We start from the raw sequence: 144,179 nt of genomic DNA on the forward strand, positions 1-144,179 counted from the left end.
TGCTTTGCCAAATCCCAATGGCTCCTTATAAATCCTGATCTTACTTCGTATTTGTTTTGTATTTAATGTTGTCTACTTGGTCCTGACAATCTCTTTCCTCTTCCCCTCTCTTCCTCCTCCTTTCTGGTTTTTTATTGTTGTTTGTTTGTTTTTGAGATAAGATCTCAATATATAGCCCAGGCTGGCCTTGAACTCATGATCCTCCTGCCTAAGCCTCCCAAGTGCTGGGGTTACAGGGGTATGCCACAATGCCCAGCTCTGTTCTCCTCCCTTCTATGACATCATCCTATACTAGTTCCTGAGAAATTTCTGGTAAGGTCATCAGTCTGTTACTGTCAAACCTTATTCCCTGCCTGCACCTCCCTAAATCATTTCTAGCACCCTGTCCTCAGCTGTCTGTTCCTACCTCACACTCTCTCTTAAGGTAGCATCTGTACATAAATGACCAAAATTTTTTTTTTTTAATCTCTGGTCCAGATCTCTTACCTGAGTTCAGAACTAGAAAAGCAACTTCCCCAACAGTTTGGCCACAAGCACCATAAACTTTAGCATGTCCATAAAGAGCTCTTCCCTCCATCCCCTTTCAACACTGTGATGACTCCTATCTCCTATATTTTGAATAATGGCTCACCATCTACCATTGTTCTGTAGTGTCAATACTTCACATATATGAAGAACTCCGACAAAATAACATAAAAGCAGGAGGTATGGTCCAAGTGGTAGAGTGCCTGACTTCAAACCCCAGGGGCCACCAAAAAAAAGAAGAAGAAGAAGAAGAAAAATACCAACTCCAATAGGAAACTGGGCAAAATAGATGAATAATCAATTTAGGTAAGCATCTAAAAACATTCATCAGCCAGCGCAATCATAAAATTGCCAATTAAAACAGTGAGATGCCTTTCCCTCCTTTTCAATTTACAAAGATTAAACAGCATGGTCACACTGCATATTTGGGGGTGGGTTCAAGGAAACAGCCACTTTCAAGACTGGTTAGGTCTTAATTAGTGTAACTTTTCCAAAATGTACTGAGTAGAGACGCAGCAACAATTTCATCTGCTCCATAACTTATAACCTAGTCATTTGACTCCTAGAAATGTTCCTGTGTAAGTAATTATGAGTATGCAGAAAGCTATACTTACGAGGACACTCATCACAGCGTTGTTTATAATGGCTGAATGTTGAGAAGAAATGCCAGTGGCTTACAATAAGGAGTTGCTTTATTGAACTGTGGTTCATGCAGACCTTGGCCTACTCTGTCAACTCTGCAGTGTATTTAGTGACACAGAATAGTGGTTTTCATTTAGAAAGGGCTACAGCCATATTATTATCTGTACATAATAATGTGGGGTAGTAAGAGACTAATGTGGCCATTGATGCCAGAAATAAGAGGGTCTGAATGGAGGGGGAGCAGGGAGATGGTTAGGAGAGGACCAAGAGCTATTCTAGACCTAATGGAAGGAAAATTTACTCTCCTGTTCTCAAAGATTCTTATGAATAGTGAGAAGGGTTGTTAAATTTGGGAATTTAGACTTAGTCATATTTTAATTTGGAGTTTATTCCCTTTACAAAAAGACAGAATACAAAGGAGCAGAATATGAATCGCATCTCAGGCCACAGACTGAGCCAAAAATGTGACTACCAGAATCTTGAGAATGTCATGCTCTCCTTTCCATGTATGACTACATTGTAGCCTCATTTCATCACCTTCCTTGGTGAGGAAGAGCACCTATCAAGCTTTTGTCTCTGGTTCTCATTATCAACCTCCAACTACAACCTTGGCCTTGAAGGCAGATTTCCTTGTTGGTTAACAGTCACCATACTTCTATAAGCAAGTGAGGGGTGCAGCCCAGTTGCCTATGTCTCAAGGCCCCACGCAGGGAGCAGTCTAGTTGAAACCTGCTGAGCTCAGGCTGAACAAAATTATAAGTTAAAGACTTTCTGAATTAGACTCTGCTCCTTAAGGCCTCTTGGGTGTAGGTGTAGCCTTGGGCAGATAGACAGGAGCCCGATAAGGTACTCTGCTAACATAACTGTGTACTTTGTAGTTTGTGGTGCAAATCAAGCACCAAGGTGCCATTACATTTAGCTGTAGGGGCTGGTGCATGTATAATTTGATTTAATCCGTCAGGGTTCATGGGGTCATTAACAGTTCGGGAGCAGAAAGGCAGTCTGAGTCAGCTCCCACAGCAGCTGTACAAAGAAGGCGCCAGTTTGGTGGGTAGACCAGAAACCTGGCCTGAAGCCTCCTCTCCTGCAGAGCTGTGTGTGTGTGTGTTTGTGTACCCTCTGCCTCCCTGGGTTGCTTGGCAGGCACCATTGTATACAAGGTTGGCAATTATATTTCAGGGACCAGGGCATGGAGGGAGAGAATTCCCAACCAACCAGGATCAGTATGCTGTTAGGTGGGATTAAGGAGGGGGACTGGAGACCCAATCTTCCCCAAGCTTCCAGTTAGCCTCACACATTTTCCACCTTGCTAGGGGTTTCTGAAGGATTATATTTTTTAAAAAGAATTAACAGTGAATGTTCAAGTTATTCCACTTAGCAGGGTAGTATTTACTTTGTTTATTTCTTGCTACGATTTAAAGTAGAAAGAGTATTAAATTCTGCCGACTTTGAAGTCGGACAGTCTGGAAGATCTCTTTCAAATCCCTGGAGTTAGAAAACGTAAACTACCCATCCCAGGCAACAGGTAAAGACACACGTTGCTCGGGCAGCAAAATATTTTATTAAAAAGGCATTGACCGAGTCAAAGCTCTTAGTTAATCTTAGCAGTGAAAAATAAAGTCAGAGATGCAGAATTTTACAGGTTTGCTCTCTACTGGCACTGTTTGTTCAGCATGAAAACCACAGAAAATGGAGTATGGGGAAGAAACAAAAGAGTGTTAGTGGCCTTTCTAATCCCAGGAGGGACTGAGGGCAAGGAAGAATAATCTGTCAGTTTAGTAGGCACCTGCCCAGGCCTCCTCCTCAGAGCTTGCCTGACACATGTGATGTGGGTTCAACACTGGCTAAAGTCCTGGAAGAGGTTGTCACCAGAACCAGGACTGAGTCAAGCCCTTGCAGCTCCCAGAGAGTCTGGGTGCTGGGCTTGCGACACAGGATGCTGTGTTCATGGCAGTGATGCTGACTGAGTTTGCGACATTATCGCAGAAGGGTTGAAGGATGAGTTTAGTTAGGTAAGAAGTTTATGGAAGTTTTATTAAGCAAAGCAGGAAGCCAAGCACATCCCAGTTACTGAAGATGTGGACACGTGAGAAGTGTGGCAAGTCTGTCATGTCATATAAAACATCTTTATGAGGTTCCAGTACATCCAGGGATCTGCAGGACCTTGTCTTCATTCATGCTTTTTTTTTTTTTTTTTTTTTTTTGGCCACTTGGCATGTTTGTCGTTTGCTGTGACAACTGTCCTTTAACTGTATTTTGTGTTCTTGGACATAATAAGTCGAGATTCCCAAAGACCATATGTCCTTAATTGATATAGGTGATACAGGTTGAAATCTGCCAGGTGCTTTCTTTGAGGAGGTATCTGTTGAGAGCAGAAGAACTTGTCTTTAGGAGATACTTATTTGCCTTTAACAAGTTATCCTTTCAGTACAAGGATGAGTTTTACTGATGTTTTCCTTCAGATAGTTACCCAGGATGTGCTGATCCAGAGATCCAAGCAAATTTTTAGTGCAAGATTAAGAGCACGGCCAGCTGCTATAGTCTAATGGGGAGTGGGAGACTTCAAGTTACCTATTAGTACAGAGTTTATTCCTAGCTCCTGGCTCTTTGTTCCCATGCCTGAATGTCCATAATGGAGTCTGTCTCAGGCTTCAAGGACATAGGCAAGGAGAGAGGGAGGGATAACAGGCTGTCATGAAAGGCTGGCTTTCTGGGACCCTAAGTTCAGAAGTCACAGAATTACCTCTGCCATCACTGGAACCCTACCCTGGTGAAGACGGAGGGAAATAGATTCTACTTTTTATTGGGAGGAGTGTCAAAATCACACTGTAAGAGCAGTATGGGGAAACAGCCAAGATGCCCCACCACTGACAAATGGATCAAGAAAATGTGGTATCTATACACAGTGGAATTCTATGCAGCCATGAAGAAGAACGAAATGCTATCATTTGCTGGTAAATGGATGGAATTGGAGAACATCATTCTGAGTGAGGTAAGCCTGGCCCAAAAGACCAAAAATCGTATGTTCTCCCTCTTATGTGGACATTAGATCAAGGGCAAACACAACAAGGGGATTGGACTTTGAGCACATGATAAAAGCAAGAGCACACAAGGGAGGGGTGAGGATAGGTAAGACACCCAAAAAACTAGCTAGCATTTGTTGCCCTCAACACAGAGAAACTAAAGCAGATACCTTAAAAGCAACTGAGGCCAATAGGAGAAGGGGAACAGGTACTAGAGAAAAGCTGAGATCAAAAAGAATTAACCTAGAAGGTAACACCCATGCACAGGAAATCAATGTGAGTCAATGCCCTGTATAGCTATCCTTATCTCAACCAGCAAAAACCCTTGTTCCTTCCTATTATTGCTTATACTCTCTCTACAACAAAATTAGAAATAAGGGCAAAATAGTTTCTGCTGGGTATTGAGGGGGTGGGGGGGAGAGGGAGGTGGCGGAGTGGGTGGTAAGGGAGGGGGTGGTGACAGGGGGGAGAAATGACCCAAGCCTTGTATGCACATATGAATAATAACACAATAAAAAAAAAAGAGAGCTTAGCTGAGGCTCATGCCCAATGACAGCCTTCATGATACTGTGTGTTCTGCCTTCCCTCAGCCAGCCAAGATCATTTCCTCAGACTCCCACTCCCGCAGGGACCCTGACCACTTCACGACTCCCTTCTCAGACCATGTCATCTAAAAGGACCTCACCACCCTACCTCACAACCATATTGCATTTTCCATAGCACAGATCACTAATTATTTGTCATTTTTATAAATTTTTCCCCTGTAGCTTATGTCCTTTCTTCTTCTCCTGCTCCTACATAAGTTGCATGAAGCAGGGATCCGATAAAGGGACAGACACTCTGGCTTTCAGGCTCTGTGATGCCCCTGCCTTTGTAGCTCAAAAAGCCTGCACAAACAAGTGACAGTGTGTTCCAGAAGGCACACGCTTCTAAGCCACAATGACACAGCCTCAGGGCTTGGGACTTTCCAGACAGCCTGCACGGTTTTCAGCTAGAATGCAACAATCCTAGGACTGACCTCTGTTCCTGGTGCATACGACTTGTAGATCAGACCCCAGCATGGTGGGCCAGTGGCTCTGACCTTGCAGCTTGGGCCTTTGCTTCTTGACTTTCTTGTTCACAGGCCAAATGCAGCTCCATCTCACAGCCCAATGCACATCTTCAGCACTGAAGTAAACTCCCTTCTTTCCCTGCATCTTGTTTAGGAATTCCTCTTTATCTTATTAATGTTTTTCAGAAGATTTTTGTTTTCTTTGGTGGTGCTGGGGTTTGAACTCAGGGCTTCACACTGGTGCTAAGCAGGTGCTGTACTGCTTGAGCCATGCCTCCATCCCTTTTTGCTCTGGTTATTTTGGAGATAAGGCCTTGCTTTTTGCCCCCTGGAGCATGATTCTCCTATTTTATGCTTCCTGCTATAGCTGGGATGACAGGCATGCAGCCACACTCCCAGCGTTTTTCTGTTGAGCTGGAGTCTTGAAAACTTTTTGCCTGGCCAGGCCTGGAGCCATGATCCTCAAGATCTCAGCCTCCCAGTAGCTAGGATTACAGGTGTGAGTCACTGGCTCCCAGATTTCAGAAGATTTTCAATAGATGGGCATTTCAGTGTTTTCAGGAAGATTGGTCAGAGTTACCATCCACTGTACTGAAGAAGAAATCTTCATCCTTCTGTCTCTGTGTTTTTAGTGCATGTTCTAGAAGATTACCTCAAAGCAATCTTGCAGAGGACACTCTGGAGCCCATCTTGTTACTCAGTTGATACCTTGACTTTTGTAATTTCTGTCTTAAGTTATATTTTAGGGGTTGGGGATGTTGCTTAGTGGTATATTACTTGCCCAGCATATGCACTTGACCCTGAATTCAATCTCCAGCATTGCAAAAAAGTTTGTTTTAAATTCTCTGAATGTCTTTCTTACACTCTGATTGTTTCTCCTGGCACAATTGAACACTGTCTGGGTACCTCTGATCTTAACACTTGGTTTAGCACTCATGGTTTAACACTGTTTAAAGTTCTTGCCTATTTTCTGAGTTAGCACCATTCCGTCTAGGGTTGATTATCCTAGTTCTTGTGGTTCCTGTGTTTCACACTGTGATTTTTCCTTACTTAGAGGTACTTGGAGGTCAGTTCAACTTTAGTCATGAAAAATGAGGTTTCTTAGCTTTGGCAGTTGAAGTGAGAACCTTGTGCAGTTGTCTGGTTCAGTGGCATCTGCTCTCATCATTTTCCTTCATTTTACTTTGTTTTGAGAGTAACTTGCCTTTAAGCCACAGATTAACTACAAGCAGAGCTGAAACTATAAATAGAATCTTAAAAAGCCCAAAGATAACATTAGGGCTTTGTGTATTTGAAGAGTCAGAATCTTTGTGTTTCAATTCTGCATTCTATTTGTCTGGGCTAATGAAATGTGTCTAGGTGAAATTCTAGGAGAAACAGTCATGACTAGCAGGCATAAATATGAAAAAAGAAGATGCTCTTAATTTCCATCACACCAAGTTTACAAAGCCTGCTATAGTCCTCTTTGGACCCAGTTTTGTCCTGGATGGAGAAGTGTATATGTAACTAAGGGGAGGTAGACTATGTCTGCAATGGAGCCAAGTTCAGGGCCTTTAAATAGCAGTGTTGTTGTCTTTAGCTGCAAAATCCTGTAAGCAAACACCACATATTTCCTTCAAGCAGTTTCTACTGACAGCAAAAATATAAAAGCATCTGCTCAGCATGAATATCTGAAACACTACAGTTTACTATTGTGCTATAATTAAATAAAATATCCCTGCAGGGGGCAAAACCTAGGGTAGCTGTCACAAAAATCCAGAGTAGCAATATTTTCAGCAGCTGGTGAGTCACTACCCTCTAGGGATAAAAGGCTCAGGACAGAAGATTGGGCACAACAGCTTCCTGTAGATCTGTCTTCAGTGGTGTTGAATGCAGTTTGATACAAACGGACAGGTCCTCAATTAAGATCTGATGCTTTCTCAGGGACTACTCCACTGTCAGTTTCTGTCTCTAAAGGCAGAAATATTTCAGAGACATCTGTTCAGGCACACTGCTCAGGGTTCTCAAATTACAAAGAAGTCCTATCCCAAAGCTAATCCCTGTATGGTATTCGGAATAATGGTACAAATGGTATTTTCATTCCCAGCTGACTCACCTAACACAACTGAAGGCTAATCCTATGTCTTTTAAAATATCTTTGTGTCTACCATGCAGCAACCATCAGTTACGACTGTTGAGTTCACTGATAACGATGTCTTTTAGGTGAATAAGCAAGAGTTCCTGTTTAGTGGATGACACATGGATCAGTTGCTCGGTGCTGAACAACCTTCTAAGGTAGTATCATGCTCACCATTTTAAAGAATGAGACAAGAAGCCAAGACAGGATCTGAAGCAGGACAGAGCCCTCCCCGTATGTCTTGCGCTGACCTGCATATAATAGTCTGCAAATGTCACAGCCCAAAGTCTGGGTCCTGAGGACAGAGACATGCAGCTCAGAGAAGAGGAGGAGGGTCCAGGGGAGAGAATTCTTTCTGCCTTTTCCTTATGCAAGCAGGACTTGGACAAAGGCTCCTCTTCTCTTCAGCATTTGTCTTTGAGATGTCTAGATTATTTTTCATACTCCTTGAAGCTTGACTTGGTTTTCATCTCAGTGACCATCCTGATTCTCCCAGCAGCTGCTCTCTTTCAAGTGTTACTGAACCCCCCTCATGTGACTGCCTTTATTATAGTTGTCAGTACACCTAGGTGAGCAAAAAAACTTCAGGCAGCACAAAGTGAGTAGGGAAGTGGGAAAAAGAAGAGGTACTCTAAGGTATTTGACATGTGTTTTTCTCTGAGACTGCAAATCCCTTTGACATGCCAACTTTATTGATGATGAGAGGGGTTCAAGATGAGAGGGATTCAAGACACCTATCTTTCATTTGGGCTAATGAGCCCAAGGCTGTCTGTGAATAAAAGAAAGTCTGAGCCTGGGGAACCTGTGGCTCACACCTGAAATCCTAGCTGCTTGGGAGGCTGAGATCAAGAGGATCATGGTTTGAGGTCCAGGCAAAAAATTAGCAAGACCTCCACCTCAACAGTAAAAAGTTGAGCATGGTGGGACTTGAGAAACTTAATAGGAGGATCGTGGTCTCACAAAAAGCTAGAGTCTATTTTCAAAATGAGGAGAGCAAAAAGAGCTGGAGACATGGCTCAAGCATTAGAACATCTGCCTAGCAAGCACAAAGCCCTGAGTTCAAACCCCAGTACCACCACGAAAGAAAGGAAGATGGGAAGAAAGAAAGAAAGGAGCATCTGGCCTTGTCCATGAACCAAGCAGTAGGACCACCTTGGAGGCAGTGCTAATTCTGAGGAAGCTTACTGACAGGTTTTTGTAAATAGAGACCCTGTGGCCTTCAAATCAAATCATGCTATGCTGCTGTGATTAGAGCTAAATGTTTCCACTTCATCCTCATGGGCACAGAGGTTCCGCCTGCTCTGTTGCTTTTTGTGGTAATGGAGGCTTCTCTTTTCAGCTGCTCTGAGGATCTTTTAGTAGGTACCTCATGTCGTAATGGAACGGTTTGCTTGTATTACCATGAAATTCTACCATAATGAGGGTTTGAGGTCTTCAGAGCTTGAATGTAAAAGTCAACAAAATAAAACTGCATGTTCCCATGGGATGGGTTAAAGAGATTATTCAGTGATATTTGCTAAAAGTAAGAATTCCTGTAAATGGGGTCTTGTGGTGGGGAGAAAGACTGGGCCCTCCAGGCAAGTGGGGATTTATAGCCAAGAAGCAGGGTGGAGGTCAGTGAATGGAAAATAAGATCAAGGGTAAGGGGGAAATCTGGCTGAACTTACGTAACAAGATTCTTACTGAAGACAAGCAAAGGTGATGAGATATCACCGGTTGATGGCGGAAATGAAGACCCTGATCAGATATCCAGAATAATTAGATATGAAAGGTGATCAGATATCCAGGATGTGGGGTCCTTGCTAAACTGAATTAGAAGGGTTTGTATAAAGAAGTGGTTTTTTTGGTGATACTGGGGTTTGAACTCACGACCTCATGCTTTCTAGGCAGGCACTCTTAGCACCTGAGTCAGCAGGGTTCTTTGTCCAAACTGGATTTTAAAAAGACGTTCACAGATGGACCTAACAGAAGATTCAGAAACCTGATTAGACTATGGCAAGTAGAGAATTCTTGTGACATGTTTATGTACTTGATCATTCAGAATTAGTGTCCTAGGAGTTCCAATACACAGAAAATACTAATCACGCATCAAATTTCTGCTGAGTGCCACAACCACCATGCAGCACAGAGCCTCAGCAATACCAGAACACTTTGGTGATTAGTGGTTAGCGTCAATGTTAGGCAAGGATGCTGGATCAAAGACTTTCACCACCACACTGGACCCTGTCCACTTAGTGTGGCCCACCTCTCACTAGCACCACAAACCCCAAACGTTATGCAGACATCATTAATTCCTACATTAGATACTTGGTGAGAAGGATCTCGATGAAGCTTCAAACAAAGTTTTTATTTTACCATCAAAATAAAGGTTATTTTTTAATATAGTAACTATTTCTGTTCACTTCAATGATTTGGTTTGAAGAGTTTTCTTATTATTATAGATTCAGAAAGGAATGGCTAGTGAATATTAATGAATTTAATCTAGGTGCACCCCAGAGCTTTTTGGTTTTCTCTTTATAATCCTATAAATGGACACTCCAGTTTTGATGGCTCCAAAGCCATTCGTGCACTGAAGATACCAACATTTTTATATTCAGTGCTGACATGGCCGTTGACCTTCACACAAGAAGGTCAACATCTGGTGGTTATCTCAACCCAGACACATCCAAATGGAGGCCTCATTCTTCCACTTGGAACCCTCCTCCAATACACACATTTCCCAGTTCTCTCTGCGTAGATAAGATCACTATCAGCATGGTTGCTCAGGAACCTGGGACTCCTGCTTGAATTCTGCTTTTGTTTCTATCAGCCACATTCAGCTTTCTCCTTTGTGATCTATTCTAATGCAGCCTCCAGTCTCAGCTGTCCTGTTCATCTGGACACCACAGTAGCTCCCAGCAGTCCAAGTGCCTTTGATCCTACTGGAGCTGAAGGCTTCTTGGCAGCAACTCTGTGGACATTTGGAAGTAGATGACTCTTCGTTGCAGGGCAGGGGAAATGTGGGCTCCATTTCTGATCTCCTCTACCACTCTGCCTTCCATCCTCATGACCCAAACATCTCCAGACATTGCCGAATATTCACCAGAGTCAAAAATCAACTCAGGGTGAAGAAACTCTGCCCAATTCCCATTCATGTCCATCCAGAAGAAATAATGAAGTAATGATGTTCTTAAGCCCTGATAAAATCATTTTACCCTCCTGATTTAACACTTAATTATTCTTTGAGTGTAGAATAAGCTTCAAACCCTTCACTATGAAACATTTAAGGAGTTGCATGACCAGACATCTGTCCACTGTCCAAGCGCTTCCCTCCTTCCCAAGCTCAGCTGACCCAGCCTTCTCTCACTTATGGGGGCCTTCCAAGTTCTTTCTCCCTCAGGATCTTTGAATATACTGCATCATCTGCCTGAGTTCTTAAGCTCTTCTGCCCAGACCTCAAGTCTAGACACAAATGCCTCCATCTCAGAGATGGCTTCCCCTTCGCTTTCCCTCTTGCATCCCTACCATGCATGCTCTCACCTTCCCCCACTGTGCCCTATAATTCTCCATCTTTGCTCTGTTGATCCTCTCCAGCAGACAACGACAAACACTGGCTCCCTGTTCAGCTGAGTAAACATGATTGAAGGTATGTTTCAGCAGAAGCATGTACCCCAACAGGAAAAGGCTTGTGTGTGTGGCAGCTAGTGGGGATAGGAACAGAGGTGAAGCGAGGTCACACAGCAGCCTGTAAGACTGTACTATGCATGAAACTTGGAGGCCATCACAGAACAAACCTTCCTTCTCTGGGCGATCCAGCCTGGACCAAGTTGCCACTAATCCTTGTAGGGCATAAAAATCCTGCTTCCTGGAACTAAAAATCTTAATACAACAAATAGCAAATAAATGTGGAGAATGAAAAACATTTCTGGGGTTTTTGTTGCTTTTCTGAGTATATGTGTAGCACAGGCTGGCCTCAAACTCAAGACCCTGCCTCTTCTTCCTGAGGACTGGGACTACAAGTATGTGCCACCGTGTTCAGATATGAAGTTTTGAACGTTATGTGAACAGGGACAAGTAACACAGTTGGTCACTTTGCTCATTTATCACTGAGTGGGTGCCTAATGTCCAGTTTGTCATGAGCCCTTTTACAGTGTGGGTTAAGAGAGACCAGCCATGGTCTAGGTTCTAAGCAAGAATTCACACTGTGGTGCACGTCATCTTAACTATATGGGCATTTTTCTAGAGAAAGTGTCTGTTACTTCCCTCAGACTGTGGAAAAAGTCTGTGACCTTATCAATATGTGAGATCCACTAAGGCGTATATAACATTTACTTCAATCAATATAGGAAACACTTTATCTCTTGTCCAAATGTAACTCATTTGTGGCAAAGTGGTCTTCAGATTCACCATTACTAAAGCTACAATTCACAGGACCAAAGAAAATCTCAGCAGGAACCTACTTGTCCCAAAGCAGCAGAAACATGAAGCAGTGACATAGAGACCAAGTGTCTAGCACTCACTGGGCTTTAGAAGAAGTGGATGGCTTATACCCTACAGTTTCTGCCATTCCATGTGGTGACTTGCCAGATGGACTGAATTTGTATATTTTATTTAAAGGTTACAAAATAAATTAGGAAAAAGATAACTGGAAATTGTTCTAGACATTGGGCAATAGGATAGAAAGAGAAATGTTTGGAAGTCAAAAAACATAAGAATTTTCATTTTGTTTTTAAGAAGTAATAGGAAATAAAAATGCCTCTTTACCACCCCCCAGTAAGAAGAATACCAGAATATTTCACAGCAATCTAGCTGGAGCAAAGTGGGGAAGACATCATTCCAGACTCCTACGAAAAGTATTCAATAATAAAAACCCTGAAAATTATTTAGGCAGGGAGGATGACAGGTGTTGTGCCTCCTTGTTTTCCTGTTCTCAGAATCCTCTGCCATCCTCATTATGATAGTCCCTTGCTTTATTATTTGGATCACAACTCCTCTAAATCTTTCTGACCAAATTCACACTACAACAATTATCTCATCTTTTAGTCATATCAGTAAATTCATTCAATACAGTCAGGAAATAGCTGAAAACTTTAAAAATATTACACACTGTGGGTGGCATAAAATATGCAAGAAAATGCCTATGCCACTTAGAGATTAAAACCTAGTAAAGAAATTAAGACATTTTAAGTAACTAAAATTCAAAGAGACAGACTAAAGACCGTATTAATGACATTTACAGCTACAAGGAGGAATACGATGACTGTTAATCTATCAAAACTCATGTAGGCTCAGTTTCTACATGTGTTGGAGCCACAGAGCTGTGGTAGTGAGGGAGTGAGGAAGAGGAAACCAGCCTCTCAGAGGAGGGTTTTGAGCCTAGTGATAAGATTGATCCCTCAGGGGCGTTCCACCTCTGCAGTGTTGTTAGCTGAATTAAACGGAAATTTATTTCCTGGAAGAAAGCAACAACAAGGTGGGTCACAGCAGCAAAAGTAGACAATGGGTGACTCTTAAAACTGCAGGATGCAACAGGGTAGTTCTAGGAACAAGAGGCAAAGAGGAAGACCAGGGATGAAGAAGAGACTGGCAAAAAAAAGTCAAGACTTTAGCCAACAAGACCAGTTTTCTGTGCAAGACTGATTTCAAGAGGAAACTGAGATAAAAGCCTGGACCTGAAGCTTAGTCAACACCTGGGATGGGAGGAGGCTGCAGCCCAGCAAGACACAGATGTCTAGGAGTCTGCTCAGCTAAATGGTACCAGTTTGGATCTAGGGGTACAACAAATTAATATTATGCAAATACATTCATTTATATTACTTTTTTAATTGATGAAGGTTAAAAAAGATTACCTTATGTGCGTCACGTACATTGATGCAAACACAAACTATTCAAGGTAATGTATTATAAAAATAGTTGAATCTGAACAGCAAAGACCTGTAGGCCCATAGGTTTTCACTGCAGCATTCTACCAAAGATTTAAAGAATTAATTCCAATTCTACACAACGTCTTCTAGAAAATAGAAGAGGATACCTATCCCTCATGAATATGGATACAACTCTTCATCTCAAAATAGCATGTAGAATTTTATCATATATAAAAATTATATACTGTAATTAAATTTATTCTAAGAATGTAAGGCTGGCTCAATTGTCAAATATCAATCCAGTAATCTACCACATTAACAAGCTAAAAAGAAAAATCAAATGATCATATCAATTGATGCAGAAAAAATGAATAAAATCAATAGCCATTCATAGGAGAGAGGGAAACCCTTTAAAAAGTAAAAATAAAGGACTGTCAAAACTTAATAAGGAGAATCTATAAAACACTCCCAGATGCTTTCCCCCAATATCAGAACCAAGGCAAGGGTGTCTCATATCACTACCCTTATTCAGTATAGTGCTAGAAGTCCTAGTCTTTGCAATAAGGCAAGAAAAGAAAAGAAAAGAAAAGGCATGTATACAAGAAAGAAAGGGAAGTGAGAGGGAGTAAGAGAGAGAGGAAAGAAGGAAGGGGCAGCTATTTTCAGATAACATGCTTATCTATAAAGAAAGTACAAAGGAATCTAGCAAAAAAAACTTCAAGAAGCAATAAATTAGTTCAGCAGGATCATGGGATACATGATAAAATATAAAAAAATCAATGGTATTTCTATATATTAGCAATGAATACATAGAGACCAAAATTAATAATACATCATTGTATTCACTCAAAAATGAAAGAGAATAAATTTTAAAAGACCCATGTAGGATCTATATGCTGAAAATGCTATGACATGCCAATCAAAGAAATCAATGCAAATCTAAGTAAATGGAAAGACATAGGGCATACATGGACTGGAATACTCACCACTGCAGAGATTCCCAAACTGACACAGAGATTTAATAAAATTCCAGTAAAATTGCCAGCAAGATATTTTGAAGGGGGTGGGGGCAGGAAGACAAAGGTATATTGTAGATATAGATTATTCTAAAATCTATATAGAAAGACAAAGCAACTAAAGTGGTTATGGCAATTTTGAAAAACTTAGAATAAAGTAATAGAATCAGTCTACCTGATATCAAGATGGACTTCAGACTTATACAAAATGATAAGACTTTTAGCAAAAATAAACAGAAAAATATTTCCAGGATCTAGGGCCAGGCAAAGGATACATAGACTTCACCGTCATCATAATACATGAAAGTAAAAATTAGTAAATTTGACTTCATCAAAAGTGAAAACTTAAAAATAATATTAAACAAAAATAAAAATAAAGAAAAATTTGGGCTAGGAGCATGGCTCAACTGATACAGTACCTGCCTAGTAAGCATGAGACTCAGAATTCAAATCCCAGGACCACAAAAAATAATAATAGACAAAAATAAAAATAAAAACTTTGCTTTTCAGACCTGATAAGAAAAGACCACTACAGACTGAGAGAAAACATCTACAAACCACAGAATAAACAAAGACTAGTATCTCAAATATACAAGGAATTCTCAAAATTCAGTGATAAAAAAAGACTGCTGGGAGTCAGGGAGGATGTGGGGAAAGAGTGTAGGAGAGTGAATATGGTACAAATACTGGGTACACATGTATGTAAATGGAAAAAATGAGACCTGTTAAAACTGTTCCGGGAATGAGGGGGCGGAATAAAGGAGAATGATGGAAGGGGTGAATTCAACTATGATATACTATAAGAAATTTTGTGAATGTCACAAAGTACCCTCAGCACAACAATAAAAAAGAGGAGTAAAGGGGAACAGAAAAAAAAAAAAAGATTGTCCAATCAGGAAATGGGCAAAAGACATGAAGAAACATTTCTCAAAAGAGATACTCACTGAGAAGATGCTCAACATAACGGTGTCCAGCACAATAAGTCATTAGAAAAATGCAAATTAGGACCACAATAAGATATTCTACACCTCTACCAGAATGGTTAAAATGGAGCTGGGGAGGCATCTTAGTGCCAGAGCACTTGCTTAGTATGTGCAAGGTCCAGAAGGTTCAATCCCTACCACCAGAGGGGGTGAAAAATGGCTAAAATAATAAATAGTGTCAGTACCAAATGTTGGGTGAGGATGGGGAGAAACCCATACAGATCTCTTGTACATTGCTGGTAAGAATGTACAGCTGCTCCGGAAAACAACCTAGCATTAAAAAAAAAAACAAACTCTACATACAACTAACACAAAACACAGTGATGTACTCATGTGAAATGAAAACCGTAAACAAATGTTTGTAGCAATTCTATTTGCAATAACCCCAAACTGGAAACTACCCAAGTGTACTTCAGTGAGTGAATGATTAAAACTAGTGATGAGAAACCCACATTCTGTAATACTACTCTGCAATAAAAAGGGAAAAAGCCAAAATATTGAACCTACACAAAAGCACAATTTTCTCCAGAGAATTGTACTGGATGAAAGAAACCAATGCCAAAAGATTGCATGCCATTGTGTTCCATTTATAGAACACTCTTGAAATGACAAAAATAGAAATGGAGACCATGAGTGGTCCACGATTAAGGAAGAGGTATGTGTGGGAGGGAGACGGGTGGCTCTAAAGAGGCATCAGGAGGGACCCGATCAGATGTTGGGCAGCTTAAATGGGTCAATATCGGGATCTTGGCATGACATTGAACTGTAGTCACGCAAGATGTTACCACTGGCAGATTCTGGGAACATGGCACACAGATCTTTCTGTGTTGTTGTTCTTTTCACGTGCATGTCAGTTACAATTGTCTCAAAATGAAAAGTTTGTTTGAAAAACCGAGTAGTGTGCTTTTGTATTTAAAGGAGTGGAAAACTGCATGGATTCTGGGTATCACCACGTGCTGTGTGGTCCCAGCCCAAGAGCAGAAAGTCCTGGTTCTCAGAATGTCTCCTATGCAGCCCAGGCTGCCCTATCAGGTACCAAGGTGAAATCACCAGGCAGTTTCACCATTGCATGTTTTAAGTCACTGTTGCTTGCTTTAATTTGAAATAAAAAGCATAAAATTTACTTCATGATTTATGGAGCTTTTTATATCTAAAGAGGATTCATTAGTCAATCAAGAAAATCAGGACTTCTTACCCTACTTCTTCCACAGCCAGAGAATGTTCTGTTCTCTCTCTGTTTCCCTCATTCCTAGAACTGCGCTAAACATCCTTGTTAACTGGTGCAGTTCATCAGCTGTCCTGAGTTAGAATATGTGGGTCACTCACTGCCCATCCTGCTCCCCCAAGGATCGCCACATTTTGCTGTTTATATTACTAAAGCAATTTAGCCATGCCTTTTCCATGCCTGAAAGAATCAGAACAAAACTTTTGTTTGTGGGCAAGAATTGGCCAGACATCCTGGTTTTGGTGATGAAGTGCTGGTTCTTGCCTACTTTCCAGTCTGCTCTGGGTTTGTTTTGGAGCCCAGCCAATCAAATTGTTTCAGAATCAATGTCATGGCAGTTGTTATTGCTACTGGTCTTGGACATAGGTTCTCACCACTGAATGTTCCCCCCCAAAAAAGCTTTTTCAGATTTTTTTTCTTAAATCTAAGCCATGTATAGTGGTGTGTATCTGTAATCCCAGCTACTCTGGACACACTGGCAGGAGGACAGTAAATTCCACTGACCAGCTGGGGCAAAGTTAGCTGAGATCTTACCGCAAAAACAAAACACAAACAAGTGTTGGGGACATGGCTCACATAGTAGAGCACTTGACTAGCTAGCATGCTCCAGCACCACCAAAAACAAATAAAATATAAAAATCTAATGTTTCTGCTGTTTAGCCTTAGTATATTTTCTAACTCAATTCTTTGATTCAACAAATGGGGGGGTGTTGGTGATCAAGAATAAATAAATCCAGACATGGTGGCTCATGCCTGTAATCCTAGGTACTCAGGAGTCGGAGATCTAGAGGATCGCAGTTCAAAGCCAGCCTAGGCAAAGCTTGAGCAATTCCATCTCAATCAATAAAAAGCTGCGTATAGAGGTAGTGCCTGTCATCCCAGCTATTCAGGAAGTCTAAATAGGAGGATCAAGGTTCAGAATTGCAAGACTCTATCTCAAAAATAATCAGAGCAAAGGAGGTTGGGGGCATGGCTCTGGGGGTAGAGCAAGTACAATGCCCTGAGTTCAAACCCCAGTAAAAAAAAAAGATAAATTTGGAAAAGTTCCAGGAAGAAATTGCACCATAAAGAGACCTTTTCCATTCTACCTGTCACAATAAAATGCCACAAATAAGGTGGCTTAAACAATAAACACTTGCCTTCTCACAGTTCTTGAGGCTTGAAGTCCAAGATCAGGTGCTGTCAGGGTCCATTCCTGGTGAGGGTTGTCCTCCTGACTTGCAGACAATGCCTTCTTGCTGTGTGTTCACGTGGTGAGAGAGTTCCAAGTCTCTTCTTATAAAGTCACTAACTTCATCAGATCAGGGCTCCAGTCCTATGACCTCGATTAGGTTGAATTGTTACAGTTTGAGCCTGGAATGTCCCCCAAAGACCCATGTGTTAAAGGCTTGGTCCTCAGTTTGGTGCTACTGGAAGGTGGTAGATCCTTTAAGAGGCAGGGTCTACAGGAGGCATTTGGCCATGGGAGTGTATACCGAGGAGGGATCTTGGGACCCCCATCTCCTCCTTCCTCTTTTGCATCTTGGCCACAGGTAAACAGTGTGCTCCACTATGCAGCCTCTACTATGATGTGCCACCTCAACACAGACCCAAAGCGATGGAGCCAGTTGTTCATGGATCGAACCTCCACAACTGTGAGCCAAAATTAACCTTTCTTCCTTGTAAGTTATCTTGGGCATTTGTTACTGTGATGAACAGCTGGCAGACTAACACAGGGGATCAGTGTCAACATACGAGTTGTGGAGGAACACATAACTTCAGTCCATAACAGATAGTAATGCTAAAGTGTCTTTAAATTATGCTCAAAAAATAACTATAAAACATGCATCATAAGTATGGGTTAAAATATATGCTTATTCATATTTTAATGCATGAAAAATTATAAACATTTAAAATCCATAAACATAAGAATCAACAAATATTTATTGAATTCTAAGTTTTATGAAATACTATCAGCAATTTATAGGCCCTCTAATTTTAGAAACAACTTGGATTATAATTTACCTCCTGAAGTTCAGATTGTCCAAGAATCAATTAACACACATTTATCGAGACTGAATTTAATCAGAAATCAAATAAACTGGGATGGACATGGTGGCTCACATCTGTAATCCTAGCTACTCAGAAGGCAGAGATCAGGAGGATCGTGGTTTGAAGTCAGCCCAGGAAAATAGTTTGTGAGGCCCTATGTTGGAAAAAAACCATCACAAAATATAGGGCTAATGGAGTGGGTCAAGGTTTATGCCCTGAGTTCAAACCCCAGTATTGTGGGGAAAAAAAAAATCAAATAAACTGGAACCTGGGGCAAAGGACTTGAAAATGAGAAAGAGATTCAAAGTCAGGACCAGAGTCAGTCATATCCAACAGGCAAAAGTAAGTTTAAGGTATGATAGGGTCCCTCCCCAAATAAGAGTGAAGCCAAAGAATAGATATGCAGAGAAAGGATTAAAATCGGAACAAATGTGGCAGGAAAAGAAATCCATTTCCACTTTGTTATTTATTGAATGATAGGTGCTTGTGCATCAAACTATGTCTTCACCTCTTCCAGAACCACAGCAAAGTGATGAAGAAATGGAACCTTGGAGGTGGGAGGCAAACATGCAAGCTGAGATTCAAACCCAAACCTGCCAGTTGTAATACCCACGCTCCCTCCTTTTTTATGGTTCAGAAGCTCAGACAACAATGTTGAAAGAAGATTTCCAAGTTCTTCTTGTAATGAAGACCAACCTACTACCTCTCCACGAAACAAGGTCTGATAAGCCATGTATTTAATAAGAATATTCCAACCTCTGCACTTACGAATTAGGTAAGCACTGATTCACTACACAGCTACTCTTCAGATGTCGGTAGCAGGTGAATTTTAAAGTTTTAGTCCCTAGCTATGTAGTGATACATGTGCAAATAGTTCGTGCAATACTCAGTACTTTATTGAGATTCTAAAGAAATGTGATCATGCTGGGGGTGGTGGTGCATACCTGTAATCTCAACACTGGGGGTGGGGGAGACAGGAGAATCATGACTTCTGGGCCAGCCTTGGTTACAGCAAGACTCTATCTGAAAACAAGAAAATGTAATCATATGGTAGTTAAGTTTGATCCCAGAATTCAGTGTCTCTTTGATTCATTTTTCTTTAGTTTGTACTTTATACACCAGTAAGACCATTTTAGGGATCATGCTTTTTTTTCTGACACCTCAAAGTCAGTCATATCTACTTTTCCACCCTCAGCCCCATTGTTCCTCTCTCCCAGTAAGTCAGGGTGCTCTCCTCCTTACCAGAAATGCCAATCAATCCAGTTTTATCAGTATTCATGCCATCCATTGTGACATACGTTCCATGGTACTGTGTACCAAGATCCAGGGTGAACAGTTGGTCCTGAATATCACAGAGCTTATAGGGATGCCAACAGGAAGCTATGAGACACATGGACTTACCTTTCAAATAGCATTGTTTTCCCTAGGTTCTCCTGTACCCACCCTCACCACTCCATTACTCAATTCTCCATTAACCTCACTGTCTGCTTCTCCTTTATAGTTTTGCTTTAAAAAAAAAGGTTTAATAACATTGATCAATCACAGCCTCTTATTATTTTTAAAAGATAAAAAGATCCCAACAGAAATCCTAACAATCCTTGTGACATGTTGGCTGGCTTTCTTCAAAGTGAGGGTCCAAGATTGGGGACCATTGTTTTTAAAATGCTATCAACATTAAAATTACTAGATCTTCCTGTATATTTTGATCTTCTTGTACAGATTGCCCACTGATTGTAAATAAATATTAGTAATGCTCCCAATATGAGAGTGATATATCAGTACATTCCTGTTTAAAGTGAATTATGGTGTCATGTTCCATACTTTGCAGAGCCTCTTCTATCCTAACCTTCTAAACCTTCTATCCTAATCCTCACCTTCTTCCAGGTCGCGGTTCTTTTGATCTTCTGGCTTGAGTCTATGCAAATAGGATGGTTGGAAGGCAAAATCCTTCCTAAGACAAATTATTCTAGGAAAATGGAGCCTTAGGGAAATTGATCTGGCAAGGAGAAAGGAAAAAAGGGAGGAAGGGGAAATCAATTGGAATCTAGTCCCAGGAGGAATGAGGAGACCAGCTCCTAGAAAATTCTAGAAATCTGGTAAGCTTTTTCTCATTCTAGGCCCTGTTTTCCCTGACTATCTTCTTATTTTTCCTAACATAATTATCCTCCATTCCTTCCATTTCTTAGATGTTTCCCTCAGGGACTTGTAAGATATCTGGATCTAAGCTAGGGGGAAGGGTAGGTAGAAATAACTAACAATCACATGAAAAAGTGCTCAAATGTACTACTTAACAAGGGGAATATAAATCAAAGCAAAAAGAGATACCATGGAGAATTTCAAACAGTGGAGAGATGTGGTTAGAATGTCTGCTTTGTTCATCTCAAAATTGTAATCAATATACACTTCTCTAGGTATAGTTCAAGACATACATAATTCAGAATTCAAAAAGTATATGACTGAAATCACAACACAACATAACACAGCTACTGCTGTTTTTGGTATTTAAACATACTATGGAATACCAGATTACCATAACACCAACAGGTATTGCAAACACTTTAAAAGAATAGTAAAGTCATGGGGAATTGGGAAGCTCCCTGTTCAACCAGTCTTAGATGGAATGTGTGATGATTTTGAAAAGGGGAGAAAAGTACATTGAGTCCTTAACATTTGTATGAATGACACTCATTTTCTTCCAAGCACATTCTTAACAATCATTTTTACAGACATCACTTCTCCATGCTGCCAGGCCACCCTCATTGTCAGTCAACAACCTGACCTCTTTGTTTCCAGACTGGATGGAGATCAGTGTTCTGATGGAATTCTGATTTCCATTAGATTTCAAATAACTCAGACCTTCATTTAGCAAAGGTTATATAACCAGAGCCAAACCCCACAAGACACATTAATAGCTTGCCAGTGGGAATTGGAGCTATTCTTCTCTGAGCTAAGATATCACATTCTGACTGAGCTATCAAAGAGCAATATTTTAAGTCTGATTTCTTTATATAGAAAGCTATTTGTCTTCCACTTTGCTATGTTAAGCAAGGTATATAGCAAAGAAAAATTTCCACTGAGTGAAACATGAAATTTCCATATTGTGATAGAACTTCCATTCTTCTGGCAAAGAACACAGAACACAGGATGGGATGGTGGAAATGCACAGAATTTGCAGTTGTTTGGCTCTCTGTTTACCTAAAAGGGAATCTTGGGTAAATTCTTTTACTCTCTGAGTTTCACTTTCTTTATTTATGAAATGGTGATAACTTACATTCCAGCATCATCTCAGAAATATGAGATACTACATATGAAAACCAGCTCATAAATTCAAAGTGGTGAGTAAATGATATTTGCAATCGTTAGTACAATTATATGTTTGGACTGCTGGTAAAACCCTGTAACATTGGTAGAAATGCAAGAAATGCGTTCATCAATATTCCCATTATTATTTAAAGCAGGCAGTCATTGGAAAGCAGAGTCGCTGTAGTTTTGAATTCTGCTCTACTGTTCTCCCATACTCACATTCTGCATGCTCAGGTCTTTCCCATCCTAAAAATGTCTCCTTTGACCCTTTGTTCACGCCTTCAGACTGCTGTCTCTTCCTCCTTAGGCCCTTGATGGTCAAACTTCATGAGAAAGCTATCTATATCCAACATCTCAGACTAAGGCTGTAAATCAAATAAGTACCTTTGTCAGCACAGCAGTGTGGGCATTTTTGTTTATTTGACTTGTTGCTTCTTTGAGTCAAAGTCTCACTGTGTAACCCACATTGGCTTCAAACTCATGATCCTCTTGGGCCTCTGACTCTGAAGTGCTGGGTTTACAGGCATGCTCCATCATGCCCAACTTTGGCATTTGTTTTTTAAGTGAATGTGAGTGCCTTCAGATTGGGCACATACTTCTTATTTAACCATGGACTCTCCACTCCCTGTTACCTAACTCCAGCCAGTTCACTGATCCCTAAAGGCACTGGAATTTGAAACACCTATCATTAAAGATAACAGTATTAATTAACTTAATCACATACTTAAAATTTTCAAATTAATGAAAGAAATATAATTTACTAACATACAATTAAGTTGTAATTTCTAAATACGGTTTCAAACTTGGCCTTCAAAAGCAGTGGATTGTGCACACATCTACAGGGAATTATTAGCTTGGTTTCGCTCACTCATTTTAATTGGCTGTTCCAAATTCTTTGGGAAAACAAAGAGTCTAGTGAGCTGTGTGGAAATCAAGGGAATTTGCTTCACTAAGCCCATCTTCAGGTCAGCCTTTCACCACCAGCAGGCTGTGACCATTGGTGAATCCTCAATCCATTTAAATATTTGCAACTAGAATGAACAAAAATAAAACAGAGTAGAAGCTATCAGAGAAAATGGCACAAAGTAAAAGTAAATAGTAAGTCATTAACTTTTTAAAAGTTGAGGTGAAAATATACTTAAGGGCAGGGAGGCGTAGAGGAGGAGAGACAGTGGGGGTGATCTAACCAATGTACAATATAACCCTATTTGGAATTGCCACAATGAATCCCCCCTGTGCAACACATATATCTTGATACTAAAATAAAAAACACATAATATGAAATTTACCAGTTTAACCACTTTAAATGTACAATTTGCTGGTACTAAGTACATTCATGAAGCTGTGTGACAATCACCAATACTTCAAACTTTGCTGCACTTTGCGTGTGTGTGTGTGCACAGTGTGGGCTGCAGTGTGAAATGTATTTCTTATTGTGGGTGATTTAAAAAAAAATCATGAAAACTCCATTGTCTTAATGTTCCCATGTCTCAAACAATGGATACTTTTCTGACTTCAATGGAATCTGAGCGTTAGGGAACTACTCCAAGCCTAATTGTTTTTGTGGTACTGGGGTTTGAACTCAGGGCCTGATGTTTTTGCCCAGGCCGTCCTGCACCAGGATCCTCCCACTTTTGCTCTCTGAATAGCTGGGATCATAGGTATGTGCCACCAGCCCAGTTTTTTTTGTTGTTGTTGAGATTAGTTCTCACTCACTTTTTGCCTGTCCTGGTCTCGAACTGTGATTCTCTCCATCTCTGCCTCCCAAGGAGCTGGTATTACAGATGTGAGCCACCACCCCTTGCTCTGATATCTAAACTATTTTTAAACATGAGGAGATACTTCTAAGGAAAAAGATAGGTTTAGATTATTTGACATTATGAAAATTTGAAATCTGTGTTTTTCTGCGCATTTGCGTATGTTGCATATTCATTCATATACCATGCATGGAAAATATAAACTGTAAAAGGGTAACACTCCCAGAATTGGGGACAAATGCTATTAATTGAAGAAGGAGCACAAGGTGGTTTAGATTCCAGGTCTGCATCAGTCCCTTCCACAGTGCTGACTGGCACTGTGTTACCAATCAGCTTCAGTGTTTCACAAACCGAATCTAAGAAACTGTTTTCCAAGTTTTTTTTTTTTTTAATGTGACAGAGTTTTGCAATATAGCCCAGGCTGGCCTTAGAACTCACCATCCTCCTGCCTCAGCCTCTCAAGTGCTGGGATTACAGGCATATACCACCGTGCCCAGCCTTCCAAACCTAAAATATATTCAGAGGAAAACAATATTGTAATATAATTGGTATGTGGAAAATTATAACTTACTCAGCTATATTACATGGTATCTGAGATTATAATGTTGACAAAGAAACAAAAATAGCTCTCTCAAGGAATCAAGAAAAGAAGCAGAAATGATACAAATTCGAGGTCCATTGCATTCACTATACTGAGTAGTATTAGAAACAGAAGCAGTTCACAAGTTGGGCACTGGTGACTCACACCTGTCCCTATCTACTTGAGAGGCTAAAATCATAAGGACAGTGGTTTGAGGCCAGCCAGGGCAAAAAGTGAGCAAGACCCCAACTCAACCAATACCTGGGCTTGGTAGTATGGTATGTGTCTGTCATCCCAGCGATAGCAGGAAATAGGAGGACCATGGTCCAGCCAGCCTGGGCAAAGAAGCAAGATTCTTACTTCCAAAATAACCAGAGTGAAAAGGGCTGGAGATAGAGTTCATGTGGTAGAGCACCTGCCTAGCAAATGTGAAGTCCTGTGTTCAAACTCCAGTATCTCTCACACACACACACACACACACACACACAAAGAAAAAAAAAGAAGAAGAAAGAAAAGAAATAGAAGCAGCTTACAGAGAATTTACAGAAACCTGTGTGAGGTTGGAATGGTGGTTGGTCAGTGAAGATTTACTGGTCGCCGAGCTATGTGAAAGATGAGGATACAAATTCTAAGGTAAAACTGTAGGCTTCAGGAGTGCACAGCAATGCAGGAGATTAAAACAACACCGAAAGTCAGGCCTATCTACACACACTGGGTAGACCAAGGAAGGCCCCTGACCAGCCCAGTGTGAATGCTCAGAACCGTGTCCCACAGGGGATCCCAGTGTCTGAGGTTGTAGTGAAAAGAAAGGAAGGCAACTGACCAGGAAGGAAGAGTGGACCAGTCCAGGAGACAAGGCTAGTGTGCTCAGGGAACCACAATTATCTCTGTAAATTGGGAAGGGAAAATGTGATGAGCTACCAGGGTGCTTTGTTGGAGCCCAAACTGAAGGTGAAGCTCAGTAGGTAGCTTACCTAGCTTGCCTCCATCTCCAGTACTGCAAAATAACATAGAGTAAAATAAAAATGGAACTTGCTATTAGTCAGGGCTCCCTTGCTAGACTTCAGGGGCATCACTGTTAGCTATAAACTGGAACCACCCATCTGTGATTACTGGATGGCCTGTCCATTTCCTGGGACCAGGTAGAGAGCTTTGGTCCTTAGTATTCGGAGGCACAATCACTTTCTCAGAGGGGCCTGTGTTTTCCAAGCAGTGGAATGAGTGAGTAGGGACCTCCCAACATTTTAGAGACCCAAAGGAAACTCTGGGTTAAGTTCCAGTTTGGTGAGGCAAGGGAACAGAGAGTGAGCTGTGTGGGGAGCAGGGGGAAGAAAACAGGAGGAAGAGTTAGTTGTAAAAAGTTGTAGTTGTAGTTCAGAACCGTGGAAACAGGGAATGGGCTTCTGACATTGACTTTCTCATTAGAGAAGTTCTCATTTCTGAAGTAGAGTGCCCATGGATGTTGGGTTAAAAATTGTACCCAATTTGCCATGTCTCAGCCACTTAAAACTTTCTCAGGGTAACAAACTCTCAACATGTCTATGAAGTGTGCTTCTCTGTCCAAACCATCCAACTTCAAGCTGGGATTCAATATTTGCCCACTGTAAAAAGACTCTTTCCACTTTGAAATCAGTAAGCAATTAACAAGCATTGAAATGTTGTACACAATCCATTCTACCAAGACTTCTGCCAGTGATTTTAGCATTCACTGATGATTCTATGATAGTCACAGCATGGTTAATTTTTAAATCCCCTTCTTCATCTGTTAGCCACATTCTTTAAAAAAAAAAAAGTTCCCTTTTCCTTAATTTAATTTACTCACTTATTTATATTTCCTAATATCTGCATGAACTCATCATCTTTTTAATTCAAAGTATTCTAATTTGTAACCGTCATGATCCATCTTGGTACTTCCACTTAATTTGACTAAGCCAGTTTCTTATTGTGTTTCTAGTCAGCTTCCTTTTGTGGCAGGACATATTCTATAGAAAAAAATCTTCTAAAGGCCTCTCCTTGCTGCATAATAAAATCTTGACTCACTGAACAGGACTGGCCGGTCTGTTACTTCCCACCTGATGTTCCTTCTGTGTGGAAGGCTTGTGGGCAGCCCCGCCACCATGTCTGTGACCTTGGGTTAGTTATCTCTTTCTGGCTCCTTCCTAAACTGGGTTGGAATCTCCCCTTTGATCCCTCTCCTCTTTATTCCTTATGCTTTACCTGCTGCTGTGTCTTCCCTGTGGTTATTCTTTCCCAGGTGCTAAGCAGTTCTTAAGGAGAGTAGGAACTTAGTGAATATTTTTTAATGAATAGGCAAATGAGTAGCTTTAAATCATTAGAAATCGACTTTTAAACAATGAGGTTAAATCACAAGTTTTCTAACTTAAATGTAAGGTAATTTTTAATGACAACATAAACAATGAGGAAAAAGATTTATGTTGGAATAATAAAAGAAAAGAATGTACTCCCATGCCAGTTGAAATTTAGGTGTTTACTACGGGAATAATTTCTTGCTTTATTCATTGGTTTATTCAATTGAAATCCATCCAGGAGGCACTAAATTTGTCATGGAGGTCACTCAGCTGCCTCTGTCCCTGTCCAAATGTCCTTGACCATTTGGTTGGGGTGACAATGGTATCAGTTGAAAATCATACGAGGTGACAATGCTTTAATAGAGCTATGAGCAAAGTGCGAAGAGGATCTAGGATGGAAATTGGACAAGGGAAAAGGAAAAGATTTAAATGGTTGACATTTGAGCTGTAACTTGAACAACATGATTTGGCCAGGGACAAGAAGGGAAAGTGAGGCAAGCACATCACATCACACCCTTAGTATCTAAAGTGCTCAAGATGCCTAGTTCCAGGGGCTCTTCCTCTATTTAAAAAAAATTTAATTAAAAAAAAATTTTGCAGCGCTGGGGATAGAGCTCAAGGCTTTGCACATGCTAAGCAAGCACTTTACTACTGAGCAGCATCTCTAGACTTGTGTGGGTAAAAGTGTGGGTGTGGGAATGTGTGGGGGTGCGTGTGTGAAGGACTTAGAGCACACTGTGATTTGCCTTCAGTAAACTGCATAGTCTAGAATGTAAAGTCTGGGTTTTATTTATTCAAGTGTAGACCCAGCAACTTACCCAATGTCTTAAAAAATGCTTGCATCTGAATGTTATTGAAAAATTTGGCTGTCTAACCCTGCAGGGTAGGAAAAGTAAGGGACTGGGCTAAAGACAGGCTAGGACTAGTTTGTGAAAAGCCTTGTTTCCATGAAACAGAATTTGAACTTTAATCCTGTAAGGAAACACCAGAGAGCCAGTGAAGATCTCTAATGAAAAGGTGGTGAGATTTTTTTTTTTTTTAAAAGGAGTTGTCTGTTGGCACCATGCTTGATGGACAGCAGCAGAGACCAATGGTGATGCTGTTAAAACAAATTTGGGGAGAAGTAACAGCAGGCAAAACTACTATGGAAGGGGAGAAGAGTTTTAATGCTATATATTTTGAAATACTGTATAGGCTTGTAATGTTAGAGGAAAGCTCAGTCTTATGTGATTACCTTTAGAAACATGGCTATAAATATAATTATTTAACTTGCAAATTTTCTTAAAGCTAGGATGTGACAAGGTATCACAAAGGAGAAGACACTGAGCATTGACGGCAGTACAGGATTGACCCAATACACGAGAGTCTAAGAGGGTGTCTTCCAAAACGTAGAACCGTCGGTATTTGAATAGTGAGCAGCACAGGTGCGTGATAATCATGGATGTAGAGGCCCAGAGAACCTTAATTGGACAAAAAACTTTAAGGACATGTAAAGAAAAGGGCATTCTTTCGCTTTTTCTTTTCTTCTCATAAAATCGATCAAAAGAGGGTAAGATTTTTGTGTGTGTATTGAAAGATGCCACTCGAATCCAGGGTCTTCACCGTTCTCACTGAGATCGCAGGGATTTTACGGATTCCGTTGAGGATCTGCTGAGAGCACCTTAGCTTGCTCCAGCCTGGCCCTTAAACTCAGGGGGCCTTGTCCCGGCTCCCTGGGACAACACTAACGACTCCCAGCGCCTTAGGGCTCAGGCTATGGAGGGTGGGGGAGGGCGGAAGGCACCTGGGGCCAAGGTCTGGGTGCTGTCCCTAAAGGGGCTGGGGCCCAGGTTAAGGGGTACTGTCGAGGGCGCGTGGCAGGAGCTGGGGTCGCCGTCCAGGAGGGGTCCTTTGTCAGGGTTTGAGGTCGCCCGCTCGACAGGCGTGGGCTAGGTAGGGGTCGCCTTCCGGGGGACACAAGCAGGATAGGATCAAGGTCCCGGGAGTCCCGGGAAGATGTCGCTGACGGAGAAAGCCTGGGTAGGGCAGCGGTCGTGGCGTGCGCGGGCAGGGCAAGGTCGCCCTGTCGGTGGGCACAGAGGCAGTGCGCTGGGACACGGGGGCAAAGGGCTAGGGTTGTAGTCGCCGGTGCGTGAGGACCCAGCTGTCCGCGAGGGGCGCCCTCGGTGGCTCAGGGTCAAGATCCTCAAAGTCCAAGGCGCAAGAGGAACCCGACGGGGAGGGGCGTGCAGCCTGGGCAGGGCGATGAGGGGCGGGGCGTGCGGCTTGCGTAAGTTGAGTGTGCGGCGTGCGTGGGGCGGGGTGGGGCAGGGAGGAGTGTGCGTAACGGGGCGGGGCGGACGGCGTGCGCGTGCGCGCCAAACACAGATGCCGCGAGAAGGGCGCGCGCGGAGAGGCCGGGAGAGGTGGAGGTGACGCCTGGGTGCCGCGCGCATCCAATCACTACGCCGCGCCGCCATGACGTGAGGCTCTCCCGGGCGCCAAGCGCCAGTCTGCCCGCCCGGCGGGTGAGAGCGCCGGGGCTGAGCGCGGGGACGCGCGGGGCGGAACTTCCGCGGGGCCCCGGAAGTGGGAGCTGTGTGTTCTCATGCGAACGGGAAGGAGCGTTGGGGATCCGGAGTCTCGAGGTTGAGACATTTTCGGGCCCGAAAAGGGAAGAATCCGTCGCCGCCGCCGCTAGCCCACGCCTACCCTTCTCTTTTGCCTCCGGCCCGGCCCGGCCGCGCCGCCTCTTCCTGCCGTCTCCCTCCTCGGCCGTCCCCGCGTGTTGCGCGGTCGCCGGGTACTGGGGCTGCGGCGAGGAGCCCGCGGGCGGCCGGTCGGGCGGGGCGGGCGGCGCTGACAGGTGAGCGGGCCTTCCTCGGCCACCGGCAGGGCGCCTTCCTTCTCTGGCTCCTGCTCGGACCTGCGCCCGCGCCCGTCTGTCACAGGGCCGCCATCTTCCCGGAGGGACGCGGCCCGCGGCGGTCAGGGCAAGGCCGGGCCAGGCCCGGAGAGGACCGGGGCAAGGCCTTGGCCGGGCTGGGGTCGGGGAAGATTGCGGCTGGGGCGGGAGCTGGGGAGGACAGGACAGGGCCGGATCGCGGGAGGGAACAGCGGGGCTGCGGCTGGGGTCATGCAGGTCCGGGCCCGGGGCGGACCGAGTCAATAAAAGGCCGGGCTGGGGAGGACCTGCGGGGATCGGGGTCGGAAATGGGCAGGACAGGCACGGCTGGGTTCGCACAGGGCTGTGGCGAGGCCGCACTGGTTTAGGGTCAGCCCCGAGGCCGCGTCCTCTGCGCTCTGCCTGTTCATCTTTGCAGCCGGGGAAGGATGGGGTCGTAGGACGCCAGCGTCTGGACCCGCAGTGCGGCGTCCGGCCTCGCCCCCTCGGTCCTGCCGGAGTCGGGGCCTGGGCCGCGGTGCGGCTATGGGAGGGATGGGTCACTAGGGAATCGCATTCCTTTAGAACCAGGAAGTTGAGATCCTGCTGCTCGAGTGTGTGTAGGGAGTGCTGCCTTTTTCCACTTGATAGACTTGATCAGGGCAGATTTTGAAGGAGTTAAAACAATAAAAGTCAAATGTGACGATTTCCAGTGTGTGTTCTGGGGTTGGGATTATGCAGTCTGCAAAGGAGCAGGTCAGGCGCCTCCTACCACCTGCTTCTCGGAGGTAGACAGTTGAACGTTAATTTAAGACTTTCAGAGTTCAGGTCCTATTGCAGCTTTTCGTGAATGAAGTCTTCTTTCCTCACTTTTATGTAAAAAACGGTCTTGATTTTTGTCTGAGATGGAGCTTGCAGAAAAAGTGTATGTAAAAAATTATCTTTTGCCTGACTTCCATTTGAGAACGTCTGCCTGACTGCAAAATACTTTGTCTTAATTATAAAGTGGAAGTTTGAGGCTTTCGGTAACTGAATAAAAAGGTAGGATTTCTCTTGACTGCGGTTGAGTTAGTTTGTAAGTATAAACACTAAGTGAGAAGGGTTTTAGTAGAGGTAATAGCAACTTGAACGTTGTAAGTAAATGTATAAGACATTTTAACTTCTGAGTTTTTTCTTTTAGTATATTTAGCTATCTTACTTTCATTTGTGTTAAATATTTAAAATGCAGATGAAGTTTGTGCTCAGTTGTAGTTTGCAAAGACCACGAGGGCAGAGAAGAGTGATGTTCACTTTTTCTGGTTATCAGGAGTATATACGCTGTGCAACTTCCATATTTCCCCAACCTGGCTGGCTCCCCTAATTTACAGTCGGGTAATTTACAGAAGTTGAAATGGTTGTGGCTTTTTCTTTCTGTTTAATATACTGAAAGATGGTTTTGTAATCAAGCTTTATAAGAAATAGCTTAAGGAGGTTCTCTTGAGTTGCTAAAAGTGAAATACTTGTCGAAAGGCGTCAGATTATAAAGTTTATTATTTAACCATAAGTTTGATTTGTATACTTCGCTTTGAAACTTGAATTGGTTAGAAATAAATTTCACCTTGTGTTTTGAAATGTTAATGTTATTTACTTGAATGAAAATGGCATGGCTTAGTCATTGAAGTTATCGTCTTGGTGATTTTCTCATCTGTAAAAGGAATGATGTTAGTAGTCTCATAGTATTGATGTAACATAAACATGTAGTTGTTGGCTGTTTTGGCTATTTTTATTATTACCGAATTACCATTTTAATGTTCTGCCTTGTAGCTATCAACTTTAATTTATGAGTAGCGAAGGGTTTTTTGTTTGTTTTTTTTTCTTTTTGTTTGATCACATGTATCTAGACTTAGAAGACAGGTCCTGAGGACTGAATGTAAATTTAGAGAAAGGAGTTGTAGTATATTTGAGTAGATGCCACAGAGAAAATAGATGATAATATTAGTATAGGAGTTTCCCATCATTCATCTTACTGTGTTCTGTAGAATAGCGAAAGTTAAGCACCAACAAATTAAGAGAGAAATTTTATTTTATGTTTCTGGACATTGTACCTTTTCTTTATTGAGGTTTAGCAAATTTATTGAATTTAATGTGATTTCCAGAAGTATGCACAATTTTGGCAAAGATATACTTAAACTGTGGAAACATTTTATCTAGTAACTGTTTTTATGAAACAGTCTTCACGAAGTTTCCTAAACATAATTGTAAAATGCTAAATGTGAGTTTAGATGTCAAGTCGTTAATGGTAATTACAATAAATAGCGCCTTCAAGTAGTTGCAGCTACTCAGACATACATTTGCAACAGTACTTACAAATTTTGTAGTAATAGATTTTTGGTTGGTGTTACTAAGAAATGGCTAACACTTTCACTTTTTTAAAGGGGCAAGTTGTCAGTCATACTGTTTGTCAGAACATGAGCTAGTATTATAATCTAAGTCTTCCACTTTTAGTAAGATGTTTCTGTTGTGATGGTTTCTTGAGGTTGGAAAAATGCTGTGTAGGTATATGTTACTATAAATTCCATTTGTTCTGACCTGAGAGTTAAAGGCAAAAGTTTTAAATATGCTTTCATAACACATGCTGTACTCTTGCAGATTGCTCTTAGATTTAAAGGTATTCTTTTCAGACTAATTTTTTTTTTGTAATTTCTCCTGTTGAACCATCAAAACAATCTTTCTAATGAATGGGTAGAAGAAAACATGAACACTGAAATTATGTTTGTAGAAAATACATTGTTAAAAATGGGCACTGCTGTGGGGTTTGCTTCTGCTCTTTTTTAGAATTTTTTTATGTGCATAGTTCTCCTTTTCCTGTAAGAGTTAATTTTAGTGTACACAGTAAATGAGGCACTACCTTCCGAGAGGGTTAAATTCACCAAGCTTACGTTTAGTTTAGTTCAGCTTAAACTTTTTGCTCTTAGTTGTTATGCTTGTGATATCTTTAGGAGTTCTTGATTAGAAAATGAATTATCTTAGTAGGACATGGAATTGTAAGGTAGGAAGCCATTAGGTTCCCTTATAAAGAGAAGAAAGATAAATTCCAACTTGGAAAATTTTTTTCCCCTAATGTTATAATGCTTTATTTTTCCAGTGTGTAGATGTCTTCCTTAGGAACAGGGAAAATTATTAGCTGTTTCCTTCCTTTGTCTTCCTTGCCTCCCTTCCCCCATACCTTTTGTCTCTCAGTCCCTTTATAAACTCTTTTCACCAGTTTTCTGTTGAAGCTGTCATGACCCCTGTTTTAATCATGAAGGATTTGCAATTGGGGTAGTGCTGCTGATTTTTACATCTTCTTTTATAGTCTTGCTCTTTTTTTCCTGCCAGCCCTATCATTTCAACTAGTGAGAACTAAGCCATAGAGTATATTGTAATATTGAAAACATCTTGTACTTAACACAAATTGAAAGCCTCGTACTTAATTTTTTTAGATGGCGTTTAATACTCATTGATATGACTCAGTTTTCACTGAAAATGTTCTTTATGAAGTCTGATATGCATTAAGGTTTGCCTTAAAACTGATAAAGTAAGATGGTATTCATTTGCCTGGTCAAAATAAAATATTCTTTTATTTGCATAAATCTTTTTAGTCATACTATACCCAGCAATTGCTTTAAAGGCATATCCTGATTGCTTGGGCCTTTTTAGAAACTCCTAAGTACTGCCCTAAACTCCATGACTTGGCCTGCGTGACCCTGCCACTTCTGCATCTTCCTTCATTGCCTGCCCCACCTTCCTGGTGGATCATTGCTCTCCAGTTCCCCCTTCTCCCCATCATGGTGTTGCAAACACTGCTGCCTGTGCTCTTAGTTTCTTTGCCTGAAATGGGATGTTTTGCTTTTTAAAAATTTTAAAGTTTTTAATTAGCTCTTTAGCCCATCCATAAGAAGGTATTTCAGAAGTTTTTTGGAACCATTTGTCTTAATTTCTGAATAGGCTGAATGCTTCTCTGTTTCCACAGCATCCTAAGTTACCTTTGACTTATTTAGCATGTAATTAATAAATGTGAGCTTCTTGTTGGAGAGACTTCTTTTATGTTTATAGCCTCTTTGCCCAGCTAAAGGCCTGCTATACTGCAGATGTTTAGTAAAATTCGTTTAAGTAGAGAGATAAAAGCATGCCAACAGACATCTCTCACTTCAGTTTTAGAGGAATTGCTTGCTGATCATTCATTTGCATCTGTCTGTAAACAAATGTGAAATCTTTACTCGTAAAGGTACATTAGAAAATTTCTTCTAGCGCATAAAAGTTATATTTGCAAAGTTTTAACTGATTTTTCATAGGTGAAGCTAGTATATAAAGTGATTTAGGAACACTAAATCACTAGTTAATAACTATGGGGCCTCCGATTTTACTGTTTTGTCTTTAAAAAATGCCCCTTTTGATAGGCACGAAAATCTCATCTTTTTTATTTTGCTTTTAAATTAAATTATATTAACAAAATCCAAAACAGTTATAATACTGAAAATGTGTTTTTAAACATAGTGTTCTTTTTTTTTCTTTTTGTGGTACTGGGGCTTGAACTCAGGCCTATACCTCGAGCAACTCCACCAGTCTTTTCTTTTTGTGAAGAGTTTTTTCAGGTACATGGGGTTTTCAAAATACTTTAAGCAGATACCACAGGTACATACATCTTTAAAGTGTTTAGCCATGGCTGGTGTCTCTCTTCCACGTGGTCCTCATCTGGCCTCCAGCTGTTTCTGTTGCCTGCTGAGTTCAAGAGTTTTTTCAAGATAGGGTCTCACAAACTGTTTGCTCTGGGCTGGCTTCAAACCATGATCCTCCTGATCTCTGCCTCCTGAGTAGCTGGGATTACAGGTGTGAACCACCAGCACCTGGCTTATAGTGTTCTATTGAAAGTCATATAGACCGGCATTTGGATGCTGATGGCTGAGCTCCATGCTGTCACAGTTATTAAAACATCTCCTCCCCCAGGCTCGATTTAGCCCTCCCTGCCTTCTTTTTCTTAGTACTTAACGACATTGTATAATATGCCATATAAATTACTTACATGTGATCTGTCTGTACTTGGCTGTAAACTCTATGAACTGTAAGGGATTTTGTCTGTTGTGTTTATGAGTCCAGATGTTAGGGCAATAGCTGGCACATATTATGCACTAATTAATTAAATTAATTTTTAAAAAATATTTTTTCTGGTGTTGGGGATTGAACCCAGGGCTTCACCACTGTACCATTGAGCTACACCTGCAACCCTCTGAGTAATGATGAATAAATCCCAGGTAAACAAAAGGAGTAAATTCCCCTTCTTTTTTGGCATTTGTCCATTTAGGCAGGTGGACAACCACATAATGAAATTTAATAGAATACTGTCTTAAGTGGTTAAAGATAATAGACCTGGAGGGATCAGGGAGGCTTTCCCAAGGTAGTACGAAGATTGGCTGGGATGAAAGTAGCCTTCTCAACAAAGAGAATGAATGACATGCAGTGACTCAGGTGAGAAGGAGTTTTAAAGCAATTAATGTGGATATGGCTTAATGAGAGGCAGAGTAGCTAGAAGAAGTAAGTAAGTAGGGGGCTGGATCTTGCAGGGCCTCGGATGTCTCTCTGTAGGTTGAGAAGTTTGCCTTTTTATGGAAAGGCAGTGCTTTAAGGTGGACGGGACTCTTCCTTCTAGTTTACACTTCATTGTAGTTGAAAGACCCAACACCAGTCTAATTAAAGAATAGCTTGCTTAGAACCCTTTTAATTTGTACTGCACAAAATTGTGCATGTTTAAAAAAATACTTACACAAAAATAGTTTTGAAAATATGCCTTAAATCTGCTAGCATTTGTCAGTTGTTTAAAGTATATTTCAGATTTTAAGGCAAACTAACAGATTCTTTTTTAGGAACATCTCTGAAAAATGGGAACATTTTGTTTTCACATTTCAAAAAGCTTTGTTTGTATTATCAGTACTCAGTGCTCAAAATACAGGGATACCACCTTAGTGACCAACCCATTATAAATTTACAAATATCTTCAATAATTTTGGGGGAGGGGGCAGAGTCTCACTAGGTGACCTTGAACTCATGATCCTCCTACCTTAGCCTCCCAAGTGCTGGAAGTATAGGCCACCACACCCAGCTTCAGTGATTGTTATCTGTTTGTGAGCAGGTTAAACATTTGCTTTTCAAAAAATTATCCTTTAAGACCTTTTCTGTAACGACTTTACACTTTTTTTAAATATTATTTTTCTTTCTTTTTGTTGAGTTAGGGAACAGTGGGACTTTCTTCCTGAGGCAATGCCAGACTTTCAGCCTGGTAAGGTGGCAGTAGATAGGAGACCACACCAGAGTTAGCAGAACTGAACCTGTACAGGGCATAGTTGGTTGCCTTCACCACTGGGCTATGGTTACATGACCTTTAAAAATAGACGTCCCTGTGGAAAGAATTAACTTCGAACTCTTCAGAGGTAAAAAATTTTCTCTTGTGTTTTTAGGAGATAAAAACATTCAAACAATTGATATTATGTTGTCTTTTAGTGAGTTTCTCGAGGATATCTTAAATGAATGTTGACGTCAAAGTCTTGGACAGAACTGCCTGGCATGAACCATAGTTATTCATATCTGTACCTCATATCTGTACCTCCAGTGATACTTGTTATCAGGCAAGAATGCTAATTTATGTCGCCCTTCTACAGGTCATGTGGAGTATAGACCAAAGTACTGTGCAAATGAGTAACTGATGAATCAGCAGTATTTACTTCTTCAGACCTAACTATCTAGGGAGTGGAGCACCATCAGGAAGACCAAAGGGTGAAACAGACCTTAACTATCCAGGGAGAGGAGGACCATCAGAAAGACCAAAGGGTGAAATGCATGAAAGTATGTCACCAGTAGTTGCTGTGTGTGTGTACATGTGTCCTGCTGTTTTTCATGGCTCTTTTTTTTTTTTTTTTTGTATACTTTGATGAACTTAATCTATTCTGCTGAAATCATTATCCTTTAGGGCTGGCTCAGTGCAGGTGAGTTAAACCTAAGCATGCAAGGACCGGAAGTAGAAAATAGAATTGCCAAAAAGTGTGAAACATTCAGGCACATAGACTTTAAGTCTGTGTCCTAGGAAATTCCAGTTAAGAGTAAACCCCTCCTGCCAAGTGCCTTTGCATTCAGAATGTAAGTTTTAGCATGTTTCAGTCAAGCCCATGGAGACTGTTGGCATACTGTTTCAAGTTCAGAATATTGAAAGTGTTTATTTGTCATTATAGGTTATAATCTATTCTTTTTTGGAGGGGAGAGGGCTGGAGTCTGATCTCAGGGCTTCATACTTACAAAGTAGGCCCTCTGTCATGTGAACCACACCTCTGGTTCATTTTGCTCTGGTTGTTGTGCAGAGGGGAATCTCATGAACTGTTTGCCTACACTGGCTTCAAACCATGATCCTCTCAATCTCAGCCTCCCAATTAGCTAGGATTATAGGTGTGAGCCACCAGTGTCTGGCTCATATACTATTTTTGAGAGTAAGTTTTTTCATGAGATTACAGGTCAAGATAAAAAGCCACATAGATGTTTTCACAGAGTCATTATGTGCCCTGAAATTGTATTATTAGATAATTTTAAGAGGAAGATAAATAAATGCTGGATCATTTAACTTCCAGTTGACAAATTGATAAGTGTAGAGGTGTATTAGGTAAATTTATTATTAAGAATATATTTACCAAATGTTCAATAGTAATTAATGTAACATTTTATAAGTCTTTATCCAGGTGCATGAAGTATTTTGTTTTTATCAGTGTGTCCTTGTTATCTGTCTAATTATAAAACCGAAAAGGGAACCTTTAATTCATTTTGACTAGTCATATAATGTCAAGTGTGAATGAAGTAACACTTTGAAGTAAGGCAGTCATTTTCTGAGACTTTGAGTTTTTTTTTTTTGTTGTTGTTGTTCATTTGTTTGGCAGCACTAGGGTTTGAACTCAGGGCTAGGCAGGCGCTCTTACTGCTTGAGTCACTCCAGTGGGCCCTTTTTTTGTGATGGTTTTATCGAGATATAGGGTCTCAAGACCTACTTGCCCAGGACTGTCGTTGAATCAGGATCCTCTTGATCTTTGCCTCAGTGGCTAGGATTATAGGCATGAGCCACTGGCGCCTGGCCAAAGTTAGAGTTGATCTGGTTATTTTGTCAATTGAGATTTAATAACCAGTTTCTGAAAATAACTGCCAGAAAAACAGAATAATACTACAGTTGTAGTCTTAGGGTTTTCGAGTTCTAAAAATTCAGAAACTAAAGCCCACAGAGGTGACTTAATGAGAAGTACTGTTTACTGTTTGGTGGCAGAGGAGAACTGTAACTGGTCTCCTCTCAGTCCGGTATCTCACTGCACTTTTTAATTGCAGCACTCATCCAGGACAATGTCAAGGCTGCAAACACAAGCTTCGAAATTGGCAAAAGCATTGTCTTTATGTCTGCTATAGAATTTTTAAGTGTGCATCTTAAAAACAGGTTCTTCAAGCTGCTATTATCCCATGCTTTTTAAAAGATTGAAATAATGTACAGTGGTGTGTTGGTTAAGATGGGATAGGTTCTGAAAAACTTGCTGTTAGGCTATTTCATCATTATTTTAGCATAGATCTAGATGGTAGAAGTCATCCACTCTACATGGCTTCTTAATTCAGTAAAAGACTGGTAACATGAGATGTGTGATGCTGCTGGTGACACATGGCATACTGTTGTTTGTGTGTGTGTGTGTGTGTGTGTGTGTGTGTAACTGGGGTTTGAACTCAAGACTTTGTTCTTATAAAGCAAGCACTTGTCTGCTTGAATCACACCTCCAGTCCATTTGCTTTGGTTGTTTTGGAGATGGGGTCTGGCAAACTGTTTGCCCAAGCTGGCCTCGAACCACAGTCCTTCTGAGCTCAGCCTCTCAAAAGTAGCTAGAATTACAAGCATGAGCCACCATACTGCATATTATTTTATGGTAAACATTTTTTTTTTTAGATAAGTAGGAGTATACTAACAATAAATAGTAAAGTAAACATAAACCAATAATGGTCATTTATCATTATCAAATGTTAGGTACTGTACCTGTATGTGCTATACTTTTATACATCTGGCAGTGCAGTAGGTTTGTTTACACCAGCATCACTGCAAAAGTAAGTAATGCATTGTACTAGAATATTATGACATGATGTTGCAACAGCTTCAGCGTCGCTAGGCAACAGGAATTATTCAGCTTCCTTATAGTTTATGCAACTACTATTGTATATGTAGTCATTGTTGATTTAAATGCCATTATGCAGATACTACTGTACTTCAGGAAAATTAAGGATTTTGTCATTTTAGATGATCTATTAGCCTTAGTTCAGATAGAGAGGTGCTCATAGGTATTCCAATTAACACCCTCCAGTTTGTGTAATATAGTCAGACTGCAGCTTGCAGTTCTTCTTTGAGAAGCAATCTAAGAAAAGTTCATATAAATTAAGTGGTTTTGTTTCTAAAGCATTCGGACAATTTTTTATTTTAATATCCATAGTGCTAACACAGGGGTCCATATTTAGGCTCAAGAGTCCAATGCCAACATGTTGTGTTCATACCAGTGGACTTTTTGTAAACAAGAACTCAAAGTAGAGGGAAAGTGACTTGTGGGGAGCTCTCCTGACCTTTGGTTTACTGAGCGAGAGAGAGAGGGAGAGAGAGAGAGAGAGAGAGAGAGAGAGAGAGAGACAGTGAGACAGTGTGTGTGTGAAGATCTCAGTTTAATAACGTACAGTTTGCCTACTAAGAGAGAAATGAATGCCAACTCTAGCAGCTCTACTCAACAACATATTTGGCTATAATTCAGAAGACTGAATGCTCCCCCCCATTCCCCCATTCTTCAAAACATCTGTTTTACTACTTGGGAATCGAGGCCTGAAGACAGTTTATCTTAGATCATGCAATACAGAAAGCAGAAAATGGAAGTTTTCTAGCTTCCTGCTTCCAAGCAATAGCAAATAGTTACTAACTCCTACAAAAGATTGATGTCCTGTGTAGATGACACAGTCCTGTATATTTGGTGGCTTAAATTACACATCATAGTTAAGTGTCAGAAATGCGAGTTCTAGCTGGGTGTGGCTGTGCATGCTTGGAATCCTAGCATTCTGGGGGCAAAAGGCAGGAGGATAGAAAGTTTGAGGCCAGTTTGGGGTTTTAACAAGTGTGAGGCCAGCCTTAGGTACAAAGTGAAACCCTGCCTCAAAAAAAAAACAAAAACAAAAATGCAAAACAACAGAGAGGGTCTAGCCAGAAAATTTTAGTGTTATCTGTGAATTTGAGGTATCCCACATCACAATGTTGAGACAAGTGCATTTACCTTACTAAACAGTAATTAAAATTATTGGAACTAATTAGAATTTTACCAAGTTTTTTTTTCTTTTTAACTTGTGGTACTGGGGATCCAACCCAGGAATTTGCACATGTGAAGTAAGTGCTCTAACACTGAGCTGATTGAAATTTTTACTGGCTGGTTCTGATTCTCGTAGTTTGCTTGAAACTTTTATTATGTTGTTAACATGGTATATTACCTACTGAAATGGGCATGATCCTAACTGACCTATAAGATGAAATCTAGTTTATAAAATAGGTGGTACTATGTCTAAGATGTGTATCTTTTAGAATATTAAAGTAAGATGAATTTTTGACTTTATAATTTTGGAACTCCAATTCACTTTTTAAAAAGCTGTATCACTTCTGTTCATGTTAGGGAGTATTCATTATATTTTAAAACTATACTGTTTGCACTGCTATTTTGGAAAACTTGAAAGTGTCTGCAGTTGTAATGCTTAGTATTTGAAGATTATAATTTGGTTATAATCACTATTGGGATTTTCTGAGCAGTTTGGTATTTTAGAGTTTCCCCAGGTCTGGCTGTTGGCTCTCTAGTAGTAGTCATAACTAGGTAGTTTTTAAGCATGTGTTGTGTGCTAGGCACTGTGCTGTCTGCTTTTCATGTCCTAAAAAGTCCTCACAACACTATTAATGAGGAAAGCAGGGTGAGGCCAGTGTGCCTGGTGCCATATGTGGCGAGTGGGGAATCAGCTTCCAAGCCTGTGCTCTTCATGCTGCCTCTGACATTCTGCCTAGCCTGTTGGCAGGAGGAATCTGAAGGAGTCCTTGGACTTCTGCACTTATGCTTAATATTTTAATAGATGTCTTTTCCCAGTGAGAAGATTCATAGCTTTCTGTATATTTTCAGAGGATTTTTTGGCCTGTCCCTCCAATACAATTAATTTAGTTTGATTGCCACTTAGAAGTTTAGTGGGTTGCTATTTTAAAATTAAGTTAAATCTTTAATGTCAATGTCACTTTATATTTAGTTCTTCTGTGTATTTAGATCTCCTGAGCACCCCATATGCACATGAGAACATACACCAAATCTAGACTATATCTAAAAATGAAAATTTGCTCAAAGTAATTATATTCTAACTTATAAATGTTATCTTTTTCTCACATTAACCCATCATCTAGAATGAGGCTTTTACTTGGAATCATCTCATTCTCTGTTTTCTATTTTGATTGATAGGTAGTTCTTTCCACATGTTTATTACCATAAAAGGAATTATTAAAGACGTACTTGATGAGAGTCTACTCTCTTAGGTTCTGTGTTAGGAGTGCAGTGGTGAACAAGGTAAGACACGTTCTTGCCGTCTATTCGTAAGACTTTTTCAGTTGGAGAGCTGATGATATATTTCAGGATATAAAGGGCTTGTAAGAGTACGTAGAACACCTAACCCATATTTTGTGGGGAGGATGAGGAGTGACATTTCAGTAACGATGCGTATTTCTCACTTTATCCTGAGTACAGGCTATCAGAGGGTTTCAGCTGAGATGATGAGCTGAGTCTCATGCTTTTGCTAGGTCAGTCTGTGGAACAATTGTTGGGGTCCTGGGACACAGGCAGAGGGTGGCTGTTTAATTGGTTGGGGTAGTAGTTAGGTTTAGAGATGGTTGTTTTCTGAAGAATTTAGTGACAGTTGGAATGTAAAAATGAAGCTACTTAAGAGCCTAAAAGTGTATTCATAGGTTCCTGGCTTGAGCAGCTGAATAGATGGCTTGTCTTTCCTTGAGATAGGGATTGGCTGTCAGTTTTTATGTGTTTTTAAATGAGAAGTGGGGGGATGAAAATGGCCTTTTTTAAAAAAATGAAACCAATTGCTTTACAGTGTATAGGATCATAAACACTTTGCTGGACATTTACTGACATAGCTGCATTGAAATTGAGCATGTGGTTGTGAACTGAAGCCATGAACTAGCAAGAGGGCAGAAATCCAAGGAGATAAGGTAGAAGCTTCTGCACAACATGGTCCCTAAATCCATATACCAGATTTGACACTTTGTTCCTATGAAACTTTGGATACCTGGGGAACGTTCAGCATCGTGACTGGTAGGCTCCTCTTTAGCAGGTGTCTTCTCTAAGAGTTGAGTTGTTTGCTTACCAAAGCCAGTTTAGTTTGCTCCCAGACTTGTTTGTGTTGGTTGTACTCATTAGTGCAATTAACCTTATTTATTTTGTTTATTGGTGGGACTCTGGTTTGAACTCAGGGCTTTGTGCTTACAAAGCAGGCGCTCTACTGCTTGAGCAACACCTCCATTTTGCTGTGGTTATTTTGGAAATGGGGGTCTCCAGAACTATTTGCCTAGGCTGGCCTCAAACTATGATCCTACCTATTTTAGCCTCCCAGGTAGCTAGGATTACAAGTGTGAGCCATCAGCGCCTGGCTTATGTTACATAGTTTTATTTCTATAAAACAATACTGTGTCCTATGAATTAAAACAGCTAGGAAAGAGAATTTTGAATGTTCTCATCACAAAGAAATGGTAACTGTGGTAATAGATAACCAAAAAAACCCGAAAAGGTGTAAGAACAGTTATTCATTTGGAAACTTTGGACAGTCCCAAAAACAAATCACTTGGGCCGGTGGAATGATTCAAGCGGTAAGAGTGCTGCCTAGCAGTTGCAAGGTCCTGAGTTCAAACCCTAGCACTGCCAAAAAAAAAAAAAGAAAAAGAAACAAATCCATAAGAAAACTGTTGTTAAATTAGGCATGTGGATAAAATGATTGTAAACAAAATTGGTGAATAATCATTCTAGAAGCATCGTGCCATTCAGATTATTTTTCAAGTATCTCAGTTGTAATTGGAAGAAGCAGTGACACTGGGTGCTGGTGGTTCATACTTGTTATCCTAGCTATTCAGGCCAGACTGAGATAGTTCAAGAGATCCTATCTTGAAAACATCCAACCCAAAAAAGCTGGTGTGGTGACTCAAGTGGTAGAATACCTGACTAGTATGCATGGGGCCCTGAGTTCAAACTCCAATACCTCAAAAAAAAAAAAAAAAAACCCACGAAAAATTTAAATGATGAATTACATAGTTTATGTGAGAAAGAAATAAGAACATTGAACAAAGTGAATCTAGGGAGAAAGCCCAAGCAAAGGAACATAATACAAGTTAAATGGTTAAATTTTCATATATTAGTTTTTATGATTGCCTATTTAATTTATGTTTTACAGTTCCTTTCACTTGCAGAGTGTAAGAGAGCTTTTATCTGCTTAGTACACAGGAAGACTATCCCAGGGAGGTTGGGAAGGAGTAGATGCAGACGCTGAAGAGTGGCCTCAGAGGGCTGGTTGTACCCGTGCTGTTCTGTGAGAGGCCCATTCCACTGAGAGCTGGCAGGAGACTGGTGATGGATGGATGGATGGTGATCTTGGAAGGAACATTTTCTCTACAGGTTGAGACAGAACAGTCTGTGGGAGGTGCTTGTTAGAGGGACTGCCTACTGAAAGCTGGGCCAGGAGGGCATTCAGTTGATGACCTGGCCCTTTTTGGTTTTGTCCTCTTTCCCGCTCCTGTCACCTCTCTCTTTCTGTCTTTTGAATCAGACTAGGCACGGGCATTTTTAAATGATGAGGAGGAAAGGTTGAAGATAATCAGGAAAGATAGGAGGAAATGGGGTCTGTATCATAGATGGAGGTTTTAATGTTAGGACTGTTTGTCCTTCGATTAGTAGTTTTGTTTTTCTCCAAACCATCTTTCATGTAGGAATTGCTGAAAAAAAATTCATTTTCATGACTTTTTTTTTTTTAACTGTCATATCCAAGCTATATTTAGGTACCTTGTCTATACTCATGTGGTATAATTTTCAAGATGATGTAGGATTATAATTGTTAAGGAATAATTTCCTGTCTTTCACTATACATGTATCTGTACATTTATATATACATATAAAGAATATTAAATTCAAGAAATAAAGGTTGCATATTCATGTATCTTGAAACAGGACATACTTCATTGCCACTTACAATGTTGCTAAATTACTTTTGGGGGGAAGCAGTACTGGGATTTGAACTCATGGCCTCACTTGTGAGCACTTTACCACTTGAGCCACATCCTCAGTCCTTTTTGCTTTAGTAATTTTTCAGATAGGGACTTGTGCTTTTTCTCCCAGGCTGGCCTTAGACTGAGATCCTCCTACCTACGCCTCCTATGTTGCTGGAATGACAGGCTTCAACCACTGTACCCAGCCTCAACTGGCTTATTTGTAAATTAACTAATTGTGGGGGTCTTCGATTATTGTCTGAAACTCCTCAGGTCAAAGTGTTCCTCTTGCCTCAGCCTCCTACAGGCATGCCACCCTCACTAAATGGCTTTTAATTTTTTGAGTGTTCAGATGACAAGACTAAGGAATTTAGTAAGGGCTCTTGTTAGGGTTATGGTAAAGACTTGAAGAAGATAGATTGCCATTTTTGTGACTACCATCTGTTTTGTCATCAACAAACAGCTCTTTATTACTTTAGAGCTCTGTACACCCTTTGAAATTTCTTCATGGCCCACTGCATTTCATTGCCCCTCGTTACACTTTCAAGATGTTCTTGCTTTGTTTTGATTTATTGGTTGATTAATACAGATCAGAATTATTTTTTTCCCAAAGCAAAGTTTTCTTTTACCTTAACATTCTGGGGAACTCCATGATTATAGTATTTTAAGAAATCATTATAGGTGAAGAAGTGAAACTATATTGTCGGCTTCAGGTGTAAGGTTCTTTTTACCAAATTCATTTATGTTGTTTCAAGAGTATAAACAGCTTATGTTCTAGAGTTTGGAATACATTTTCCCCACATAAGAGTCAAAATTCTTAGCTTTTAGCTCTGCTTCCCCAACTCCATTCTTAGGAATAGGCCTGCCCCACTTTGAGTAATACAGGGTTAAAGCAGCTCTGAGCTGTCCAGCTTTGACATAGTGCCACTTTTTAAAATGTCAAGTTCTGAGTTTGCTCACCACCTCCCACCTTACTCTTTATGTTTTATGCATTTTCATTTGAAAGACTGCAGTTATAAATTGGAAAGCATAATAGAACATACTCTGGAGTCCTTGAAGACATAGGGTAAGGTGAACAGACCTTTTCCATTCAACAGAATGAAAGCAGTGCACTCTCCATGGTGTGTTTCTTCTTTTTCAGCAAAACAGGTTTAATATTTTATGTACACACTGTTCATAGTATCTTATTCTTCTGTTTGGGGTGTATTTCTGAAGAGGGCATTGGTCTCTGGAAGACCTTTCTGAGTTGTACATTAATTTAGACTTCCTTGGAGTGGATGTATACTAATACTTCTAGTTTGCCGATAGACACTTTTTGTTTTCAAATATAAATGAAGGAGTGAATGGAGGGTGTCAATAAGGAGGGTTCAAGAAAATGAACTCACATTCAAAACAGTTAGAAAAGCTGTGCAGTGAAAGAAAAATTACATATATGAAGTTTCCTTGGATAAAACTAAAATAGAAAAGATGAAGAGGCAGGACCAAAAGGGAATGTATATGAAATGTCAGCAGTAAGTTGCTCTTTTCCTTCTCTGAACTCCATATATTTTATTATTAATAATTTTGAGACAAGGTCTTGCTATGTAGCTCAGACTGGCCTAGAACTAGGTAGGTAGCCCAGACTGACCTTGAACTTAGAATATTCCTGTCTGTCTGTGCCACTGAGCACTGGGATTACAGATGTGAGCTACCATACCCAGCTTCTGTATGCATTTTGCTTGCCAGCAAATCTGCAGAGTAGTGTGTGGCTAAGTAAAGAGATGGTATGAATAAGTGCAAGAGTTTAGTTGGAAGAGCATTTGTAGCAAATGAACAGACTGGTCTAAAAAACAAGGACTTGGGAGCAGGACTGGATAGGAGGGGACACTATAAGACAGGCAAAGTCTAATTAGCTCTCAGCATGGCATACTGACTGCTTTGTTAGATATGACAAATTTGACACATCTGGTATTGCACTGTCAACCTGTGAATTGTTCTTAAAAAATTCCAATAAAGACGTAGGTCAGAACACATTCTAAACAAGGTCGGACTCCAGGGACAACTAGATTTTCAATCATGGAGTGTCGAGCATTTCTACTAGAAAGTTTTTCTTAAATGTTACTCCTTCCACTGTAGGTTAAATGAAGTCAATATGCTACACTGTACCTTGTAGAGAGGCTACTGGCTTGGGATATAGCACTTTTTGGTAGTAATGTTCCCAAAGAAGAGATGTGAATTGTCTAAGCCTGTGTTTTAGGATGATCATCTTAATACAGCTGCCTACTTTCCCAGTTGCTTTTCCCTTTTTGTGAAAGTATGTGAAGACCTTATAGACTGACTTCACAAGCTGCTTTTTATTGGAAGAGGCACAGGATAGGAGCAAGAATTTGTGCTCTGAGAGCAGAAGGGCTGCATTTTGCCAGGCTGTGATTCCCTACATACTGCAGCTTTGGACTTGTGCAGTATAACCAAGAGTGGTGGTGGTTTGGAGTTTGTCAGTTTGATGGGTAAAGTACTTCTCTTCTAACAAGAGGGATTATGAGGTGATCTAAACTCTCTTTTTGTTTTGTATTATATATTGATAAGAATCCTAGCTAAAGTGATCTTATCAAAAAATTGTTCTCTCTAGAAGCTAATGTACCATAAACCCAGTCACAGGACTTAAAGCTGGAGGGGGTGTGTGTGGGGGGGGGGCTAGGGTTTGAACTCAGGGCTTTCCACTTGCAAAGCAGGCACTGTACTGCTTGAGCCACATTCCAGTCCATTTTGCTCTGGTTGTTTTGGAAATAGGATCTTACAAACTCTGTCCACGCTGGCCTCAAATCTCGATTCTCCCAATCTCTCTAGCTAGGATTATTGGCATGAGCTACTTTGCCCAGTTTATGTAGGTATTTTCTAATGAGAGTTTGCTAACAAATAATCTTTTGCATCTTGTTTTTGCTTTTGTTCCTTGGGAGCATAACCAATTCAATTTATTAAAGATAAATTACATTTTCCCATTGCTGGCCTTTTCTATAGAAACACAAGTATACACATAAAAAAGGAAGTAAAAATAATCAATCTTGAAGTTTATTGGCAGCATTTGTTTAGGAATACTCCTGTGCTGATGCAAGTTTAAATGTATAATGAAATAGCTACTGAGATTGGATTTTTCTTTCATCTGCAGTATCTTTGAGTGACACATTTACTGTAAGAACATTCATTGAAAAGAATGGAGTATCATAGAGATACCAAATCTTACAAAACAAAGAACTAGAATAACATTTCTCCTAAAAACAGACTTGCTCTGTAAATGTTTCCACTATTCAGGTCTACAGATTTGAGCATATAATTTGAGCAAGGTGTGTGCCTGCCCTAAGTTATCCCCCCACAGATTTTTTTTTTGTGTGAAACAAGAATATGCATTTTAGATAATCAGAAGTGCTAGCTGGCAGCTATGAGATAAAACTCAAAGAAAATTAATGAGGAACTAATTCCTGCTATATTTTCTTACATCTCCTTTTTTTTTTTTTTTTTAAAGAGATGGCCATATTGAGTTCATAAAAGAATGTTTCTGTTATTAAGAAACATCCTTCAGCTAGGTGCAGTGATTGGCACCGATAATCCTAGGTACTCAGGAGGTGAAGATCAGGAAGATGGAGGTTTGAGGACAGCCTGGGTAAAAATTCCATAGACCCTATCTTAAGCAATAGAACGAGCCAGCCTGTCATCCCAGAGATAGAAGAAAGCTTAAGTAGGGGGATCATGGGCCAGGCCAATCTGGGCATAAACACAAGACCCTATCCCCAAAATAAAAGCAGAAAGGGATAGGGGTGTGGCTCAAGTGGTAGAGTGAATGCTTAGGAAGCACAGGCCCTGTAACCCTAAAAAGAAAAGAATTATCCTTTCTTTCAATCCTAAAATGCTGCTTTAAAAATTGTGCTTTAATGACTTGCTTTGACTTCTTGGGGTTTTTAGTGAATTTAGTTTCAAAGAAATCTAAACACATTTGCATGCTGAAAGTAACACATTCTGACTTTTTTAATTGATTCCCAGAGGAACTCATACGGTAGTTCTTAGCAGCCTATTTTACTTAGGTAAAACTGTTTTCTTCTTTAGTCTACTACTCAGTTACTGTTTTGTAAAATGATGCTAATAGTTACATTGGATGTTAGATGAATATTTTTAGATTCAGGGGAGGTTTTATATTTGGCTTTACATATAGTAGAACCTCATTGTCAATTTAACTTCCTAGGTGAACTTATAATGTAGCAATTATCAATACACTTAAGTCCCTTACTAAGTTGCATTATATCAGCTCTCAACACAGCTAATTTTTATTCTGGTATTGCATCAGATCACAGTTTTTGTTGTATAAAAAGGATTATTTAGTATATCTTTATATGCCAATGCCATAATAGGCACATCGGTGCAATAAGTATCACTGTAAAGGGAAGAAGGAATGAAAACTAAGAAAACTCTGAGGTCAAGTATAGTGGAAAATATGCCCATTGATGAGGATTGACAGGGTGAATCACCTACTTTACTTATGATCTCTAAGTACATGTTGAAAGCAAATATGAATATAAAAATTAAAATATGTAGTATAAATATATAATACAAATATATCAATAAAATGTAAATATTAAATATAAATATAAAATAACATAAAATGCATATATAGTTGCAAAGTAAAACTATATTCAGCTTTGAACTTACTAGCTTTGTGACCTTATCTTTGAACCCAGTTTCCTACTCTACAAATGGGCATGAAATCCAACAATGAAGATTAATTTGGTAACATGTAAAGCACTTAGAGTAATCTTTACATAATAGGAATCTGAATATTTCTTTTCCTTTCTGGGTTTTGGTTCTAGGTTTCCACATTACCCCTTCATACTAAGAAAAGAGAGAATTGTATGCTGTTTAGAAAATTGTTATCTTTATTTTGGAAATATCAAATTCCCAAATTATGATTCTTCATTGTTGATATTTGAAAATCAACTAAGTAAGCCAGGCACACTTACAAAGAGGGAGAGATTCTTAATCTCTAATAGTTTACTATTTGAGCTGTTTCCACTTTTTGGCTCTCATGAATAATGTTGCTGTGAATATTTACATGTAAGGTTTTGTGAGAATATGTATTTTCAGTTTTCTTGAACATATACCTAGCAGTGAAATTTTGGGGTCATATGGTAACTTACATTTTGAGAAATTGTAAGCTGTTTCCCAAAGTGGCTGCCCAGTTTTACATTCCCACCAGTAAAATGTATGAAGATTACAATTTCTCCATATCCTCACCAACATATGTTTTAGTTGACTTTTTTTCTTTTGGTGGCACTGGGGTTTGAACTCAGGGCCTCACACTGATTAGGCAGGCACTCAACCACTTGAGCCACCCCACCAGGCCCCCCCCCCAACGTTTGTTTTTACTTGGTTTTTTAAATTACTTTTATTATTATTGTAGTCATCCCAGAGGGTGCAAAGTAGTATCTCACATTCTGATTTGCATTTCCTTAATGACTGATGACGTGGAGCATCATTTCATGTGCTATGGCCATTTGCCATATCTTCTTCAGGAAGATGTCTGCTCTGATCCTTTGCCAGCTTTAAAGTGGTTGTCTCACTGGGTTCTAGTAATTATGTCCCTCTTCAGATACATGGTTTGCAAATGTTTTCTTACATTCTGTGGGTTGTCTTCACTTTCTTGATGGTTTGTGTTATGATTTGAATATGGCTTGTCCTTTCCAAATCTCACATTTGAAATTTGATTTCCACTGTGGCATATTGAGAGACTGGGACTTTTTAAGAGGTGATTAGGTCATTAAGAAGGAATTAGTCATTAATGTCAAATACCACTTTCACTGGACTAGATTAGTTACCAGGACTGGATTAATCACTATGAGGACAGGTTATAAGGTGAGGCTACCCCTCATGTTTTTCTTTTCTGCATGTCTACTTGCCCTTCTCCTCTTTCCACCAGAAGCCAAGCAGGTGTCATCCTCATGCTCTTAGATTTCTAGCCTCCAGAACCATGAGCTAAAATAAACCTTTATTCTTGAGAGCTTATTTGGCGGTTCTAGCAAGGGAGCACAGTTGCACTTATTCCCTTGACCAAAGAACTGGCCTCCTCTAAAGGGGATGGTCGTCCTCTTCGACCTAGCACACAGCTTCAGGAGGGACGCACATAAAGCATTGAGGAAAGGGACACCCGCCTAGCCAACCAGATCAGCCAAATCAACCCTGGCGGTTAATGTCGCTACCAGATTACCCTCTCAATCCAACCTTTATTCTTTAGATCACCCAATCTCAAGTATTCTGTTTTAGTAACAAAATAATGATTAAGACAGTGTACTTTCAAATTCAAAAGTTTTTGGTGTCCTGTCTAACCCAACTTCACAAAGATTTCCTGGTGTGTTTTCTTCCAAATGTTACAGCCTTAGTTCTTAAGTTAAAGTCTTTGATTCATTTTGAGTTAATTTTTGTGTATGTGTGACGTAGGTGTCTATCCTTTAATTGGTTTACATTGTCCCAGCTGTCCCAGCACCATTGGTGAAAAGATGATTTTTCTCCATTGAATGGCCTTGACATCCTTATTAAAAATCAATTGTCCATAAATATAAGGGTTCACATCGTGATTTTTATTTCTGTTTCATTGATCTGTATCTATCCAGTGCCAGTGGCACACTATCTTCGTTACTGAAGCTTTGTATTAAGATTTGAAACCTTCAGGTTTGTTCTTACTCAAGATTGTTTGACCCTTATGTTTTCATAGAAATTAAAGAGTGAGCCCATTAACTTTTTAAAAAATTTTTGTTGTTTTATTATTGATATGTGCATACAATGCTTGGGTCATTTCTCCCCCCTGCCCCCCCCCCCTTACCACCCACTCCTCCACCTCCCTCTCCCCCCCAACCCCTCAATACCCAGCAGAAACTATTTTGCCCTTATCTCTAATTTTGTTGAAGACAGAGTATAAGCAATAATAGGAAGGAGCAAGGGTTTTTGCTAGTTGAGATAAGGATAGCTATACAGGGAGTTTACTCACATTAATTTACTGTGCATGTGTGTTACCTTCTAGGTTAATTCTTTTTGATCTCACCTTTTCTCTAGTTACTGGTCCCCTTCTCCTATTGGCCTCAGTTGCTTTTAAGGTATCTGCTTTAGTTTCTCTGTGTTGAGGGCAGCAAATGCTAGCTAATTTTTTAGGTGTCTTACCTATCCTCATCCCTCCCTTGTGTGCTCTCGCTTTTATCATGTGGTCAAAGTCCAATCCCCTTGCTGTGTTTGCCCTTGATCTAATGTCCACATATGAGGGAGAACATACGATTTTGGGTCTTTTGGGCCAGGCTAACCTCACTCAGAATGATGTTCTCCAATTCCATCTATTTACCAGCGAATGATAACATTTCGTTCTTCTTCATGGCTGCATAAAATTCCATTGTGTATAGATACCACATTTTCTTGATCCATTCGTCAGTGGTGGGGCATCTTGGCTGTTTCCATAACTTGGCTATTGTGAATAGTGCTGAAATAAACATGGGCGTGCAGGTCCCTCTGGAGTAACCTGTATTGCATTCCTTTGGGTATATCCCCAGGAGTAGGATTGCTGGATCATATGGCAGGTCTATGTTTAGCTTTTTAAGTAGCCTCCAAATTTTTTTTCTGAGTGGTTGTACTATTTTACATTCCCACCAACAGTGTAAGAGGGTTCCTTTTTCCCCTGCATCCTCGCCAACACCTGTTGGTGGTGGTGTTGCTAATGATGGCTATTCTAACAGGGGTGAGGTGGAATCTTAGTGTGGTTTTAATTTGCATTTCCTTGAGCCCATTAACTTTTACAGAAAGTTTGTGTAAAAAGAAAAATACAGGATGAGTTTAATACGGGTTACATTGAATCTGTAGGTAAGTCTACAGACTGTTGGTATCATGAAAACATCATGCCTTATTATCCACGAACCTGTTAAGTCTTCTCATCTACACACATGGGCATCTATCCGTAGAACTAGGTTTTTAGGTGTTACTTAGAGCACAGGTTCTCAGTCTTTTGGTCAGAGACATTCCATAGACTTTTAAATACAACTGGAGATTTCCAAAGGTTTTAGATAATGTGGTTTATCTTTGTCATATATATTTTTATATTTAAAAATATTTTCCTGTAGTAATTTCAAACTCATACGTAACTTTATGAAAAATGGGCAACTTTTTAAAAATTTAGTGGAATAAATGTTTTTCTGTTTTTATAAATAATGTCTGACTTAATAGAATTTTTGCTAGATTTTGGTGTGCTACTGCATTTCATCTGTTAGCGAGGTGTTACTTTGATATATGAAGAAAACCTTGCTTCACAGAGAGAGTATTGGAAAAGTGAGGACTATTATGGTAGTCTTTTCATATGACTTTGGAATATTATTCTTTGATACTATATTAAAACTATTGTACTATTTTTTGGACTGAAGCAATTTATTAAAACTCAATTTAAATACAGGGATGATGCAACTGAAAATATCCAGGTGATCTTTCAAAAACCTAAGCAGCTCAGCTAGATCAATATTTCTTTCATACTTGTTGGGAAATAAACCTTTAAACACTTGGCACACAGTATAAGTTAATCTATAAAACAGAATTTTAAAGGCATTAAAAAATCTGTACATAAAACCCATGACCTTAACACATGATAAATACTATTGATGTGGAAGGATCATAGAAGAATAAATAAATACTATGAATTGTTAATACACCATTGCAGGGTAAAAAGTAGCAAGGTGCACATAAATATTTTTAAGTGCAATTCTTTGAGCCACAGTTAGTTTTTTAAGTATTATTCTCATCGAAATAAAAAAAAAAAAAACAAGTCTTTCATAGAACATGTCTCACTCTGCTTTTCCCCCAACTTAAATAAGTCTACATTTCAAGTTTTTCTCCTGGCTCAAAATCAAAATTTATTTTCAAGTGCCCTTTCTCATTTATCTGAATGAATATTTCATCCCACATGCCTCCCAACCCAGGACTCCTCCTCTTTCCTCAACACTAGCCAAATTCACAATTAGTAGGAATAGTATTTTACCATTCAATACTCTCCATGCATAACAACCAAGAAATTTGGTATTTCTCAACTTATTTTTCTTCTTTAAGGAAAATGCAACTCCCTTATGGTCTATGCTGCCATCAAAATTGCCACTTTTTTGAGGAAAAAAAAAAAAAAGAGACATCCATACTCCATCTCCTCTCCCCACCCCAAAGACCAGATGTCAAGGGTAAGAATGCCATTTGTCTCTGATACTTGTCGGTTCTCAGTTGAGACATGATCTTAGTATGTAGTACAGGCTACCTTTAGTCTCATGGTCCTCCAGACTCACTGTGCCTAGCTCATAAGTAATTTTGGTTTATGTGTTTTATAGAGAGGGCCATTTAAAATAACCTAACTGCAACACCCTGATTGAACTCAAGAAAATTTAACAATCATTCTGTAATGTACTTTATTACCCATGTAATGTTTAGTTTTTCCTGTGTCCAAAATGTCATTTTAAACATAATTTACTTGACTCAGCATCCAAATACAATTCTCACATTACATTAAGATATTTTGGTTAAAGCTTTTGTGTTTTATAGCAATAAAAATCTCTCCCTCTTAAAAATGTTTTATTTGCTCTAAAAGTGAGGTCATCTGTCTTGCCCCACATTTTTGGGTACTTGTTTATCCAAATAGCTTGTTATTTAACAAGTATTTCCTCAGAATTCTTTTTAAATTGGGAGTCAGACCTAGAGGTGTGATTAAATGCAGTTCTTTTTTGGCTAGAATGTGTCAGGGATATTACTGTTTTATCACATCAAGAATATAATGCCTAGAGTTCAAATTTTAGCTATAATACTGAAGAAGTAGCTCCAGTCAATGCCAGATTTACCATTTGTAAATATCCTGTCACTTCTTCACTTAATAATTTTAGGAGCCATTAATCATCAGTGCCTTCATATTTCATAAGATATTTAGATTTTGTTGTTTTGTATGAGAGGACTTGTTTATGTAGCCAGGCTGGCCTGGAACTCGAATCCTCTGACCCCAGTCTCCTTAGTATAAGGTGCTTGAATTACAGGCATGTGTCACCATGCTTGGTATTAAATATTGGAATATTTCGATTTTTGTATTCTTTCACCCTCTGTTTACTGTGGTTCTTCTTGTCTTGATTAGTTGATTATTATAAAATGTAGCTCATTTTAAAAAGACAGACTGCATGAATGTTTTCCCTTAAGAATCATTAGAATAACAAGTTGGTGTCATAACAACCTCCAAAGGCAAGAACAGGGTGGTAGTGGTGATTTTTATAGCCATTATGGATTTTCATATACCTTACTTGTATTACGTTAATTCTTTTTGATCTTCACATTATCCTGTCTTTGGTCATCAAGAGCCCTCACTTCCTCTTCCAGGGCTCCAGTGCTCTCATAACAAGACCAGACAGCTTCTGTATTTTCCTTGCTTTCACTGTATGAGGACCTGTAAGAAGATGTCTATTCTTAAATAGAAAATGTTGTAGAGAATAATCAACCAGTACTCCTAAAAAGTATAGATGAAAGATAAGCAATGAGGAACTCTCAGTTTGGAGAGGACTAAGCAGAAATGACAACTAATGCAATAGGAGATCCTAGATTGAATCCTGGAATAACAAAGGACATTTGTGGGAAACCTGATGAATCCCCTAATGTCTGTGTTTAGTTTTTAAAAATCATATTTCCAATTTTAAAAAGAGATTGTGTGGATTTCATTTAACTTACAAATTTTTATACTTATATCTATATTACATGTAGAAAATCTGTGTACATAATATTAGTATAACTTGTACTTTGTCTTAAATAGTGTGCATGTGTATATGTATATATATGTATGTATATGTGTCTATAATAAAATAAAATAATTTCAAAATAACCATGCCAATATTTACCTCAAAAAACAAGTCTGATTAGTGCAGTTTAAGGTTTGGTGAATTTTGTGTGCAAATACCATCTTTTAAAATCACAGTCTCTGAATAGTTATGCTACCTGATACATAGTTGTTTGAGCTTGTTTTATGAAAGACCATAGTATTAATTATGAAACATTTCTCATATATATGAAAATAATTTTTTTTGTTGTTGGCAAGGCCTCATGCTTGCTAGGCAGACGCTCTTAACACTGCAGCCACTCTACCAGCCCTGAAAAGAATTCCTTGGAAACTGATCTAAGGTCTAGTACACACTCTCCCAAGTGTTGAACAAGATGGCTAAAACTTCCTTTTTTCACTGTAACTTTGACAATGGGATTAAACATGCACTGCTAGCATAGAGGCTGCATTTACTGCTCTTTGCTTTATCTATAAAGAGATTAAATCAAATCAGGAAAATAACCCCTTTCCTACAATTCAGTAAGGCTTTGTGAAAGATATGAGATATGGGGGTGTGGGAAGAGGGTTACCTCAAACTGTGAGGCCTTATTCCAGGAAATATGTTGCTTTGGCTATGGGGTTTTCCTCCTTGAATATTTCTCTACAATCTAGAGACTTTTTTGGCCTTGACCAGAGCAATGGTTTATATAGTATAAATCTCAAAATAATGGAAAATGTGATTTTGTTATTTATTGAAACTTGTTAGTACTTGAATCTACATACTTTAAAATCCCACTCTATATTCAAACATTAGGTAATAAAGTCTTGTTTTGATGCTTTGTGTTTTTTTTTAATTTAGTATTTAAATTGGGTAATGTCAGTAGCTCTTCTGTGGAAAACTTCTGAGATGCAGGACTTTTTGGAAAAGCTATATCAATTCAGTTAATTAAGAGATATATTACTGTAAAGATTATTTTCTCTTTTGAAAGGATTTAGAATGGTCAAATGAGCATTGCTGTGCTAAGATTATGCCAAGATTACTTTTTAAACCTTTCATTACAGAAAATTTCAGATGTACAGAAGTAGGTCAAGTATTTAATGAACACACTCCGTATCCCCTTTCAGGATTAACACTTTTGAATTTCCCTGTCTCTGCTCCAGATACTGTTTTGAGAAAATTCCATATATCACATTGTTTCCCCTATGAGTATTTTAACGTATATATTTAAGAGATTTACCTTTTTAAGTTAACCATAACCACATCATTATCACATCAGAGAAAGTACAGCAACTTTTTAGTATTCTTAAATATCCAGATAGCGTTAATTTCTGTGATTTTTTAAAAAAAAGAATATAGTTGGTTTGATTCATATATTCAAATAAAGCTATAGTTTCACTTACCAGTTTGTATCTTTAGTCTCCTTTTGTGTTGAAGCCAGGTTTCTTGTTTAGTAATTTCCCACAGCATATAACCCCTTAATGTTCCTCTGTCCCTTTTATTTGCTGTAAATTTGTAAAAAGATTTAGGGGCCTCCAGCTGGGAGTATAGAGTGCTTGCCTAACATGCACAAGTCTTGGAGTTCCATCCCCAGCATTGCAAAAAATAACAAAAAAATAGGAAGCATGAATCACATCTCTCTCTCTCTCTCTCTCTCTCTGTCTCTCTCTTACTCGGTATGGTGGTGTTAGTATTTCTATCAGGAGGTACATAATTTCTAATTGTCTAAAAAATACAGGTAGGGTGCCTAGTAAAGGACTCTTCCAGTCAGTTTCTCACTCCTTTTGGGTGCCATCTTATTTTCAACCAAAGTTAGGTCCTTAAGAACAAATGTCAGGTTTTTCATTATCTTAAAAATCTAGAAGTTAATATTGGTAAAAGCATTTCTAACTTGTTAATTTGGGTGCTAATCTGCACTTTATTTTCTGAGTGTGATGGTTTTCTGAGAATTGACACTTAGTGACACGTCAGTCTCTTACATAACTAAGTCCATCTGATCCAAAGCTGTGCTCCCTGCATGCTGCTTCACCGTTTCTTGAGGCAGGCACAGGGAAAGGCTTTGTAGTAGTTCTTTGCTTAGATGTTTCAGAGTGTCTTTGTAGCTTTTAAAAATTACGCATATCTAATCTCAAAACTACAAAATCAGTTTCTTCCAGTGATTCTTCAGCGTATTTGAGAACTAAGATCAGTGACTGGAATATCAGAACCAGATGTACTTAAATCTGTTTTCTGAAGGTCAGTCATATTCTTCTTAAAAGGATTTTGCTGTGTCCCAGTAGCATTTATACCAATACTTAATTTTCTTTAAATGGAATCACTTTTTTCTTAGCTTAACAAGAAGACATTGATACCACACGCATACAAAGAAAAGATACATACTGAAAAAACAAACTACATAACTATTGAAATTTAGCGTATTTGAACTGATGGAGTGGCTCAAGTGGTAGAGTGCTTGCCTTCCAAATGTGAGACCCTGAGTTCAAAGCCCAGTACCGTCTTAAAAAAAAAGAAATTTAGCATATTTATCATTCATTTCACATTTTAGAAAATAGTGATCTCTCTGATACTTAATTTATTTCATGCATTTCTTCTCTGTAGTTTGCATTTTCAAATCACTTGTATAGTGTTTAATGGTTTTGTGCTTTTGTGATTGAAGGTACAGATGTGACAATTGTTTTTTTTGTTCGTTTTTGTTTTGTGGTATTAGAGTTTGAACTCAGGGCCTCTCACTTGCTAGTCAGGCATTTTACCACGTGAGCCACACCCCCAGCCAGATTTTTCACAGTTGGATGAGATTTGTCTTTCAGATAGTTTAAAAAACAAGGGTTTTGATAACTAATCATAAGCAGGATACTGAGAATAAGGAGTGGCATTATAGAAATGAAAAATATCTGTGGTTAAATTTCTTTTTCTGGCCCTTTGATATTTGTGTTTTCACAGGTCTCTGAAAAGGTATCTGGTTTGTGAAGTTAGCATAGCTTGCAATGAAAAGAAGAAATACCTTAAGGTCAGAACTGGATATGTAGGAATCCTGATAGAAAATGATAAAAGCCATCCCTTCCTCATGAGCCATTTGGATAAATTAAATGAGGTGTTATATGTGAAGTTCAATATATAACCACTGAATTGAGAGAATGCCTTCCAAAAGACTAGAATGTTTGTACCTCTGTACTCAGATTGTTTTTTGTTTCTTTCTAGTGAAGCGATTCTTCTTGAATTATTGTATTTTGTTCTGACAACTTTTGTCCTTGAAAAAAAAAATTAATGGTACCAGTCAAAAACTATGTGTATATGAATTTGGGATTCATCAAAAACTATCTTTTTATTTCTTGAATTTATTGATTCTGTAATTTTCTGGAGGTTTTTTTTTTTGGTATGTAATTTAAGGTGTATAGCATTTTTTATATGCATAGTGAAGTGGTCACTATAGTCAAGCCAATATATTCATCATCTCATATTGTTACCCATTTTTATGTGTACCAAAGCACCTAAAATCCACTTTATTTATTTTTTTTTTGTGATACTGGGGCTTGAACTCAGGGCCTTCACCTTGAGTCACTCCACCAGCCCTTTTTGTGATGGATATTTTTGAGATTATGGTCTCGCAAACTATTTGCCCAGGCTAGCTTCAAACTGCTGTCTTCCTGATCTCTGTCTCCTGAGTAGCTAGGACTGCAGGCGTGAGCAACCGGCGCCCAGCTCTACTTCTTTTAAAAAATTTTTTGTTTATTATATATTAATATGAAGGGATTTCATTGTGATAATTCCATACATGCGTGCAGTGTACCTTTAACAAGTTCATCTCCATTATATTCCCATTCCTAGTCTCCCTCTTCCCCCATTTTTCTTTTTTTTTTCCCACCCACTCCCCTTCCCTCCTTTTCCAAACTGTTTGGTGGGTTTCATTAACAACATTATCGTTTTAGGTCTACATTCTATAAATGAGCAAGAACATGCTTATTGGCCTTTTGACCTTGACTTATCTCATTCAGCATAATAATCTCCAGTTCCATCCATTTGCCTGTGGCTGAGTAATAGTCCCTGGGGTGTGTGTGTGTGTGTGTGTTTGTTTGTTTGTGTTTATTTTCTCCATTCACCAATTGTTGGGCACTTTGGCAGATTCCACAGTTTGGCTGTTGTAGAGAGAGCTGCAACAAACGTGGATAGGCAGGTATCTCTCTTGTTATATTGAGTTGCATTCCTTCAGATATATGCCTAAGAGTGGTATGGCAGGGTCCTAATGTAGATCTGTTTTTAGTTTTTTGAGGAACCTGTATAGTGTAAAATCTACTTTCTTAGCAAATTTCCAGTGTATGATACAATATTATTGTAATATTATATAACATATAATATTATACCTGTAGTCCTCATGTTGTATGTTAGATCACTAGGCTTAGTCCTACATGGGGGCACTTTTGTGACCTTTGACCTATATCTCCCCATCAACCCCCCCATTCCATGGTAACATCCACCATTCTGTTTCTATGTGTTTTTAAAAATTAGATTGCACATATAAGTGAGGTCATGCAGTACTTTATCTTTCATGGATTATTTGATCCATCTTGTTAACTTCAGGTTCATCATGTTGAACATATAGCAAGGCTGAATAGTATTTCTTTCTCTCTCTCTCTCTCTCTCTCTCTCTCAGTGTGTGTGTGTGTGTGTGTGTGTGTACACCCCACAGTTTCTTTATCTGGTCATTATTGATGAATACTTGAGTTGTTTCCATACCTTGATGTTTCAAATAATACTGCAGTGAACTGGGATATCTTTATAAGGTGTTCATTTCATTTTCTTTGGATATTTATCAAGAAATGGAATTGCTGGGTCACATACTATAGTAGTTCTATTTTAAATTTTTTGAAGCCTTTTCCTGCTGTTTCCCATAACATTTGTACCCATTACATTCCTGCCAGCGTTGTACAGGATTCCCTGCTCTCCATACCCACACCAACACTTGTTAACTCTTGTGTTTTTGATAATACCCATCCCAATAAGTATGAAGTGGTGTCTTATTATGGCTCTGATTTGCCTTTTCCTAAAAAGTAGTGATGTTGAGTCTTTTATTACATATTGGTTGGTCATTTTCATGTCTTTTTTGGGAAAATGTCTATTCAGGTTCTTTGGACATTTTAAAGTTAGGTTATTTGGGTTTTTGTTATTAACATTATACAAATTGCTTATATCTTAAAAATGCGAATTTTGGGAATGAGTAGCTTTTTTCTATGTTAGCACATTGTTCTACATTTTTCAATATTATCAGTCTCACCAAATTGGTCCAAAAGAAGAAACTTAACTAAAGAAATGAGTATTACTTTTTGGTGAGTAAGGAATGTTTTATGGACAGAATTCTTTAAAATATCAAGAACACAAAAGGATAAACAAGTGGGAAAATTGAGGATTTTAAGACTTAGCAGTTTCATCTCAAGAGTAAATATATAATATGTCTCTCAAATGACTTTTTACTATCTTTTTCATTTTATAGCATCCTGAGGTTAGCATTAAACTTCTCCCAGTGGAGCCCATGACTTCTGATCAGGACGCTAAAGTTGTGGCTGAACCGCAGGCGCAGCGAGTCCAGGAGGGCAAGGACAGCTCTCATCTGGTAGGTGGACAGGGCAAGGGGCATCCATTTCTCTTTCCGATAAAGAACTCTACATTGGACTTAAGAATGCATTCAGACAGTAACAGTGAAAGTATCTTAGGATCTACGTACAAATAGTGCATTCTTGTAGCAAACAAGGACTTCTCACTCATTGGAGGTTCCTGGCTGAGATCCCTATAGCAAAAGACAGATGAATATGAGAAAAGCATACACATTTGTTTAGTAAGAAATTTTGTATGGCACAGCAGCCTTTATAGGGGAACTAGTAGTTATGCAGTAATGCAGAGGGGAGATTGGGAGAAGCATGGTTAAGACAAAATGAAGTGCGCTCAAACTGCAGTGAACCAGGGAGAACTGAGCAAGGCCTGTTTGTTTACACTTTTCCTGGCATCCACATGTGACATTCCCTGGGGTAGAGAAGGACTCCTCTGACATAAGGGTCTTGATCTGTTTTCAGGTAAAATTCAACTAGATTTTATGTTGGAGTGCTGTGTACTGAACTTTGTTAATCTGAAAAAAATGTTAGGGGACAAGAAACTGTGAGGACTAGGTGAGAGTAAACAAAAGGCTGTCTTTAACTCAAGATACTTAAAGCTTTGTATTTAAAGTCAAGAAAATTCAGTTATAAATACTAACCTCACAGCCATGATAGTAAAGCATATTTGAAGAGTTAATTTGGATTTTGTACACTTTTTAAAAGTTTAAATACTTTTGTCCATTTAAAAATTTTATCCTATCAACTAATAACTAAAGTTTCTAAATAACATTTGGAAATGTAGCTTTTCTTCATTTCCTCCTTTGAAATTATCAGGAATTTTATTTGTGATGTTCAGTCAGAATCTCAAAATTATAAATTTTAAGGCTCCTAAATCCTTCTGAATAATTTAGGAATATATGAACTTGTCATGTAAAAATGTGTATTTCTCAGTAAATTTGGTTTTGTTTAATTACTGGTGGTTTGAAATTGTGTTTTCTTAATATTTGTAGTGATGGTATTTTTGTTGTTTTCAATTTTACAGATGAATGGTCCTATATCTCAAACCACTTCTCAAACAAGTTCCATCCCAGCTTTGAGTCAGGTAATTCATTTCTGAAATTAATCACAGATTATTTAATCACAGCTGGGGCTCACAGATCTCTTTTTACAACAAGTGCTTATTGTGAAAAAGTTAGAAAATGTAAATGTTTGTCAACAATGTGGCAGGAGGACTCATTCATCATGGTGCCCCTGGGTATAATAAATGTCAGTACTGCATATCCTTTTTTGTCCTGTGTGTGTTCAGTAACAGCACTGTGCCAAATATATTGACAGTGTTTTTATCACAGTGTTTTTAATGGTTCATTATTAAGCTGTTGTATATGTGATTAGTTTCACATTTTAATAAGCCTGTGTTCTTCAGAGTACACAAGAAAAATGGTAAGTAATAGAAAAAAAAGAAATGAAAATCCATTGATTTTATTTTTTTAAATCCTGATTTTAATCATTTATACATACACTTATATGAAGTGGATCTGGAATATTCCAAATTCAGTTTATCTTTTAAGTATCTTTAAGTCTTAAATAATTTATAGTAAGCATCATCTGATTCTCCAAATTCATGTAGAAATTAATGGAGAGTGTGGATTGAAGTTACTGCTTTAAAGTAGATTTGGATGAAGTTCTCATATTTGGTTGGTATATGTTTTTTAGGTACTTCTACTAAAAATTTTAAGTCTCTTCCATTCCCATTTTGCATTAACTTTGGTTAAAGTTCTATATTTTGGGCATTTATTATTAATTAAAATGACCCCCACATTAATAAATGGTGCTGATGTATTACTAGTTCACAAGACTTCGTTTAAACTGTTTCTGATGCAGTTGGGTGCTATAAATACCCAATTTCTGTAATATGTCATTGACAGTTACAGTCTTTCACTTACAAAAAACACTTCATGAAATTGTATGTCATCCTTGTTCAGGGGCTGTGGTAATCTTTTTACTATCATGATATATATATATATATTTTTTTTTTTTTTTTAATGGAAGACACCACACTATTATATTCCATCATTTTATCATTTACATTGGTTTTAAAGAATATAATTTGATGATATTACTAGGTCTACTAAGTTGTGTTGCCATCACTATAATGTAGTCTTAGACCTTTTTGGTGGGGGCCGGTGAGACAGTGTCTTGCTGTGTAGTCAGGACTGACCTTGAACTCAAATTCATCCTGCCTTAGCCTCCTCAGTATCTGGGGTGACAGGCAAGTGGCCCTACACCTAGCTTTTTTTTTTTTTTCTTGGTACTGGGGCTTGAACTCAGGGCCTTCACATTGAGCCACTCCACCAGCCCTATTTTTGTGAAGGTTTTTCAAGATAGGGTCTCTCGGACTATTTGTCTGGGCTGCCTTTGAACCACGATCCTTCTGATTTCTGCCTTCCTGAGTAGCTAGGATTACAGGCATGAGCCACCCGTGCAAAAACTCTACACCCAGCTTTTAAAGAGCACTTTCAGGCCCATTTCCAGTTTATTCCTGTTCTACCCCTATCTGTGGACAATCACAAATGTATGTTCTGTCTCTGTGAATTTGCCCTTTCTGTGTCCTGTTTATTTTTTGTAGCTAGCTCAGTGCTTTTCATCTAGTAAACAGGTAGTACTTTCTGAATTAAATTTGAAGATTCATGTTCAACAAAGCTGAGTACCAGCTATAAAGATAAAGATGGGTAAGACACCTTCTATGGAGAGGTTGTTCACAGATTAACATGGAATTCACAAATACTTGTTACTAGCCCCAATACAACATGAAAAGTTGTGTTACTAAATTTTATGTGAACTTTAGATACAGACTATAGACATGACTGTTTTGAGTGGAAAATCATTTTGAACACTCTAACCTTGATGTAATAAAGAGCTACAATTTTTGAAACATACTGAACCAATAGGATTAAAATACTAGATTTTCATTAAATTCTCTGCATTTGCAGCAGGGAAAATGATGAAACTCTGGAGTCCACCAGTATTTCAGGAACTGTAAGGAATGAAGGAAGGGAAGTGGTCATAGAGATGAGAAGAAAACCACATGGCAGTGGTGGGTTGAAATGGAGGGAGAGAGTGGCCAATTGGAGTGAAGTGAAATAAGAACCAAATGATTTGACAGATTTAAAACAAAGTGGGTCATCAGTTGTGTCCTTAGCAAGAACAGTTCCAAGGGGTGAAACAAAAGTCATGTTACAGTGGACAGATATACAAAAGTGACGGATTCAATATAGTTAATAACATTCTGCTTAAGATCTTGCTTAGATGTTGAGAAGAATTGTAGTGAGAGCAAAAAAAGGGATGGAGAAGGCTTTGACAGTATTGGACCTGAAGAGAGAGCCTCTCTGACAGTGAACCACTATGATGGAATCTCATTCTTGAGGAAGAAATGCAGTCTGATAACTGGCATTTGGCAAGTATCATTTGATTAAAGGTTCTTTACCTGTTAGGGCCCAGATTCCGTCTGCAGCAAGGATCACTCTTAGCAATTCTGTGCCCCTGCTGAAGCCCATTTGCCCATTTAGATTCTAAGTCTTGCTGTACTCTTCACAGCCCATGTTGCCTGATTGTCTTGGAATAAATGCTTTGGCCTCAGCCATTTTCTGCACTAATGATTCTGTTGTATTTTGTCGTAAGTGAACGGAGGAGAGAGGGGTACGAGTGCATGATGATATTTAAGGTGCCAGTAATCTTAAGCATAGGCACTTATGTTAAATTATTTCCTGGGAAGAATGATATGAAGTCATGCCAAGTCTTATCTAATCAGAATGTGAAACTTCAAAGCTAAATTTGAAAATCTTAACTCCTGTGTATACCAAACTCTCTGTAGACAATTTAGTAAGCTTGATCTATATTAAAATAACATTTCAAAACTTCGTTACAGATAAGATAGTAACTTTATTCTTAACCATTCATTATATTTTTAAAAAATTGCCTGGGGATATAGCTCAGTCAGTGGTAGTGTGAGGCACTTGGGTTTGATCCCTAGCATCATAAAATATCTTGAATGAGAGTAGGGTAGTGATCAGAAAGCTTGAATTTCTAGGAAGTTACCCAATGACTGTATTCTACTTGCAAATGACATCTACCTGTTTTTAGTACAGTATTTATCTTGCAGGTTAGACTATTCAGCAGTGCATAAATGTTTTTGAAAGATTTCGTACTGTGAAAGTAGATGTAGATTTTTTTTCTTACTCTTTCATTTTTCTTAATTACAATTTTCAGACATCTGGCGAGTGGAGAGAATAATATGAATGCCTATGTGCCCATCATGAATTTAAGTAGTCAGTCACCCTTGCATTGGGTACTCTGTTTCTCCTAAACACAAAATTGTTTAGAATTTTGTATATGTATATATTTTCTTTATTTTCTGGAGTATTTTCAAGCAAATCTTAGATAATTTGTTATTTCATCATAAATACTTGAGAATGTCATGCTTGGTGGAACTAACAGCAATGCTTAACCCACAGGCATTATTTTTTGAAGCTAGAAAATGAGATACAACCGCAAATTTCTAGTGCTGTTTTCCTTATGGGGAATTTACAAACTAACTTCTTTGGTTACCACTATATTATGAAATGTAAAATACTGAAAACCCTATAGAAATATTAGAAGTTTAAAATTTCCTCTTCTGAGATAATAATTTTAGTTGTTAAAAATAAGAAGATATGTAGCTCTTTTTTTGCTGCTATTCTGAATGTTTGAATTTCATGTACTATTTGGATTTCAGCACATGGAATAGATGGTTGTCAGGCAGGGCTCTGTTGTTATTAGGATTTGGATTTGAGTGGCAGGAACATGTGACTTCTGTGCAAGAGTTATTTTTGGTATCTGGGTGTTGGCTTCTCCTCAGAAACCCTAGCAAGTTAGTGTGAGATGTATTTGTAGAGGCTCAGAAAAGGACAAGCATCGTAATGTGAGTTTTTGAGTTTTTGAACATGGGTTGTTGCTTCAGCAAAGAATTAAATAGTGACAATGATAATGAGAATATTGGGCTCTTACAAAAATCTGTGGAGAAGGAAGAACCGGAACACAAGATAAGTAAAACTTTATCTTCATTGTTTGATACCTTTGAAGGTGAGGAGCTTCACAATGTTGAAAATGGAGTCAGCAGAGCAGCTGCTGGCATTAATATGTGGAATAGAATTTTTACAAGGACCCGGCACAATCAGGATCATAGACCAAAGCAGTCACCAAATTCTACTTCCTCTTCAATGTATAAGTTCTTAAGCAGGTATGAAAGTTTAGATGAGAGTGACAGGAATTCAGATATTGCTGTTGAACAAAATTCTGAGAGTGTCTGTGACCCACTGTGCATGGATAGTGATAGACAGGGTTGTTCTGAAGATGACCATCCTCTCTTATGTGTGCCGGTATTTTCTGACCAAGGCCTGCAAGAGGAAATGTTAAGTGATCATCTTTGCTGTTATTTGTCCACTTGTAAAAATTCTTTAATAGAGAAAGAAAGAGTGGTAAATGTTCAAATCAGTAGTTTTAATGAGAGTAACTCTTCAGATGTGTTTGATAGGGAGTTACAATATGAAAGTCCTCTTTGGGTTGGTGAAAAACAATGTAAGAACTCAAAAGAGAATGAGTTTTATAGTATATGTGTTATAGATCTTGAATGCCTGAATATAGAAGAAGGATTCTACACTCCCATTTATGGAGCAGCTGCAGGAGAAGAAAGTCATTCAGCTGTTGCTTCTGAAGTATACAGAGTGGATTGGCTTCTAGATAACAGGAAAGAATGCTCAGTCTTGGATGCCATACAAGAAGCAGGAGAGTTAAAGATGCAGCAGGAAGAGCTGTCACTCCAGGATGTGTTGGGCCCAAATGAAACAAAAGAAGTATTTAGTGAGAAACCTGAACCTAGTTCTGAGCTTTTGATCCACAGTGATCCACCATGTGAAGCAAACATTGATAACCTGCAAGCTGAGTCTTTAAGGACAAAAGCTTACACCAAATTCCCCAAAGATTACACAGAAAGTAGTGCATTGCATAATATTGACCTACTCCCTAAGTTAAATATTAACATAGGCAGTGACTCACTGCAATGCATGTGTGGTATTCCCAAAGGAAGAACTAGCCATGCTTCAGTATTAGGAAGTCAAATGGATGATTCACCTATTAATTTACCTAGCATCAGTTCTCTGGCTATGGAGAATAATGAACCTGAGATTGTAGCAGTTGGTGTCAGTCAAAGTTTAAACTCTAAAAAGGAAGGAGAAAGTAAGTCTATAAAACAACTCAAAGACAATGATTATTTCTACTTCAATATTAGCAAGTCAGGCAGTATTCTTTCCTTTGGTTCAGATAGGATTAACTTGAGTACCAGAAGGTTTAACACTTCAAAGAGCTTTGGAAATGATTGTCTCCCAGTTCATGCTAATTTCAGAGAAGTTGCTCTGAAACTTGGTGATGGCCCTGATCCTGTACCCCTCCCAGAGCCAGTGCTGACGAAGGAACAGCACCTGGGAGATAGTAGTCTGGAAACTGAAAGTGCCCAGCTGGCAAGCAGAGGCGAGCTGTTCCTGCAATCTGAAAATAGTTCCTCTTATCAAAATGAGAATAGAAAGAACATTTTGGAAACTGAGGGTCATAGCAAGAGGACTTCTGAGTTGAAATCTTGGTGTCGAGAAGATGTGTGTATAATTAGCAGGGCAGACAAAGCACAGACACAGATCTATGATTTGACTCATGTGGATTGTGATTCAGACACAAAAAATATGATTGAGAGAATAAACACCCCGAAACATAAAATTTTACATTCAGTATCACCAAATGAGAAGTCTCAGGATCATTCTGGATCTCTTCAAGATAACTTTACATCCTCTGGTCTTATTTTTGCCTGTGCTGGTAAAGAAGAAAGGGAAACAGAAGTTGAAATATATGCAAAGAGTTCAGTCAGTGTGTTATGTGATCAGCAGAGTGATACAATAGGAAATGCTGAAAAAGAATCACAAAAAGCTAATTATAGAGAGACAAGAGAAGAGGATGTAGAAAATGTCAAGTCAGATTCTAAAACAACCTTCCACTGGGAAACAAGTTTATTAAAATGTAAAGCGATACCCGCTGAGGATGAACTAACTTGTATTAGTTCTACTATTACAAAAAATCCTGATTGTGAAACTAATCAAATAGAAAAGAATTGTGACACCCATAAAGTGAATGAATGCAAAGATAAAGATCTTAATGTTGTATCACCTTTAAACCAAAGTTCAATTTCAGTTATACAGAAGTTGGGAGTAGTAGAGAAGAACTATATCAATAGTGGTAAAAGCCCAAAACTGAAGCAGATTTACTCTGCATCAGTAAAAGGAGTATCTGATGCCTTTGGTAATAATGTATCAGAGTTGAGTAAACTGAAACTAATACATAAAGAAGAAAAAGAGGGACTTGGTTTGGAGAAACACAGAATTGATCCTAACATTGACTGCTTAGATCTATGTGGGACAAGTGGACATGCAGGCCACTTCAAAGAAAGAAACGTCAAATCCATAGTGAAAAAGTCTACTTTAAATGGTGAAATGCATTTGGGGGGAAATTCAGAGGTGACTTTTAAAAAACTAGAGTTTTGTGACACTTCTGGTGGGTATTCCTATTTGGCTCATATTGATCCCACACAAGTGGACAGTTACACTGCTACCCCTTATGATGTGCCCCAGGTAATTCCTGCCATCCCAGAGGACAGCAAAGAAATCATAGTACCAAGTAGTGACCATGTTGTATCACTCACAGAAGATATCCTAAGTATATCGGAAAATCCCCCAGAAATGGATTGGCAGAGTTTCCCAGAGGAATTCTACTCCCATGTTTTGAATGAATTTTCCTATTACCAGACAAGAGGGTTAGCAGGTCAGATATTTTCTGAAAGACTGGCAAGTGGATGTGGTGGATATCAAGTAGGCTGTCTTTGGACTAATACAGTCTCAAAAGATGCATTAGAAGACGAACAAGTATTTGGTGAATATCTACACAGTAAGCCACAGAACTTAGGAAATGCTTCACTTTTATTGGAACAGACCCCTCATGAGCTATCCTTGTCAGAGGATGGCGTTTGGGAATGGCAAAGCAGAGCGGGACAGTTAGTAAGTATGTTTTACCAGCATTTATTATTGTGTCTTTACCTTTTGACTTAAAATTACTTTTAACCTAAAATTAATGAAGCTTTATTCTAAATAGTTGGTGATTGTTTGAATGCTTATATAAAGCTGTGAATTACTGCAGTATCAACTTAACCATTTCCAAGTTGGAGAATATGAATTCTCTGTTGGTATATTTAAGTCAGCGTTTATGTGCAAATTTTTAGCACTAAAGCATGCTCTACTAATTATACCCCTATGTAGTTTTGGGCAGACTGTTCTCTGTGGATGTTGCCTCTGCATAGGTGGAGCCCTTTTGAGAAGGGAATCTTGTCACATGGGTAGTGTGGTATGATTCAGCAAGTGTTTGAGCCCACTGACAATGTGTGTAAGTTACACAGAATATAAACTTAATTAAAATCTGTGCTTTTGACTTTTTTATTGTGCTTTGTCTGAGGCAGGTAAAATTTGCTGCTTTAACCAGCTCTGAAATCTTGGTTCTGTCTTTCCGTCAGAATTCCTGTTGAGCTCTTTCTTAGGTCTCTGAGATGAAGCTAGTTCCTTTGATTTGGAAGATTTGTGATTGATGCCAGTTTGATCATCCTTCTAAAAATTTCATAATAAGTGCAAACATTATTTAACAACAGGAAACTAACTTTCTCATAAAACAGATGTATTGAAGCAGGTAGTAACTAAAGAACTTACCCTCATCCCTCAACATCCATGGGGGATTGATTTCCAAGACTCCTGCAGATTCTAAAACACATGCGTGATCAAGTCCCATCTATATGGCAAATACAGTAAACTTGCCTTATTTGTAGATGCATTACACTCCGTTTTGACCAAGTGCAGTCAAAAAAAAAACAAAAGGAAATTCAAAACCAAAAAATTTTTAATTCCTGTATGTACATTGTGCAGCTCAGTTGATGCAGAGAATGTCAGTCCCTCACGATCATCAGTTGTGTTTAAATTGTTAGGTGATCTGCTAGGTGTTTCCTTGCATTTAATTTTGTGAAAACAGGCCTTCCTTAAAAGCAGGCTGTCCCAAAAGCACTGTAAAAGTGAGTGTGCTTAATTGAAGTGATAAAGTGAAAATTTTATGGTTTGTTGAAAGGAGGCATGTCTGTAACAAGTCAGGTGGCATAATGGGAAAAATGAATCAAGCATCCTCAGTACTGAACCCTGAACATTTGTGGGTTTCCCTCATGGCGGTCTCCTTGGAGCCATGTACTTAACAGATACCAAGGGTCTACTGTAATCTATGTATATCCTCCACATAACTTGAAACCATCTCTAGATTACTTACAATAACAAATGTAAATGCCGTGAAAATCGTTGTTACATAGTTTAGGGGAAAATGAAAGAAAAAAGGTTGTACCTGTTTAGCAAGATGCATTTTTTTTCCTCAATAGTTTTGATCCATAGTTTGTTGAATTCATGTATGTGGAACCCGCGGCTATGAGGGCTGGTTGTACTTGAAATAGCAAAATCTCATTTAAAAAGCAGTAGTGATTATTAGAGATTTTTGTAGAATTTGGTAAGAAAAAGTATTGATAGTATTAAGGAGATAGATACATAAAATATGGGAATAAACAGCTGGAGGTATGGCTCAAGCAGTAGAGCACCTGCCTAGCAAGCATGAGATCCTGAGTTCAAACCCCAGTACCACTAAAAAAAGAAGAAACAAAAAGCAGTTACTCATTAAACTTTTTTTTTTTTTCCTTTCTGTGCTCATATTTGGTTGTTACCAGAAAGAGTTACCTTCGAATTCATCAGTTTTTCTTCCTTAAATAGTTGTGGAGGACAAAACTCTATAGGCTTTAAAAATAATATACATAGTATCTTTTATGTAAGTGTGTACATAGTAGTTGACTACTAATTGCTAACTGCTTGGTATATCCATGTAAAGTGCAAACCCTTCCTGTTGCTGTCTTATCTACATGGCCTTAGGTTGAATACATGTTTTCTGTTTTAAATTGGCTTTTCAATTATGAGCTATGGCCAAACAGTATTCTCACTTAAATCATTACCATGTTTAATGCTGTTGCTTGGCTTTTCAAAATTTGTTTTGAAAATGTTGTTACAGATGTTTTTTAAATACTAAATCTTATATAGCAGTTGTTTCTCCATCTTACAAATAAAGAGCTCTGAAATAAGTGAATTGTCTTGAATTACTAAAGTTTAAATGTACCTCCAGGAACAGTACAGGCTTACTTGGAGTGTTTTCTTTACCCTGTTATGTCTCCTATTTTAGTCTTCGTCTATCTGTCTGTTTTCTCTGATACTACTTTTAGTTCCTACTTAGTAACTTATCAGAGCATAGTAATTTAAGGGGTAGAAGGCTCGGCAGAATGTCAGAATTTTGGGATGCCCCACCCTTCAAAGAGAGGTAACATTGGCTGTTGCTGTAAAATTGTATTAGAATATGGCTCTTTTTTTTTGGCCCATGCTAGAAGTTGAACTCAGGGTCTCATACTTGCTAGGCAGTTACTCTGCCATTTGAGCCATGCCTCCAGCCCAGGAGTTTCTTTCTGGTTTTAATAACCATTGCTTATCCATAAATTTTCAGTGGAAATAAGACATATACTCAAGAAAATGAAACTAGAATCTTGATAATCATTCAAAGTTCCAAATAACTGTAAGAGAATAACCGGATTTCAAAGAAGTGGTAGAAGGTTTAGATCTTTGTTTAATAAAAACTCTCATGTGCATTATGAGGAATAAATTTCTCACTGATGAATGTTTTGTTTTTGCTGGTATCAGAAGTTGATTTTCTAATTGCCATCTTTTGTGTGTGTGTGTGTGGGCAAGTTACTTAACTTTTCTCTGCATTAGTTATTATGTGAAACTGAGGCAGTAAGTAATAACTACCTGTTAGTCTTGTTCTGACTCAGTACTGGTAAGTGTGTGGAGTAGGCTTTTGAGCGCTAGTGGTCATGGTAGGAGATTTTACTTAAAAGACTCCATTTCCTCTCACATCTTTCTGTCAGAGTATTTCTTGAATACTGGTTAACTGCCTAAAATCATGTACAGTTCTTGATACTTGATTTGTGTTTACCACTTGAGAAGTACTAATTTCTTTTCTTTTCTTTTCTTTTTTCTAGTGCGTATATTAATTGTACAGAGGTGTTTCATTGTGATGACATTTCCATACATGTATATAATTTGTTTTGATCAAATTCACCCCCTCTTACTACTTTCTACCTCCTCTTTATACAATTTTAACAAGTTTCATTATTTTCATGCATGTGTATGAAGTACTTCAATTGAGAGGTAATTTCTTAAGGGTAGAGTCCTACTAATTTGTGACATTAAGAAATACTAATTTATTTCTTATATTTTCTAAACACTTCCCTATTAAACTGGAATCTGCTAAGTATTAGAGATGCCACGGTGAGCAAAATGTCTATGGTGTCTGGCATCCAAGAGTGTGTGACAGCGCCCACATGCTGGTCGTGGATGCCCTGACGAGACCAAGTGTGTGTGCTACAATAGCTCTCAGAAGTGCTGCTTATTTTGTAAGCAAGGACATCATGTACTCTGTCTTATTAAACTACAAAGCATGTATTATTTATGTAGGGCAGTCAACTGCAAAAGGTGCTAAAATAGAAAAGATGAATGTTGGTGTTGGGAATTTAAAGAATGTGTAATATGTGCATTAGATTAAGCAGATGGAATGGAACTGATAAAGGAAAACTTGGTTGTGTATTGATGGGTACTGGAAAGAGAACCGAGCTTAATCAGAAAAAGTGATTTATGTAATTAGTAGAGTAGGAAAGAAGATAGAGAAATAACCCCCTCCCAAAAAAAAAAAAACACAACAGAGCCTTGAAAGATGTAAATGCTGACAAAGCTGGTGATGTGTATGAAATTAGGGAGTGTCTTCTAACTATCTTAGCTCCATTGGGATCATGTCTGTTTTGTTCATCATTATACACTGAGTGCTTACTTTGCACTGTGCTTGGCACAGGTGTGTTAGTGAGCATTCAGGATATATTCGTTAGATAGGTGGGTAGAAAAAAAAGAGACTGTGCAGAAGCCAAAGATGAACTAGAAATGTAGATGTAATGCAAGAATAGAAATTGAAGAATCAGTGTTTCTTAATTATAATATTCTTGAAGGAGGTGAACCCTGTTCTTTTCCCTATCACCAGTACTTAACAAAGTAAAAAGAATTCCAGATAGGTACTCATTTAAGCATCTGATTTTGCGGGAATGGTGCTTTAATTACTGCTCAGTGACTAGGAAGCTTCCAAAGCATATATATTGTCATTATACCCAGAAACCTACTCAGTTTCAGAAATATTTTTGTGGTTTTCATTGCTAGCCTCATCACTTGAGTCAGGATGGGTTTGTTGAGGAATTATTATGGTAACAGTTGAAGTTAAAGTTTGGAGAGTAACTGTTACTAGAACATTTGATTTTTCTTTAGACTTGAGGAACTCTTCAAGGTTTGTTAGCAAAAGAAAGCCAGGCTTCTATCAGAAAAATCATGGAAGTGGGGCATATCCATGTGGTGGGGGCTCTTGTGGGTTTTTAAGGTGCATCAGGAAAGACTACCATTTCCAAGGGAAATGAAGGCGTGAGCCATTTCGCTATCTGGAAGGGTATGCCGGACAAATACGATGGAGAAGCAAAAGTATGAATGTATTTCGAAAGAAGGGAGGTTGGTGTGACTGGCAGTGAATGAGGCCAAAGAGGTGGTGCTCACGTGAGAGTGTTCTGAACTTCCTCTTTACTCTGACTGTGCTAGGTAGCCGTCGGAGGAAGGATTCCATCACTGAGTATAGAATTGCCATAGTTTAAGGTACTGAACAGCTTTATTGGAATCATTGCTAATGAGCTGCCGATCTGATGCCTCAGTGTGTTCCAGGCATCATGCTGAGTGTTTTGGGTGCCTTTTTTCAGTGGTCCTATAACAGGAGAACTGCGAAACTCGTTTTCCAAGTGAGGATTTTAGAGGTAACAAGCCTTACTAGGTAGCTTTACTCCAGGTAACTAGAAGTACTAGCCCCACATTGCACAGCTGTACATGGCAGAATTGGACTCTAGTAGTCCCAGCAGAGTGAGCGCATGAGAACTCTGGGCTGTGTGCATTGGGATCATCTGCAGATTCCACTGTGGTAGGGCTGGGGAGTTGTGTTCCGAGGAAACTCCACAGGAAATACTGAAACTTTTAGGAATGGGACCACGTAGTTGTGTTGAAAATGTGAGATGTTTTACTGTCTTACTCAGAGGATGCTTTAGCTTTCTCTCTTCCTGCAGTAGCTGACGGACCTTTTCAAAGGCCTTTTGTTCTTAGTAGGCGCTTTCATTTTTTATACCTTTTGTTTTTGTGTTTGAAACTTTATAATTAAAATTTTACCATCTACATTGTATGCAAGTTTGTACAGCTGTAACTTGTGATTCCTATTAAGAACTATAGAAAATCATTAGTTATTTATAGTTAAACAGTTTGTGAGACACTGAACTCCCCATGAAGTAAGGGAGTTGAGTGTGTTATTTGCAATATATCTTGAGCCTTGTGCTTAGGAAGAACTTAAGATCTAAGGGTTAATTAGATCCCTTAGTTCTGACTGCACCAGCTTGCATTGCTCATTGGACCCAATTTCATTCCAGAGAATATAAATATAGATAGACACAGCCTTCTTAGCCTCAAGTCTCTTAACACAGATGTATCTTTTAGCTCTGTATTAATAAATAAAATTGTACTTTGTTGAAATTTCTATACAAATGTACATGTGAAATTTTTTCCTAGGTACCAACAACTAAGGTTTCAGAGCTAAACCCTAATGCAAAAGTATGGGGGGCCCATATGTTACATTTGGAAGCAAGTAGTGCAGCTGTTGGTGTGAGTGCGGCATGGGAGGAAGCACCTGGCCATTCAGCAGACTGCAGCCAGCAGGGTGAGTTGTGGGCCTGGCTATGACCGGGAGCAACCCTGCTCTCAAGCCTCTACTTTTATTACCATTTTGGTATGTAATAGTACTTACAGTCTGGAGATGTTTTATAAGCCAGTTAAAAATTTTTCAGTAACTGCAGATGTGTGCTTTATTTTGTTTTAAGGGTAAGTTTTTCTTCTAATGTTGTCTTTTGGCATAAAATTGCAATTACAGCTTTGGATGCCAATGGTGATGGTGACAAAAGTCTTGAGAATGCAGCTTTACCAGACTTACAGGAGTCAGATCAGACAGACATGAGCACTCTTGCTCTGGACCACTCAGAATATGAACCTTTGCCTGAAAACAGTGAAACAGGTAAAGCTGTTTTATGAATTCATTTTCATATATAGAGTATGGGCTTTTTATGTTTTTATTTATTTATTTATTTTGGTGGGAATGGAATTTGACCTCAGGACTTCGCACTTACAAGCAGGTGCTCTACTGCTTGAGCCACACCTTCAGTCCATTTTGCTCTGGTTATTTTGAAGATGGCGGTCTTACAAGCTCTTTGTCCTGGCTGGCCTCGAATCATGATCCTCCCAATCTCAGCTCCCCAAGTAACTAGGATTATAGGTTTGAGCCACCAGTGCCCAGCTCTGACTAAGCGTTTTTATTTTTATCATTATTATTATTATTGTTAGTGGTGGTATTGGAGTTTGAACTCAGGGCCTCATGCTTGGTAGGCAGGTGCTGTACTGGTTGAGCCACTCCACCAGCCCTGTTTTGTGTTGGGTATTTTCAAGATAGGGACTGGAGAACTATTTGCCCAGGCTGGCTTTGAACTTCGATCCTCCTGTTGTCTGCCTTGAGTAACTGGGATTATAGGTGTGAGCCATCACCACCCAGCTAGACTTTTTTTAAATCTTAATTTAATAATACTTTTTAAAATTTAGCTTATTGAGTCTTTCCCTAACAATGTGCCTTTCATTACCTCCTTTCAGTTCTTATTTAAACTTAGTCTTACCTATATGCAGAGATCTCTGGTGAGGAAAGCATCATGCAGAATGTAAGGCCCGAGTAGTTTCAAGACAAATGACATGTAGTTGATGTAGTTGGGAGAAGCAGAAGATTGTTCATAGGACGAAGTGTCAGTTCAGTCAGAGATGGAGAATCAACATTAGAATCGAGAGTAAGAAAAGTGGGTAGGTAGGAGGGTATAAAAAGGGAACATAGTAGTGATGGATAAGAGGAATTGAAGCCACATTCAAGGGTCTCAGAAGCCAGAAGGATTTGAACTTTATCTGTTGTTGATGGCGTGAGGGACATGTTGGAAATAAGATATTTGGCAAAAATATAATCTTGCAGGAGTAGGAAAGAATAGCTTTGAGGAAAGAAAAACTAAGAACAGATAGAACAGGAAACTGTCTTCCCCCTTTTGGGTTGTAAGAACCTCAGCATTGAGTCATGGCCATAAAAATGGATAGAGTTATGAAGAAAAGAGACTGAGTTGTACAGTACGTCAGATGTCGTTAGATATGTGATGGTAAAAGCAAACCCATGGGGGGATTTTAACATTTTCGTTCTTACTGTCAAAATTGTGTAATGATCCAAGCAGTTTTAAACCAAGGTTCTGTTCACCACCCTGCCCACTTGCCATGGGTATTTGGAAATAAGGGGAAGCACTGTTACAGTGACCTGGAAATTTAACTGGAAGAGCCAGAGGGCCAGACCTCCATGGCATGGAGCATAGTCAGGCATAATGGCTTTGTTGGCCTAAAATCAGAAATTAGCACTTTCATGAGAATATGTGTGTTTTAATAATATCATTCAGTCGTGTGTGTCCCTGCCCCCCACTTCGGTGGGGCTTGTTGCTTTAAATAACTCTCCAGTCCAAAAAAAAAAAAAAAAAATCAAGAATTTATAATAGTAAAAAGACCAAGCTGTGTTGCTTTCTTATAAATGTAAATTGGCCATCTTGAAGTTGGTTATTTTCCTGTTTAAGTCATCTTTTAAATCTAAAGGAGAAGTGCCAGTATGTAACAATTTAATTTGATTAGTTCCTCCTTGTTAACCCAGCACTGAGTGGGTAATGACACAGCATTGGGAAATGACAAAACATTAGATAACCTGGAGTCATATTGAAGTTCATGTGACTTTTTGATGGCAAAGACAAGAATGCTAATCATTTAAAAGAGATTTCCAAAGAAGAGAAAGCAGGGGTGATAATTCTAATGGTAGAAAATAAAAGATTAAAATAATTTAAAGTTTATACTGAGACTGGGAACAGAAATTATACAAACTATAAATAGCATCCAAAATAAAATGAAGGTACTTGGGAGGCTGAAATTGGGAGGATCATGGTTCTAGGCCCGCCTGGGACCAAAAAAATAAAAAAGTTCTAAAGACTTCGTTTCAACAGAAAAAAGTCAAACATGATGGTACACTCCTGTCCACCCAGCTACATTGTAAAGTGTAAAATAGGATCGTGGTCCAGGCCAAAAGCAAGACCCTAACTCCAAAGTAACTAGAGCAAAAAGGGCTAGAGGCATTGCTTAAATGATAGAGTGCTTCCCTAACAAGTACAGAGCTCTGAGTTCAAACCCCAGTACTAACACCAAAAATAAAGAAATGAATGAATGAATGAATATAAGCCACGGGAAAGTAACTCAGTGGAAGACTGCATGCATAATATACTCATGGCCTGTCCTGGGTTCGATTCTTCACACTGCAAAAAATAAAAACATGTTAAAAATATATCTGGAAAGTTTAAGTGCAAATGAAGTTGATTCATTGAAGAGGGAATATTTTAAAGCTATTTTCAGAAGAAAACAAGAAGAGAATAGTTCTCTTTTGGGGGCCAGAATGTGGGCCAATGTAGAAATTCTTACAGGTAATATAGGAAACTGATTGTTCTCCAGTTTTGCTTCTGGCTTAATCTAAAACTCCAATTTTTAAAACCCTAGCAGACCTAAGGGATAGATTACATACCCATCATTATTAACAGTTACATAGGGCAAATTAAGTGGAAGAAATAACTCTAAATTGGCTAATCAGAATTTAGCAGAGAAGGCCTGTTGAATCGTTTTACTTCTCAGATTGTACTCAAAGATACTCTTGAGTTAGAGATTGTAGGAGGAATGAGAAAGCATGTATCTTTTTCCTTTTTGTACTGCTTACTGTCAAATGCTGGGTTATATGCAAGGGATAATTACTAAGCAAGCACCTGTGAAAGGGTTTGGGGTTAAGTATTTGTAGATCCCCAGCCCCTGTATAGTACTTGTTCAGTGACTCTATTGACCTATTTGTGAGTCCCTGCCCCCCACGCATCCTCACATCCATCTTCACTCTGCTTGCTACCCAACCTCCCCATTTCCATTATTTCCTTGTATCCAACTCCCTGTACAGTTGCTAGCAAATGGCTCAAATTCATTTAAATTTAACTCTGCCTGTTCAGTGTCTGTACCTGAGCTGATAAATCAATGTGGCTAAAGAAAAATCTTCAGAAAAATAGAACGATCTCATTTTTAACTCTGTGATCATAGATTCCTAATCCTGTCCAACAGTGCTGTTAGGTACTGGTTTCATACACTCCTTTTTTTTTTTTTTTTTTTTTGTATAAAGCATTAATAAGAACAATTGATGCACAATAAATAACCACATATTTAAGGTATACTCCAGCTATTAAGTTTTACTTTTCTTACCTTTAGGAGAGTTAAGGAAATACACACTATAGACTGGATTTGATAATGAATTGTCTACCCAGTTAAGTTGCATACATTTTTGGACAGTGTCCTCTTTGACTTCCTTTACTAGTTTCAAGATCTAGTCATGTTGTAACATAATAAATAGTCCATTTTTATTGCTGAGTATTAATCTAAGATATGGATATACCCCAGTTTGTTTTTCTGTTTACTTGTTGATGAATATTTGGATTCTTTATAATTTTGGGCTTTTATAGTAAAGTTCCTATTTAAATTTTATAAGCAAGACTTGCTGTGGGTGTATGTTTTCATTTATCTTGGTAAATCCCTTGGAATGTAGTAGATGGGTATCTGGTAGTCATATGTTTTATCTTTTTAAGAAATACAAGGCTGAGAGGTTGGGGGATATAACTCAGTTATAGAACACTTGCCTAGTATGTACAAGGACAGCAAAAAGGAAATAAAACAAAAACTAAAGAAAGAGAAGAAATAATGAAGTTGTTTTGCATTGTAGCGGCACTGTTTTGTATTCCCACTTGTAGTGGACCAAAGCTCCATTTGCTCTGTGTCCTCACCAATACTTAACCATGTTTTTAACTTCAGCTCTTCTAAAGATGGTTAGTAGATCTTACTGTAGTTTTAATTTGTATTCCCTTAATGACTAATGATGTGGGGCTTTTTTTATTTAGAGACTGTTTTTAGAGCAATTTTAGGTTCACAGCATAATTAAACTGAAAGTACATGTAGAGGTCCCATATCTCCCATGTTATCAGCATGATGTACCAAAGTGCTACATTTGTTACGGTTGATGAATCTAGGTTGACACGTTAACACCCAAAGTCCGTAGTTTACATGAGAGTTCACTCTTGGTCTTGTAGCTTCTAACAATTGTATAATGACATGTAACCATGTTGTATCATAGGAGTTTGCTGCCACAAAAGTCCTCTTTGTTTTTTCTCTTCATCCCTCCTTCCCCACAGCCTCTGGCCACCACTGATATTTTATTGTCCCCATATTTTCACCTTTTCTAGAATATTGTAGAATTGGAATCACATAGTATGTAGTCTTTTCAAGTTGGCTGCTTTTGCTTACTAGTGTGCACTTGAGGGTCCTCTCTGTCTTCCCATGGCTCTTTTCTTTTTAGCTGTGAACTTTCCATTGTCTAGCAAACCACAGTTTACCCATTTACCTGCTGAAGGAGATTTTGGTTGCTTCCAAGTTTTGGTAGTTAGAAATAACTGCAATAAACATCCATGTGCAGGTTTTTATATACACATATGAGGATTTTTTTGTTTGTTTTTTGGTGGAACTGGGATTTGAGCTCAGGGTTTCATGCTTGCAAAGCAGATGCTGTGTCTCTTGGACCACACCTCCAGTCCTTTTTGCTCTGGCTATTTTGGAGATGGGGGTCTCGTGAACAATTTGCCTGAGCTGGCCTCAAAAACTCAATCCTCCTAAGCTCAGCCTCCTGAGTAGCTAGGATTATAGGCATGAGCCACCAGTACCTGGTGAATGTGATTTGGTTCCTTGGTTAAAAACCAACGAGTAAATTGCTGTGTGTATATATATGGTAAATGTACATGTAGGTTTGTTCAAAACTCCCAAACTGTCTTCCAAACTATTTCTACCAATATTTTTAGGCCCCTACACATTAGAAATTATTAGGTGTTCTTAGAATTGACTCCTTTTTCATTGCATGTTACCAGTAAAGCAAATTCCCTTGCTTTGAGGTGTTCTTTTTCTGAAATAAATGTAGCTACCCCTGCTTTCTTTTGATTACTGTTAGCATTGTATATCCTTCTCTGTGTGTACTTTTTTCCCTGATATTTTTTACTGTGGTAAAATACATACCACATGAAATTTACTTTCTCCTTCCCCTCTGCCGCCTTTCCTTTTTGCAGTTCTGAGGATGGAACCCAGGGCCTTGCACATGCTAAGCTTGTGCTGTACTTCTGACCTACCCTCAGCCCCTTGCTCATTTTTAAATGTACAGTTATACTTTTGTGTAACCTTACCAACACCCATCTCTGTAACTCTTTCATCATATAAAACTAAAATTTTATGCCCATTAAAAATAACTCCCAGACTGGGGGCATGGCTCAAGTTGAGGTCCTGAGTTCAATCTCCAGAACTGCCAAAAAAATAAAAGAAAAGAATTCCCTGTAGCCAGATACGGTGGCACACTCAGGCATGAGGATTGTGAATTTAAGGTCATTCTAGGCTACATAGTGAGTTCAAGGCCAACCTGAGCTACACGGAGAGATCCTGTCTTCGAAATCCAAAAGCTTGGGATGTGGCTTAGCAGTATAGCTCTCGCCTGGAATGCAGAAGGCCCTGGGTTTGATTCCTAGCACTTCAAGGAAAAGTGTTCCCCGTTTCCCTTTCCCCAGCCCCTTATAGCCATACTCTCAGAGACTTTCTGTGTCTATAAATTTGACTCCTCTAGGAGCCCCATGTAAGTGGAATCACACAAGCAGTTATCTTGCTGTATGTGGCTTACTTCATTATTAGCGTGACAGCCTCAAGGGCCATCCATATTGTAGCGTAATCAGAATTTCTCTCCCTTTTTAAGGCTGAATAGTACTCTGTGCCAATAGTTACTTTTTTGGGGTGTCTGTTTTTTGTTGTTGAATATACTGAGTTCTCAGTATATTCTAGGTATTCATCCCTTACAAAATATATGATTTACTTTTTCTTATTCTGTGGGTTACTTTGCTGGGTTGATAGTATCTTGATGCACAAAAAGTTCTCATTTTTGTCAGATTAATTTTTCTTTTGTTTCCTCAGCCTTTGGTATCATAATCAAGATACTGTTATTATTGTTTGGGAGTTTTTTGTTCTGTTTGCAGCATTGAAGTTTGAACTCAGGCATGAGCTTGCTAAGCACTTGAGCCATACCCCAAGACCTTTTTTGCTTTAGTTATTTTTTGGATTGGTTTTGGGATAGGCTATCCTATTCTTTTTGGAGAGCCTCCTCCTATGCTGCCCATATAGCTGGGATTACAGATACAAGCCACTGTGTCCAGCTCATTGGTTGAGATGGAGTCTCGCTAACCTTTTGGTGGACCTAGCCTTATACTGTGATCCTCCCAGTCTCTACCTTCTCAGTAGCTGGGATTACAGGCATGCATCACCGTGCCTGGCTCAAGATTGTGTTGAATCCAGTATTCTGAAGCTTTTGCTTGCCTTAAGTTTTCATCTAAGAGTTTATAGTTTTACACTTACATATAAGACCATGTGATCCATTTTGAGTTAATTTTTTTGTACATGATGTTACATTAAGGGTCTACCTTCAATACTTTTTGCATATGGTTACCTGTTTTTCCCAGGACCATTTGTTGTAAAGTCTGTCCTTTCCTCATTGAATGCTCCTGGCATCCTTATCAAAAGTCATTTGACCACATATATGCAGATATATGCCTGGAGTCTTTCCTCTGTTCCATTGGTTGCCTGTTTGTCTTCATATCAGTACCACCTTGGCAGAGGTGCAGAAGCAGAGGAAAAAGGATAGTCTTTCATAGTCTTTCACCATATTGTCCTAGAATAGTTGCATGTCCATATGCAAAAAAACAAAACAAAAAAAAAAAACTACATACCTCATACAAAAATTAGTGATCAGTGACCTAAAAAATATAAACCCTCAACAATAACTAATGATGGAAAGCCTTTGTGACCTTGGAATATTGAAATTTTTTTCAGTAGTCCTTAGAGAAAAGAAATGAACAAGGTAGTTTGCACATTTACTCATGTAGATTAGGAGAATGAACTCGTAAATCACATATCTGTATGACTTGTAAACTGACAACACTTAATGAGACAACCCAGCAAGACAATGAACAAATGGCATACCACCAAAGATAGATGCGTATGCATGAGTGGGTATTTCAATAGCTTGGAAGTCACCACTCTCCCTAACATGCAAAAAACCTAAAGACCTGACAAGTCAACAGTTTTCCTTGGAAGAGGAGTGAGATCACAGGGTAAACTGCCCACAAAATTAGAGAGAAAAGGTGAATAGAGGGTCATAGCTTACTGAGCAGAAATCTCTGCAGGAATCAGAGCATGTTAGGAAAACCCAAACTGTACTTGATGAGCTGTTAGAGGTTCAGGATGAACAAGACTGAGAGTTGCAAACTACACAGGCCCAGGCATAGAATGGAGTCCCATAATTTTGTAAATTTTACTTCCCGGAACTTGATGAGGTCCTTGTAGTGAATAGGGGAGAACAGTCTCATGCTTCTGGCAGGAGGAAGGGGAAACAAACCATTCTGAAGTATACCAAGCATTCTGTTCTCTTAACAACATCTGCCCTCAAGAGAAACTATACCTCACGTTCAGTTTTTCTTGATAGCATCTGTTAATGTATTTGCCATGTCCACTGAACCTTAGTGGTACATTTCATTCACTGTTATTTTTTTGTTCCAGAATCCTGTCTAGGACACACATCATGTCCAGTCATTGTATTTCCTCTTCGTTGTGACAATTCTTAGACGTTTTTTGTTTTTGGTAACCTTGAGAGTTTTAAGGAGGACTGAACAAGTATTTATATACTATTTGTTTATTGTAGGCTATTCTTCTTTTGGGATTTTTCTGATATCTTTTCTTATCATGGTGTTTGTAATGTGGGCTTGGGAGAAGACCACAGAGGCAAAACACCGTTTTCCTCAGATCATATCAAGGACAAACACTATCCAAATGCCTTATCATTGGTGTTGACCTTGATCACCTGGCTGAAGTAGTGTTTGACCAGTTTCTCAGCTGTACAGCCATTCCCTTTTTTTTCTCTCTATCCATATTGTACTGTTGTGAAGAAAGTTTCTTTTCACAGCCCACACTTACGGAATGAAGATTAATGGTCTCCTTCTGTGAGAGCAAAGAATCTGTATAAGTTATTTGAAATTCTTGTGCATGGGAGAATTGTTTCTTCTCCCTCATTTGTTTATTCAGCCTTTTATTTTATCAATATAGACTGAAGAGTACTCATTTTATTCTTTAGGTTATAATCCAATACTACTTTGTTTTGTTGCTCAAGTTGTTCTGACTTTGGCCATGGGAGGCTTTTTCCTTTGGCTCCATTTGACATGCCTCTATCAATGTAGGGCTTTTTGCTGTTTTATTTTGTTTGGCTTTTTTCTTCCTAAAATCGCCAATTTCTCCAAGTAGCCCTGGTTCCTTTTATGGAAGAATTGTATTAAAATCCTCAATCTAAGCACAAGATGTATTCTCTTTTTCTTTTTGTTCCATTTATTCTTTGTTCTTCTTTCTTTTTTTTTTTCTCCTTTCCTTTGGATTAGTCTTCTTTCACTTAGTCTTGTTTATTTAATGTTTGCATTCTTTTTATTTCAAAGGGATTTAAATTATAATAAGAAAAGCTTATTTTTATCCATGGAGTTAATGCTCCTGGTGTTCTTTATTCCCATCTGCAGATTTCCTTTCTCTGTGGCTTTGAGGATTTTGTAACAGCCTCATTTTACACATACATTAAGCTATGTGGAGTTATTCCATAGCTTAGCCACTTTGACCATTTTCTTTCTGATTCTCATTTCTGTTTTAGTTTAAAAAACTTCTGTTGCTACGTCCTTCGTTGCCTGACATGCAATATTTAGAAAACTATTGCTCATTCATTTTATTGTTGTTTTAAAAAAGGAAATAAACCCAGTCCCTGTTACTCCATCTTGCCTTGAAGCAGGTAATTCCCTGTATCACCCATTCCAGTATCCCATCTAACAAGTGAACAGTCTTTGCTTCTTCGTTTTCTCTGAGGGGTTGAGAATTTCTTCCATTGCCAGATCATTTTCCATAATTCTAACATTTTCATCTCTGACCTTAATGAAACCACACTCGACAGCCCATCTTTCCCCAGCGGTATGGTTCTGTGACTGGAATGTCAGCCTTCTGGAAGCAGAGGCCTGTCTCACTTAAGCTCAGATATGCAGTTCCTACAACAGTTCCCGACATGCAGGAGATGTGTAGTAAATAAATACCTCTTAAATATGGAGGATAGAATGTGAATTTAAATGCAATGACTAAGAAAAGTCTCTGGATGAGGGAATTACAGTTCATATTTTCAGTCTTAAGTTTAATGGTTTTGTTTGTTTTCTTTTTGGTAATTTTAGTAGTTTTGTTTTCTTTTTGCTAATGAGGATGGCCTGAACTGTTTGTTCCTATTTGTTCTAAAAGCCCCTACTTTTTTTTTTTTCCTTTTTCTTTTATTTTTCATATGTGCATACAAGGCTTGGTTCATTTCTCCCCCCTGCCCCCACCCCCTCCCTTACCACCCACTCCGCCCCCTCCCTCTCCCCCCCCCAATACCCAGCAGAAACTATTTTGCCCTTATTTCTAATTTTGTTGTAGAGAGAGTATAAGCAATAATAGGAAGGAACAAGGGTTTTTGCTGGTTGAGATAAGGATAGCTATACAGGGCATTGACTCACATTGATTTCCTGTGCGTGGGTGTTACCTTCTAGGTTAATTCTTTTTGATCTAACCTTTTCTCTAGTACCTGTTCCCCTTTTCCTATTGGCCTCAGTTGCTTTAAGGTATCTGCTTTAGTTTCTCTGCATTAAGGGCAACAAATGCTAGCTAGTTTTTTTTTAGGTGTCTTACCAATCCTCACCCCTCCCTTGTGTGCTCTCACTTTTATCATGTGCTCATAGTCCAATCCCCTTGTTGTGTTTGCCCTTGATCTAATGTCCACATATGAGGGAGAACATACGATTTTTGGTCTTTTGGGCCAGGCTAACCTCACTCAGAATGATGTTCTCCAATTCCATCCATTTACCAGCAAATGATAACATTTCATTCTTCTTCGTGGCTGCATAGAATTCCATTGTGTATAGATACCACATTTTCTTAATCCATTCGTCAGTGGTGGGTACAAGCCCCTACTTTATCTTTGATTTTTCATAGTCTTTAACTTTGGCTTCTAAAATACAAATAATTTAAATAAGACCATACCAAAGCACTCTTTGTCTTATCTTTGACTTTCATCTCAGTGTTGTTAAAGTATCTGGTTATGTTGTGTCCAGAATACTCAAGATGATGGCAAGGGGTCTTAGTCTGAACTTGTTCACTCCACTAAAGGCCCCCCATCCACGGCCTGTGCTGTGTGCAGCTGCCATGCCACCTTACGTCTTCTCATGAGCAGTTCATTCTAGGATTTTGAGTGAGCTTTTGTGTTCTTTGAGGTTCTCATTTATTTAGCATCCTTTGATACTAAGTCCTTATTTCGTAACAGGACAATTCCTCTCCTGTCTCCTTGACTAGCGGAAATTTAAAGACACATTTAATGCTCTACTGTAGAAATTATCTAGTACTTAGTACTTACAGCCTGTGTGTTATGCTCCCCAGCCTTGGTTTTTTGCCTCTTTTTATCTTTTCCTTGTTTTAATTCTTTCCTTTATATTATTTGTGCTTGTAGATTACCTACAAATCCTTTTCAAAGTGAGGCAAGCCATTAACTAAGCTTCTACCTATTATTTTGAGATAAAAAGCCTCTGCTAAACTTGATTAATAAAACTTAATCAGATTATTTCTAAGCTGTGTTGGATTTTGGTTTAGAGGAACAGGAGGGGAGTTTTTGTTTTCGCATGTTTTTTTTTCTTGTAGGTAAAATAATAGCATTTTTCTTATTCTCTGTGCACATGTACAGGTTTGTTAGTATGTATATTGAAAACACTAGAATTGCCATGTCAAATTACCTGCTTGGTAAAATTTAAGTTTTTTTTTTTTTTTGTTCCTGAGTTAATCCTTACTTTTATATAGGAGGGAATGAGTCTCAACCAGAAAGCCAGGAAGATCCCCGTGAAGTACTTAAAAAAACATTGGAATTCTGCTTATCTAGGTAAGACTGGTAGTCATTTTTCTAGTATGTAATATCTAGATTGGTATGCATTGGTTATTATCTACAAATGTGATTTTTCTCACAGGAGTATATATTTATTTTTTGTATATGTATGCCTATGAATCAAAAATCTTGGAAATTGAGTAGCTTTTTGGTATTGATCGTAACCCTCAGGTAAGTGGTAACTCTGGGGAGTTGTGTCCACAAATTCCTCTTGATGATCACTATCTGTATTCCTAGACAGACACACGTGAAGGCTCTCACTTGGGCCACTGACTCCGTCTCTGCAGGAGGAATTTAGAGTCCTAGCCTCACCGAAGTCTGAGAACAAGTGGCCATGGGGCTTCTTAAAATATGCGCTCATCTGCTCAGTTGTGTTCCCCCAATCATACCTTTTCTGTTGAAAAATCTAGTAGAGCCTTTAAAATTAAATGACAAAATGGACATATGGGATTGGGTTAAATGCAATTTTCTTTGAGCTTGAAAATAGCTTGTTAGCCACCTAAAGTTTCTATCAGTGTTGTTTTCTTCACATGTACTCTCTGGACCCGTGAAGGCCTCACAGAGGTGTCTGGTGAAAGCCCCTCAAAGTTAGTGGGGCTGCTTGAGGTGAATGTGGGAGGAGCTCTGAGCTGGGCCTTCCTTCCATTTCTGTGTTGTCACAAATTGGAAACACAGAGTACTGCATAATGGCATAATATAGAAACAAAAGATACTGTGGCAAAAGTTAAAAAACCCAGTTGCCTGTCGCTCCCAAACTCTTGTTTAGCCAAAATCACCCATATCTGAGTGGCTAACTGAGACAAGGGACAGAACAGCATTTCCTTCTCACACATCAGTCACTTTGAACACTGCAATTGTCTTCAGAGGGACATTGTAAGAAGACATCCTATGGAACCTATTATCCTGTTTTAGTGTTGAGATTTTTTTTTTTTTAAGTCTCTGTGCGTTGTATTATGTATTATCTTTTTCCTGAGAAACATTCACCAGAAACATTCATCCTTGGCCAAACTACCAGGAAATAGCTCATCTTAGCCTGAATTACTGATTATTTGTGGCTTACCTTTGACCCTGTGGGGTAAAGTGACTGATCCTGTTTCCTTTTTAATTCTGGCAGCAAGGAAGCCAGAGCCAGATTTTGCAACTTCTCTAGCAAGTGTTCCAGACTTAACAGCATGCATTTTGGGTACTGATCTTATCCTAGCTTTTTCATATTTTTTCTTACATTTCTTATTCATGCAACTGGATTTCCTTACTTTAAAAAAGTTATGTTTTTAACGAACTACACAAACTCTATTTAGAACAAAGATAAGCTATGACTACATGTTAAAAGAATTAGTCTTTCATTAATCGTGATTGTATAATGTTCGGTATACAGCACTCTCCAAGTGTCTTTGAAAGATTGTACCTAAAGACAGAAAGAGAGCAAATAACAGATGGGGTGTAGACTCAGATCTAACTCTTAGGCATAGACCTAACATCAGAGCTGTGCCATACCACCTTCATATCTTTTGTGAAACTGTTACTGCCATCACTGAAACTTCATTTTAAAGAAATACCAATTAAAAGAGGTGTTTTCTTTCAACAGGGAGAATCTTGCTAGTGACATGTATCTCATATCGCAGATGGATAGTGATCAATATGTGCCAATTACAACGGTAGCTAACCTTGACCATATCAAGAAACTCAGTACTGATGTGGATTTGATTGTTGAAGTGCTAAGATGTAAGTAAATAATCATTTAAAATGAATGATCCTTGTCTCTACACTGTTTGTCTTCATGTGAGCCTTACATCTATAGCCATCAAATGATACCTGCTGGCAAATTGAATCTGTCATGAAATCCGTAACAGATTTTTGGGTCATTTGAAGGAGTAAAGGAATCCTTTTTAATGGAGATTTTAAAGACAACTGTTATAGTCATGAAAAGTAAAATAAACAATGGTATTTGTGGTTAAAGTAAAAAAAAAAAAAAATTATCTTTTTTTTTCTTTTGCCAGTAAAGGAGTTTCTTTCAAACTTTACCTTCTTACTTAAGGTTTGATTAAATATTGCATTCTTCTTTAGAAGGATATTGTGAGTCTATTTGTTTCTTCGAAATTTGGCAATATCAAATGTTACATGAGAAACTCAAAGGGAAATGTAGATCTTTAAAATGTTAACTGTTACATCACGATTTTAGTTTGTATCCTAGTTTGCTTTGCAGACCTAGGCTTCTACAACTTCTGTTTAATTAATTTTTTTTAAAGAAGGAAAACAGATTTACTTGTGTATAATTGATATAAAGTGTTCATATTTAAAGTGTACATTTAATAAGTTTTGACATAGATACATGGTAAAACCATCAAAACAGTGAGGACAGTGATACCACTGTCATTCTTAGAGTTTGCCTGGCCCTTGCCATGCCTGCCCAAAGGCTTCACCTACCTATCCCTTCACTGCTTGATGTTGATGTGGGTTTCCGGTACAACTCTGGTGGGTAAAAGAACACAGTGTGAATTATATGGTGGCTGAATTAAGCCTCATTCCTCTCACTATGATGCCTTTTTTGTAGAGGTGTTTCCACATTGTCCCTGGTCCAGTGTATTAGTGACACAGTCAGTGCACATATTTTTGTTGTTGTATGCATTTAGTAGTATAAAAAGGTGAACATCTTTCCTTAATACTTATTGTTGGATTTTTTTAGTCACAAATAATTGTCTTCTGTTTTTCTGGTCCTATGTAAAAATGGGAGGAACTGGCAGACATAATCCCTATTAACTGTGAATTCTGAACATTGTACCACCATTTCCCAAGGTGGTGTTTTAACTTTCCAGTGTCTTTAGAATAGAAACCTATTTTTTTTTTTTTTGTATTAGTTGAGTTTGGTTCCATCTGACATACTTTACAAGGTCAGCAACTTTTTTTTACTCTACTCTGTTAAAAAGTCTTTGGTAATTCGTCTTTGTTTGTTTGCGGTACTGGAGATCAAACCCAGAGCCTCTTGCATGCTAGGCAAAAATTGAATCACTGGGCTACATCCCCAGCCCTTGATAATACTTTAAAAAGCCACATGTAGTTATTCCTTACAGACATGCCTTGAATACTTTGCTGCTCCATTGAAGATAATTTCACAGTTGATTCTTGCTGGCTAGGAGTCATGCATACTATGGGGATGCTTAATTGCTCATTGTGGTTGCTTAAGAAAGCTAGTTTATCTGTGGATGACTTTTGTCTCCCATCCCCACACCAGCTGTACTTACTCTTCCCCAGGACTTTACTTATGGATGGCTCTTTAATGTGACTGTTTACCCATCAATTTAGCACTTTAGTATCAAATAGTCTTTTTTCACTTATTTTTTGAACCAAAAGAACTATATGTTCATATATAATAATTTGTGTGATCAGAACATAGTTCTAAAGAGGATGATGTAAATAAGCCTTCTGGACATGGTTTTCATCTCATATCTAAATCTTATCCCCATCCCAATATACTTAACAAAGTCAGTACAAGCACAGTATCTAAACAGTAGATACTTGATAAGTATTTTATTTTCATTTTAATAATGTAGCTTGATTTGAGGGTAAATTACATTTCTAGACTATCGTAACACATCTGTAGTGTATATCACAGTATATCTGATTCAAATGCTTTATTTTATTCCCAGTACCACTAAAGTTGCCAATTCAAAAAAACTTAAAATATTCGTCATCAGAAGTACTTTGTGCCAAGAGTGGGTAGTACCTATCTGTAATCCCAGCTATTCTGGAGATGTGGAGAATAGTGGGTAAAAAATTAACAGGACCCCACCCCCACCCCAGTCTCAGTCAATAGGCCAGGCATGGTAGTATGCACTCATAATTGTAATCCCAGCTATGTGGACAGTATCGGCTCTTGGTTAAAACTCTAGACCTTATCTGAAAAATAACTAAACCAGGTGGGGGTGGAGGGACTAGGGGACATGACTAAAGCAGTAGAGTTCTTGCCTGGCAAGCATGAGGCACAGAATTCAAACCACAGTACCAAGAAAAAAGAAATAAAAGAAATACTTTGTGTTGTGTTTATACCGTATATATTATAAATGAGCTAGATCTATATATTTTCAACCAGATTAATTTTTTTTTAGTTTTAAGTAGCATCCATGTATAATATGAGGGTGTTTCGTTGTGATAATCCATAGTTGTGTTCAGTGTACTTGAAGCAAGCTCATCCCTTCATTATAGTCCCTTAAGCCACCCCCAGTTCCTTTTTCAGACAGTGTTTGGTGAGTTTCACCATGCTGTCTTTGTATCTTCAGGTGCACACATATACATATATATATAAAAGTACTTTGGTCCTCTTCACCCCCAGCATCCTTTCCTTTCCTCCTCTCTCCCACTGAACCCCTCCTTTACCTTCATGACCCAGTCTTCTTTTTTAATTTTTAATATTCATATGTGCATACATTATTTGGGTCATTTCTTCCCCCTTCTCCCCACCCCCTTCCTTACCTCTCATTACCAGGCAGAAAGTATTCTGCCCTTCTGCCCTTCTCTCTAATTTTGTTGAAGAGAGAGTATAAGCAATAATAGGAAGGAACAAGGGTTTTTGCTGGTTGAGATAAGAATAGCTACACAGGGAGTTGACTCGCATTGATTTCCTGTGCATGTGTGTTACCTTCTAGGTTAATTCTTTTTGATCTCACCTTTTCTCTAGTTCCTGGTCCCCTTCTCCTATTGGCCTCAGTTGCTTTAGTTTCTCTTCGTTGAGGGCAACAAATGCTATCTAGTTTTTTTGGTGTCTTATCTATCCTCATACCTTCCTTGTGTGTTCTCACCTCATCATGTGATCAAAGTCCAATCCCCTTGTTGTGTTTGCTCTTGATCTAATATCCGCATCTGAGAGAGAACTTACGATTCTTATCATCATCATTTTGGGTCTGAACTCCAAAAATGAGTAGAAACATGAGATATTTGGCTTTTTGAGCTTGGCTTATCTTGCTCAACATGATTATCTCCAATTCTATCCACTTTCCTGCAAATGACATAATTTCATTTTTCTTCATGGTATACACGTAACACCATATTTTCTTTATCCATTCATCTGTTGTTTGACACCTTGGCTGATTCTGCAGCTTGGCCATAGTGAACAGAGCTGCAGTGAATGTGGCTGTACGGGTGTCTCTCTTGTATGTTGATTTACTCTCCTTCAGATATATGCCCAAGGGTGGTGTGGCAGCATTATAAGGTAGCTCTGTATTTAGTTTTTGAGGAGCCTCCATACTGATTTCCAGAGTGGTTGCCCTAGTTCACATTCTACCAGCGGTGCATGAGGCTCCTTCTTCCCCACATCCTTGCCAGCGTGTATTGTTTGTCTTCCTGTTGATTGCCATTCCATCTGGGATAAGTGAAATTTCAGTGTAGTTGCTTGTTTTGTTTCTTTTTTTAATTAACATACATTAATAATTTGGGGGGATTTCACTGTGATAATTACATACATACATACAGTGTACCTTGAACAAGTTTACTCTCCCATTTTATTTCCATTCCCCCTCACCCTTCTCACCCCTTTTTCAAACAGTTCAACCAGAATAAAATTTAAACCTTATTTCCAAATATTTGCAAGCTAAAATCAGGCATCTAAAGGTTGAATATGTGTAAAACAGAACTGTGTTTTTCATAGATTCTGTTTTACATAGTAATGGTATAAAAACAGGAATAGGAATGAAACCCCTGATTCAGTATAAATATTATAGGGGCAGATGAATTGGGGGAGGGAGAGACATGGAGGACTTCACTGGTGTTTGTTTTATTAAGGTAGAATTTACTTAAATTACATATGCTTTAAGATGTGTATTGATAAGTTTTGACATGTTACACCCATGAGTCTTCCAAGTTTGGGCAATTATAAGTAGACTGCTATAAAGATCTGTGTACAGGTTTTTGTGTAGAGAGAAATTTCAACTCATTTGTTGAGCTTTGAGTTCATTCTATATTTTGTTAAATAGCCTTTTATCAGATGTGTCTTTTGCAAATATTTGCTCCCATTGTATACCTTGCATTTTCCCACTCTTGTCACTGTCTTTTACAGAGCAAAAGTTTCAGATTTTAATGAAGTTCATCCTATCAATTCTTTATTTCAGTTGCAGTAGATTTCTCCTGTGTTTTCTTTGAAGAATTTTATGGTTTTGCATTTTACATTTAGGTTTGTGGTTCCCCTCTCCCCTTGTTTTTTCTTTCTTGTGATACTGGGGTTTGAACTTTGGAACTCATGCTTGCTAAGCAAGTGCTCTACCACTTGAGCCATGCCCCCAGTTTATGGTCCATTTTGACTTAGTTTTTTGTGACAAATCAATGATCCGTGTCTGTGTGCTTTTTGGGTTTTTTTTGTTTTGTTTTGTTTCATGTGGATGCCCAGTTATTGTCATTTTGTCAAAGATGCTTATGTGGGGGGATTATTTTTGGGTTTTTTTTTTTTCTTTTTTCTTTTATTATTCATATGTGCATACAAGGATTGGTTCATTTCTCCCCACTGCCCCCACCCCCTCCCTTACCACCCACTCCGCCCCCTCCCTCTCCCCCCGCAATACCCAGCAGAAACTATTTTGCCCTTATTTCTAATTTTGTTGTAGAGAGAGTATAAGCAATAATAGGAAGGAACAAGAGTTTTTGCTGGTTGAGATAAGGATAGCTATACAGGGCATTGACTCACATTGATTTCCTGTGCGTGGGTGTTACCTTCTAGGTTAACTCTTTTTTGATCTAACCTTTTCTCTAGTACCTGTTCTTTGGGGTTTTTTTGAGCCAGGTTTTTTTTTTTTCCCCTTAAAACCCCAGAATTTTTATTTGTCAATTTTACTTCACTACAGATTAAAAACTTTGAAAATTAAATCTAGACATTCATGAAACTGTGTGGAGAGTTAAATCATTTTAGAAAAAATGTTCTAGACTCTTCAGCTATAAGTATAATAAAGTGTATGTATTGAAATTTTTTTTCTTTTATTCATATATGCATATAATGTTTGGGTCATTTCTCCCCACTTCCCCCTACCCTCTCCCTCTTCCCCCCTTACCCCTCCTTGCTACCAGGCAGAAACTGTTTTGCCCTTATCTCTAATTTTGTTGAAGAGAGAGTATAAGCAATAATAGGAAGGACCAAGGGTTTTTGCTAGTTGAGATAAGGATAGCTATACAGGGAGTTGACATGCATTGATTTCCTGTACATGTGTGTTACCTTCTAAATTAATTCTTCTCAAACACCTTTTCTCTAGTTCCTGGTCCCCTTCTCCTATTGGCCTCTGTCGCTTTAAAGTATCTGCTTTAGTTTCTCTGCGTCGAGGGCAACAAATGCTATCTAGTTTTTTTGGTGTCTTACCTATCCTCATACCTCCCTTGTTTGTTGAGCCAGGTTTTTTGTTCAAGCCATGGTGGCCTTGAACTCACTATGTAGTCCAGGCTGGCCTCCAGTTTGCAATTGTCTTGAGTACAGAGATGCAGGCATGAACCTCTACACCTGGTGTTTATATATATTTTTAAATGCATTTCATACATAAAATGTGGATATGAGCCCTTATCAGACATGAGGTGAAAATACAAATACTGTTGTTCTCCTAACAGTATCATTTGAGGAGCAGCAGTATATGAAGTTTTTTCTCCTATAGATCTTGATTTTGGAGTTGTAATTAAGAAATTTTTTGCACAGTCAAAGGCTGGAAAGTTTTATAGTTTTAGGTTTTAGATTTGTTAATTTCTGTATTCCGTATGTGGTACCAGTCAGACATTCAACTGTTCTAGCACCTTTTGTTGAAAAACTTTCTCGGCTGCATTGCTTTTGTGTCTTGGTCACAATCAGTTATTTGCTCAGACATGTGTTTGTTTAGCTCTGCGCCCTGTGTTCTGTTTCATTGATTTACTTGTCTGCTATTATGCCAATGCTACAGTGTCTTTTTGCTTTCATTTTATAAATCTTAAAGTAGAAGCAAAATCATCAGCTTTGTTTTGACTTTTCCAAATGCTTTGTATTTCTGTCCGAATTTTAAAATCAACAGTGTAATTTTTCAAAAGCTTGTTGAGATTTTTATTGAGATTACCTCATTTGTATCAATTTGCTTGAAAATTGACAGTATTGGAGTTTTTCAACCCATAAACACATAGTTCATTTACTTAGGTCTTTTAAAATGTCCCTAGCAGTGTTTTGCAGTTTTCAGTACATGAGTCTTTCATAGCTGTTTTTAGATTTATAACTGAGAACGTCACATCTTTTATGCTATTGTAAATAATATTTTTATTTCAATTTCTTGTGTGTATATTTAGAAGTACAGCTAATTTTTACAAATTTTGTTTGCTAAAGCCTAATTAAACCCAATTCTAGTTTTTTTTTTATGGAACTTATGTTAGATTTGTGCATAGATAAGCATGCTGTTTGTGAAAGCCTATTTATAGCAATGTGGGTGCCTTTCATTTCTAGCACTTGCATTATTGCACTGTCTAGTAAAATGTTGTTTCTGATGTGGGAAAAATCACTTAGCCTTCCAGCATTACGTGTGATTGCTAGCCATAGGTTTTCTGTAAGTGACATTCATCTGGTTGAGGAAGTTCCAGCTCTGCCTGAATTGCTGAAGGTTTTTAAAAGTAATTTTCAAAAGTAAATGTTGAATTTGTCAGTTTTTCTACATCTATTAGATGATTGTATAATTTTTTTGTTTTTCAATCCTTTATTATCATAGTTTAAGATTGCTTGATTTTCAGTTGGTAAGCCAACATTGCCTTACTGAAATTAAACCCATTTGTCATGATTGAGTACATTTTTTTGTATCCTTGGATTTAACTTGCCAAAAATCAGTAGGAGTTTTTGCATCTGTATAAATGAGAAATACTAGTCTGTAGTTTCTCTTGTAATGACTTTGTTTATTTTGGGTATCAGGGAAATTCTGTCTTTTAATGAATTGGAAACTTATTTTCCAGAGTAGCTTATTCTGTAGAATTCGTTATTTTTTACCTAAAAGTTTGATAGAATTCTCCAGTGAAACTGTGTGGGCTGTGAGGTTTTTTTTGTGGGAAGATTTTTAACTTCACCTTCCATCTCAGTCATAGATATAGGTTTATTCCACTATTTCTTTCCTCCTTCAGTAGTTTGTGTGTTTTAAAGAATGCTGCTTTTCATGTGAGCTGACAAACTTATTAGTGTGAAATTTTTATAATATTCCTTATCCATTAATGTTGGTAGGCCATTTCTGATATTGGTGATTTGTGTCTTTACATGATGGATACCTCTGAACCTTGATCGTGATCATAACATGCTATTATAATTCAAATCTGCACATGACAGTTTCGTAGTAAAGTGATGTCAAACCAGAAACTTAACAGAAAAGGGCTCTCATAAAAACTGGTGAAGTCTGAAATCAGCCCTTTCCTGAATTACTAATATTGTACCAATATCATCATCTTTTTGCAGACAATGTACTATAGTTACATAAGATAATATTGTTAGGGAGAAGTGGGTGAAGAATATGTGGGAACTTCCTGGGAATCTTAATATAACAAAAGTAAAATAGTTATAAGATGAAATTATTTCATTGTAGGGACTTGTAGAAAGGAGAAAGCCATTGACCCTGTGTTTTAATGTAATTCCATTATTTGAGCTTTTTAGAACCTTTGTTTCAAAGTGTTGCATATAATAGTTCTTGCAGTACTTTTTAAATTTCACTGTTTAGTTTTGAAAATTTTAACATGCAAGATTGTTTTAAAGCTTTTTATAGCTTGTGTTATATAGTATCAAAACTTTCCATATACCTGGGCGCCAGTGGCCTGCAATCCTAGCTACTTGTGCAACTTGAAATCAGGAGGAGGCCAGCCCAGGCAACTAGATCTCAAGACCCCCTGTCCAAAACAACTAAAGCAAAATGGACTGAAAGTGTGATTCAAGCAGTAGGGCGCCTGCTTTGCAAGTGTGAAGCCCTGAGCTCAAACCCCAGACTCACCAAAAACAAAAATTTTTTTTGATAGTTTGCTATTGTATATGGACTTCTTCCATCTGTTTAATAGTACAGTGTAACACATTCCATTGGAATATTATGTAATATTTGAGTTTTACCATTTATTTTTCTTCTCTTTACAGCTTTACCTTTAGTCCAAGTGGATGAAAAGGGAGAAAAAGTAAGGCCAAATCAAAATCGTTGCATAGTAATATTGCGTGAAATATCGGAATCTACCCCTGTGGAAGTAAGTAATTTTTCCACTAATGGGTACTAGAACATTTTCTGAGTTTTTGTTGATTTTGATGTTTTTCAGTCTGTGTTTTTTAGAGGGTTTATTTTTAAGAAGAAATAGCACTTTCCCCAGGATTTATACACTCTGATAGTTACAGCATGGACTCCCACCTTTTGGTCTCAGGACTCCTTTACACATTTTGCATTAAAAGATAGTAAGAGTTTGTATGTTTCGATATTCAGAAGTTGAAAATGAGAAAAGGTTTAAATATTCATTAAGAAATAAAAGTGGTAAATCCTAAAATTAAGGTAAAGGGCATTTTTATGAGAAGTAACTTTTCAAAACATTTATATGACAAGATGGTGTTGTAAAGAAATTCCTGAGCACCATTGTGGTTGCTGCTGGATTCAAGCTGTAATACCCACTCTTTTACTTGCCAGTGATTTTCCACCATCAGTGCAAATGTCTTCAGAGTAAAAAGGCACTCATATGTGTATGTGAAAATGGGATCTGGTGATCATCCTTAGATAGTCTATAGCTTGGGGCAATAATCTTAGGGACCCATAGTATTTGATAGTTTAAGAATAATGGCCTCACCAGATGCCAGTGGCTTACATCCGTAATCCTAGCTACTTGGGAGACTGAGATTAGGAGGACCATGGTACAAGGCCAGCTCCTGCAAATAGTTCACGTTACCCCATCTACAAAATAACCAGAGTGAATGGACTAAAGGTTTGACTCAAGCCATAGAGTCCTTGCTTTGCAAATGTGAAGCCCTAAGTTCAAACCCAGTCTCTCTCTCTCTCTCACACACACACAAAATAATAATAATAATAATAGTAATAATAATAATCACCCCACATGGTGGTGTGTGCCTGTGGTCTCAGCTATGCAGAGGCATAGGCACGAGGGTCTTGATTTGAGGGTAACTCCAGACAAAGCTTGACACCCAGACCTGAATTCAAACCTCAGTACCACCAATAAAAAAAAATAATGAAGAGCAGTCTTGTAAGTTGCATTACAAATTGAACAATTTGTGTTCAAATGCTTAAACAAAGTTGCACTATGTAGTTAAGACACTGATAGTTACGTCTCAAGATACCTTGTAGAAGGTGTTGGAAATTTAGCTCATCAGATCAGTTATTGACCACTTCAGAAAATAGTACCTACATATTTGGGGAACTCTAAAAGAACCCTCCCTTCCTTCCCCTTGTCTTCTTTTTGTTTTTTTGTTTGTTTTTGTTTTTTCGGGAGTACTAGGGTCTGAACTCGGCCTAATGCTTGCTAGGCAGGCACTCTGCCACTTGAGCCACTCCACCAGCCCAGTAATGAACTTTTTAAGCAGTTGTATGTTTGAGAAAATCTTTGACTTGGACTCATTTATGCAAGATACTTTTCATGGGTAATAGGTTCTAGATTGGCAAGTTTTTTCCTCTATATTTTAAAGATGCCATTCTACTCTCTTATGGTCTGCATTGTTTCTGATGATGAATCAGAAACATTTTTATCTTTGTTCTTTGATATGTGACAAGTCTTTCTCTGGCTGCTTTGAAGATTTTACCACTGGTATTAAGCAATTTAATTGCAGGGTGCCTTTGTATAGCTTTCACATATCCTGTACTTAAGGTTCCTTGAACCATTATTTAATTTTTTTCCCTTCTGCTCTTTTCTTTAGAAAGTGTCAGACTACCTATTAGTCCTCTTGAGTGAACTTTTCACTTCAGACTTTGTGCTTTTAATCTCCATAACTTTAATTTGGGCCTTTTAAAAATTCTTCTAATATCTCTGTTGGGCATTGTCAGGTTTTTGTTTTTTTTTTGTTGTTTTTTTGAACTATAGAATATATATTCAGTATCCTTGTCTACTAATCCTAGATCTGTATCTAGGTTTACTTTGATCCTTCACATAATAGGTTATATTTTTTCCATTTCTTTGCATATTTGGTAATTTTTGAGTGAATAGCAGGCATTTTGAATTTTACATTACTGGGTACTGAAAATATTCTTTTTCTTTTGTTGATACTGGGGTTTGCACTCAGGGCCTTACTCTTGGCAGGCACTCTACCACTTGAGCACTCTACTAGCTCTCCATTCTTATAATATTGTTGGGTTTGGTTTTGTGGTGGCATGTCCTGTAGTCCCTGCTTAGGAGGCTGAGGCAGGAGAGTCCTTTGAACCCAGAAACTCAAGGCAAAACAATGAAGCCCCTCCCGCAAAGTGACTTGGCACTAACTAGCTTAGTCCCTAAGGAATAGTTGTTGGGTAGAATCAGAGCAGCCCCAGGGTTTACTTTTCCTGACTATTGAGGCAATACTTTGTGTCCTGAGAATTTCCCACTGTGGCAGCTGGGATGACAAACTGTTCCCTGCCCAGTAAGCTCCTCCGGCTAAGAACCTGGCTGGGGGGAGGAGGTGTGCATGCGTATATGCTCCACTGTTCCACGGAGCACTGGAGTCTCCATTCACTATTTCAGGGCCCTGAACCTGGAAAGCTGGACACTCCGTGGCTCACCTTGCTCATATTTCCTCTCTTAGGGACCACCCTCCTAGATTGCCTGATGACTGCTATCTGAAAACCCTTATTTCACATGTTTTCTGTGGTTTTTAATTTTGTAACGTGGATCAGTAAATCTAGTTCATCTTGACCAGAAGCAAAAGTTCAGCTAATTTTTTTTTTTTTTTTAGTTGTGTAAGTATCAGACTAGTGGTAAAATGGCATGTTACTTTTCACATTAATTCAGCTTAGTGGTATCTTGGGAGTAGGGAAAGCTGTCAATAAATTATAGAGTTGTATTTTTCCTGTGGCACTGTGATCTTACTCCTGGGAGCTGCACTGAACCTTTTTGGAAAAAGATTTCCTAGACATCATAGCATGTTGGACTCTGTTTAAGGATAAGTTCCTTTCAAAGGACTCGTTTTTCATTTTAGTTTGGTGAGGATAAAAAGTGGTATAGTTGAATTCATGTCTAACTTTTCTATTTTCTGTAGGAAGTAGAAGCACTATTTAAAGGAGGTAATTTACCGAAATTTATAAACTGTGAATTTGCCTATAATGATAATTGGTTTATTACATTTGAAACAGAAGCTGATGCACAGCAGGTAAGTTCTCTCCTCTACCTCCCTGTGAAACACGTAGTTCACAATGTTTAATGTTACTACATAGTGAGAACAAATTTGGGCATTGAGATCATTTTTGTATGCTGAGTTTGAATATAAAGTACAAAGAAAATTGAGTCAATGGGCTTGTTTTTGTAGCAGTATAGAAAGCATGTGACATTAGTTTTTAAGGACATCGTAAGACAAGCAGCCTGGGAAAGTCATTTCTGGTGTTATATCTGGGTAGAGAAAGGTTTCACTGTTTGAGAAATTTGAAGCTAACCATCTTTGAGTGGGCATCATTGTGTTGCAAGATGCTTTTAAAGGTATTGGGACAGAAGGAGATGAGATACTTGTTTCATTGTTCTTAATGGAGGCATCTTGTTTATGGGAAGCAAATGAACAGTGTAAAATGCTAAATGATCCACATAGATGTTCAGAAAGAGAAAACACAAAAACCTGAAAAAATAGGTTTAGTTTAATAAAAGGAGAAAAAGAGTAATGAGAGATGAAAAGCACTCCTTGAGCTGGGCACCAGTGGCTCATGCCTATAATCCTAGATAGTTAGGAGGCTGAGATCAGGAGGATCGTGGTTTGAGGCTAGCCCATGAAAATAGTTTGCAAGGCCCCATCTTCAAAATAACCAAAGCAATGTGGGCTGGAGGTGTGGCTCAAGCAACAGAGTGCTTGCTTTACAAATGCGAAGCCCTGAGTTCAAATCCCAGCCCCACCAAAAATAGAAAAGAAAAAAGCACTACCCATAAAACCAAGTATGAGTAGTGTTGACCTGCCTTGTGAGTATGGTTGAGTGAGATTTCAGAGCCTTTGATGTAGATTTAATTTAGAAAAGAACACGGAGCTACATATAAATAGTGTCTTGAATATTTCAGTTCACATTCTTTTCTCTGTTGCTTCCCTTTTTTAACTGCATAATCCCACTTAATACTAGAACTCAATATTCACTGTTTACTCATATGTCAGTATTTGTAGACTCTGGTCTTAAGGGTAGTTTTCTGATATTTATTGATGCTTGTAAAATATCTATACAAATCTCTATGGGATTTGGGTGGAGGTTCCATAACACATATGTGGTTATTTTAAGGGATCTGTGACCCAAAGAGGATCAAGAATCACTCTTCTAGATTCTGTCTACCATATTTTAATCATATAGTTCCTTATTTAAGATACTGAATTAACTGTCAGTTCATCTTATTTATAAAATTTAACAGGGTGGTATTTTGAATGATTTTGCCCTTAGGCTTACAAATACCTGCGAGAAGAAGTCAAAACTTTTCAAGGAAAGCCAATTAAGGTAAGCAAGACCACTGGTTATAATTTTTTCAATGTCTAATCAGTGCTCTTAAGTATTGTAACAGAAACTTACGTGTTTTCAAACAGGCACGGATAAAAGCAAAGGCAATAGCTATAAACACATTTTTGCCAAAGAATGGATTTAGACCTCTGGACATGAACCTTTATACACAGCAGCGTTATACAGCATCATTTTACTTACCTCCAGTATACAGTCCCCAGCAGCAGTTTCCTCTGTACAGCCTGATCACCCCCCAGACATGGTCAGCAACACATAGTTATCTTGATCCACCTTTGGTAAGTCTTTTAAAGTTACACATTGAAAGTTTAAAACCTGAGTCAGTGGGGGAACCATATATATGCAGTTTGCTTTTGTAAAGCAGACAATCAAGTTATGTTGTGGATTTTAAACTTAATTGGACGGTGAAGACAGAACTATGTGCATAAAAAAGATCCCTAACAGCCTAGGACAAATAGAATGTGTGCTGTTCAGCAGCATATTGTTTTCTTCTCACACCAGCCTTGGAGTTGGTTGGCATGATTTGGGCCTTTGTTAAGGAATGTGGTTGGAATTCACAAATTTGTAATGTAGTCATTTTTCTCCAGTTATGATATCGTTGTCCCCCTAAGCTGAGGTTGTAGCTCAGAGGTAGAGAACCTGCCTAGCATATACAAGACCCTGGGTTTGATCCCCCAGCACTGAGATAGAGAGAAAAAAAAAAGCAGAAATTGAGTTAGTAACTTTGAGTAGAGTTCGTGTCCAGGATATGACTATGGACCAAGTCTGGGAAAGATGGGGACGTACTTAAGTGTCACATGGGTGGCAGCTAGGTACATGGCATATAGAGACATCGCCATTCACTGGCAGAAAAATAGGGTAGGCAGAAAGAGCTTGAGTGGGAACTTGACGGAAGTGTTGCTTAAACTTGAATTGCTGGTACCTGTTATATACTAAAATGTAAACATAAATGTCCATGAAAAAAACCTCATAGGTAGAGGGTGGCTCAAGCAGTAGAGCACCTGCTTTGCAAGCTCAAGACCCTGAGTTCAAACTCTAGTCCCATAAAAAAAAAAAAAAACCTCATAGGAAAAAACAGGCACATAGATAAAAGAACAGTTAAACTGGTAACTAAGGGGTTTATCAGGTATTGTGTTGTCACTGAAATTGAACTTTTCAGGTTATATATGAGTTTATGAGAAGGGGTCAGAGAGAAGGAAGCTTTGAGAACAAACCACATGCACAAATGCACAAAAGCATGCAAGTTATTACAGATCAGTTTAGTTTCTGACTAAAGCATAAACTGAATGCTTAGGCTGGGGTACAAGACCAGCAAGTTGCCAGGTCAACCTGTGCAGCCTCTTCTGGTGTCCTGAAGCGTGTGGACTTTGACTTGTTATGTAAGGTTTCTAAGCAAGGAAATGAAATCATACTCCATTTAAAAATATTACTCTTACAGGCATAAGGAGGAGAAGCAGAGTCAGAGAAATGAGTTGAGACAGATTCTGAAAGAAACTCATAAGCCTCCAAAAGGCTAGAGCCATTGCAATAAAAGAATGTTTTGCATACAAGTAGCTAAAGTTCAAAGTTATTTCCATCTCCTGAGTAGGTCCTAGTGGGAATAAAATATACTACTTTTTAAAAATATTACTACATTCTGTGAAAATCCTTGGCTGTATAGTTACTTTTCTCAGAAGTACATCACAAAAGAACCTTGGAGGAACTACATTCATTAAACTCTTACCATTAAATAATCTCTCTTTTTTTTTTTTTTTTTTTTTGCAGTCAGTTGCTTTTCTCATTCCTCTAATGGTATTTGTTCTTGTCTGGAATGGGCCCTATTGGGATCCTAGGTCAGTGATGGTCTTGACTTGATTTACATTCAGGTCACTTTTTTAGTTGGCAAGGTGGACCAGGTCCCTCCTTCAGTGTCCCTTATACTTCCTCTGAAACGTTGTGTTACTCAAGGAAAAGTAAAGAGATAGGGCCTGTTAATTCCCAGCAAGTTAAACTCCTAAGCAGTTTTACTCAGACTGCAGAGATTCTGTGTGTAAAATTACATATTTAAAATAGCCTTTTGGTCTTACTATGACTTAAAGTCTCTAAAATCTAGTTCTGACTAGACAAGTCTTCTCTTGTCATATATTTTTAAGTAATATTACTACAGACCATAGAGTTTTTCAAGTTGTGATTCTACTTGATAAGTTTTAAGTATCTCCCTTTCATTGCTTTATGTTTTTAAGTCAGTGAATAAGTCTATAATATCCCTTTTTTTTTTAAATTATAATTTCTATAGAAATTTAACTTGCTTTTTTCCTCTATTTCTTTTCCTTTTTTTTTCACTTTTTGGCAGTACCGGGGTTTGAACTCATGGCCTTGCTCTTGCTAGACAAGTGCTCTACCACTTGAGCAATGCCTCTAGCCTCTCCCTTTTTTCAAACATGGACGGAACTATACATATGTTTCAATTTAGTGAAAAATTAGAATAAGGACTAGAAGGCCCCAAGACTTTGAAAAAACAAGTTTTTTGTTTGTTTGTTTATTATTCTTTTGGTGGTGCTGTGGCTTAAACTTTTGAACCCTGGAGCTTTGCACTAGCAAAACCCCAGCCCCTTTTTTCAGCCACGCCCCCAGCCCTTTTTTTTGAGGAGATTGGTTTTGGCTTTGGTTTGGTTTGATTTGAGATAGCATCTCACTACCTTTGCCCAGGTTACCCTCAAGCTCTTCATTTTCCTGCTTCCACCTCCTGAGTAGCTGGGATCATAGGCATGCCCCACCATGCCCAGCTCTCTTCTTTTTTTAAGAACTGTTTCAACAGTAAGTTTTAGCTTATTTTTATGTGTGTCTGCATTTTAAAAATAGTTGAATGGTTCTTAAAATTCTGTACTTAAATTTTTTTTAACTTTTTAAGATTATGTCTTAAGGGCTCTGTCCCTTTTTCATTTTCTTCTAAATGTTTTTTTTTCCTAGGGTTTGAACTCAGGGCTTCATGCTTGCTAGGCAGGTACTCTACCACTTGGTCCACTCCACCAGCTCTTTTTTGTGCTGGGTTTTTTTTGAGATAGGGTCTTGGGAACTCTTTGCCTGGACTGGCTTTGAACCACAGTCTTTCTGATCTCTGTCTCCTGGGTGACAGGGATTACAGGCATGAGCCACCTGGTGGTGCCCAGCTTCTTCTGAATCTTATATCAAAATATTTATATGCCATGGGTCTGTGACTTGGAAAATAATGATCCAAAACTATGCTGCCCCTTAGAGTAAGACTTGAATGAGGGTAATGGTTAAAAAATAACCCCCTCCCAAAAGCTAAGGTGGTGAAGTAGGTAAAGTTAGTAATAATAAGTATATAAATGGCCCTAACATTGAGAACTCTGATCAATTTTATTAAAGTCATTGGGAATAAAGAATTGTTTACTTCTTACCAGAATGGAGGCAGTGTTACCAGTAATTGTTGGTTAAATAATAGGTATTTTCAGACAATGCCTGTGTTCAGGATCCCATGTGGTCTTAGAGCCCACATTGGATTATTGTAAGGATTAACTGAGATAATGCAGAAAAGGTGCTTAGTACCAGCTGGGTGGTTGTGAGTGCTCAACAAATATTACCCTTTGGTAATGATCTTATAAAGGCATTTCTTAGCTACCGTTAATGTTGAGTATATCATGGAGCATAACATTTCTAACAAGAGGAGGAGATGACCTAGGTAACCCCAGGCTACGGTAGTGTTAACTAAGGTCTTTTTCTGGTGTTCTTACTTGTTTGTTTTTAATGAATCTAGGTAACTCCATTTCCAAGTACTGGATTTATAAATGGGTTTACATCTCCAACCTTCAAACCTACGGCATCTCCTCTGACATCACTCAGACAGTATCCTCCTAGAAGCAGGCAAGTTCTAAGAGTGATTCAGATGCTTACAAGTTTCATGTTGCTTTTTTTTCTAGTGATCTGTAATTAAGATATTTATTTATACACTAGTAATGCTCATCAGAAATATAACTGTTTGAAACATACAACTGTAGCTGTATGTTGGTAAAGATTAAACACCAAAATTATTGCCTACCTAAAGGAATAGATTCTCCATAGAGGAGACTTTTGGGACAATTTATACTACAGATGCCTGTTTGGTAACTTGTACCTGGATTATAGTGAAGCAGGGTCCTATTCGTTAAACAGAAAAACAGATCTTAGCTTACATATTTCATATTAGCATGTTCATTATATAATGCAATGGTTTTTATAGCTCAGCATATACAAACATTTCATTTACAGGAATCCTAGTAAATCTCATCTGCGCCATGCAATTCCCAGTGCAGAGAGAGGGCCCGGGCTACTAGAAAGCCCTTCAATATTTAACTTCACTGCAGATCGATTAATTAATGGTGTCCGGAGTCCACAGACGAGGCCAACAGGGCAAAGTAGAACACGAGTACAAAACCCTCCAGCTTATGCCAAGAGAGAGGTCGGGACTGGGCGAGTGGACCCAAGTAGTCTTGAATCCTCTCCTGGTTTAGGGAGAGGAAGGTAAGTCGCTCACATATTTTGCTGAACCGGTATTGTGTACATATCATAACCTATTAATATTTTAAAATAGCTTTAATTTAGATGTTTTAAATTTTCTAATATATCTCATAAAATCAAATTAAAGGCTGTAAGCATCAAAGTTTTTTTATAATTACTGTGAATGGTTGCTTTTATAGCAGAGACTTAAATGTTTTTTTCCTTATCTTTTTTTTTATTTTTTTGTAGTATGAAATTTTATTCCATGAAACAGTAGATGAAATTTAACTCTTAGAAGGTCACAGTCATGATGGATAGAGAATTTGGAGCTCTATAGTTCTCAGACTCCATTGGTAGTTGTCCCTGCCTCGTACAGAGTATAGCCTCGAGGATCTATCCCATGAGCTCTTATCCTTGCCTCCTTTCCAGCTGGCAGCGGAGCATAGCAGACCGATTGGGAGTTTGGTGACTACACAAACAAATGTTTAAATTCCATTCCTTCTACATTTATCTATAAGCAGAAGGTGTCATTGTGAAACGGTACCTGCCACATTATATCCATACTTGAATGAGTAGTCTTAACATGCTTGGCGTCTTTGTGTCTGTGGTTGTTACCTAGGGATCTTGTCATGCTTCTTGCTTCTGTCTTGCTTATACCATTTATACTTCCTTTAGAAAGGTGGTATTACCAAAGATACAGGTGAGTCATGGAGTTTGCATCTGACCCAGTGTTGATTAGGCCAGTTTGGCCAGTTTATCTCCTTAGTTGTTAATTTGATAAGGACTATCAGGATTTCCCTCTGACAAATCATGAGCAAGCAGTTCAACCTAGCTGGACTTTTTCATTTTAATCTACCTTGAAAACGCTAAATGAAAATATTTTTCTAAGTTTTCCTTACGTAAAGTGTACAACATAGTGTTTGACATAAGCTCCAAAAATGTTGGTTCCTCTTACTAGTATAGTAAAGGCATACTTCTGAGATATGACACAGGTTTGGTTCTAGACTACCTCAGTAAAGCAAATATCACAGTAAAGAAAGCCACATAAATTGGTTTTGTTGGGTTTTTGTTGGCTTATTTTGGGGGGAGGGGCTTTCTGGTGCTTAAAAAAGTTATATTTACACTATACTGTTGTGGTGTGACAAGTGTGCAATAATATATCTAAAACAACAGTGCACGTGCCTTAGTTCTATACTTCATTGGTTAAAAATGTGAAGGATCATCTGAGCGTTGAGCAAGCCCTAGTCACTTTGCTGGTGAGGTCTCACCTCATTGCTGATGCTGCTGAGTGAGCAGGGCTACTAAAGATTGGTGTGGCTGTGTCAACTTCTTAGAATAAGACAATAGTGAATTTTGCCCTATCAGTTATTCTTCCTTGTACAAAACATTTTTCTGATACTTTCTGATAGTATTTTGCCCACAATAGAACTTCTTTCAAAATTGGAGTCAATACGCTCAAACTCTGCCACTGCTGTATCAGCTAAGTCTTTTGTTGTCATATCAACAGTATTCACAAGATCTTTCCAAAAGCAGATTCAACCTTTTTTGCTCATCCATTGAAGTTTTATCATGAGATTGTAGCAATTCAGCAACAGCTTCCAGCTCCACTTCTCATTCTTGTTCTTACCTTATTTCCACCACATGTGCAGTGATTTCCTCTACCAAAGTCTTGAACTCCCATGAGGGTTGGACTCCACTTCTTGCAAACTCCTGTTAACTTTGATCCCTTCCTATGAATCATAATTGTTCTTACTGGCATCTGAAATGGAAAAATCCTTTCCAGGCTTTCAGTTTACTTTGCCCATCAGAGGAATCACCATCTATGGCAGATATTTCCTTATGAATGTTAAGATTCTAAAGTTGAAATTGCTCCTTGATCCATGGATGCACAATGGTATATGTGAGCAGGTATAAAAGCAGTATTAATCTCACTGTATACTTCCATCAGAGCTCTTGGGTGACCAGGCACATTGTCAATGAGTAATAATATTCTGAATGGAATTATTTTTCCTGAGTAGTAATGTCAACAGTGAGCTTAAAATAATAGGTAACCCATGTTGTGAACACACATGCTGTCATTAAGGCTTTGTTATTCCGGTAACAGACCACAGGGGAGGTACAGTGAGTACAATTTTTATGGACCCTATAGTTTTGGAACAGTGGTCATCTGCTGCATTAGTCCCTGACAGAGTCAGCCTACTCTTAGGAGCTTCGAAGCCATGCATCGACTTCTCTCTAGCTATGCACATTCTGGATGCCATCTTCTCCCATGTGTTCCATCTCACTTTCATCAGTGATCTTGCCTCTCTGTCACATTTGCTGCTTCACACACACTGTTATGTTAAAGAGACACTTCTTTCCTTCAACCTCATGACTTTAGCCTCTCCTGGCTTCAGATTTTTCTTCTGCAGCTTCCTTGTCTCTCTTGTCCCTCATATGATGAGGACTTTGCCCTCTATTACGCTTTGGCTTAAGGGAACGTAGTGACAGGTTTGATCTTCTGTCCAGATCACTGAAACTTTCTCCTTACAACTTGGCTGTTTTGTGCAAGAGGCCTAGCTTTCAGCCTGACTTTGCCCTCGGCATGTGTTCTTCACTAAACTTAAATCACTTCTAGATTTTGGTTTAAAGTGACAGACATGTAACTCTTCACTTGAGCACTTGGAGGCCATTATGGGTTTCATTTCATTTCTAATTTCAGTATTATTGTGATTTAGAATACTAAAGAGAGGGAGAGAAATGGGGGAACAGCTGGTTGGTGGAGTGTCAGAACACTCGTTTTTCTTTTAAGTTCACCATTTTATATGGGTGCAGTTTATGGCAACCCAAAACAATAACAGTGAAAACCTCAAAAAACAGATCACTGCAACAGATTATTACATCTGCTGTAATATGGTGAGAATCATCAAAATGCAAGAGTCACCATCAAAATGCAAGAGTCACCAAATGAGCACATGACGCAGGGCTTCCACAAACCTTCATTTTCTAAAAACATCTGTGAAGGACAACAACGTAAAACAATAAGGTATACCTATCTGCTTTCAATGCAGTTTGAGAATTAAACCTAAAGAGGAATCTAGATACAGCTACTCCTGTCTGTATAATCAGTATCTGTCAAACTGATGGGATTGGAAAATAGAGTAGCCATCGGTAGCATGTTTAGCAGAATTGGCACTGGGCTGTGTATCAGTCAGGAAAACAAGTCACGCCTGTAATTTTTATGTAGAGTTGGCTCATTGGGCATTGACAACTCAGAACACAGATGGAAAACATTAAATGTAGTAGCCTACCTGCCAACTCAAGGATTGAGTTTGGATTCTTAGAGCCTGGAAGCTTGGGGGGAGGGAGACTGAAGAGCTGGGGTGCAGACCTCTAGGGACCGCACATTTAGTGCACTGCTAAACAGGCCAGTGTTCCACCTCTCTGGAGCCATCAGCCAGTGTTGTACCTCTCAGCCATGGGCTCATTGTAAATAGAGTGTAAACTGGAAGGACAAATTCCTGTGCCCTCTCAACACTCCCTATTAATAAAAGCTTAACAAAAAGTTTCTTGACAGAGAAAAAAATGGGATTTGCAGAATCCCAACCACATCACAAAAGTAGTATGAAAAGGTAGAGTTGATCTCAGAAATAGTATCTTTTAAGCAATATGCTCTACAGTTACTGTGAATACCCAACAGTATTTGAGCTTTCAAATGGCAACAATAACAGATACAGATTTTGGACAAATGGATACACACTGTCTCCCCAGCAAGGGAGTCATGCTCCACCCAAGTAACGTGACCTAAGGACTGCAGCCACCACCAGTGAAACACAGCAGAGAGAGAAAAGGACTTAAGCTAATACTTCATGTACCTGGTGAGCCAGGGAAGCTGTATGCTGTTTCCACAGTCCTTGTTTCTGAACTGATCCATACAGCCAAGGTCGATGTATAACTTACTTCCTCTTCTATGGAATACCCAGGATTCTGCAGCTGGACTTGTGATCTGGACCTTCCTTCCTCAATGACCTGATCCTCCACAGTGGTCATGTTCTCCTGTATACCTCTTTTTCTTGGAGGATTGGTTTTATTTCCTACTAACTTTTTCTATTGGACTGATGTCCTAAGTAGCTCCCAGGGAACCCACTAAGATCCAGTCATGGAACCTCATGCACAGGGTTTTTGCCCCAGCGAGGTTCAGTAGAGTGGAGAACCCTAAATGCCAGGTAGCTATCTCAGTTTTTGTCTTAATGAAATCACTGTTGTGTCAACTAGTAGAGGCATTCCTCTTTGGGATCTAAGACATACAGACTTCCGACATTCAGAGGGTTATATACTCTGATGTAACAGTGATTCTCCTTCATGGCGTTGTGACCTTGCCTCTGCCTCTGGAGCCACACTGGGTCATACACCATGGTCATGAATTAGGACCCACCTTTAACCTATACCTGTGTCTTTGCTCAGGCAGTCACTTTCTGAGGGGTGAGCATTCTAGCAGGTTAGGTTGACCTTTTGCCACATAATGCTGCTGCTGTGAGTGGGTTTCTAGAAAGTTATTAGGGACAGAGAGAATTCTGAGTTCCACTGATAACAGTGCTGACAGGACCCATGGTAGTCAGAAATGTATACAAAACTCATGTCTGCCCAGTGAGGTGATGGAGCTGCTGTGGTCAGGTGCCACTGATGGTGAAGAGCAAGCTACCCAAAACAAAGGCCCATCCGTAAGTGGAGCCCATGTGTAATGTCCTGTCCTTTAAGCACCAACTGCAACACTGTCCACCCCACACCTTTCTTCCATTTCTGCTTATCACCAGACCTTGAGTCCTGTTCCTTGCACGTCTCATCCAGCCAGATTTGTAGCTCCCTGTGAACCCTAGGATTGGTTGGAGGGCATAGCGAGCGGTTCCTGCAGGTTGCTACAGTGCTGTATTCATGCCCAGCTTTATGGCTATCCTTAATGGATAACTCAAGTCTGTAGTCACTTTATGTCTCATAGTCAGTGTTTAGTCTCTACTAGGGACCAGCCGAAAGCAGAAGCTATTTCCAGAATGGTTTCTTGCTAAAGGAGAAAGTAGACTTTCTGCTGGCGATGCCTGGCTTTGCACTAGAATGCTAAGTGTTTGTGTCACACTTCTTCTAGAGGGGCTGGCCAGAGGGTCCATAGAGTGTCCCTGTGAGCACAGAAGATGAGGGCTCCGAGGTTATTGTTCTCATTAACTGTCCATCTTAAGCCAGACCACTTTTTGGTTTTCTGTAAATAAAACAATTTAATCAAGATTATTCCTTAAATTCCTTTCAAGGTTAATACAATACAAGGCTCTTGGAGTCTTTTTATTCAGTTGAAAGGATTTTTTTAAAAAGATAAAGAAAAAATAAAATTATAAATTGAAATTCATGTGTGGTTTATCAGACCACATAAGCCCATCTAGGACAATGGAACTATCTTGGCCATCTTACATCCTCAGGACCCCCCGAGTTCATGCAGTTGTCAACTGCAGTGCTGCCAAGCGTGGCCTTGCTGCCTGCAGGGTGTCTAATTTTGAACACTTCTAGAACACTACAGTTCTAGAACACTGTTCATAAGGAAGTTAAGAAGGGATAGACAGTTCTTAAGGTTTAGAGAATCTGGGGTAGTTTTGTGGTAAAGGGTAAACAGTAGCATTAAGACTGAGAGGGACAAAGGATGGAGAATGGGGCAGGTCATTTGGGGTCTTCTAAATTTTGATGATAAGCATATACACTATTTGATAAATTTTTGCTACCATTTCAAATAACTTACCTATACAGTTTGTTATCAGGTACATACATACACACATGCATATGTCTGTGTGTGTGTGTATGTATATATATATGCATATATAATGTGTGTGTGTGTATGAAATTCCAGCTAGATAGAGTATTCAGACATTCCTATCTTAATAAAATTTCTAAGTAATAAAGCTATTAGGTAAATTCTTTAAATAAATGACTTTCCTTTTATCTATCTGGACTTCAGTTTAATCCTTAACTGTCAACATTTTGTTTAGTGTAACCTTTTTAAAGTTGGGCTTTTAGATTCAATTTTCATCTTTGAAAGATTACAAAGTAAGGACTGAATTGATACATGATTTGAATATAGTAGCATAAATGTATGCTCAGTAAATTTTACAAGTGAGATAAAAATAATAACCTTTTTTTCTTTTCACTCCTAGGAAAAATTCCTTTGGATATCGGAAGAAAAGGGAGGAGAAGTTTACAGTGAGTACAGAAACCTTATGTCATTTTTTACAAGACATTTAAATCTAATACTAAACAAACATAAGCAATTAAATGGATTAAGGCTGAGACACAAGAAGGAGCATTTCAAAAGATTTTGTTTTAATGTGGTATCAATAAATAATAAATGACATTTTTGGTGGCCTAAAAATCAGGATTGTGGAAATTTTTAGAAATACTGTTTGTCAATGTGCTGGAATGCAGCCAAGAGCTGCCTCTTGCAGGTACTTCCTGTCTATATATGGATGTCCAGAAAAGTGCTTCATAGTGGCTAGCTGAATGGTAGAATTTAAAACGTAGTAGCATCCCCCGTTTCATGGGGAAACATCCTAAGGTTCCCAGTGGATGCCTGAACTATGGATAGTGCTGAGCCCTATAATTTAATGCCCTTCCCGTCTTAACTAAGCTCTTACCACACAAACTTAACTTACACTATGTTTGTAACTTTTGTAGTTTGAGGTACAACACCAACTAACAGATTTATTTATCCTTCCGTGCAATTTCATGGATAGACAATTCATTCTTACTATAGATCTACACAACCTAAGCATACAATTTTATTTCTTCAGTCAAGAACATTCACCTTTTCACTTAAAGGAAGTACTTTATGGCTTTTTCTTTGCCTTACCTAGCTTGCCAACATCACTACTTTTGCACCTTTGTGCCATTTTTAAGTGAGATAAAGGTTCCTTGAACACAAGCAGTGTGATAACACAGTAGATCTGATAGCTGAGATGACTGCTGAGAGGTTATGCTGTGTGAAGAGATGACTCACACCCCAGGCAGTACAGTGCAAGATTTCATCACACCACCTAGAATGCCACATAGTTTAAAACTTACAAATTATTTGTTTCTGGAATTTTCTTTTAGTATTTTGAATCATGGGTAATTGCAGTTGCAGAAAATGAAACAAAGTAGTGGTACTTATGTATTTGGAACCATTAGTTTTAATAAGCAGAATAAACTCCTGTGTAGGATTGTTCACCAGTGTTTCTCACTCAAAACATTTTATCATCTTACCCACTATATACAAAACCTTGCTGTCTCCTGCTGTAACTATGGACAGGACAAACCACAAATAAAGTGATGGGCTCATATATGAAACGTGGGCAGTCAGTTTGCTTGAATTGATTACACAGGATCTCCTGTGGAAAATATTTTGGAGAGGGGCTGCAATGGAGGCTGGGACTTTTCAGCACCAAGTGATGGGAGAACAATATGGGAGAATCAGCAGTGGGCACAAAGTCATTTAAAGAACATTCCCAGTGAACTTGCAGATATAGAATTCCACACTTGGACAACTGAAAAAAACCTTGAGAAAATTCTTACTTCAACCCCTGAGCCAGCATGTATGTGATTTTTTTTTTTTTTATCACAAAAGATCTTTGTTTAGAACTCAGAACTTCTCCTTTTAATAAGGTCAGTTGGATCTGTTTTTTGGCTGTTGGGTAAGGCAGTTTACATTGGTTAGTTAATTCCACTTGGAATTGGTGGGGGCCTATGACCATTTAGAGTCTGCATGTCCATTTATTGAACAGCTGCTCCACTGTGCCTGCTCTGAAGCATTCCCACTGAAAGTTTTGGGTTTTGTTTTGTTTTTCCTGATTCATGTATTCATACTTGTGAACCACTTAGAAGTTTAGAAATTTGACTTGATATTATGTATATTGTAAAGGAAGACTTCAAAATTTTACAGGCAGGTAACAAATATGTGACCATTCGAACCCAAACAGGCAAAGAATTCATATCTCACCCAAAGGCATTCAAATCCTAAAAAGTAGTCAACACTGCTTTTAGTGTCAACCCCTATCTTTTTTTGTCCCTGACATTCTGTAACTCCAGCATGCTGCCTACCTCCTTTGTTCCTAAAAATTAAGATGCAGCAAATTTTGTTGTGAAGGCTGTCTATAAAAGTACTTTATCTTCTGAAAAGCTGCATTCACCTCAGAAACATGCCAGTGTTTAAAATAAAGCTTTGAAGTCATGTCTGTGTATAATTTAGAACTTCACTGGATTATTTTGAGCATTTTGTTCATTATACTAGATTATAGGGAGCATTCAATAGTCAGGTGGTTAATAAGTACAAGCTTAGTCCCAAGGGCACATAACTGGGTAAAAGTAAGCACCCTATATCACTTTAAAGGAGAGAAACAGACAAGCATCTACAAAATAGTATTTTTTTTGTTGGCTTGGGTCCATTTTCCTCCTTTAACCTGCTCTCTTTTGGGTTGTGACATATTTTTCTAGACCCTACTCACATAGGCAATAATCCTTTTGGAATAAATTTCTGGAAAATGTTGACCCTTTCAAGTTATAAGTATACCCCAATAATTATCTGTGCATTATTTGTTTATAGACTTTCAGGCAGATATTTGTGATTGTCAAAAGATTCTTTGCTTTATTCTTGTGCTGTCTTTCTTTCTCCACACTTGTTGACTTTATCGGGTATTGTTCTGTTGCAGAGCAGCCAGACTCAGTCTCCAACGCCACCAAAGCCCCCATCGCCAAGCTTCGAACTAGGACTGTCCAACTTTCCTCCATTACCTGGAGCTGCAGGCAATTTGAAAACAGAAGACTTATTTGAAAACAGGCTATCTAACTTGATTATAGGATCATCAAAAGAAAGAGTAAGTTGTATATTACAATTCTAATACTTGACAACATTTTACTAAGCATTAATTTTGTGCCAGGCACCTTGCCGAGTTCTTTACACACAATTTTTCAATACTCAACGAGAGTTTAGGAGAGAGTAAGTGATTTGCAGTGGTCACAGTGTTGAACCAGGGTCAGGCCATCTATTCTCTTCTGTCTGAAGTCAGAGGTGAAACCTATTCCACAATGTACTGTGCTTTCTCTCACCCAGAAACTCAGATTGTATTTTCAATATCATCATTCAGACCTCCTTTATTCCATGAGACAGAAAGAAATAGATCTGAGTTATGCCAGAAGTAACACCGTGTTTAGTAATCTACATGACACTAGCAGTGAGCAGCCTACAGTAGCTTCAGTGTGATGTGGCCTTGGGTGAACTCTGTAGACTCTCACACTGCAGTGTTGATCATCCTTGGATCAACCAAACTCTAAAAAGGTTCCTTTCCAGAATCAGTGTTTGAAGACTCTGGAAAGCACAAAAATAACAGCTTTCTGCCCATTCATTAACCATGCCAAAGTGGCCCAGATCTTGTTGAGTAGTCGTGGCTCCAGTCATTCCTTGCGCTACAGTTCTCAGTTGTGCTGCTTATCACAATCACCCATGTATCTTTTTTCAGTGTGATCCACCACCACAACCCTTTGTAAGGTCCCCATATCAAATGAATTAGAGCCTCCATGGCCTCTGGATTCGGGGGAAGGTACCGTTCAACAGCACATGTTCAGAAACACTGTAGTGGATACAACAGTCCCTCAGTTACTAGGGCAGAGGCTTTTGCTGCAGTATCTTGAGACTAAGGTCAGGTGAAGTGTTTGGATTTTTCCATATTAGTAGATGGCAGTTGTCCCTGTTTTTGGCCTTTGGAGGTTATGTCCCCTCCAAGATTCTATTTTCAAGTAGCAGTCACATATTAGATTTGGCATGTCTTGTAAATTATTGTACATCTTAAACTGGAGCTGACTGCCTGGCTCTTAGCCTCATATGTCTGCTCCATACACACACACATCCAGTGCAGTTGTGTATCTGTATTTAAGTAGCATCAGACCTGAATATGTCTTGAATTTAAGCACACTTTTACAAAAAGAAAGTATTTTTCTTTCTCATAGTTCTGCCAAGCTATATTCCTCCAGCTTGAGCCCAGGATCATAAAAGACTCTGTTTTTCAGGCTAGAGGACCAGAACATCTCTAGTTAGCCTCTGCCCGCAGGCAAGAGTGTGAATCGTGCCCTTCCCTCTCAGCATGAGGTCCTGAGTTCACACCCTAGGACCACAAAAAAAAAATTGAGGAAGAGTGTCATTAAGTTACATAAAAGTATGTTATGAATGAAACTGAACTTTGTATGAAATGGTGCTCTTAAAGAGTTACAAACTGGAGTAAAAAAATCTGGATTCATTCAGTTCTTTGCTTTGTAACCTTGGATATATTCTAAACTGCAGTTTCCTCAAAAACATGTTAAACTGGGAGCATTAACACTTCCCACTGTAGTTTGTGAATTCTGTGGGAATCCCCATCAGTCTCAGCCACCTGCCATGTGGTACTCAAAATTTATGTAGGTGTGGAAGTATCAATCTTTGTTTTGTTTCTTTTTAGTTATAAGAGTGAGTCAAACTGGACTTTGGTGAACCCTGAAGTACCAGATAAGTAAGATGTATTTGATAGCTATTCCCTTGAGAAAACAAGCTTGAAAATAATTATAACAGAAATGCAGAAGAGAGAGCCCAAGACATAAGACCAATTCTGCATTTGCTGAGAAGGGTGAGCTCTCTGTAGGCAGAGGACAGACTTGAGATCTTTTTGATACTTTCACTAGAGAAGATGGTCTTCTCTTATGTCCTTGTTCTGCAACTTGGCAGTTTATCAGTAGGGTGCCACTAGTTTTACTCTGTTCTCCTGGGGGAAAGTAGACACAGTTCCATCCAGCATGGTCAGAGACAGCCCTCCTGTGTATCCAACAGAAAGACGGGAAGCAACCTCTGAAGATGTGTTTGTGCTGTCCATACTTGTATTAGTTAGACCCTTACCTCCTTTGGCAAAGGCAAAGGTCTGACAAATGCTTCATTACCCTATCATAAATTGTTACTTTGACGATTTTCAGAGCCTCAGTACAGATGCAAGTACGAACACCATTCCTGTCGTCGTCCCCAGAGAGCCCTCTGTGCCAGCTTCCTGTGCTGTAACAGCAGCGTATGAACGATCCCCTTCCCCGGCCCATTTACCCGAGTGAGTATTGTTCCACCAATGTTCTGCTATGTATTAATTGGAGTGACCAGTAATGTTGTGTGAGATTTACATATTGGTGGCATTTTTACAGGGATCCCAAGGTGGTAGAGAAGCAGAGGGAAAACCACAGTGTGGACAGACTCCCTTCTACCCTTACTACAACCGCATGTAAATCGGTGCAAGTGAATGGAGCTGCCACAGTGAGTACCTTGCTCCTGTCTTCCTCTATAGCAGGGGAGTCACAGGGCTTCCTATGGCAAAAAGACGTGGTACTGTCTTGCATCATCTCATTTTTAATCAAATCTAATTTTATGGGTTTTTATTTGTGTCATGGGTATTGTTGCTTTGGTACAAATAATTATATACTGATTACTCTAATTTTTTTCTCTTTACCACAACCTTGGAGTCCTTCTGTTTATTTCAATGTGGGTTGCTGGAGGTTTCTTGAATAGTAACAAGTTCATACTCCTGTTACTCGATAGAATTTGTGATCAATTCAGCCATTACTAAGTATGTGTCATGTGTGATAATGAATTAAACAGAACAGCCAGGAAGAACAAGATTGGTGACCTGTTACCCTGTGGACCCAGCAAGTTTAAATCCCAGTGGTTCTTCTTGTCTGTAGTTTCCATCTTTGGTAAATCTAGTCTCTTTCTCTTACTCTGATTTGCATCTTCAGCTTGGTCTTTATCTGTTGCCTTTTTATTTGAGAGTGAAGCCTTGAGCCCACTTGGTTGAGTCTTTAAAGATTTTTTAGTGGAGCTGCCAGTGGCTCACATCTGTAATCCTCGCTACACAGGAGGTGTAGAGATCGGGAGGATTGAGATTCAAAGCTACTCTGGGCAGATAGTTCATGAGGCCCTCTCAAAAATACGCAACGCAAAAAAGGATCGACCAAGTGACTCAGAGGGTAGTGTGTCTGCCTGGCAAGCATGAGGCTCTGAGTTCAAACTCCAGTACAACAAAAAAAGGGAAAAAAAAAAAGGATTAAAATTATCATTAGTAAATGGTTTTATGTTTTTGGCTTTTGCAGGGGAGGTATTGGTACTGGGGTTTGAACTCAGTGCTTCACTCTTGCAAGGCAAGCCACTCTACTATTTGAGCGACACCTCTAGCCTAATGTTACCCATTTTTAAAAGGCATTTCTGTACTATCCTGGTGGGAAAATTATGGTGCAGGAAAAAGTTTTATAAACTCTTTAAATAAGTAGCCATGACCCCATCACTTCATGTGTAATCTCACGTTTGTCTGTTTCTAGGAATTGCGGAAGCCCAGTTATGCAGAGATTTGTCAGAGAACGAGTAAAGAGCCTCCTTCCTCCCCATTGCAACCCCAAAAAGAACAAAAGCCAAACACTGTCAGTTGTGGGAAGGAAGAAAAGAAGCTCCCTGAGCCTGTGGAGAGATACAGGGAGTCCCCTGCGCTCAAGTCCACTCCTGGAGCTCCCAAAGATCAGAGGAGGCAGCCTGGGCGCCGACCCTCACCCTCAGCTGTTGGGAAGCGTCTCAACAGAGAACAGAACACTCCCCCCAAGTCTCCTCAGTGAAAACCGGATGCCTGGGAGGAGGGGTCACAAAGAGCTATACTCACCACACACAAAACTCTCCCTACGCAGTACAGAATGAGTTGCTGGTTAGGAGCTTGCAGTGTCTGAGAGGCCTGTGGGATGCCTGCAAGTTAGTTTTCTTCTGTGAGTTGGATTTTTCCCCTCTTGAAAAAAAAATCTATTTTTCAGGATTTAATTGATATAAACCTTATTTTAGGTTGGTGCTTAACTGGAGGTGATGCATAAGTCTGATTTTTTTTTTCAGGATAGAAAATGCATTTATCCTAACAAATTGATATTTTTTATTAAGCCTCCATGTGGCTCTGAATGCAACTATATATAGAGATTTTCTAAATTAAGGGAACTATGCTACTTTTTTTTTTTGTTGTTGTTAATAAAATAACTGGTCTGCAAGTGCATATGTTTAGGTGTCCCAACAGATAGATGAGGGCTAATGGTGCTGGCAGGGGCACCCTCAACCTCACAGCGGAAGGGGCTGATAGTTTCAGGGCACCAACATAATGGCATAGGAGCTGGGTTTTCATCTAAACCCTTAACAGGTGATTCTAGCTTTAAACACACAAAAAGATATATGTATATATATATAGTCCTGTTTTGATCTAGTGGGCAGAATAAACCTGCAGAGAGCACCTTAGAAAAGATCTGAAGAAACCTTTGAGTTTTAATGTACTGCAAGCAGGTAACCAGCTTCTCACTCCAGTTTCAAGTGGCTATATGTAAAATAAATTTAAAGCACATTGTGAATAGAACCTAAGTGAAAATATAAGCTTTGTTGCCCACTGACAAAGATACCATGAAGTTGTACCATGATGTTGTTTTGAACCCTGTGAGCTGGCTGCCTGGCTCCTGGCCTATGCGCCTGCTCCATGCACATTTCTGTCCATGTTCCCCAAGCACTCTTGTTGGAGAGTCCACATCTTAGTCAGCTCCATGTGGACATCTTCTTGTACCTCTGCACCGGCACATGGATTTAAAAGTATGTAACCGTGAGAGAATGGTGTTGGTGGTGTTCCCCCTCTTTGGCTGGTGAAGGACAGAAATTGCTGGTCTTTTACCTCCAAGGTGAGGGTCTCATTGATTTACTTCTAGAAGTGCTACACTTCTGAAGAACAAGGATGCACTAAAGTTAGCAAGTTTATAATAAAGTTAAATATAAATTATTTTGTTTTAAAATGCCTAACATTTTTCTTTAAGTATTCTAAGCAGCAGACGTTAAAATATTTCCTGCTAAATGTAACCATACAGTTTATCCCACAAAATGTTATGTAACAAGACTGAGGGGTTTTTAGAAGAAAAATTATTTCCATCCAATATTTAAAGACTTGAATTTTATTTAAACTTGAAAATGACTTTGCCTTAACTTTTGTATAAGACAGCTTAGAGCTCATGGAGCCCGGCCCCTGGTTGGCAGGAGTGGATCAGAGTTACTCAGTTACCGTGTGGATCTCTTGTTGTTAGATTGCTGAGTAAGCATACTGTAGTACAAGAACTAGCAGTAGTTTTTGTAATATACCTTACAGATCTTCAACAGTTGATCTTTTTTCAGATTGTTGAAAAATCCTGTAAATGCAAATAGTCGATACTGTATTAAATATGTGCACTTGGGAGTGTGCTTTGCTTGTACAGTTGTAAATAATCAGAACATATTAAAAAGGTACCCTACAGAGAAAAATCTGATAAAAATTATTGATATATTATAAATGTTGCTGTTGACCTGGATGTAGATAAACTAAATGTTGTGGTTTGAACATTATTTTAATTTGTTGAGGTTATTTTTTTTTTCTCTTATACTGGTGTGTTGAACTGATTCTGCCTCTGCTGCAAAAGGGAAATGGAGAGTATTATTAAAGCCTTTAATGTGCTCATGACTTCAAGTATGTAAATGCATACTAATCATATCTAATGTGAAAGGGGCTTGAACTACAATTTGGAAAGTAGAAACTGGCAGGATCTTCAAATGAAAGTAAAAAATAATCTACTAATTAAAATCATATATTGCTAAGTGTGATTTAATTTATCCTGCCAGAGGAAAACATGTCTGATGTATGTGACCATTTCCTTCAGAGCAATTGCCATTATTCAGATACACAGAATTACACATAGTGCTAGTATGTTCTAAATGCCTGTTAAAGGAACATGGGAATTAAATTTCCTTGTAATTGTCAGCTCACTGACATAAAATAAAAGTCAGAAATAATCTCTTAAAACCCAAACTAAAGCTGGAGGGTCCTTCATACCACATTTTGCTGGAGGAGGGGCCAACACATTGACAGCCATCCTCATTCTCAAATCACAATGCTCATAGGGTAAGTCCATGGTTTTTAATGAGAAATCCTTTCCCCAGGAAGCAAGCATTGCAGACGTGTGTGGGTAGGGCCAGCTCTGGTCACTCACTGTATCTGTCGGCTGGAAGTATGTAAAGCTCAGCAGCTGCACAGGAGCCAGTGGGCACGTGGCATAGTGAGAGTGCTGTTTGGTGAGTGCTGCTGCCGTCTGGACAAGTCAGGACACTGTAATTACTGCTTAGCCAGTGACCATCTGGCATTGAGAACTGACACTTGCTCAGATGTGATATTTATAGCACTCTTTTTAATTACGCATAGATGATATGCCAAATAGCTATATAATGTCCAAAAAAAAACCTTTCTGATAATTCTTGGCGATTTTTCCGCTCAGAAAAAGGAGTTATCATAATAGGAAGCTGTGAGGGTGCATGTGGACTGTTGCTATGTCATATACAGCTAATGATTTGTGGTTTTCATACATTTTTTTAATTTACTCATTCCTTCTAGTGTCTCAGTTTATAGAATCAGAGACACAGTAGTCACAAATGACATTTTAACTTGTAAAGTTGTGTGATGATACTTATCCTTTGGAAATATAGGAATAAGAATCTGGCTCTGTTTCACCAGACATGAATTGCGAGTAATTGCTCTCTTTAAAAGTTGGTGTCATGATGTCTCTGAGCAGTCCCTCCTGTCACTGCATCACTGGTGCCACTGCTGGGTGGCAAAAAGTCTTATGTTGCTGTATTAGTCAGGATTTCTGCAGTTTACATTTAAAAACTGGTTCAGTGTATCACAGCAGGTGACAAATGGTGCATACCTGTCTTTGTATCCCCTTCAGTGAGCTGTAGTTGTGGGTTTGTGTGCTTTGTAGCCTGTTACACACAAAGCAGCAGACAATCGAAGATTCCAGAAGCACTAACAGCTGCCAAGTCACAGAATGGGAGTGTCATGTGGAAGCTTTCTTGAAGGTTTTTGTTTTTGTTCTACTTCTTTTCATTAAGACTGGAATCAAGCTTACGTGTAAACTATTGGTAATTTAAGTTTCCTTTTGTGTCATTCAGTGTAAAACTGTCTAATTTGGAAAAAATGTAGGTTATGAAAAATAAAGATTTAGGCACTGTTCAATTTATCTTTTGATTTTTTAAATTAAAATTTTCTTCAAGAATCTATATTTTTAAAATGATTTTTTTTTTGTCTCTTTCCATCGGTGTGCAAGAGGAAAATACACAAGTGCCAAATGTAGTTTGAGTTGTAAAGGTTTCCCAACCCCGCCTGTCAGTCAACCACAGTGTAAGAATTCCCTCTCATGATAGGATCAGTGTTCATGCATGTAGTCGTTACACCCGAGTTTTACCACAAAGATAAATGTCCCTGGATCAGGATTTTTTATTTCTTTTATTAGAATTGTGATATTTCTCCTGACATCTACAGTTAGTGGAGTTGATGTTGAATCACTGTGGTTTTCAGGTCATAAACAAGTTGGATCTCAAGGGCAGGGTAGCTAACGCATAAGCAACAGCGCTGCCTGCAAAGAGCTGAAGATGGGAAGAGTTCTTCGTTACTGATTTTAGTGGGCAACTGATCTGAGTCAGATGTTGGTTAACTGATTTTCCTCTTCTGTGAATTGCCTTCTCATACCCTTTATCCATTTTTCTACTGGGTTATCTTTTTATTGAAGTACCTGTTGTGACTTTCTTTGTTTTGGAGTTTTTGTTTTCAGTTACTAGGTAGTACAACTTAGACCAGTCCATCTCCTTTGTGGTGAGTCTTGATCTTGTTTAAGAAGTCTTTCCCTATTCCAGAGTCATATTTTACATATATTTGTGTTTTAATCCAGTGGAAATTTTGGTCTAGTGTATATGTGTGGTCTGAGGTAGGAACTCAATTTTAATTTTTTGCCATATAGGAGGTTTCTTTTTCCAGTGTCCTTTACTAATTAGTTCCTTGTCTGTCCTCTGATTTGTAGTGCCACTTGTTACTTGAGAGTCACTACCTCCATATGCCTGGGTCTTTATCTGAGCTCTATTTTCTGTCTTTATTTTTGCTTCTATACTGGCAGGCATAACATTTAATTCTCCCGGCAGTCTGTGTATCTGAGCATTTCCTTTACAGACTTGTCATTCGCAATTCATTGTGCTCCCCAAAGGCAGGAATTACACCCATCTGAGTCACCATCACATCTATTCTTCATACAAGGTCTGCAACACAGTAGATGCTCATCAAATGCGTGTTCTCTGTGCACAGCTCTTGCCTCAGAAATTTAGAAAGAAATAGGGTGTGGTTTTGATTTGATATCGATACATAAAATGCCACCCCAGAACTTAGTGGCTTGAAATGGTCATAACTGTAGATTTGCTGCTAGGCATGGCCAGTGACAGTGCTGAGGCTGGGTTGGTCTAGGCCAACAGAAAAGCCAGCCTTTTCATGGCTGTGGGAGATGTGCAAGAACCAAGTCTTAATGTTTGAATCCTTTTTCTCCCAACGTGGAAGTTTAAAATTGAATGCAGTCTGTTCCTTGAAACATCCACATTTGTGTGTTCAGATGTAGGGGTGTGTGTGTGTGTGTGTGTGTGTGTGTGTGTGCGCGCGCTACTGGGTTTTGAACTTGGAGCCTCTCACTTGCTAGGCAAGCACGCTGACACATGAGCCACGCTCCCAGCCCTGTCCACATCCTTTAATAATGCTGGCATCCTGTTTCTGTAAATTGTTGGATACAACTGAAGAAATACCACCAGCAGATTGCCATCTATTACTGGTCCTGATTGCATACGAGCCATTTCTGAACCATATAAACTGTTAGTTTAGTTAAAGTCGCCTTGTGGTTTTTTCTTTGATGTCCTATATTTCTGATTCACCATGGAGCCATGGGAAGGTAAATCAAAGAAGGAAGGGTACAACAGGAGTGTTTAGTTTACCTGCCCAGAGATTGCTCTCTTTGGTTTCCCATGAGTTATGAGACTTGTGCTCTCACAAGGAGTGAGCACGGAGCACATGCTCAGCTGGAGGGCTAGCCAATAGGCTGAGCCCAGCCCTCCTAGAGCTGAGGTGGTCAGGATCAGGGCAGGGGGTGGGGATAGGGGGTGAAAGGAGCCTGGTCCTGGCCAGGTAATCTGGGTAGTCCTGCTGTTTGAGCAGGAGAACATACCATAGAAGATGGTCAGCTGAACCCACTGAGGGTTGCCAGGACTTTTCACAGAGTTTCTGGAACTGAGGAATGACGATCTGCAATAGAGGAAACCTGACTGCCAGGCCTTGGGACTGAGGAAAAGAGGCCTCTAGGAGACAGCCCTGCTATGTAGGCCAGGGCCCACACATAACTTGGTTTAGTGCAATTCTGGGTTTTCCTTCCATAGCTGAAAAACCTAGGTCTGTTGAACAAATGGACCCCTGGATTTAATGTATGGTCCTTTACATGTAGTGTGGGAAAGGCTTTCTATAACCTGCTGTGCAAAGATGTGGGGTGTTGATAAGTAAAGTGGATCAACTCTGAGGGTGGCTTGTCATCAGTCTGAAGGAGTTTTTCCCTAACTACCGCATCAGAAGAGAGCTGTGCACGTCTGCATGGCGGTAGGAATAATGCTTGTTAAAAACCAGTCTCCGACTCCAGCCATCCCAGGCCAACTGACCTGAGATTAAAGGCCTACAAATTTTTTTAAGGCTCCAAATGATTACTGTAATTGGACAAGTTTGGGGACTGTGCTGTTGTCTTCCTGTTACTATTTCTAAGGTGATTTCATTGTGTCTAGAGAATACCCTGTAATTTCAGTTTACAGGAATGTTTTAAGGTTTGTTTTATGATTCTGGTAAGATTGGTAAATGTTCTATAAATGTCACATCCTCTTGGTGGAGCAAGTTGCTCACTTCTGTCGCCTTGCTGACTTTCTGTCTCGTTTTGTTACTTGCTGTGAGTGGGGTGTTGAAGTCCCTAGCTGTAATGACAGATATGTCTGTTTCTCTGTTTGCTATTTAAGTTTCCTTTGAAATGTCTTCTTTGATTCATATTATTTAGAAGTGTGCTTCTTCCAGGTGTTTGGAGGTCATCCTGTTGTCTTCCTATTACTGATTTTCTTTGCTCTAAAGTTTTACTTTATTTGATATTAATATACCCATTTCTGCTTTTTGCTTTTCACTAATGTTTGTATGATACACCATTTTCCATCCTTTTTACTTTCAACTCACCTATATTATATTTGAAGTGAGTTGTTTGAATATGGCACATAATTGGGGTTGTTTATAAGTTCACTTTGCAAACTTCTGTCTTAGAGTAATTATTTATATTAGGGCCACGTCTGTCATTTTATTATTTACTCTCCACTTACTCCTGTTTCTTGCTATTCTGTTTCTTTTCCTTGCCTTGCTGAACATTATAATTTGCTGATTCTTGATCTTAATTAGAAACTCTTATGGAAAAAGAAGGGGGCAGTGCTCTATGCCCACCAAGTTACCTTTTCTGGAGTGCGCTGTCCCGGATACAGCCTTGAGGTGTCCTCTGCTCACAAGTCACCTTGAGCAAGCTTTTAAACCTCTAAACCTGCTTTCTTATTTTTCCAATGGGATTATAACAATGCCTTCTATCTGAAGCTTTCAGAAGACGCAGTGAACGCCTTTACTCCACGTGGCCTCCCAACACTTTTGCTCTGAGCCCCAGCCTACACTGTGCAAGCTCTTTGAGAAATTTTGTCCATTGACCATTCTCAGGTGGTTTGGACAGTTTGATCCCAAGCCACAGGCATCTCGTTCCTATGTAGCCACTGTGATTGGTTTAGGGAGGACCTGAAATCAAGTGCAGGTCAGAGAGATACAAGAAGACTGTGGAGCTTCTGGAAGAATCACCTGTGGGAACTACTGAAAAGGCCCTCCCTCTTCCTTTGGATGGTCTGGGTTAAGATGAGAACTGAACTGAGAATTACAGGAAGGCAGCTGTCTGAACATAAGCCACAGCCCTGGACAGAGCTTCAGGAATTGCCAAGAATGGATTCAGTGACGTCACAAACTCCAGAATCGAACTAGTCTCATGCCAGAACTACCTTCAGAGTCTCCAGGTATATGTGCCACAGGCCCGTTTTTGGCTCAAGCACTTTATATTAGGTTTGTTTGTACCCGATAGGTTTTTTTTAAAAGATACAGAAGAGTAGATTAAATAATGCATGTAAAATATCTAGCACAGTGCCTGGAATGATCACCCAATAAATTTTAACTGTCTTTGTTGAGACTGCCCAGTAGCAAAAGGTGCGATGTGTTTCAGTTCCAGGGTGTGGAACCAAACTATTCTCACCCAGACCTGTTTGTTGCAGCAGAACAGGGTAGGACCCACTGACAGGTGTTAGTGACTGGTTCTATCTCAGAGGCAGCTATACACAGGCTCCCCAGAAGAGACGAGGACATGAGCGCTGCTCCCAGACTTTCCCACTACAGCAGGTGAACATGATGAGGACTGAGGATGGCACCTGAGAGCTAGAGATGAAGGGATGGCCATTCCGAGGAGAGCATTTTAGCACTGCAGATCCTCATACTCTCAGCCTTACCGCCCCATCCTGTGTCCAGTGTCACTGGCTTTCCTCCTGCACTGGCCACAGCCTGTCAAGGTTCACTGCTGGCTTCTCCTGGTGTCTGGTGGCTAACTGTTGCAGTGGCCTCTCATTACATCTGCACTGACTTTGTGCTCCATGTTTTTAGTCACAGTGCTTCTAAGCAGTAGACGTGCCCCCAGCCTCAAAATAAATCCCAGCCTGGACGGCCAGCAACAGCGTGTCTTCTCTCTGCAGAGGAAAGCAGGGCCCAAAGATGATGTCAAGAACCTGAGCTCTCTCCTGGGCCATCTGTGCACTGCCACCATCAGGACAGCTTCTTCTGCAGCAGACAGCAAAGGGGCTATAGCTGTCAAGGTTGGACATGGTGGTGCATGTCTGTAATCCCAGCACGCAGGAGGTCAAGATAGGAGAATCACAAGTTCAAGGCCACTGGGCTACACGGCAAAACCATGTTTTTTTGTTTTTTAAAGTGCTATTGTATTGTAGGCAGGCATAACAAAAGAAAAGTTTCTTTTTGAGTGGCTTTTAAAACTAAGGAAAATGTCACATCTTGTTGGCCAGAGTTGGGACTAGTCACTGTTGATGGGACCAGTTAGGGCTATCATGGGAACTTGGACTGGGCCAGCTTCCCCTGAGGCACATGGCAACATGAAGAGTCCCTCAAAGCATTCAAGGTTGTTAAGAAAGAAGGGGCAACCAGCGTGTCCACTCTGTACGCTCCACTGTCCACCCCTACAGTAGATAGTAGTGGCTTGCCCTACTATCCCAGGCTGTGTCTGACTTCTTGCTTTGACAGTTAATACACTGTCAAGATTTAATGTATCCAAAATAGGGCCCTCGATTCCTCTTGCTTCCCCACAAAGACACCATCTCACCTGGTACCTCTTTCCCAGTCACTCAAGCTAAAATACAAGCCATCCTGATTTCCCATTTCCTCTCGTCCATCAGCAGGGCCTGGCAGCTCAACCTCCATGAGTCATCCATATGGTTCCCTTTGCTCGTGTTCAGCACAGGCGCCACTAATTGGTCTCATCCGGTTTCCAGTCTTTACAGCAGCCCAAGGACCTTGTTGTGATGAGTCATGCCAGGTCATTCCATTGCTTCAAATCCTCCAGCGGTTCCCACAGTACAGTGAAGTCCAACTACTAAGCAGAGTTTGAGTCCCTCAGACATGAGCTGCCCCTCACCCAGGTCTGGCTTTACCTCTGACCACTTTCCCCCTCTCCATCCACACTACCTTTTCCTGTCTCTCCTGCACAGTGACCTTGCTCTGTCTCAAAGCCTCAGACACACCAGCTCCCTAGCTGGGAACAATTCCCTGCTCTTCTACCCCCTCTACCCTCTGCCATGTTCCCTGTCTCATTGTATCTGTAGCACTTACCACTATGTAAGTTTCTAATTTATTTGCTGAGTTGCCTTTGACCTGCATTCCACAGATCTATCAACTATATACTCCCTTCTGTCCAGTGCTTGGAGCATCCCTGGCTTGGAATGGACATCTTGTCTCTGTGCCTCGCTTGCTGTGCCCCAAACACTTTTAGGCCCAGGGGTGAGCAAGTGTGAACCGCAGTCTAATGATTGCCAAGCCTGTCCCATAACCTCCAGTCTCCACACGGATGTACAAAAGGCAGCTCACACTTCCCATGTCCACAGCTGAAAGGCTGATGCAGCCTTGTATATTCCATGACAGCTCCGTCCCTGCATGTGCTCATGCCCCAAACTTTGGACTTGCCCTTGACTGCACTCCTCTCCCACCCTACAGCATCAAATCCCATTACCTACCAAGCCACCATGGATGGTGCTGCAAGACGCTCCCCTGCCTCAGGATCAGCTTCTTCATTTTTCTCCCTGTTTATTCCTGTGATCCTCCTCAGCCTTTCCTCAGCTCAGCAGCCAACATGGTCCTTTGCCATCCCACTGATCTGAACTCCCTAAAAGCTAGAGTCCTGACCGTGGGGCTTCTCTACCTGTGTGCATTTGCCTCTGCCTCCCTCTTTCCAGCCTCTCGGCTTGCAAAGACACTCCTCCCTTCCCTTCCCTGTAGCCTTTCCTCAGTGTCACCTTTTCTGACTCTTCTATCCGAATTCTGCTACCCTCTTTGCAAGTAGTTGCTTGCTTTCTGGATTTTTCCTTATGCTGCTGATCACCATCTAATAGACTATATTTATCCTGTTTATTGACTGTGGGACCCCTAGGATGCACACTTCCTTAGGACAGGGATTTTTAGATCCAGATAGATAGATAGATAGATAGATGAATGAGCCTTTTTTGGTTAGTGCTGTTTCCCCAATGCCAAGAACTTTATTAAAAGTCTTTAATCATATTTTCTTAATAAATACTGATGAAGCAATGTTTTAAGAAGGTCATTCTTGCTACCTTATGGGAAATAAAGTGGAAGAGGGAGCCAAAAATGGGAGAGTCACCCAGAGAGAGATCTGGGATCACCAGAGTGCAGGAAAGAGATGACAAAGCTAAATCCCAATGTCCCACTTATGCAGCTGGCTGTGGGGATGGTTATGGAATTTGCTGAGATGAGAGATGTGGGACCCAAGCCTTGGGGTGGGGGAGGAAGGGAGGCTCTCATGTAGCCTAGACATACCTGTGACGTAATGGAGACAAGCAATGCTCAAGCCACTGTAAACCACAGCTGAAAGGTGTGATGTCATCAGCAAAAATTTAGTCCATTGGAAGCCATAGCTCTCAGATTTGGAAATGTGAAATTCTGTGGCGTCTTTGACCAGAGTAATTTTTAATATACCCATTTTTTTCCAAATAAAGAGCATCATCGTGTGTAAGGAGTCTAAGATTCTGTCTGCTGAAGTCAAGGCACCCTACTCCTTGGGCCTGTATAAAATCATGCTGTTGAGCCCAAAGCAACATGGTGCTTCATGACATTTGAAGCTCATGAATGGATCCCCACAGCCTGCCATTTCAATCACAGAAATGCCTTTTCACTGCCAGGGAAACTACTTGGACCTCACTCTTCTTCTTAGACACACAGACGCACCGGTCCCTGTTAGCCAGGGGCTGTCAGGATGGAGGAGCTGCTGAAGAGCCTGTGTGACTTCCTCACGGTGCACTCACAACTGCTGCCACTTCACGTCCCTTCAGGGAGCCATGCAGCACGGCTCTCAGTGTGGCCATCTACATAGAAACTCACAAGCAAAGCAAACCGCAGTCCTGTGCAGCCGATCCTGGGTGATCCCTTGCTGAGGAAGGGCTCTGGGGCAGGTAAGTGCTAGAGACAGGCAGAGAGAGACCAGGAGGCCTAGTCTCTTGCTCCCTCCATGGTTATTTGGCCCAGGATCCCCTCAGGCTCAATAAACGCAGCCAAAGCTTTGGGCTAAGCTCTGTCTGGGTTACTTACTGCCCTGTGATTATACAACGTGAGTCCCGTGTGCAACTGTGAACACCCTGGTAACCAGAGAAGCACATAGGAAGAAACAAGTGAAATGAATTGTGAACACTTTAACTCAGGATGTTCCAAATACGATTATGTTAGCATATAATCGGTGTAACAGTTTACATTCATTTTTCCACAGGGAATCGAAGCCTTTGGTATAGTTTGCATTTCATTTCAGGTGTCCAAAGCCTCAGTAGCCAGTGGCTGCCATGTTGGACAGCACAAGACTAAATGACAGGTGGCCCAGGTTCTACTTCCCCCAATGTGTGGAAGCTCTGTTTTTTGGTGGGTCGGGGGTGGTTTTGGGTTTTTTTTTTTTTTTATCATTTGGTAAGAACATTCAGGAGCTATGCCCCTGGGAGCCTGTGGTTCTCTTTGCTTACTGGTGTACCCTGTGGATTTGGGACCTTGACCATAACTTCTCATCCTTGGGTTCTAGGCCCATGTGGGGTGTGAATCAAGTCACTTTACTGTCATGGTTTCTTCCTTATGTGTTTGACAGCATGGCAATTGGCTAACTGCAGAGGGTAGAACTAGGAAGAACTCTGAGATACACTATCTTTGGCCACTCAGAGGGTTTTGTTCTCACATTTCACTTTGAACAGCTAGTGTCTCCCCAACTCACTGGGACCATGGTTGTACTGGCCAAGTTTGTGCTGGCAGAACCTTTAGCTGGGCAGAGACCTCTAGATTTCCAAGGGTCCCCACACAAGGATTGTACAGTTCAGAACTGAGCTGACCAGGCCACCAGAGGGCGCCCCAGGCTGGTCCTTTATTTGCGCGAGCCAGGATGTGGGGCGACCTCCTTTTTTGTTCTTGTTTAAAAAGCACAGAAATTCGAGCCAGTTTCCAATGCAGCTTTGCTGTGATTTCCGTGGAATGTCTCCTCTGTCAGCAACCTTGTGGAAACTTCGAGAGGGCTCTTTGGAGGCTCCTCGGACTGCAGCCATCACAACTCCCCAGTTTATCCCGCTGGAACCCAAGCCATCGCGCACTCACTGCAGCTGGGACACATCAGCGCCACCTGCTCTTTGTTGGGCAGGCCCGAGGATAGGGCAGGACCTAGGGAGGGTGGAGGAGGGTGAATGTGGTGGAATATTATGCACTCATGTATGAAAATGGAAAGTGAGACCTGTTGCCCCCATTCCAGGAATGGGGGAGAGGGGATAAAGGAGAATGATGGAGGGGTGAATTCAACTATGATACAGTGTAAGCACTTTGGTAACTGTCACAATGCACCCCCAGCACAGCAATAAGAAAATTATAAAAAAAATTTACAACTTGGTTCCCCGGATCCCCGTGGGTTATGAGGGGCAGATGGGGGGCCCGCCACAGGGTCCGAACAACACCCACATCTGTACGAAATCTAGCTGCAATCTTTTGATGGGTGTTGGATCTAAAGCAGTTTCTCTCACTTGGCTTCTCATTTTTGTAGCCATTTTCTTAGAGCAAAAAAATTCTTATTTCTGGTGAATTCTTTACCAAACTCAAGACCTCCCAGATCTCCTGCCATTCTTTCCTAGGCGTTTCACAGTGTCAGCAGTTACATTCGAATCTGTGATCTCGCTCTCTGAGAGGAGAAACAAATGGACCCAGCTTCATTTGTCAACATTTTTCTCCCCCGGGGGTTACTTCGGCACCTTTGTAGAAGCTCCTTTGATCGCTTATGTGTGATGTTTCTTAAATACTGTGTTCTGCTGGTCTGTGTGTCTGTCCTCACGCCAAAACCACACTTGTTGACTGTGGCTGAAAAGCAGGTGGTCTCCAACTTTATTCTTCATTTTCAAGGTTATTTTGACTATTCTTGGCTCTTGTATGACATGTAACTTCTTTTTTTATTGTGGTTGGTACTAGAGTTTGAACTCAGGGCCTTATGCTTGCTAGGCAAACTCTCTCAAGCCTTTTTTATTTTATTTATTTATTTTTTGCTTTTAGGTTATTTTTTAGATAGGGTCTTTTTGCCCAGGCTGGCCTCAGACCACATCCTGTTACCTGTGCCTCCTGGGTAGCTAGGCTTACAGGGATGTACCACCACACCTGGCTTGTTTGTTGAGATGGAGCCTTGCTAACTTTGTTGCCTCTGCTGGCCTCAAACTATCATCCCAATCTCCACCTCCTCCAAGTAGCTGGGATTACAGGTATGAGCCACCACACCCAGCCTCATATAAGTTTTAGAGCCAGCTCATCATTTCTATAAAAACCTCTGCTGAGATTTTTTAAATTATTTTACTTAATTTATTGAGACAGGGTCTTGCTATCAGCCCACACTAGCCTCTAACTCACAATCCCGCCTAGCCTCCCAAATGCTGGGATTTTACCCTGCTGGGATTTTAATTGAGGTTGCATTGAATCTATCAGTCTGGACTGCACAATATTAAATTCTTGAATCGTATACTTGGTGATGTTTTGTAAGACGTAAGATGCACACATCTTTTGTTACATTTATCTGTAGAAAGGTCATTTTCATGTGTTCGTAAATGGCATTTCTTTCAGTTTCTTATTCATTGGTAGCACGTAGAACTACAGCAGTCTTTGCACATTGAATTCTTTTTCCTCGCCCCTCAGAGCTGGTCCAAAGCCAAGCTGCTCCATGTCTGTGGCCCACAGCCCATGAACACTTAGGGCAAGTCTGTCGCCTCCCCAGCCTTCGTGACTTCAGGACGCCCCTGGGCAGTTCTCCCTGCTCACCTTACAGAATGGTGAGAGTTGAACAGGAAACCCTCTGACTACCGTATTAAGTCGTGTGTACAGAGAGCAGTGGATACCGCCGCCCCCCAGGCTGTGCTGGTGTTTTGTTCTCTTCCTTAGGAGCTGAGCACTGAGGGGAAAGGGTGAGGGACTGTGCAAAAATATGGTTGAATGTCCGAATCATGGGGCTTGCATCATTTTCCCCTGAGAGTCGTGTGCTTTGAGAGGACAAAGCTATAGAGAGCAAGTGGACCAAGCAGACACTGGACACAAAGCTGTGACTCTGACTCCGTCTTTTAAGATCCACTACACATTATCCTCATGTCTGATGCCACCCCAGCTCATCCCACTTACTCATCTCTTTGGAGTGTTTAGGTGCTAGGAGAAAGGGACTGTCATCACCCAGCGACCCTGGCTGATTTTGACGTAGACTTATTCTTTGACACGAAACACAATGCCAGAGGGGTTTCCAAAGACTTTTGAAAATAATTATTGCGCATTTTAGAATGCTTCTGTTCTGGGGGTGTGACTCAAAGGTAAAGCACTTGTTTCGCTGAGTAAAACCCCTGGTTCTCCAGCATCCCAAAACGTGTATCTGTTTGCTGGGGTCGCTACTATGGATTAAACTCTTGCTAGGTAAAAGCTCTTACCCCTTGACCATGGTCCTCAGCCCTTTTTGCTTTACTTATTTTTCAGGTAGGGTTTTACCCAGGCCAGGCTGGACTGTGATCTTATTTTTGTTTCCCACACAGCTGGGATGACAGGTGCATGCCATCGTGCCCAACTATTGGTTGAGATGGGGGAGTTCTAACTTTTTGCCCAGGCTGGCCTTGAACTGAGATCCTATCTACACCTTCTGAATAGCTGGGATTACAGACATGAGCCACCATGCCCAGCCTCATAGGTCTATTTTTCATTCATGCTATGCCTATTGGTGGCTAAGCCCTGATGTGCACAGAAACACCTCCTTCTAAGTGGTCACTTTTGACCCGGGAACAGCCATTTGTTGGCAAAGCACCTGTGACCTGTTGAAGTGGAGACTGGGCCATCAGAGCTCTCCCACCAAGTAAATACCTGGAACAGGGAGTGGGGCAGAGACTCTGGCCACTGCAGCCATATGGCAGAGCATCAGGGCTCAGGACCCACAGCTGTCTCTGTACCCACAGCCCTAAGGGGCAGGGCTATTTCTGTCTTCTAAAATAGGACGGATGCCCTGCAGTCTGAGGTGCGCCTGTGGCTCTGTACGCTAGAATCACCTGGAAGCCTCTGCCCTGGAGTTCCGAGGAACTGTCGATGGTTCTCCCAGGACGATCATTCAGTTTTACCGCTGACTAACCTGTCATTGTTAGCATGATCCAACCAGATCCATTCAGAGCCTGCTCATGGGCAGGAATGCTCACCAGGGCTGGGTGGCAGCCGCAAGTACCTGTGGCACACCTGTACCTCCAGGCCACAGGCTCATCCCAGCACTTCCTCCCTGGTTTTGCCTAATTCCAGGTCTGCCTGCAGCTAAGTGGCTCAGAATCTCCTGGGATAACTTCAGAACTGTTGGTTGGGTGCTGGGCTCCCTCCAGGAAGTCTGACCCAGCTGGTCCTGGTGGGGCCAGCCCATGTGTTCCTACAGCAGGTCAGCAATGGGCACGCCTCACCTTGAACCCGCCTTATCCTTCCTTCCCTCTCCTGCACACCAGGACTGTTTCCAGGCCTTGCATGCTAGTCCAGCATCCTCTGGGCACAGCAAGGAATGCAGTCTTGGGCCAGGTCCAGACCTGCCAGGTCAGGAACCCTGGAAATCCCAGCCACAGGCACTCAGACAAGTCCCTGTGATTCCCGTGCACTGGGATGGTCAGGAACACAGCCTGAAGGGTGAGCTGGTCACAAAGCCAGGAACAATACTTTTGCCCCAGCAGGAACCACATCTCAAAAGACTGCCAGGATGCTGGATCCCATGTCTCCTCACGGACGCTGCGTGGCCAGGCTTCCCTAGTGGATGTCCTTTTGAGGCGGTGACACTTCTGAGGACTTCTCAGGTCATCCCACACTGGAGGCTGTCCTTCTCCCCTGACGCGGGGCTGGCCTCGCCTTTGAAGATGACCTGGGAGAGCAGTGGAGTGGCAGGTGTTCTGTGAGCTATAGTGGAGAGTGACAATGGTGGGAGGTGAGAACGACCACCTTACTGGCACTGTGGCCTGAGAGCTCTTTGCTCTTTTGAGTTGCTCTAAGGCCAGCATCAGGGATGCTCACAGCAGTCTACATCTCTTAGGAGCTGGACCAGTGCGCACAGTGAGTCTGAGATGATCCGGACTTTCAAAGCCAGTGATTTCAGCTGTGCTCCGAAGGTTGACATCTTCTCCCTTTGACTAAGGGTCAAACCGTTAGAAATGGTTCAGAGGCTGGGAAGTGACCTCTCTCTGCTGAGAGCTGAGCAGTTGGGGAGAGGCCCTGGGAGCAGCCCCAGGCTGGGGCAGGCAGCCCCTGTCCAGTTTCTGCAAAAGGGGCAGAAGCACCTGGTGACAGAAAATCCCTGTCAAAGGAGGAGCCGCCAGCCCTGCGGTTTTACCTACAATTGGGGTGCCCCTTTGAATCATCCCAGACTACAGATGAAAGGCTGCATTCCCAGTCCTGTCATATGACACATTCCTGTTTGCTCTTCGGCTGCCCTTCTGTCCTGTGTCCTCTCCAGGTCTCTGTAGGCTGCAGACCCCCTGTCGGAGCCTCTCATCTCCAGGGATCGCCAGTGACCACACATTTTACTTGGATGGCATATGTGATGACCACTGGGAACCCACACATGGGGGCCGGGCAGTGCTGTGGCCCAACAGCCGGGCGTTCAGTCTGCAAGACACCAACCTCATGTCCCCTCCCTCCCCCTCTTTTCCCTCTGTGTGCCCTCCCACCCAAATTTCACTTTGTGATAAAATTCTGAGGACCATCTAGTAAAGTCTTTGGTGTCACGTCCTTATTGGGAGAACCAACAAAGGAGGTCCACACTGCATCCTGAGATGCCCCAAACTCAGCTCCTTCCTCACTTGCTTCCTCCACGGCTGCCCTGTGTACCAACAGGGAGCAGAGGCTCCCCAGCCCCGTGGGAGGTCACGGCTATTTGGCACACGTGGCTTCTTCATGCAGCTCCATTTGGGGCTCTGCGTGCGCAGAGGCGTCAGGTGCGTTTCCTGGAGAGGCCACCTGAGCGCAATCTATCTGGAGTGCCAGCAGATTCTTTTCCCTCTTTTACCAAGCCGCGAATTCCTCTAACGTTTTGCTGAATTACTCTCCAGGTGCTCGTTAAAGCTAATCGGCTGAGTAAATAACATAGAATGGGGAGAAAAGAGATAGGCAATAACATACTGGAAAAAAAAATGAGGGCGCTTTGTGCGATGTCGTGATTAAATTGTCCTCCGATTTTCCCATGAGCACTTTGGCTCTGGAGAGGAGAACAAGCCGGTTCAGGAAGCAGCGGTTGGTCGCCCGCCTGAGATGATGCAGGATTGACCTGCCACGGTGCAAAGACGCATGATGTGGATCTGGCAGCGAGGAGAGGGTGCTGGCAGGTTTAGTTCTCCAGTGCTGCAGCAGAAAGCAGAACCTTTCCCAGGCATCACTCAGAAACCCGCTCCTGTGAGTCAGAAAGCCAGGGGACAGAGCCCAAAAGTGCACAGAGAGGAGCTAACCAGGGAGCAAGCTGGTAGGATGTTATATCAGGGCCTGGCTTCTCATCTGTGTGTACAGAAGGTGATCTCTGAAGGGCTGGTGAGGACGAAGCCCTGGGGAACTTAGGAGGAGGGCAAAGGATGAGGGGTGACTCAGATCTTCTGTTAGCGTCATCACCATCCTGCCCATGGCCCCAGCTGGACCATGTTAACCATATCCTCATTGCAACCTTGGCCCACCACCACCAGGTACCCCAGTGACTTTGAGAGGACGAGGAAAGGACAGCATCTCTTGGTCACTCCTTGGCCAGTTTGGTCCTGATTTTTGCTGGTTCAAGGGATACAGCCTGTTGGTGCCTCTTAGGATCCGTTCAGCTTCAAGAGTAGATCCTGTGCCAGGTGCTGGTGATTCACACCTGTAATCCAAGCTACTCAGGAGGCAGAGATCAGGAGGATCGCGGTTCAAAGTCAGCCAGGGCAAATAGTTCCTCGAGACCCTATCTCAAAAAAAAAAAAAAAAACATGATTTAAAAATCATGGTGTAGGCCCTGAGTCCAAACCCCAGTACCACACAAAAACAAGTAGATTCCGTGATGCTGGTGGAGAAATCAGTGATGGGTTACCATGTGCGTCCTGCCTTCTTGTTCTGTGGAAGAATGGAAGGCAGCTTTGTGTCACCAGGGTGACAGTCACAGTGGATTCAGACCAAGCAAAGGGCCAGAGGAAGCTGGCTGGCTGCTGAGCAGGAATTGCTCTGGGGTTTTTGTGAGGTTTGCACTGGACTGTGGCTGCCTCACTTTGGGTGGGCAGATGGTCCTCGTATCCATATGACCCCCTGCTTTCTGGCACAAATGTACCTAAGCTGAACAAACAGGCAAGTTCTCACCCAAGGCTGGCCTCTAGTTCAAGAATACTCAAGCTTTTTTGTTGTTGTTTTGGGATGGGTCTTGCAATGTTGCCCAAGCTGGTCTCAAACTCATGAACTCAAGCAGTCCTCCCACCCCAGCCTCTCAAGTAACTAGAACTACAGGTGTGCTCCCACGCCTGGTCAGGAATAATTCTTATTTCCTCAAGGTCTGGGCAATGCTGTCCAGTGACAATATAATACCAGAAAGAAAAATGGCACATAAGAAAGTACCACCAGTGCAACAAGCAATAAACAGTGGTAACGTGGTCTTTCTCCTGTTTTCACACTACGTCTTTGAGCACTTACAAGCACCTCTCAGATCTCAGATTCTTGGGCTGAATCCCAAGAGCCTACAGTTCCTAGGAGGCCATAAGTGCACAGTGCATGCAGGCTCCCCCTCCCTTAGAAACCTACAGAGGCTGAGGTTCTGACACTACCTTCTCAACAGTGTGTGACCTCAGCATATCACTCAGCCTCTCTGACAAATGAGGAAACAGAACGACTTTCTGGATCTTTAGAAATGGCTTCTTAAGGAAAGCATGCACTAAAAAGCTAAGCCAGGTGCGGTGGCTCACATCTATAATCCTAGCTACTTGGGAGGTAGGAGGACCATGGTAAAGTTAGCCGGAGACCCTATCTGAAAAAAAAAAAAAAACAACTAAAAGCAAAAGGACTAAGAGCATGGCTTAAGTGGAAGGGCGTTTGCCTAGCAAATGCAAGGCCCTGAGTTCAATCCCCAGCTCCACAAAAAAAGAAACGTCATAATGGGGACCAGGGAAGAACTAAATGAGTATTCGTGCTACCATGTGTGGGCAGCAAGGCCCCTCAGAGGGGGAATTACAGATTCCAGAAGGGGCTGAACAGGCCTCACCCAGGAGGGACCACCCTCGAACCAGCTGACCACTCCCCTCACCATTCTCTTTCAGCCTCAGCCCCTCTCCAGAGAGGCCGTCCACCCCACCTTGGCCCTGTCTAGGGCCACCTTCTCAGAAAGGCCAGACATGGTGCATCTATCTAACACACCTGCATTTTCCCTGAGAACTGCCCTCAGCAAATATGGAAGTGGCCATATTTGGTTATGTGCTCATCAGAGATGCTGAGTCAGAGAGAAGAGAAAGAGAGATGCAGACAAGGAGAGACAGAAAGAGACACAGGCAGAGAGAAATGGAAATAGCAAGAGAGAGACACAGAGAATGGGAGCGAGGCCTTTTTGCCTCAAGACAACACAGCACAGGTGACTTAGTGACAACTCAAAGTAACATTGCAGCATGATCCTCCCGATTGTAGACCTGGGCCCTGTCCCTGCAGACCCTAATCTGTCCCCTCCATACCTTCCCAGGGTTGTTTGCGTGGTAGGCTCTAGTTCCAGAGCAGCAGGGTTGAGTCCCGTTGGAGGAGGGCTGTGGACCTAGGGCCTGTGTGATAGGCCTTGTGTTGTGTGGGCTCCGTCCATCCCCCAGGCTCTGCCTCCTGGGATTTGGGCTTCTGTAAAGTCTAGTTCAACACTGGAAATTCTGATTTACTGGCAGAGCTTCAGTGCCACTTCTAAAAATGGCATTTCCGAGCACTGACTCAGTGGTGAACGCAGCACTTGGTTACATTTCTCTTTCCAAAGTAGGAAGGTGTGACTCATCTCTCCTCCCTGCCCTGGGACTTGGGAAGGTCCTTTGATACTAACCCTGCAGCTTGATGCCAGGTTGGATCTGTACCCACCCCGGCAAATCCAGAGCACATCCAACCATGCGTGGAGCTGTCCCTGCTGCGTTGTTTGTCCCCAGGTGGGAGTGAAGGCAGCCCCATCAACCAAGGTCAGGGAAAATGTGGCCTGCAGGTTCTGAGCAGCTGGGCCAGGTGGTGTCAGCACAGCTGACACGCCCTACCCTCATCTACTGTGAGAGTCACCTGCTTTTCTCTCCCCCTCACTGGTGGAGGGGGCTATAGATCAAACTGTCAGGACAAAGTCCTTGTCCCAGCACACAATCCCCTTCTGTTTTCTCACTCTCCTTTACTCTCTGTCACTTCCCCCAGGGCAGCATCCAGACAGCAGATCCTTGAGTCTCTCCCAAGAAGGTCTTGTCAAGATGAAGCCCCTCCCACCCTTAGGCTTCAGCACACAGATCCTGTTAAATGCTGCCCCAAGTGGCTATATGACTGTGTCCTGTCCTCAGGCCGCCCGTTGTCCTTGCCAGGGGCTGACCCAGAAGCCAGGGAGAAGCTGAAATAACCCACACCCGGAGCCCACATGTGGTGTGGCTGAGGTTGGGGATCCCCCACCAAGCAGAGGTGAATTGGCATTTAAGTGCAAATAGTTTAAGAAACATTCCCAAGAAGAGTGGAGAAAAGGTACCCTGGTGTCAGCACTGTGACAGTGAGAAGCTAGTGCTCAGACCAGCAGGGACATCCTGGGATCATAAGAAACACTCCTCTATGGCCCCCAAAAAAGAATTCTGAGGAGCCAGTGGCTCACACCTATAATCCTAGCTACTCAGGAGGCAGAGATCGGGAGGATTATGGTTAGAAGTCAGCCCAGGCAAATAGTTTGCAAGACCCTATCTCGAAAAAAACATCACAAAAAAGGACTGGTGGAGTGGCTCAAGGTGCAGGCCCAGAGTTCAAACCCCAGTACCACAAAAAAAGAAAAAAAATAAACAAAGGCATTTATCCAGCAGCTTTTTCCTGTGGCCAGGAAATCCCCCAGGCTAGTAGTGGCTGGTGGGGAGGGGCCAGGATGAAGGCCAGTAGCAAGGTGTCCACAGCACCTTCCAGCCATCCTGCTGGCTTTCAGGGCAGCCCAACACTAGCCTTTTCTCACCAGGCAGCAAGAAGGTGTGGCTGAAAAGAACCTGTCCCACACATCAACCTTGCATTGCACAGAAAATGCCAGGGCTGGATTACTGCCACAGCCAGCAAGAGAGCCCACAGTTAGTAGAAGGAAGCTTTGGAATGAAGGCTTTCCCATTTTTTGAATACATGTGGAAGCCGGGCAGCCTGGTTCTCCAGAGTGTGCAGTGTGCACAGGCTGAAAACAGCCTTTCCAAAACTGGAAAGGTTTTTTCAGGCTTCTAACCGCCACTGTAGCCATGGGTGAGTGCACAGAGCAGGCTCTGAGTGCATCTCTGGCTGTCCGCCAGGCCTTGAAGGAGCGCTTAGATGGCTTAGATTGGCTGGACCGAACCTAATTTATAAATAATCCAAGAGATGTGATCTGCCTCCCCTGAGGCCAGGAGGATCAGGGCAGAGCTCAGCCAAGTTTGTTTGCTTGCTTTGATTTCTCAGAGAATAGATGAGCTTTCCTGACTTCAGAGATACAAGGTAAAACCTCAGGTCCACTGTCAGGAATTGACCTCTGTTTCTTCGGAATTAAAGTGGAGGCAGAAAAGCTGAATCCAGGCCACAGACTGTCAAACTTGACCCGGCACTGAAATCCCTTGGAGAACTTGTTACATTGCAGCTTCCTGGGCCAGGTCCAGGAAGCCTGGTTCTGCAGCTGAAGAAGTAGCGCATGCATCGGAACCGGGGGCCCACAGATCATTTGTGCTCTGACACCTTTGAGCCAGGTGAGCTGTACTGAGATGTAGAAAAGCAAAGACATTTGCATTTAGAAACTAGAGCTCCTGGTGAGAGCTTGAAGGGTGGGCCCTTTGCCTCGGCCTCTCCTCGGAGACTGTCCTTACCCAGGTGACTTTGGGGGCATCTTGTCCTGCAGGGTCCCCTGCTGAGCTGCCAGGGTCAGCCGAGGCTCATTCCTCCGGTGTCTCCTCAGGGAAGCATAACCGGGCAGTGTGTTAGAGGCCGCTACATTCCCCAGGGCAGGCCAAGTAACAAGGCTGTCATTCTGACAACCTTGCCTGAGGCTGAAGAGGAAGTGAGGCCAGGACCACATTTAGACCTGGATCAGGGACCATGTCTGCACTAACAGCCCCAGCGCAGCCCAGCTCTTGTCTTCCTGCTGGCTCTCTCCTGGTTTCTCAGTGCCAGGCAGACACATCAGGGCTCTTTTTCAAATACTATCTCACTGAACCCTCAGGAAGGACCTGTGGGATTGGTGGTCTGTCTACATGTGGCTGACAAGGTCCCATGGCCCCACCCCAGGAGGCTGCAGGATTTACACCCTGCTCACCACCCCTAAACCCAGCATGCTCCTGTCTCAACAACGAGCAAGCCTTGTGCTGTGGCTGGAGATTTAGCGCTAGGGACTCTGTGAAATGTCCCAAGGTCCTCAAGAGAAGGACTCTCCTCCACCTTCTCACGCCTCACCATATATAAACCGCACCTCTCCCCTGGCAATGGCAAAGACACGAAAGGCGTTAGACTTCAGAATGAGTCCCCTGTTACCTAGAAAACAGCAATGACACACTTGATCATTGCCATCAGTCATTCAGCGCTGACCATGGCAGCAAACTCCACCCCTTCTGGGGACCCAAAAGAGCCAACTATTTGGGGACTACTCTCTACCAAGTAGCAGTGACCTGCAGGTCCATGGAAATGAGTGACTCCTAAAAGGCTGTCTGAGTTCATTCAGACATCCACATTTTAAAAAGTGAGGGCTAGTATGTAGCTCAGTGGTAGAGCAATTGCCTAGCGTGCACAAGGCCATGGTTTTTATCCCCAGTACTGCAGAAAAAAAATGGCGGGGGCAGCATTGGGACTTGAACTCAGAGCCTTGCACTTACCAGACAAGTGCTTTTACCGCTTGAACCTCACCTCTCCAGCTTTTTGTGCTCTGGTTACTTTGCAAATAATAACCTCATCATTTTTTGATGAGGCCGACCTGGACCATCAGCCTCCTATTTTATGCTTCCTGCCGCTCCTGGGCTGGCAGGCACGAACCACCACACCCAGCCCTTTTCCATCGAGATGGGGTCTCACTGGCCTGGAACCACCATTCTCCTAATCTCAGCCTAGTATTATAGGCATGAGCCACCGGCATCTGGCCTGCACAAAACTTTAAAACCAAAATGTGACTGTAGGCCCAGGAGAGAAGTTTGAATGGCTGTCTGCTGTGGCTGGCCTCGAAGGCCCTGCAGAGTTCCACACTGGCTGTGGATCCTCTTGAGAGGCACCTCCAGCTCCTGGGGTCTGACCTTGAGCATTGGGCCACCCTTACTGTGAGCCCCTCCCCACCCCAGCTCCTGTGTGATGGAGCCAGAGGACTTTTCAAATTCAGTCTTGTCCTCTTCCTATGGAATGCTCCCCAACAGCCCCGCAAGCCTCTCAGGTAAGAACAAAGCCTCTCCCGTTCCTGTCTGGCTCCACCGCAAACCACAGCTTCCTTCCTCCCTTGCTGTCCCTGGCACTCACTGTGGTCCCTCCAATCACAGGGCTTTTGGTGCACTGTTCTCACCCCTCTCTGCCAGATCCACAGCTCACTTCAAGCATTGTCTTTCAAAAAGCCCTCCTGGATTATCTGACAAGGGACATCCCTTTGCCTGTGTCTTTTCTATCGCATAATTAGCACGACCATCACACATCTGTGTGGCTATTCAATTTTTATTCATCACCAACATCAGACACGCTTTAGTTACCTTTTGCTGCATACAATACACCCCCAAATCTAGCACATAAAATCCAACTGCTTACAATGACCATGATTTTGTGGGCCAGGGATCTGGGCAGAGCCAAGGGAAATGCTCATCTCAGGTGGGCTGGCTGGACTGGCCGGATTGGAGCACACCTGGTTATCAGTCAAGTTTCTTCATTCTCCATATCAGTTTACGTCCAAGATGGCCTCTTCACTCACGCGCCTGGGCTGGGCATCCAGGCAATGGGAGGGAGAAGGGAGGACAGTGTGTTTCATTTTCCACACTCCGTCCACTTGCTTTGTTTTGTTTTTCCCTAGCTTCCACAAATGAGAGAAATCACACGATACTTGCTCTGGGGGACTGGCTTACTTCACTTAACCTGATGATCTCCAGGTCCATCCACTTTGCAACAGATGGCATAACTCCACTCTTCTGAATGGAATGGTTGAGTAAAACTCCATTGTGTTCTACTCGTGCCACATTTTCCATAAAGAAAAGTGGATGATCACCTAGACTGCTTCCATAATTTGGCTATTGCAGATAGTGCTGTGATAAACATGGATGAGCAGGTATCTCTTTCGTAAGCTGACTTTCATTCTTTATCAGTGTATACTCAGAAGTGGTATAGCTGGATCATGTGGGGGTTCTATGCTTAATTTTGAGGAACCTCTGATAGTGGCTGGACTAATTTCCATTCTCACCAGCAGTGGGTCAGGTTCCTTCTCCAACCCCCATCCTCACCAGCATTTGTTGCATATTCTCTTGATGATTTCAGAACTAGCTTGGGCTTCCTCACAGCATGACCATCTTGGGGAGGTCAGACCTGGTGCACGGTAGCTGCCTTTGCAGTGTGGCTTCCTGGAGGGAAGATGGAAGGTGCAGGACGGCATCTGACCTCTCTGGGAAACCACGAGTCACCATGTTCACATTCTGTTGGCTGCAGGTGAGTGACAGGGCTAGCTCAGATTCACAGAGGGAGTCACACAAGGGCATCAGTACTAAGAGCAAGTTCCTCAGAGTACATCTCTGGAGACTGACTACACCAGGCTGGAACCCAACCATTGGAAAGGGACCATATCTGCTTTTGTAGACCACTGTATGCTCAGAGCTTGGCCCAATGTCTGCTGCAGACCATGGCACGCAATGACAAAGGCTGGATGGATGAATAGATGACATAAGCATGAGAAGATTGTGACAGATTAAGATTTGGGAACTTGCCCAAAACGCAAATTCCTACAGAGCAGGAGGAATGGATGTTTATGATTGGTAACACTCCTTACTTAGAAAACTGGAGACCAAACCCATCACAGGCTTACCCCAGTCACTCCTATTAGGCGTTGGACAGCAGCACCTACTGGCACAAACTGGTATTGCACCCTGACTTCACTGGCTATTTGAAAAATACTTTTGAATGCAAAACAGCAAAGGACGGTGGCCAAACAGAGAGGATCCTGGAGTTTTAGCAAAGTGTTCCTTTTCCAAACTTCCTCAACATGTCTCATGATAATCTCCTGATAAATTTTTCAGCTGAATCTATTTGGAGAATATTTAAAAAAAAATTTTTTTTTTCTTTTTGAGATCTGACTCACTTTGTAGGTTGGCCTGGAACTTGCTATCGTAGCCCAAGCTGGCCTCACAGTTACCACCCTTCTGCTCGGCATCCCAAGGTTACAGGTGTATGACACCACAACAGATTTAGCAGTATTTATGAAATGAAAGTCAATTGGAAAATGGAATTTTCACAAGTATTTTTAAGTCATGCCATTTATGCTTTCTCATAGGATGAGATTTACCCAGAGACACTAGGATTGTGTGGAAGATAAGACTGTGATTATATTGTCCTTACAAACCAGAGGCAAAATGGAGCCTGCCGTTCTTTCTGCTGACCTGGCTTCACTGCCTGAAAATGGTGGCTTCTCTGACCTTCATGTCTGACTTAGAGGAACTGAGCCATTCAGTCCTTCCGGTTGAAGGTCATGACTCAGTTTCTGTTGATTCTTTTGTGAGTTGAATGAAAAGGTTCAACAGACTAAATAGCTTACCATCTATGAAAGTTGCTTCTTTTTTTTTTTTCTTTTATTATTCATATGTGCATACAAGGCTTGGGTCATTTCTCCCCCCTTGCCCCCACCCCCTCCCTTACCACCCACTCCACCCCCTTCCTCTCCCCCCCACCCCCTCAACACCCAGCAGAAACTATTTTGCCCTTATTTCTAATTTTGTTGTAGAGAGAGTATAAGCAATAATAGGAAGGAACAAGGGTTTTTGCTGGTTGAGATAAGGATAGCTATACAGGGCATTGACTCACATTGATTTCCTGTGCGTGTGTGTTACCTTCTAGGTTAATTCTTTTTGATCTCACCTTTTCTCTAGTTCCTGGTCTCTTTTTCCTATTGGCCTCAGTTGCTTTTAAGGTATCTGCTTTAGTTTCTCTGCGTTAAGGGCAACAAATGCTAGCTAATTTTTTAGGTGTCTTACCTATCCTCACCCCTCCCTTGTGTGCTCTCGCTTTTATCATGTGCTCAAAGTCCAATCCCCTTGTTGTGTTTGCCCTTGATCTAATGTCCGCATATGAGGGAGAACATATGACTTTTGGTCTTTTGGGCCAGGCTAACCTCACTCAGAATGATGTTCTCCAATTCCATCCATTTACCAGCGAATGATAACATTTCGTTCTTCTTCATGGCTGCATAAAATTCCATTGTGTATAGATACCACATTTTCTTAATCCATTCGTCAGTGGTGGGGCATCTTGGCTGTTTCCATAACTTGGCTATTGTGAATAGTGCTGCAATAAACATGGGCGTGCAGGTCCCTCTGGAGTAACCTGTGTCACAGTCTTTTGGGTATATCCCCAAGAGTGGTATTGCTGGATCAAATGTAGATCAATGTCTAGCTTTTTAAGCAGCCT

The 144,179-nt window shown here is 40.2% G+C and overlaps 1 protein-coding gene across 7 annotated transcripts; it reads left to right on the forward strand.

Annotated features, from left to right (window-relative positions):
- Positions 1-28,795: 28,795 nt before the first annotated feature.
- On the forward strand, positions 28,796-120,734 carry Larp4b (La ribonucleoprotein 4B). Of its 7 annotated transcripts, none has more exons than XM_074056762.1 (18): positions 28,796-28,911; positions 59,896-60,015; positions 61,035-61,094; positions 73,873-74,020; positions 74,231-74,371; positions 85,441-85,540; positions 87,129-87,265; positions 95,616-95,719; positions 98,694-98,804; positions 100,060-100,113; positions 100,200-100,409; positions 103,889-103,995; positions 104,380-104,631; positions 110,778-110,823; positions 113,304-113,468; positions 115,588-115,712; positions 115,804-115,912; positions 116,971-120,734. In XM_074056762.1, the coding sequence occupies exons 2-18, from the start codon at positions 59,935-59,937 to the stop codon at positions 117,256-117,258; spliced, it is 2,238 nt and encodes a 745-aa protein (XP_073912863.1). In that variant the 5' UTR covers positions 28,796-28,911; positions 59,896-59,934; the 3' UTR covers positions 117,259-120,734. The 7 variants fall into 7 exon arrangements, with proteins under 7 accessions (XP_073912863.1, XP_073912862.1, XP_073912861.1 ...); XM_074056761.1 differs by lacking the exon at positions 28,796-28,911 and adding an exon at positions 28,930-29,249; XM_074056760.1 differs by lacking the exon at positions 28,796-28,911 and adding an exon at positions 29,572-36,122.
- Positions 120,735-144,179: the final 23,445 nt, after the last annotated feature.

The sequence above is a fragment of the Castor canadensis genome, chromosome 15, assembly GCF_047511655.1.
Source record: "Castor canadensis chromosome 15, mCasCan1.hap1v2, whole genome shotgun sequence".
In the NCBI taxonomy this organism is placed as follows: Eukaryota; Metazoa; Chordata; class Mammalia; order Rodentia; family Castoridae; genus Castor; species Castor canadensis.

What these genes read in the sequence shown, in the direction of transcription:
- Larp4b (XM_074056759.1), top strand. Translation starts at nt 52,707, where the DNA reads ATGGTCTATGCTGCCATCAAAATTGCCACTTTTTTGAGGAAAAAAAAA. An exon ending in GCAAGGACAGCTCTCATCTG is followed by an intron (nt 60,016 to 61,034) that starts GTAGGTGGACAG and finishes TCAATTTTACAG; the next exon opens with ATGAATGGTCCTATATCTCA. An exon ending in GCCTGAAAACAGTGAAACAG is followed by an intron (nt 74,372 to 85,440) that starts GTAAAGCTGTTT and finishes TTTGTTCCTGAG; the next exon opens with TTAATCCTTACTTTTATATA.